This window comes from Stegostoma tigrinum, chromosome 12 (genome assembly GCF_030684315.1).
Source record: "Stegostoma tigrinum isolate sSteTig4 chromosome 12, sSteTig4.hap1, whole genome shotgun sequence".
NCBI lineage: Eukaryota > Metazoa > Chordata > Chondrichthyes > Orectolobiformes > Stegostomatidae > Stegostoma > Stegostoma tigrinum.
The window spans coordinates 79,115,206-79,259,384 of NC_081365.1; the positions used below are offsets into that span (position 1 = coordinate 79,115,206).

Genomic DNA, 144,179 nt, shown 5'->3' on the forward strand with positions numbered 1-144,179 from the left:
AACCACAACTATCTTCCAACGTACCAGGTATGACTCCAACCAGCGGAGAATTTGCCCCCTGATACCTATAGATTCCAGTTTTGCCAAGGCTCCTTGATGCCATGCTCAGTAAAATGCATACATAATAGCGAATTTTGAGAAGATTTGTAGCCCAGGTTGAGGTTCTGGATGTGAGTTTGCTTGCTGAGCTGGAAGGTTAGTTTTCAGACGTTTCGTCACCATTCTAGGTAACATCATCAGTGAGCCTCCGACGAAGCGCTGGTGTTATGTCCCGCTTTCTAACCCAAGGAAACCTAACCAGATAAATAGAAAGCGGGACATAACACCAGCGCTTCGTCGGAGGCTCACTGATGATGTTACCTAGAATGGTGATGAAACGTCTGAAAACTAACCTTCCAGCTCAGCGAGCAAACTCACATCCACAATGCATACATGACATCGAGGGCTGTCACTCTCACCTCACCTCTGGAATTCAGCTGTTTTGTCCATGTTTGAATCAAGGCTGTAATGAGATCAGGAGCTGAGTGGCCCTGGCGGAACCCAAACTAGTCGTCACTGAGCAGGTTATTGCTGAGAAGGTGCTGCTTGATGGCACTGTTGATGAGACCTTCCATCACTTTACTGATGCTTGGAAATGGGATGATGGGGCTGTAATTGGCCGGGTTGGATTTGTCCTGCTTTTTGCATGCCAAACATATTTGGGAAATTCTCCACATTGTCGGGTAGATGCCAGTGTTGTAACTGTACTGGAGCAGCTTGGCACGGGGAGCGGCAAGTTCTGGAGCACAAGTCTTCAGTGCTATTGCCAGAATGTTGTCAGAGCCCACAGCCTTTGCAGTATCCAGTGCCTCCAACCATTTCTTGATATCACGTGGAGTGAATCGTTTTGGCTGAAGACTGGTATCTGTGATGCTGAGGACCACTGGGAGAGGTTGAGATGGATCATCCACTTGGCACTTCTGGCTGAAGATTGCTGCAAATGCTTCAGCCTCATCTTTTGCACTGATGTGCTGGGCTCTTGCATCATTGAGGATGCGATATTCGTGGACCTTCTCCTCCAATGAGTTGTTTAATTGTCCACCACCATTCACTACTGGATGTGGCAGGACTGCAGAGCTTGGATCTGATCTGTTGGTTGTGGGATCACTTAGCTCTGTCTATCACTTGCTGCTTATACTGTTTGACAAGTAGTCCTGTTTGGTAGCTTCACCAAGTCAACATCTCATCTTTAAGTCTGCCGATTACTACTTCTGGCACATCCTCCTCCATTCTCCATTGAAGTCAGAGTGAAATGTAACCAATCACACGGCTGACCACCAGTTTCAGGGATTTCTGTATTTGGATCCCTAACTCTCACCCTCTGCTCCCAGCTTCTCGCTACTAAAACAGACATTGCACCTTTCTTGCAAAGAGATAACCGAGCTCCATTTACCTTGGTGTTCCTCACTCAGTTGGCCCACCAACGCCCCTTCAGTGGCTTTCTCCTCCTTATCCCCCATTATTTACTGGCATGCACACACGACGTCTCTGTTCTGTCCCCAAACTTATTCATAAATACAGCAAAAAGCTGAAGAGCTGTCTGGACACCAGCAATCACATGCTGTTAACTGAAGCACATATGGCGATAAATTTCACTGTCGATTACAATAAGCGTTCAGAATATGGAGTTTTGGTCTCAATTTTGTTATGCTTGTGTGTGATTACAAAAGATGCTTGAAGTTTGGACCCAGCTGATAAGCTTTTAGAAGAAAGAGACGCAGATACAGATCAGGAATACCTTACTGAAACACCTAGGGACTGATAGCTTTTCAGATGAAAGGACATTTTCAGGTAGCAGATAAAGGTTTGTTTGGACGCATTCAAATCCTTTGTCTGGGCTGAACCGGAACAGTCCTGTAGTTCAGGCCATTTGAGGGGGGAGAAAGGAATTTCACTTTTGGATCCACCTGGGTCTGTCTTGGTCAAATGAATTTCCTTTTTCCCCCAGAAGGTCAGCATTTGGGTTCATTTTCAAAAAGACCTTCGGTTTTGGTTTTCAGGTATGCCTTCAAAAAGAAAAAACGATGAGTTTTGGTTTTCAAAACTTAGAAGTAAGGAGAAAGTTTACCTAGAGAGCTGCTGCCTTCCAGCCTCCTGCGATGAACTAATTAACTCAAGTCTGTCTACTTATAGAGAGGGCGAGAGCGCGAGAGAGAGAGAGAGAGAGAGCGAGCGAGCGCGAGAGAGAGAGAGAGACCGAGCGCGCGCAAGAGAGAGAGAGACAGCGCGAGAGACAGCGCTAGAGAGAGAACTAGGGAAGGCCAGGAATCTACATTGGGAGAAGAGGTGCCTAGCTCCAGAACAGATGGCAAGGAAGTATCTATGTATGACCAGCATGTGCGTAGCATGTGAAATTCTCAGTGATACCAGTACTTGGACCAGGAGGTCATAATGTTGGGGGCATACAATACACTCCTTCCACCACGGTTACAATCTCTTCCAATCTTTTCCATCAGGACAAAGATACAAAAGCTTAAAACACACTGGCCAACAGCTTCTTCCCTGCTGTTATTAGACTTCTGAATGGACCTCTCAAATTTCAAACATAATGTTGATATTGTTCTGTGCGTGCCTTCTCTGCAGCCGTAACTTTGCGTTTCTCACTCTGTTCTATTACCCAAATGCACTTTGTATGGTACGATCTGCCTACACTGTATGCAAAACAAGACTTTTCACTGTACCTAGGTACACATGGCAATAATAAATCAAATCAACATTGGGATGAGCATGACAAAAAGCCTACTGGGAGTGAAGGACACAGCAAAAAAAAAACCCAAAAAATACCATCGACTGGGCGAAGTCTATTGGATTTCAATTTAATCCTGAAGTCTAGCTGCTTATGTCCCTAGCCCTGGTTCTTAAACAGATTTTGTTCTCTAAATAATTCTGGTCCATCAAATAAGTAATAACAATAAGTAATCGGGCTCGTCCAATATTCTCATCACTGGGATCAAATAATGTCCATGTCAGCGCCTATGTTCTTACTAATTCCCCATCCCAAGGCAACTCTCTGACTGCAATTTGATGTGGTTTTCATTAACTGCCTTATATATGCAACCTTGTTAAATGTCCACAGAGACGACATCCGTAGAAAGTCCCTCATCTACACCACCTATTATATGCTGACTAAGCTGCAGATAGACTCCTCAAGTAGTCAGTATTAGGTAAACATAGAAAACAGGTGCAGGGGAACGCCATTCATCCCTTCAAACCTGCCCCACCATTCCAATCATTGCGTGGTTGATCGTGCAATCTCAGTACCCCACTCCCACTTTGTCTCCATACCCCTCAATCCCTTTAGCTGCAAAGGCTACGTCCAGCTCCCTCTTGAATATTTCTAAAGAACTCGCCCCAGCAGCTTCCTGTGGGAGAGAATTCCACAGATTCACAACTCTCTAGGTGACGAAATTCCTCCTCATCTCAGTCCTGAATGGCTTACCCCTTATTCTTAGACTGGTACGCTTTGTTCTGAACTTCCCCCAACATCGGGAACATTCTTCCCGCATCTAGCCTGTCCAGTCCCATCAGGATTTTATATGTTTCTAAGAGAACGCCCATATCATTCTTCTGTAGTAAAGTTGTCTCATTGCACTGGACAGCACACATAGTTTATTTTTTAAAAAGCCTACCTGTAATTTTGTAATTATTTCATTCTTTGTGATATTTACAAGATCAATATCATCCACAGCAAAAGCTGGGTAGGAAATAATGGAGAGAAGTCCTGCATCAATCTCTTTAGATGTTGACGCTCTAGGTAACATAGAAAGAAGAATGGACTGAAACAGAAAGAGAACAATGCCAAACAATTAAATAAGAACCACTCGCTTGGAGTCTGGGTCGATCAATAAAACAGCAGTGCTGCGATCAAATCATTCAGTCTCAATAATCTCTCTCACATTCTTTCAGTCTCTCTCACTCTCTCTCACCTGGCAAAGCTGGACTTCATCAGGAAGAACATGAATCACCGACTTGGGACCTCCACGGGCACCAAACAAATCCAGTTCATCAATTGCCTCTAGAGCTGCCTGCAGCAGTTGGGAATAATCTGTTTACAACTAAAGTACAAACAGCCTGCACCCAAAGCATTGCTCATTAAACAACAGTTAGCGAAACAGGAAACCCCGGCCTCACAGTGCATAGGCTCTTTTCAGCACTGCACAGATAGAGCACTACTGTGGCATTTCTTAGCTCTCTGCCCAGCTGTGAGTTAATGGCAGGGTTCATTACCATTAATACAAACAGGAAAACATTGGAAAAGGTACAGTGTACCAGAAACAATAGCGACTGCTTCTTACAGTTTAAAGCATAACAGAACACAGACACAGAAAAAGAAATCTCTCAGCTTTGGATATGAACAAACGATGACAAGGAGGAGTTTGTTTACGGGAATCAGAAGTTTTCAGATCTAGAAGGCAGATAAAGAGACGAACTGTTCCTGAAGGAAAGAGGCACGGCAGCCATAGTCTGAAGTATAGAAGGTGGCCATTCAACCCATCACACTCAAGGGCAGCACGGTGACTCAGTGGTTAGCACTGCTGCCTCACGGCACCAGGGACCTGGGTTCGATTCCTGCCCCGGGCAACTGTCTGCATGCTGTTTGCACATTCTCCCCGTGTCGGTGTGGGTTTCTCCTGGATGTTGCACTTTCCTCTCAGAGTCCAAAGACATGCAGGATAGGATAGATAGGACACAATAAATTGCTCAGTGTCCAGGGACGTGCAGGCTGGGTGGGTTGGCCATGGATTCTGATTCGGTCTATACTGGCTCTCCAAATATCTCACTGTGTTGCTTCCCCCAACTTTCTCTCTGTAATCCTGCTGCACATCCAGATCCTGAACCTGCCGTGGCCACACTCACAGGTAGTATGCTCACTCCATCACAATGAGTTTTCTCCTCATGTCACCATCATTTCTTCACCCTGTTCCATCTTATTCTCAATTCATCCGCCCAGTGGGTACAATGCAGCAATGCGCGTGCTTTGCAAATGAACAGCAGCTTAAACCAGTCAGACTTTTGTACTGCACCATCTGTGTGTCCTGGCAACTACTCAAGATAGTAGTGCACCCTGAACTAGGAAGTCCCAGAAACACTATTAGCCCAGCCAAGGGTAATGAGGAGGAGTTTTCCCAGGTCCAACAGCAGTCTGGCTGAAGCCTGTACATCAGCTTGAAAGGGCTATCATTACAGCCTCAGGAAGACAGTGGTTTGGTGGTAATGTCACTGGAATGAAGGCTCAATTCATTCTCCCAGGATGTCAGTTCAAATCCACCAAAACTTCTGGTAGAATTCAGATCTCAGTGATTAAAACTGGAATTGAAAGCTAGTCTCAGGGATGGTGATCGTGGCAATGATCATCAATTGTTGTAAAAATCCACCTGGTTCACTAATGTAAATCTGGCCCACACTCTGCTTTGTACAAATGGTTTAGCTCCAATGAATGACCACTTCCACTTGGTAAATCCCCAGTGTATAAAGCGTGACATCATTGGTAGGTCCGAGAGTTTCCCAGTGCAGCGTTCTACACAGACTGAGGTGACCTTACAATGGGGGCCTACTGTTTAGGGATTAACTAACCAGGCCCCCTGCCGCTGGCAGCCCGAGGAAGAGTCAGGCAGGTGGGGGCGGTTCAAGATAGCGGCAGCAGCAGAGGAGGCAGCGTCTGGGCTCCTCGGACCAGGTCTCATCCACCCACCTGCTTTTTCTTTATTCTTTATCTTCCTCTCTCTCATCTTTTTCCCCCCAAGTTTTTAAAGTTATTAGACTGAGGACTGGTGTGGGTGGTCAGCTGCTTGCAAAGCCAGTCAAACCACATGTGGAAACCCACGCCCCCGCCCCCGCACTGACCTATTGCAATGTAATGTTTATCCGACTGTAATGTTTATCCTTTTAACTACAGGCCTTATTTTCTCATACTAGAAATCATTGTAAAGTAACCTAACTTTTTAAAATTTATTTATTTACTTTGTGTCTAAGATTTGCACCTAGATACTTTGCAATGGTGTCATGAGGGGCAACATTGTAAATTTTTCACTGTACGCCTGCACTTCAGTACACACATCTGTTTGTAATTCTATTCATACCATCCTGAGCACTGAGCTGGATCAGGAGCTAAAGTCCTGGTTTTACTGGCCTGTTCCTTTCCTATTAACAGAAACATGAAGAGGAATACAGTGCGCGTACACGACCCTTCAAGACTGTTCTTGCACGTGATATGGCTGTGGCCTCAGTCCTGCATTCCCCCTCCTCTGTCTCAGAAAAATTATCGACAAAGGTTAGCCATGGCTCACCCCAGCCTTGTAGCAGCAAATGCCCACCACAACAACACATGGCACTTTCTTCAAAGAGAGAGGCTTTGTGAGGAGCTCGACCGAACAGCTGGTGTTCCACAAATGAGAAGCAACACGAGGTTTGGGGATGTGAGACCACTATAAATAGGAGGCTTCACGATGGTGTCACATCCTTCCTCAGCTACATCAGAAATCAGATCGTGTCTACGTTCTCAGCAGCTGGCAAGGTTCAGGAAATCTTCCGGCCAGACAAAGCTGGTGCTGCATTACATGCAATGACACGTGCTGACATGTGACAACAGGCACGCTAACATGGCCTGCATGTTTGGCAAAGGGACGGGAGGATCTATAAATACATCGAAATGGGGCGCACGCATCGTCAAGTGATCATTCATTTCGCAACAGAAACAAATATAGCTGCCAAAGGACAGCGAGCTGAACAGGTTGTTGTGAATGTCCGAATATGAAGCCAGTTACTCTCATTCTGAGATAATTGCAAATGCTCATGCCAGTTCAACACAAAGCCATTTTAAGTTGCTTTAGATTTCCCGGTTGATGTGAATAATGCAAGATCACTTCCTCTCCCACAGGCAGTCACATCATGTCTTATATCATGGCAATGAGACGTAGCACACCATTTCAAGTTAAATATGTTCTTTTTTTGAAAAGGAATCATTATTAATTGTTAATATTGTTGCACTTGTTAATTACCTTTGCCATGCCCACAGAACTTGCATTCAGCTCTGCTATTCCCTGGTTCGTTTTGTCACCACGTTCCCACATGCCATAGTCCTGAAGTCAAAAAGGAGAGACCACAAACAGTAACTCACAGCCTGATTCGCACTGACACCCCCCCGACCCCATGCCCATGCGCCCCCCCGACCCCAGCCCACACTCCAGCTGAACCCGCGCCCATGCCCATGCTCCGCCCAAAGCCACACACTCCCCCCAACCCAACGCATATACTCCCCCCCCAACTGATCTCACCCCACATTCTCCCACCAACCCCACACGCCCACCTGACCCTGCATCCATGCTCCGCCAACCCCGCACTTGCACTCCCCCACAACTCCATGCTCACCCCGACCCTACGTCCACACACCCAACTGACATTGTGCCCATTTCCTAACCTTGAAGAGGTGGCACTCTGTCTCTCTAATGTTGGTGTGCTCTCTTGAGGAGTGTAAAACTAGGGGGTCACCCTTACTCAGGGTCACATTTAAAAAAGAAGTGTCACCCATTTAGAATTAAAGGGGTTACGGGAGCAGAGGGACCTGGGTGTCTATATGCACAGATCATTGAAGGTGACAGGCCTGGTGGAAACAGCAGTAAATAAAGCTTACAGTGTCCTTGGCTTTACCAGTCGGGGAATAGAGGGGTATGAGCAGGAAGATGATGTTGAACTTGTTAGACCCCAGCTGGAAAACTGTTTACAGCTCTGGATGCCCCATTATCAGAAAGATGTGAATGCATTGGAGAGAGTGATTTATAAGAATGATTCCGGGGATGAGAAACATTAGTAATGAGGATCAATTGAAGCAGCTGGGGCTGCTCTCCTGGGAGAGAAGCAGGCTGAGAAGAGATCTGATAGAGGTTTTCAAAATCATGAGCAGGGCCAGAAGCTGTTCCCACTTGTAAAAAGAACAAAACTGAGACAGCATAGATTTAAAGTGACGTGCAAAAGAAACAAGGATTCATTGACATCAACAGTGTGCAGAGATATGGGGAAAAAGCAGGAAATTGGCTCAGGGGAATAGTACAGCTGTATGGGGCAAATGGGTTCCTTCCACATTGTAATAATTCTGTGATTTATGATAGAGATGAGAAGTTTATTTTGTCATGAATCTTTGGAACGTTCTTGATCATAGGATCCCTACAGTGTGGAAACTGGCCATTTGACCCATCGAGGCCAAAAGAACAAAAGAGAAGTGTAACACAAGAACAAGTCCTTCGGCCCTCCAAGTTTGTGCTGATCATCATGCACTGACTAAACTAAAACACATTTTTTCTGCCCTTACTTGGTCCATATCCCTCTATTCCCTCCCAATTCATGTAACCATCCAGATGCCTCTTAAATGTCACCAATGTGCCGGCTTCCACCACCTCCTCTGGCAGTGCTTTCCAGGCTCCTACCACACTCTGGGTGAAAAACTTCCCTCACACATCTCCTTTAAACATTTTGTCCTCTCACCTTGACTCTGTGCCCCACCCCCCACCCACGTAATTGAAACTTCCACCCTGGGAAAAAGCCTCTGACTATACCCTATCTATCCCTCTCATAATTCTGTAGACCTCTATCTGGTCTCCTCGCAGCCGCTGTCGTTCCAGTGAAAAAAATCCTGTCTTTTTACCCTTTCCTCACAGCCAATGTCCTTGAGATCGGGAAACATCTTGGTGAACCTTCCCTGCACTTTCTCCAAGGCTTCCACGTCCTTCCGGTAATGTGGCAATCAAAACTGCACAAAGTACTCAAAATGCGGCCTAACAAAGGTTTTATGAAGCTGCAACATGTTTTGCCAACTCTTGTACTCCATGTTCCAGCTGATGAAGGCAGCATGCCATATGTCTTCATAAATCCTTTGGTCACCTGTGTTGCCACTTTTAGGGAACTGTGGACCTGCACGCTCAGATCTGTCTGTATGTTAATGTTCCTAAGGGTGCTGCCACTTACAGTACAATTCGCACCGAAATTTGATCCTCCCAAATGCATCATCTTGCATTTGTCTAGATTAAATTCCATCTGCCATTTCTGTGCCCAAGTCACCAATCTATCTATATCCTGTTGTATCCTTTCACAATCGTCTGCACTATCAGCAACTCCACCAACCTTTGTGTCATCTGCAAAGTTACTAATCAGACCACCCACATTTTCCTCCAGATCATTTACATATCTACGAACATTACAGGACCCAAGATTGATCCCTGTGGAACACCACCAGTTACTGGTCTCCACTCTGAAAAACACTCCGCCACTGCTACCCTCTTGTGTTTTGTATCCATCTAGCCAGCCCACCCCAAATCCCATGTGATTATAGATTTTGTACCATTCTGCCACGTGGGACTTTAACAAATGCCATACTAAAGTCCATATAAACTACATCCACAGCTCTTCCCTTATCAATCATCTGTGTTACCTCTTCAAAAAATTTGATTCGGTTGGTGTGACATGACTTTCACTGTACAAAACCATGCTGTCGTTAATTAGTTCATTTTATTTCAAATGTGTACATATTCTGTCCCTCAGTATCTTCTCCAAGAGCTTCCCCATTACAGATGTCAGACACACCAGCCTGTAATTTCCTCCTTTATCCCTGCTTCCTTCCTTAAACCAGGGAACAACATTGACTAATCCCCAGTCCGCTGGAAACTCACCTGTGGTCAAGGAGGATGTGAAGATATCTGGTAATGCACCTGTTGTTTCTTCCCTTGCCGCTTGTAGCAACCTGGGATAGATTCCATCTGGCCCTGGGGACTTGTCTACCTTAATGCAATTTAGGATACCCAAAACATCTGCCTTTAATATACTGACATTCTCTTGAGTATTCACACATGCATTCCTTTGAACAGCATTCCACCTGTACCTACTCCACTACCCTATCCCTGTGACACTGCATAACCCATGGCTAATCTACCTCACCTACACAACCCTGGACACTACAGCCAATTTAGCAATGGCCAATCCACTCTAACCTGCACATCTTCGTTTTGTGGAAGGAAACTGGAGCACCAAGAATCAACCCACGCAGACACAGGGAGAACGTGCAAACTCTACACAGTCACCCACCCAAGGATGGAATCTAACCTGGCTCCCTGGTGCTGTGAGGCAACAGTGCTAGGATGTTGCCAGGCTTGGAGGGTTTAAACTGTAGAGAGAGGCTGAATAGACTTGGACTATTTTTCCTGGAGCATCAGACGCTGAAGGGTGACCTTACGGAGGTTTATAAAATCATGAGGGGCATGGATAGGGTAAAAGAAACAACGCTTTTTCCCCCAGGAATAATGTAGGATATCTGTTCAGCATGGCCATGCTGTACAGCTCTATGACTGAGTGGGATGTGGAGATTATTGTTGAGCATTCATTTTGGTTGTGAACTGAATGGCCTGTTTCACCATTTTTAAGTTGAGTGAAGCTGGCTGGACCAGCATTTTTTGCCGTCCCTAGTTGCCCTTAAGAAGTTGGTGGTGAGCTCCCTTGAATTGTAGCAGTCCCACAATGCCCTTGGGGTGGAAATTCCAGGACTTTAACCCAGCGACCGTGAAGGAACGGCATATATTTCCAATTCAGGATGGGGAGTGACTTGGAGGGGAACTTGCAGGCGGATGGTGTTCCCATATATCTGCTGCCCTTGTTGTTCTAAATGGAAGTGGTTAAGGGTTTGTAAGGTGCTGTTTGAGGATCTTTGGTGAGTTTCTGCAGTACATCTTGCAGACAGTACAAACCGCTGCGACTGAGCGTCGGTGGTGGAGGGAGTGGATGCTTGTGGATGTGGTTCCAATCAAGCGGCCTGCTTTGTCCTGGATCGTGTCAAGCTTCTTGAGAGCTGTTGGAGCTGCTCTCATCCAGGAAAGTGGGGAGTATAGCTGGGTCTGAAATCATATATAGGCCAGACTAGGCGAGGACCACTGATTTTCTTCCCTGGGGAGTGGTACCATTTGAACAGCTCTCTCATGGGCTCATGTGGCTTTTCGATGGCCTATGCCTCTTGTGAGCAAGTATACAGATTTAAGACTGCCATTCAGATCATTTTAGTTGATCTCTTCCAAGATGTTATTACAGAGCTATACAGTAGCTGGCTCTTGAACCAGGGCCTCCTATTTTAGTGGTAAGGACACTACCACATGATTGGCTTAACTGTACAGCTATTTTAAATGTACTTATTGTATTTAAAATATTCTCCCTATGGTGTATATTCTCCCCCAAGATTTCTTGTCTCAGAAATGATGTCCACCAGAATGTGTGTTCATGCTAAGTGATGAGTATTGAACTGCTTTCCTTACGAGCTGGGTTTGCCAAGTTATGCGTTGAATGTTGGAACTGGTCAGAGGGACTGAAGGGCCATTCATTCCTGTGTAAAGACAATGGCGTTTTTGAGATGGCTCATACACCACTCTCTGCCAACATGGGCCAGACACTATGTTGGCAAGTCTTAGTAACCACAACGTGAGTGCTAGTCAGGGGAAAGCTTTGTTACAGTATAGTAGGCATCTCGCTGGCTCTCCTTCCCACAGAATGAAGCTCCTGCCCAGCCCCAGCAGCTGCAAACCCTTCGCCTCGCAATGTCCTGCCCCTGTTATCACTATGTACGGATCTGAATGTGTTAATCTCCCTGCTCATCTCCCCGAATGTCTCCGGGTGAAAGAAAGGGTGTAGACTGAACTGCTTACTGCTTGCCAGTGATCATATAAACTTGTGTAGGAGTAGGCTGCTCAGCCCCTTGAGACTGCCCTAGCATTCTGGAAGATCATGGCTGATCCGCCTGCTCCGAGTTCCGTCGGAATGGCCAATATAATTCCCAATAACCTTCTGCACCCTGAATTTTCAAGGATCTTACGAGGCTCCTCCTCACAAAGGTTCAAAGTCTCTCTTCCACAAGCCTCTGGTAGCAAAAGACTCAGTGATCAGCATAGAGTCATAGAGACATGCAGCATGGAAACCCTTTGGTTCAACTCATCCAGGCCGAACAGATCTCCATGATAAATCTGTGATGCTGGATGAACACAGTAGGCCAAGCAGCATCTTAGGAGCACAAAAGCTGATGTTTCGGGCCTAGACCCCTCATTCTTCACTATCCTGTCTACTTGGGACTCCACTTTCAAGGAACAATGAACCTGCACTCTAAGGTCTCTTTGTTCATGTGATGAAGGGTCCAGGCCCGAAACGTCAGCTTTTATGCTCCTAAGATGCTGTTTGTCCTCCTGTGTTTATCCAGCTTCACACTTTGTTATCTTGGATTCTCCAGCATCTGCAGTTTCCATCATCTCCTTGATAAATGTAGTCCTTTTGGTGACCATTTGGCTCAAGTCCCTCTAAACCCTTCTTATTCATGTACACATCCAGATGCCTTTTAAATGCTGTAATTGTACCAGCTTCCGGAACTTCCTCTGGCAGCTCATTCCATACATGCAACACCCTCTGTGTGAAAAAAGTTGCCCCTTAGGTCCCTTTTCAATCTTTCTCCTCCCACCTGAAATCTATACCCTCTAGGTGTGGACTCCCCCACCCCAGGGAAAAGACCTTGTCTCTTTACCCTATCCATGCCCCTCATGATCTTATAAACCTCTATATGGTCATCCCTCAACCTTCGACACTCCAGGGAAAATAGCCCCAGCCTATTCAGCCTCTCCCTCTAGCTCAAACCCACCAACTCTAGCAGCATCCTCGTAAATCTTTTCTGAACTTCCCAGTTTCATAACATCCTTCCTACAGCAGGGAGACCAGAATTGAATGCAATATTCCAAAAGTGGCCCGACCAATGTCCTGTACAGCTACAACATGACCTTCCAACTCCTGTACTCAATACACTGACCAATAAAGGCAAGCATATCAAACGCCTTCTTCACTATCCTGTCTATTTGGGCCTCCACTTTCAAGGAACAATAAACCTGCACTCCAAGGTCTCTTTGTTCAACAACACTCCCCAGGTCCTTACCATTAAGTCCTGCCCTGATTTGCCTTTCCAAAACGCAGTACTCCACATTTATCTAAGTTAACCTCCATCCACCACTCCTCAGCCCATTGGCCCATCTTATCAAGGTCCCATTGTACTCCGAGGTCACCTTCCTCACTGTCCACTACGTCTGCAAAGCAACACTAAAACTTCAGAGGGAAGCGGGGAGGCAGTGATGAGGTGTACTGATGAAATCCAAGTTGACACATGAAATACAATACTGTCCTTGGATGACATTGCTGAAGGGAAACGTGGGTGCGAGAAGAGTTGGGCAAGATTCAGGGTAGGATCCTTAGTGTAATACTAGTCACAAATTCCAGACAATCTGTACTGACTACAAAACACAGCCACAACAATGTTTTTCTTTTTAAAACTTTACATATTGGTCTTCATGGTAGAGGATGGTAGAAACATCACAGAACCAATGGTAAATCAGGAAATGAAAGTACGGAAGGAAACTGCGGAAGGAAATTGGAACTTAGCAAATTTAATTCCTTTATTCGATAGCCAGAGACTTTTCCCCAGGGCAGGATTGACTGCCATGAGGGGTCATAGTTTTAAGGTGTTAGGAGGAAGGTATAGAGGAGACGTCAGAGGGAGGTTCTTCACCCAGAGAGTTGTGAGCGCATGGAATAGTTTACCAGTGGTAGTCGTGGAAGCAGAGTCATTAGTGACATTTAAGCAACTGCTGGATATGCACATGGACAGCAGTGAATTGAGGGGAATGTAGGTTAGGTTATTTTATTCTTGGATTAGGATTATTCCACGGCACAACATCGTGGGCTGAAGGGCCTGTACTGTGCTGCACTTTTCTATGTTCTATGTTCTATATCACTTTGTACTCCTGCTTCTCAAAGGTGGAAGCTTTTCTATTTAGATGGCCAATTAAGTGAGAAGTGGATGATCACTTGATGGAGGCGTATACATATGGGAAACAAAACAAGTAGGGATTTGTAGTTTGTGCAGGATGAACTGAAATCAAACACTGCCAGAAAAATTATATGACTGGGCTCTGTCGAAGCACCATTTTTACCGGGGGTATTTAACACCGAAGTAACAATGATCATGATCCGGAAATCTGGGCTCTGGAGTAGAATGAATCTTCTTACTTCAAGTCTGATTTGTATTTTTAAATCGTATGTGTGAAGAAGGTATGGATATAGTTTGGATTTCATTTTTCAGTTCTGAGAATCATAGAATCCCTACAGTGTGGAACCAGGCCATTCAGCCCATCGAGTCCACACTGATTGAGTCTCCCCAAGAACATTCCATCCAGACCCACCTTGTCCTTGCAACCCTACATACCCCATGGCTAACCCACCCAGCCTGCATGTTCCTACACACTACGGGCAATTTAGTGTGGCCAATCCACCTCACCTGCACACTGCTGGGCTGCAGGAGGAAACTGAAGCACCCGGAGGAATCCCAGGTGGGATGGTGGGGGAGGGGTGGGGCAATGGTGGAAGATGCACAAACCCCACACAGACAGTCGTCCGAGGGTGGAATCAAACTTTGGTCCCTGGCGCTGTGAGGCAGCAGTGCTAACCTCTGAGCCACGGTGCCGCCTCATGGTGGCCAGGTTGTCTGAGGTCTTGTTTACATGCACCTCAATGAGGCGAACACACCAAAACTCTTGAGGTGAATAGTGCAGAGCAATAGGAGCAAGAGTAGATGGAAGGGGTGGGATGGGTGGAATTGTCTGTTGCCTAGCAGCAGGAGTGTAGTATCACAGACAGATAGAACCATGCAAAGGGTCAGACAGTATGTGCATGTTCAGTCAGAACAAAAAGCTGCTGTTAGTCTTAGCAATCCCCAAGCAATCAGGGCTGGGAAGAAGTTCTGAGTGGCTTAAGAGGAAAGCAGCCAGAAACAGAAACTGCTGGAAGCTGAGCGTATGGAAAACCATGTATTTGCTCTGAAATTGTTTAGACATCAGTAAGAGAAAGCCCGAGAAAGTAAGTTCCGTCAGGCCAAGTGAACATGGAACTTTAAAACTGGAGACAGAATGACTCTTCCCTGAAGTTTGACTATCTGTATAGGTAACAAAATGTGAAGCTGGATGAACACAGCAGGCCAAGCAGCATCTCAGGAGCACAAAAGCTGACGTTTTAGGCCTAGACCCTTCATCAGAGCTCATCTATCTCTATAGGTGGCATTTTGTTTAAAAGGGTTTAACCCTTATGGCTAATATTTGAAGCAAGACTGTTTCAAGTCATCTGGGTGTAGTGTATATAAATATTTCTTTTTCTGTGTATAACCGTTGGCTTTTTTTGATGTTAAGAATACATTGACAGCCTCTTGGGAATAATGTTCAGTGATTGGCCATCATGGTGAACAAAGCAAAAACAAAACTCACCCTCTATCAAGCAGCGTTTCACGCTGGGGTCTAACTCATCCCCATTTACCATCAGCCAGGATCATAACAGGGCATAAGAGGGGGAAACTGGCAAAGAGGTAACTTTGAATACAATTACAGTCCCATAAGCCTACCGACATTCCCACCAACAGACCGAACAGCAATCACAGCCAGCAGCCATTGTTGGGTTGCATTGTCCCCAAGCCCAGAGGTGTTTCAGACAATTCTCTGCCCTATCAATGCCATTGCTCATTTAATGAGCTAGGTCAGACACACTGGGTCAAACTGCCAGCTCCTGCACCATAACACATCTCAGATTCCCAGGTCGGCTCAGCAGCATGCCTGTGTCGAATAGTGTCACGCTGCACAAGTATCCGACAACGGAGCCGTTGTCAGAGATGTTGCATCCCAAAACACAGCCCACATAAAGGGACAACAGGTCAAATTCTCTTGCGTTTCTGATCTCACTGTCTACAAGTACTCACAGCTACTTTGTAGGCAGCCTCAATATAAAATACAAGGTTCTGTATGAATGACACTTCATCGAGGGTGAAAATGATGCGTAACCCTACGGAAAAGTGAACAAAAGCTGAATTAGTGCCAAATTCACATCACACGGTTCACAGACTTCCAGAGCAACACACAGTTGCACATGTAACCCACTGATACAGAGAACACTACTTTCTTTTGGCAAAGAAGGGCCCTTGAATGTGACTCCTGTCCAAAACAGTTAGGTTAGAGTTTCAGGAACTAATCCTCATCAACAATTTGGTAGAAGAGATTATAGTCACATAACAATAAGCAGAGTCCTTAAACACAGAGGACACCAATTTAAAGTGATAGCTAAGGCAGCCAGAGATGATATAAGCAGCACCCTCCTCAGACCAGAAGCTGTTAGTTTATAAATACAAAGGGTGTACATTCATTTGTGGGATGTCAATGATACAGGGGAGGTTATCCGTAAGAACGAGCACCAGGAGTAAGCCACTCAGCCCCGCGATCCTGCTCCACCATTTGATACAATCATGACTACTCTCATCTCAGCCTCAACTCCACTTTCCTGGCCGCTCTCTACAACCTCTCACTGATTGAAAACCTGTCTCCTCTTCAGGTTTACCCAATGTTGCAGCATCTGCTGTACTCTGGGGCCAGGAATTCCACACACTCGCTACCCCTTGAGAGAAGTAATTTCTCCTCATCTCCGTTTTCAATCTGCCGGCCCTATCCTAAAACAATGGACTTTCTGTTCTAAAGATAACATCCTCTCCACATCGACTTGGTCTCTAGTGTCTTATGGATCTCGGTGGGAACTCCTTTCATTCTTGTAAAGTCCAGCCGATCCCAGATCTCTGTGATCAACCCTGGCCCCCTCCCCGCAAAGCCAGTTCCCTCAGCCGCTCACCGCAATAACCCCACAAGGGAGTTGTGTGTGTCCAATGAGCAGGTACACTTCACTGAACGTCATGCATACAAATTCCTGACACATCCCATTGACAGTAACACCATTCAGCTACAAAGCACCAGAACAAACAAAGCAAGAGAAGAGCATTAGGCCTTGCAACTTCTCTCCCCGTCAAAATTAATCTTTCGCAACATGGAAAGGTCCTTACCTGAGGCTGTCATTTGGGCCAAAAATAAGAGATAGAGGGACGTAGCATCCACCTGGAGATGGCCCCATTCATCATCAGCGACTACTGTACCACAAGTGGAGGTGTTGTACTTGGCATGGAGGGAGTCCTTTGTGCTCTGCGTTCGCTTAAACTTTTCCACTTTTTCCACCTGGATTGAAACAAATAACAAAGGAATCAATGCCTGAAATGTCAAATGCAGAAACTGCTCTCTGACAGGTCACACTATTTTTGAATTCCTATCCCAAACTCAGGGTTGGAGATGCAACAACAGGCTGCATTGACATAGCACCCGCTAACATGGTAAAACATTCAAACGTGCTTTGCAGGATAAATTTAGACGGTTCCTGGCCCATGATTTTATTTAAACCCCCTCAAGCACAGTCTACACTCCCTTCTGTCTTGTGGAGTTATGGTACAAAATACCGGTGTGCTTTGTGTGAATTGAGACATTTGCTAGAATACCGTTAAGATATTACCCAGCTGGATGACGAAGAATTCAAGTACGGGGGTTTAGTTCCTCATGATAGGCAAGTGCTTTCGCTGTTTCCCTCTGCACTTGAAATGTGTTCCATGATAAATCAAGCTGCCTCCTTTTATTTTCCCTTTCCTAGTTCCCATCAGCACCAAGACATGCCAACAGTCCATTGGAAGAATCCCAATAAACCCCATGAGGATCCCAGTGATTCATTTATTTTTTTAAACTACACTTAGCCATGATAACAATGAATATCAGAGCAGACTCAACCAGCTGAATGGCCTCCTGTTTTGTGACTGTACCAGATTCCCCGACCAGAAGATAAAGGAGAAAGAGGTGGGCTGAATAACCTACATTTGCACATACATCTTATGGTATTAGGATCACTGTAGAGTTATTGCACAAGAGGCCATTCAGCCATCAAGTCTGTTCTTTCTCACTGCATGACCTGCACAGTTAGCTCCACGCTCCATCCTATTCTCACAGACCTTCACATCTTATTTGTTTCAGATATTCTTGGAATTCATTTTTGAAAGGTTCAACTGAACCTGCCTCCTCACACTCAGACAGTACATTTCAGATTAACCAGTGATAACAGTTTTTCCCCTGCTATTCTGTTGACAGGTTTAACACGGCGATCAAACCTCCCCAAGCCTTTCTTCCTGATGGAAAGTAGTCCCACATTTTGAATCTTAACATGTCTCTCCTCATTGCAACCAGCTCAAATGAATCATCTCTAAAGGTTTTGCCTCATCCCTAAATTGTAAAGTCCAGAATCCCATGTGCCTTTTAAACCACTTTCTCATCAAACAAATGGAAGTGATACCAAGCAGCAAATTCATGACACAATTACCAAGAGGTTAAAAAAAGCTACTGTGGTAATGGACAACATCACTACCCAAATTTGCACAAATTGGCCTTCTTTGCTATCGGACATTGGTTTAATTCCTGTTTACTGTCACTGTATTTATGAATTAATCCTTTACCTTAAATACAGTACTTATGGAACACTGTGTTTAACTAACTAGAGGTTGTAGGGATTGTGGGGTGCCTTACAGCAATAAGAAGCAGGCAAGAGTTTCTGAAGTGCATCAGGAAAATTCTCTAAAAATGTTTCCGGTCCAATGGGGCAGGGGACATGGCTGGATCTGTTTTCTGAAGATGAAGTGGGCCAAGTGGATCAAGGTTCAACAGGGGGCCATTTAGGGAACAGCCATCATGACGTCATGGACTTCAGCAAGGCATTTGATAAGGTTCCCCACGGCAGGCTCATTCATAAAGTCAGGAAGTATAGGAGACAGGGTGATTTGGCTGTCTGGATTCAGAATTGGTTGGCTGACAGGAGGCAGAGAGTGGCTGTAAATGGTAAATATTCTGCCTGGAGATCAGTGCTGAGTGGTGTCCCGCAGGGCTCTGTTCTTGGGCCTCTGCTCTTTGTAGTTTTTATAAATGACTTGGATGAGGAGGTTGAGGGGTGGGTTAGCATGTTTGCTGATGACACAAAGGTTGGCAGTGCCGTTGATAGTATCGAGGGCTATTGCAGGCTTCAGCGAGACAGTGACAGAATGCAGAGCTGGGCTGAGAATAGTTTTGGTGGTGCAGGTGAGGGGGAAGGGCAGGACAAACAGATCCAGAGCTCTCAAAGTGATGAAATATAGAGACAGGTGGAGCAGGTAAAGAAAGGAACACGGTTACAAAGACAGCTGAGCAACAGGAAACCCAGAGTGATGTGATGAGTGGTTGCTTTTGGACTGTGGAAAATTTTATGGTAGGGTTTTACAAGGCCCACTGCTTTTCTTGAGATATGTTATTACTGAGCCAGACTTCAGCAGGTAGGATGCAAGTCTCAAAATTTCAGAAACTTTGACAAAGTGTGCACAACATTCAGAAAAATTGTGAACTCTGAGGAGTGACAGGTCAGAAACACTTTACGGAAACAGGTAGACAAGTAACTGATGCAATTTAATGCCAAGAAGTATGAAGTGATATATTTTGAAAGGAAGAAAAAGGGACATGCAATATAAAATGAAACAGTACCATTCTAAGCAGTGTTCAGGAGCAGAGGGGTCTGTGGGCATTAAATATTGAAGATGGCAAGACAGGTTTCAAAGTGTTCAGTAAAGCATATGGGCTCTATACATCCTCATATCCACATTGCCATTTATCCTATAGGCTCCCACTTTGAAAGCACTTGTGACACAATTGATCAAATGTGCTTAGGAAGTCCACGTAACACCATACCAACCACTTTATCCTCATCAACACTCTGTTACAACCTCTAGTTAGTTAAACACAATGTTCCATAAGTACTGTATTTAAGGTAAAGGATTAATTCATAAATACAGTGACAGTAAACAGGAATTAAACCAATGTCCAATAGCAAAGAAGGCCAATAACATACACAATGTTACTCCTCAATTAATCAAAATAATGTCTCATTGTCACATCAGACTCGAAATGTTAACTTTGTTTCAGTCTCCATGGATGTCTGCCAGAATCTGCCAAATTTCTTCAGCATTTTCTTTTTACTTATTTAATCAATTGTTGGCAGAGGCTAGAACCAGCCAAGATTTGCAAGCAAGTTGAAAATCATCACCAGAATGTTGGTGTTTTATTTGGAATTTCCAAAACATATAAAGGTAATGTACCTGACGCATCATGCACTGAAGGAGCCCTCTCATTAGCTTCACAACGCTCTGTGGAAATAAATAAAACACAGTACTGAACTCTGCTGATCTGGTTCACCAGTTCACATGAAGCAAGCACTCATATTCTCGTCAATAACTGACCAGGAGGGAATCCAGTATCAGTGCATGGGGCCAAAGTGGGATGAGGAATCACCAGAAAGGCACCAGCACTGAATGGGTTAATTGGAGCAGGCATTCAGAACTGAGAATTAGAGCTGGACATTTGGAAGCAAAATCGGAAAGTAATTTCTCGCAAAGGTCCGACTCCCACTCTCTGGAGCAAATGTGAGCAGATGGTTACTTCGTCAGCAATAAAACTGTTCATCAAAACTGCTGCGATTAACTCAATTCAAATCATTTTGGAGAGAAAAGCATATTTTTAAATTGAGATTATTCAGATTTCCTTTTAGTGCAAAGTATTTAAAGTATGTATATTAATTATTATTTAAATAGGGGGTTAGCTGATTAAATATTGACAAAATTATTTGTTGAGTTGTCTCAAACATCGGACAGACAGCTAAATGGGGTTAAAGTATGGATTAGCCACGATCTAACTAGCTAAATGTTTTCTCCTGAACCTCTGACCATGCTTCATCACAAAAGATGATTAAAGCAATAAGTGAGCACAATGACTGATAAGTAAAGCTTTGTGTAAATATTAAAATTGTAAATGTTATTGCTACAGGTTATGGTTGGAAATCAGAGAACCTGCAAAATGGTTATATTACGGCCTCTTGAATTTGCCAATTAAATATCTATCACAGTTCTAGCTGACAGTTTGAAAATGGCATGAATTGACAGCCACTGTGACCGGCTGTCTCCAAATCGCTCAGTAGCCACGGACGCGACACTGCTACGTGGTCTGCTTTTAAACAGAAAGGAAGGGGAACAAAACGGCACTCTGTTAGTATTTTGGAAATAAGCCTCTGACAGACCTGTTCAAGTTCGTAGGCTTTAGCCTTGTCTTCATCTTGGTCAGCATTCTTACGGTATGCCAATCCCAGGCCCCACGTCGCAAGGATACTGTATACGTTATCTCGCACCCAAGCATCTCTCTGATCTATACTGGCTGGCAGCAGTCCTGTAACAGGGTTCTGACAACAAACACTGATGGTGAGGACAACTCAAATGACAACCCCACTATCCGTCTTCCTCCGATAACGCTCCAGTTCGTCTGATCCATCCAAATATTGGCTTAAAATAGTCACTGCATTAAATGCCAATTGATAATCAGTTGGTACTGACATGCATTAAGTTCTAAAGAGCTGAACAGTTTCCACCAGATTAATAGCATAACTTGGCAGCGCACAGCTGGAGTATTGCTGAAACTGAGATGTCTTTCCAAAGATTTTTGTCCTGCAAATGTCAGGGCTAATGCAAGAATGCCAAATTTTGGGCTGGTCCCAACCACAGTCATTTATGCAGCAGGAGAAAAGAGTGGTTGGCTGCATTCTCCAGAACAACATCTCAGTCAATGAGCTCGAGCAAGCAAGAAGCATTCTCAAGCAGCATCGTGCTCTCCACAAACAACAGAAGTATTCTCAAGCCTTGTGCCTTTCTGGAACTTGGGAAACCGGTTTCATCCATCGAGTACGGCTGCTCCCTAAGCAATAGCTCAGGTAGAGCTCAGCATACTCCTCCCATTCGACTATGAGAGACTACAGCTCCCAACCCCACCTCAGAGACATTAATTTACAAGACAAAAACTTCTCTTTCTGAAGTCTGGGACAAAGAATAGAGGATTGTTCCATTTGCTCAGGGCCCAGAGAGTACCCTCTGCCCCTTTGTACCCGGTTCAGTGCCTCGTTTCAGTCAGGGTGGGACAAAGGAGTGCAGAGGGTATTCGTGTCCAGGATAATTAACAACATCTAACAAGGTCACAACCCCCTGGCCAGAATCAGGTTTTAGAGCTCCCACTAGTTTTACACAAAGCATCACCATAGCAACGCACCCATAACAATGTGATGGAGTTACATTTTCTACTCTTTCATGGGAATGTGGGCATTGTCAGTAACCATCACCAACAATTCTTTAACCAAGTGCCTTGCTAGGGTCATTTCAGAGGACAGTTAAGAATCAACCATATCACTGTTGGTCTGGAGTTACATGTAGGCCAGACCTGGTAAGGACAGCAGATCTTTCCTAATGGACATTAATGAAGCTGATGGGTTCTTACGACATTACATCTCTTTCCCCCTTTCTCATAGCACTGCACATGTTTTCTTGTCAGATAATGATCCAGTTCCTTCTATACAGCTTTGGTTGAACTTACCTCCTTCACACTCTCAGACTGTACATTCCAGACCCTGACCACTAGCTGCATGAGTAGATTTCTCCTTGCCATTGTTTTTTTGCCAACTACCTTAAACCCATGCCCCTGATTCACAATCCCTTTAAGGATGGGAACAGTTTCTCCCTTTGTACTCATCCAGTCCCCTCAGGATTTTGAGCATCAGTTGTGTTCTAACACAGTCTCAACTTCTCCAATCTATCCACATGACTGATAGGACCATTCCCATGAACGTCATGAACCAGAGAGCCTTGACAGAGTGTACAAACAACATCTGAAACCCAACAAGAGAAGCCAGCTCCCGATCTGGAACGTCAGCTTTCCTGCTCCTCTGAAGCTGCCTGGCCTGCTGTGTTCATCCAGCTCCACACTGTTACCTCTGAAACCCAACAAGCTTGGCTCGGTGACGGCAGACACAGGGTCGTGGTAGGAGACCTGTGTGACTGAAGCTAATGGTGTACCCCAGGGATCAGTGCTGCATCCCTTATTGTTCGATACGTCCTCAATCAACTTGATGAGAACGTGGAGGGGGTGCTAAGTAAGTCTGCAGATGATGAACAAAGACTGGCCGAGTAAGGAGGTAGGTGTGAAGTTCAGGAAGATTGGTCAGATCGGTGGCAGACGGATTTAACCCTGCTAAGTGTGAAGTGGTGTACTTTGGAAGAATGGACAAGGCGAGAGGAGAGAATTAGAAGCTCAGAGGAACAGAGGGATGTCGGGATGTAAGATCTTAGAGTAGATTTGTAGCTCATGTTGCGGCTGGTCAACTCACTGAGCTGGTTCATTGTTGTGTAGACGTTTCGTCACCCTGCTGGGTAACACCCTCAGTGCAGCATCATTGTGTTTTCCAACACCAAGATCCTGGGACAAGCAAAGCAGAGACAGGCAAGGGAATTCCTAGAGGCCTGGTTCTCTGCGAAGAAAGCCATCATCAAACACATATCGACCCCATGTACAATCAACTGAGAAGGAAAACCAGCAGTGAGGTAATCCAGCTCAATGGACTCCAGAGTTTAAATGCCAAGTGGGAAACACAGCAACGCTTCATCGGAGGCTGCACTGATGATGTTACCCAGCAAGGTATTGAAACGTCTGCGAAAAAACAACGAACCAGCTTGGCGAGCCAACCAATTACAGCATCTTGGGACGTTTGTCCACAGATCCCTGAAGGTGGTGGGACAGATTAATAGGGAATTTTGCCTTCATCAGTTGAAGTGTAGTTTATAAGAACGGGGAGGTTATGCTAGAGCTGTACAGAACTTTAGTTAGGCCACAGCTGAAGTACTGTGTGCGGTCCTGGTCACCACACCATAGGAAGGATGTGCCAGCACTGGAGGAAATTCCCCAGGACGTTGCCTGGGATGGAGCATTGACGATGAGGGGCTGGATAAGCTCGGGCTGTTTTCCTTGGAGCAGGGAAGGCTGAAGGAGGACTTGACAGAGCTGTATGCGATTATGAGGGACATAGACAGAGTGGGTAGAAAACAGCTGTTCTCCTTAGTCAAAGGGTCAGGAAAAAGGGGGGGCATAACTTTACAATGAAAGGCAAGAGGTTTAGAGACTATTTGAGGAAGAACGTTTTCACCCAGAGAGTGGTGAGGGTCTGGAATGCACTGCCTGGGAGTGACATCTCACAACATTTAAAAAGTATTTTATTAGAAAGAGTACTCTAAAAATTGTCAGAGCAGTTCAAGACTATGGGCCTAGTGCAGGAAAGTGTGGCTTGTATTTTGGACAATCCAGACTCAAAGAGCCGAATGGCCTCTTCTGTTCTCTCTGATTCTACAATAAACACTGTTTAAACAGGGCAATTCTTCACATCTGATACCAGACAACTGTTAAAGCAAAGCCCTGCTAGGAAGGGTCCTTGATCAGACAAACAGCAGAAAGACTGCAGCCCTAACCCTTAACACACTTAGGACCCCAGAGTCTCGCCTCTTCCATCCTGCAGTTAAATCATTTTTAGAAGTCAACTGTGTACCTGTTCTTAGAGGTCACATGAGCATCATGAAACAGGAAATGTTTCAGCGTGCCTTCAGTGTCACAGGGTCAGAAATCCTGGGACTCGCTGCCAAAGGGCACTGAGTGTGTCCCTACAGTCCACAGCATTCAGTGGTTCATGAGCAATCGCATTCTCAAACAGCAGGTCCAAAAGGGTAATAAATGGCTGAACCCAACCAGTGACATTCACATCCAGCAAATAAATAAAAGCCAACCAACTAGAGAAGAAATACAAAGTCTGTGGATAGCTATGGCACTGGAAGAGATTATAGAGCTAATGACTGGTCAGTTTTGAATTAGAAATAAAGGATGGGTTTTCTAAAATGTGGATTTGGGGAACTAGAGAGAGCCAGCGCAGGTCACTGCAGGTCGGAGAGAGCTAGCGTGGGTCAATGAGCACCAGAACAGGTCAGTGAGGGCCTGTGACGGCAGGGTTGTTAGGTGAAAAGGATGGCAACTTTTCGGTGACCTTCAGTTTATGGAGGTAGAATGAGAGAGACCTATTTGTAAAAGTCAAATCTCTACGTAACAGTGGCTTGGATGGGGATTTCAGCAGTTGATGAGCTGGAGCAGGGATGGAAACTTGCAGCGTCCGCAGTGGCACAGGAATGTAATCAGAAACTCATCTCACAGTCTCGTCATGTTGTTGGGGAGAGGGATAGAGTGTATAACGGACAACCAGAGACTGTGCCTGGGACCAAATACAATTGTTTCAAACTCGACAATGTTCAGTGTTCTGCTCAGTGAGTACTGTCTGTCAGACTGCAGTCTGGTAATTTCAGGCACAGTGATGGGCTCTAGTAAAATGACCGCAAGGTAAAATTGACTGAACATTCCAATATTTATACCCTTTTCAATATCTATTTTCAAATCATTCTTGTCCTAAATTTACATACATAAATATATATTTTTGCCTTCTGTGATGTTATAGTTAAACTTTGTAGATATTTTCACTGCTCATCTCCACATATTGACATCCAGCCGATCCTGCATTATGTTAAATCATGATCAATACCTGCAAACAGCAGTGAATCAGACGGAAACTGCTCAAAACCAGACTGGACAGCAAATAGGCCACAGACACCCATTTGAACCATCGTAAAACAATGAGCTACAAATTACACTGCAATGTATTAAAATAAGCAAATATTATGCGACATTTCTCAGTTATTGAGGTGGAAGTATGTAGCAAGGCACCATTAAAGGTCAGTGCCTGCCCTAGCTGATTGAAAGGATTCTCCAAGTCATCTATTACTCTCGATGACAGTCCTGCAATTTCATTATTTCATTTTCATGCTCTCTGAAAGTAAATGTGCAAAAGGCAGAGCATTCAGTCTCTTCCAGCAGATAAAACTATGTAAGTCTACTCCTAACTTGACAAAAAACTGCTTAAAAAAATGTCAGCAGCCTGTATGCATTCAATCTGTTGAGGTTTTGAATCAAAGTGAGCATTCAAGCAAACTTATTTTTTGAATCAGCTTTTTCGGATAGATCACAAAATATATTGTGGGCAGGTGGAGCTTGAGCTTTTGGCCCAGAGGTGGGGATACCACAAATGTGCTGTGAGAGCCGTTCTCACAACCTAATACACTTTGGCTTTCAGACCTGTTGTGTATACTAAATTACTCTTTAAAAGACACTGTTTCTAGGTCGAAGATCTCTGAACACATCTTAATTCCTTAAGTTAAAATCAATAGTCACCAGTGAACCAGATAGTTATGGCACATTCAGTGCAAAGAATTACTTAAACAAAAACAGCAAAGCTTTGAATCTTCTTCATTATGATTAACAGATGACTCTAGTTTGTAGTTATAGATGTTGTTGTGACTGATTTATCATAATATTGAATCCTGCACCCTGTTTGTTCCCTAGTGCATTTATATAGTACAAACTGCCTACAAGGCATTTAAGACAACACTTTACACTGTACCTCACTCCACATGAGAATAATAAATCAAATCAAAATTATTACACACAGGCACAAAATTAACATGGAACAATCTATTCAAACATTCTCATCAGTCTCGTGAAGTGGACCTCTCTAAAGCGATAAACCAAGCTGCTGTTTGTGATATAAACACAGGATTGAGGAAATAGCTGCGTGCTCATCATTTCACCCCCAACATTTCTCTCTCTCAGCCCTTCTATTCTCTGACAGAGCTTAGGCTTTAGAAACCCAAAGTTGGTTTTTGCCAATTTCAAGTTAGTTGCACAACATTTGTGATGTTCTGTGCCCTGCACCTTGACCCTACTTCCTTATTAAGCCACTTTGTTTTTGGATTAGGAATATTCCACGGCACAACATCGTTGGCCGAAGGGCCTGTACTGTGCTGTGCTTTTCTATGTAAAAAAAATCTGAGTAGATAACAAGACTCACGGATAACAGGAAAGGTTAGGCCAGCAGAAGGTGTGTTCCCTTCTCTCTACTCAAATTAGCTCAGTATTATTTCACAGCTAGATCACACAGTCCCTTCAAATCTGTGGAATTGAAAAGGAAACTTGCTCACCTGGTGACACAGAATGGTTTGCTGCACCAATCTTGCATACCCATCCAATCGAACACCTGAGTTGCTCCGGCTCCTCATTCTGCTCAGTAACGTTGGCTGCTATCCAACAGCGGTGACCAGCTGTTACCAGTGTTGTCCAGTCCAACCAGCAGTTACCAATGTTAACCAGCAAGTACCAGTATTGCTCAATTGTTGACCAGCAGTTACCAGCACAGATCTGTAGTAACCATTGTTAAATAGAAGTAACAGCATTCACTAATAATGAGTTGACCAGCAGTTAACTGCATTGACCAGCAGTAACCAGTGTAGGTTACCAGCACCCACGAGCAGCTTGACCAGTAGTAACCATTGTTAATCAGCAGTAACAGCGTTGACCAGCAGTAACCAGTGTTGACCATTGGCCAGCAGGTTTTGGGAGAGCGTGGTGCCTCTGTTCAAAATCTTCCTCCTGTGCTGTCAGGGGAACCTGGTCAAGCAACGTTTACGGTCTCACACACACACACACAGATAGATAGACAGGGACAAATTATTACTTGTTTCCAAGCATTCTCACTGTTCACTGACTAGATAGCTGGAGCCAAGCTGACCAGGCAAAGAAATACTGTGCTGCTAAGTGACCCACAAACCTACCTCCCGACAACTCCCTATCTCAGTGATTCCTTCCACATTGTGTTACTCTGTATAGTACAGGCCGGTCGGGCACTCACTGCCCAGAGGGACACCCAGTTACTGCCCAGCACCCACCCAGGCTGGTCAGTTCCCCCATGGAGGGCAGGGACAATCCCCGCCGGTGCCACACTGCGACATTTTCCGGGCTGCCTGAGTTTATTCTGAGGGATCACATTCCCGGAGTCGCTGCTTTGAAGCTATCCCCGTGCAGTAACATTGTATCCGGGCCCTGAGTGCGTCTCTCTCAGTTCCGCATCAATGTAACAGCGGCGAAGGGGGTTGGAACAGCGGGTCCTGAGCACTATGTAACAACGAGAAGGCAGCCCTCCCCTCGCCCTCAGGCTGCCTCACACTGCCTCTGTTGGCAGCCTGCTAGGCTCCGAGCCTCCCACTGTATGAACGCTACACCCCGGCCACTTTCCTACAGCCTGTGCTGCAAGCCGAGTCGTTGCATTCCACTTCACTTCCAGGACCTTCAGGGGGCTTGTGTTAAACACTGAGCCCAAGCATAGAGGAACGCAGCGCCTGACCGTCCCTGGCCTATTGCAAATGTAATCTCGAATAGCAGCGATTTCTCAGGGCTGCTGGAGGGTCCTCATTATCTCCTTTTTATTTCACTTCAAAAATAGACTACTTCATTTACATTTTAATAAATCTTTATATGCGTACATAGTCATGAGGGCCCCACGGATTGGTCTTTTCTCTGGGGTAGGGGAGTCCAAAACATAGGTTCAAGGTGGGAGGGGAAAGATTTAGAAAGGGGATCTAAGGGGTAAGGTTTTCCACACGGCGGGTGGTGCGTGTATGGAATGAGCTGCCAGAGGAAGTGGTGGAGGCTGGTACAGTTACAGCATTTAAAAGGTACTCAGATGGGTATATTAACAGGAAGAGTTTAGACAGATAAAAAAGTGTGGGGCTGGATGAACACAGCAGGTCAAGCAGCATCTTAAGAGCACAAAATCCAACGTTTCGGGCCTATACCCTTCATCAGAAAAGGGGGAGGGGGAGAAGGTTTTGAAACAAATAGGGAGAGAGGGGTAGGTGGATTGAAGGTGGATCAAGGAGAAGATAGGTGGAGAGGAGACAGACAAGTTAACCAGGCGGGGATGGAGCCCTAAAACGTCAGCTTTTGTGCTCCTAAGATGCTGCTTGGCCTGCTATGTTCATCCAGCTCTACACTTTGGTATCTCGGATTCTCCAACATCTACAGTTTCCATTATCTCTGATAGGGTTTAGAGGGATATGAACTAAATGCGGAAATATGGGACTAAATTAATTTAGGATATCTGGTCGGCATGGATAAGTTGGATCAAAGGATTTGTTCCCAGGCTGTACAGCTCTATGACTGCAGCTACTGGAGCAGTTCAATTCTATACAGTCTTTACATCTTAAAACAAACAAACCAAAGGCATTTCTTAATTATTAAAGATTATATTTACATATGATTGTGGTACCGTGAGAGTCTGATAACCGAATGGACCCCATTTAAGTTTGGGACAAAGACCTCAGACAGTGGTCTTTCCTCACTGTCCCCCAGCTTTAGTGGTCCCTCAGCATGTTGTCATGGACCTTGGGATCTGCCAGCCTGCAACACTCAGTCAGGGTCAACTCCTTCTTCTGGAAGACCAACAGGTTTCAATCAGACCAAAGAGCACCTTTCACTGAGTTGATAGCTCCCCATGTTCAGTCGATGTTTGTCTCACTGTGCATCCCGGGGAACAGACCGTAGGGCACAGGGTCCCACATCATGGAGCTGCTGGGGATGAACCTCGTTACAAACCACTGCACCTTTCTCCAGACTTCCTTTGCCAAAGCACGTTCCAGCAGGAGATATGTGACAGTCTCAACACCCACTCCCCATTCCCCACCCACAGCTACATCAGGGACAGCCTGTGGTGATGCAGAGAGTGTGGGGACATGTGGAAGATCTCACAGGTAGGACGGTTCTCCCCATCAGCCCAGTGATGCCTTGGTGCTTGTTGGAAAGGTCCCTCTCACCGCGCAAAGTGTGGCATTCTCACGACCTTCCTGGGTAGCACCCGGGAGCACCGTGCTTTCAAGGCATGATACACACACCGAGTTTACTGTTACACTTGCACCTATAACCCACTGAGAAAGAGCAAAGATCCAATCTACAGCGGGAAACATTGCGTATAAGGCCCAATCTCCTTTTTGTTTCCCTGAGGCTTGTACATTGTCTTTTATCCAAATAACCCTGCTGATCCCTTCTGATTGACTCCAATCTCATCCACCACATTTCCTGACAGTACATTCTTGATCCTAACTGCTTGTTGTGTGAAAACCATTTTCCTCACATCTCCAATACTTCTTTTGCACATCAATTTAAGTCCATCTCCACTGTATTTTTCTTTCTTTAACAGGCAGAAACAACTTTTCAATATTTACTTTATCCAGTCCGATCATGATTTGAAAAAACTCCATCAAAGCTGCTCTCAGCTTCCTCTCTCCGAGGAGAACACTCCCAACTTGTTCAACCTGTCCTCATCACTGAAGGTTCGCAATCCTGGAGTCGTTCTTAAACCACTGCTGCACTCTCCATCTCCAATGTGTTCACATGTTTCCGATAATGGGGCTGTCACCAAGTTACACAATACTCCAGCTGGGCTCTAACTGGTGTCTGATACTGGGACAGCAGGCAATGTCCTATCATGGGCTACCATTGGCTCACAGACCTTCATAAACTACAAAATCAAGAGGAGAAAAATAAAAAGTAGCTGTTTTATCTGCTGCCGCACTTAGATCGACATCCACCGAGCCCATTGCCTCCATGTCTTTTACTGGAGGCCATTCTCGCAAGAGCAGCTCATTAGCACAAAACCAACTCTCCAGACTTTTATGAGATAGAAATTGCACCACACCATCTGCAAGGGGGGCATTGAAACACAGAGCCAGAAATACCCTCCTGTGATACAAGCACAGCATCATTGTGAAGCTGACTTCCCAGTCCAAATCACAATGCAAAACTCACAGCACCCCAGGTGGGACTCGAACCCACAATCCCTGGCTTAGGAGGCCAATGCCTTATCCTTTAGGCCACTGGAGCCACACATTGGGCTGCTCCATACAGAGTATATGGCCCTCCTTAACAACAGTGATCGAAGACAAAGCAACATCATGTTGAAAAGGGATATTTTCTGACACAACGACATATGATAGTTCTCTGTAACAGTAACGTTAAATAGTGCAGCATTGTTACAACTATTGTGAGCCTGGTCTGTCTCATTCATCTCCATCCCGACCCCATCAAACACTCTCCAAAGACATGGTCCAGCTGAGGGAAGCTCATGCAACATTAACACTTTCAGAACTGTTACCTTAACAGCACTCAGCAACAGAATACCCTGAAAATCTCTCTTTCCTTCTTTTAGGAATGAATTAAAATCCAGCCCTTTGATATTTACCTATCTATCAGCCTTTTATTTATTTCCAAAATACACTTTATTCATTAAAATATCTTCATAGACATACAGAGTTACTGAAGCTGTTGGGTTCTGTACAGTAGGATATGAAGAAACAAACAAACTCTGGAGCTTGTCTCTATCCAACAAACAAAGCAAAGGAATTTCTTACTTTAACACAACAATATTTACATATATTTGAGTCACGGTGTGGCCCTGATAAGTGACTGGACCCCCATTTAACATTGGCACAGAGACCTCAGATGGTGATCTTTCCTCACTGCGTTATAGCAGAAGCTGTCCGTAAGCTTGAGGGTGCCCCTCGGCGTATTGTCCCAGACCTTGAAACGTGCCAGTCTGCAACACTCGGACAGGGCCAACTCCTTGCTCTGGGAGACCAACAGGTTTCAATCAGACCAAAGAACACCTTTCACTGAGTTGATGGCTCCCCAGGCTCAGTCGATGTTTATCTCACTGTGCATCCCGGGGAACAGACTGTAGGGCACAGGGTCCCACATCATGGCGCTGCTGGGGATGAACCTCGTTACAAACCACTGCACCTTTCTCCAGACTTCCTTTGCCAAAGCACATTCCAGCAGGAGATATGTGACAGTCTCAACTCCCCTCCCCCACCTCGCCCCCACCAACAGCCACTTTGAGGGCAGCGTGTGGTGGCGCAGAGAGTCAGGGTATACATCAAGGATCTCACAGAGCTGAGAAAATTAGAATAAACCTGCCTTGTGTTTAGACAGAACTGGACAAACTAGGCAACCTCTTGTGCACTTCTATTGACTGACCTGCTCCCTCAGCCTCCCTGCTGTTGAAAAACTGTCTTTAATAAGTCAATTCCCAAATACACAACTTTATTGGAATTTGCACCTTTATTTTGCAAGAGTTTAAAACCATTATGTTCACTCTGCTGCCCAACACTGGGACATATGGCCTATATAAAAATGGCAGCCATGGAAATGTAGGATCGAAAAGCAGAAGTAGGCCATTTGGCCCATCAAGCATGCTGAAACATTCAACAAGATCATGGCTGATCCTTTATATCAATGCCATAGCTCAACTTTCTCCTCGACATTTTTAGATTCTTGAAATCTGTTTCTATCTCAAATATATTCAGTGATTCACATCCACAGCCCTCTGGGCTTGTGAATCAATTAATTGATTTAATTGTCCCGTGTACCGAAATACAGTGAAAGGCTTTGTTTACAAGCAGTACGGTTAGATCATAGTAAGCGAAAGGATGTACAGATCAAAAAGCCTCAGAGACAGACAGGTTACATTGCAGGTTACATTATTTGAGGCTAGAGTCTGAATACAGCTGGAAAGAAGCTGTTCCTGAACCTGCTGGTGAGTGCGTTCAGGCTTCTGTATCTTCTGCCTGATGGTTGTAGGAGGTTATTACAAGGGTGTGACTGGTCTTTGATGACATTGGCCCCCTTTCTGCAGCAGCAAGCCATGTAAACACAGCCCGTGGATGGAAGGTTGGCTTCCATGATGGTCTGGGCTGTGCACACCACCTTCTGTAGTTTGTCACGGTCCTGGGCAGAGCAGTTGCCGCACCAGGCCATTATTCACCCTCTGAGGACTGGTCTGAGCAATGAAAGCAAACATGCTAAATGCCTTCTTGTGTTCTGAGGAAGCATCACCGGACCCAAAATGTTAACTCTGATTTTTTCTTCACAGATGCTGCCAGACCTGCTGAGCTTTTCCAGCAACTTCTGTTTTTGTGCTTTCTTAACTACCCTCTCTAAGCTGGGAGGCAGTGTGTTCTGTGAGGAGGATGCGAAGAGGCCATAGGGTGACTTGGAATAGGCTGACTGAGTGGGAAAATATTTGGCAAATGCAACTTTTTCTCATAGAATCCCTACAATGTGGAAACAGGCCACTCAGTCTAGCATGTCCACACCGATCCTTCGAAGAGCATCCCACCCAGAATATGCCTCTACCTTATCCCTGTAACCCTGCATTTTCCATGGCTAATCTACCTAACCTACACATTCCTGGACACTGTGGGCATTTTAGCACAGCCACTCCACCCTAACCTGTAGATCTTGGGACTGTAGGAGGAAACTGGAGCACCCAGAGGAAACCCATGCAGACCCAGGGAGATAGTGCAAACTCTACACAGACAGTCACCTGTAAATAAAGGTGAGATTATCCAGTTCGGTGCCAAAAATAGGAAGGCAGATTATTATCCAAATGGTGGCAGTCTAGGAAAAGGTGAGACGGAATAGGACCTGGTGTCATACTGGAACAGTCGCTGAAGGTTGGCATGCAGGTGCAGCAGGCAGTGAGGAAAGCTAATGGCACGCTGGCCTTCATGTTGAGAGGATTTGAGTATAGGTGTAAGGATGTCTTGCTGCAGTTATACATGGCCTTGGTGAGGCCATAACTTGAATAATGTGTACAGTTTTGTTCTCTTAGTCTGAGGAAGGACATTCTTGCTATTGAGGGAGTCCAGCAAAGGCTCACTAGACTGATTCGAAGTACTGGTAAACAAAGAAACATTGGGTCAGCTGAGCTTGTACTCGCTGGAATTTAGAATGAGAGGGGAGAATCTCACAGTAACATATAAAATCCTGATGGGACTTGACAGGCTAGATGTGGGAAGAATGTTCCCAATGTTGGGGAAGTCCATAACAAAGCGTACTGTTAGATGCCTTCAAGGCGGAGATCGACAAATTCTTGATCTCACAAGGAATCAAGGGCTACGGGGAGAGTGCAGGGGAGTGGAGTTGAAATGCCCATCACCCGTGATTTAAATGGCGGAGTGGACTTGATGGGCCGAATGGCCTTACTTCCACTCCTATGTCTTCTGGTCTTATGGTACCAGTCTAAGAATATGGTCTAAGCCATTCAAGACTGAGATGAGGAGGAATTTCATCACCTAGAGAGTTGTGAACCTGTGGAATTCTCTCCTACAGGAAGCTGTTGGGGCGAGTTCATTAGAAATATTCGAGACGGAGCTGGGCATGGCCTTTGCAGCTAAAGGGATCAAGGGATATGGAGAGAAAGTGGGGAGAGATAATAGGAACTGTAGATGCTGGAGAATCCGAGATAGCAAAGTGTAGAGCTGGATGAACACAGCAGGCCAAGCATTATCTAAGGAGAACAAAAGCTGACATTTTGGGCCCAAAACATCAGCTTTTCTGCTCCTAAGATGCTGCTTATCCTGCTGTGTTCATCCAGCTCTACACCTTGTTGTCTCGGAGACAAAGTGGGAGTGGGGGTACTGAGATTGCATAATCAATCATGCAATGATTGGAATGGTGGGCAGGTTTGAAGAGCCGAAAATCCTCCTCCTGCACCTGTTTTCTTGGTTTTTTTATCTTTCTATATGTGACGCAAACTTTAAAGACATGTGTACCTGAACCCCTCGGTCTCTCTGTTCTACAACACCACCCGAGGCCCCACTTTTAATAGAATAAATCCTGCCCTTGTTTGTTTTACCAAAATGCAAAACCTCGCTTTTATCCAAACAAACCTCCATCTGACTCTCCTCAGCCCATTGACCCAACTGATCAAGATCTCTTTGTAATTTTAGATAACCTTCTTCACTCTCCATTATCCCACCAATTTTGGTGCCGTCTGCAAACTTATTAACCACATTTTGATAAAGGAAATCAGGGCAGGACTTATACATCTAATGGCAAGGTCCTGGGGAGGGTTGCCTGTTTGTTCAGCGGAGTGATTCAGGAGAGAGCACGAGGGGCCTGTTGGGAAGGTAAGCAGCGAATATAACAACTTAACGTCAGTGCTTCGGGGCCTTCGTGTTTGGCAGCAGAGGAGGAGAAGACCGGGAGCAAGAGCACAAGAGTGGTGTTTCCCACCCTTCCATCTTCTCTAACCTAAGAATAAAAGGGTAAATAAGTTGTTCTCTACTTTTTACAAATCTTTTGGGGAAATTAAAATTGAGAGGGGATGGCAGCCAGGGCAGTGCAATGCTCCTTGTGCAGGATGTGGGAGGCCAGACTCTGCTAACTTCACCCAGGGGAAGTGCATACAGCTGCAGCCCCTCAAAGACCACGTTAGCGAACTAGAGCTGGATGAACACAGGATCATTCGGGAGGCTGAGGTGGTGATAGAAATGAGCTAGAGGGACTTAGTTACCCCGAAGAACCCCGAAGGCAGTTGGGTGACAGTAATGAAAGGGAAGGGAAGAAAACAGTCAGTGCAGGCGTCCCCTATGGTCGTTCCCCTTAACAGGAAGTATGCTGTTTTGGATACTGTTGCAGGGGACGACCCAGCAGGGGTAAGCCACAGGGACCAGGTCTCTGGCACAGGGTCTGGATCTGTGGCTCAGAAGGGAAGGAGGGAAAATAGGAGAGAAATTGTAGTGGGGGATTCAATAGTAAGACGGACAGACAGGTGATTCTGTGGACGCGAACAAGATGAACACATAGAATTTTGCCTCCCGGGTGCCAGGGTCCATGATGTCTCGGATCGTGTCTTCAAGATCCTTAAGGGGGAGGGCGAGCAACCAGCAGGCATGGTACACATCGGTCCCAACGGCATAGGTAGAAAAAGGACTGAGAATGTGAAAAACAAGTTCAGGGAAGAAGGTTGGAAGCTGAAGTCTAGGACAAACAGGGTAGTTATCTCTAGATTACTACCAGTGCCACACGATAGCGAGGTAAGAAATAGGGAGAGAGTGCAGCTAAACACAGGGGCTACAGGGCTCGTGTAGGAGGGAGGGCTTCCATTATGTGGATAATTGAAGCACATTCTGGAGAAGATGGGACCTGTACAGGAAGGGTGGGTTGCACATGAACCAGAAGGGCACAAATATCCTGGGAGGGAGGTTTGGTAGAGCTGTACGGGATGGTTTAAACTGGATTGGCAGCGGTTGGGGAACCAGATTTATAATTCAGTGGATGAGGTATTTGGCCTTCCAACAGACACAACAGGGAGTGAGGTGGTTTATGAAGAAATGTGGTCGATGGAGTGTAATTGTGGACACAGAGATGGCTTCAGGTGTGTATACTTCAATGTTAGACGTATCAGAAATAAAGCGGATGAACTTAGAGCCTGGGTCAGCACTTGGAACAATGATGTTGTGGCCAATACAGAAACTTGGGTATCTCGGGGACAGGAATGGTTGTTGGAGGTTCCGGGATTTAGAAGCTTTAAAAGAAATAGGGAGGGTGGAAAAAGAGGCGAGGGAATGGCATTGCTATTCAAGGTGACAATAGCAGAAAGGCAGTTCGAGAATGATATCTCTATAGAGTCAGTTTCGGTTGAAGTCAGGAACAAGGAAGGAGCAGTCACTTTGTTTTTTTTTAGAGGAGCGGATTGGGAGGCAGATACTGGAAAGGTGCAGAAGTCTCAGGGTTGTGGTCACGGGTGACTTCAACTTTCCAAATATTGATTGGAAACATTTTAGTTGTAATAGTTTAGATGGAGCAGATTTTGTCCAGTGTGTTCAGGAAGGATTCCTGATACAGAATGTAGATACACCAACACAAGGAGAGGCCACTTTGGATTTGGTGCTTGGCAATGAATCTGGCCAAGTTTTAGACCTGTTGGTAGGAAAGCATTTTGGCAGTAGCGATCATAACTCTGTTACTTTTACAATAGTCATGGAAAAGGATACGTACATACGACAGGGCAAAATTTACAATTGGGGGAAGGGTAATTATAATTCTGTTCGGCAAGAACTGGGTAACCTAAAATGGGAACGGATGCTGTCAGGGAAGAGCACTGGAGAAATTTGGAGATTGTTTAAGGAATGCATACTGCATGTGATTAATATGTCTGTCCCTAGCAGGCAGGGAAGATACGGTCGAGTGAGGGAGCCTTGGTTCTCGATAGAGGTCGAACGACTGGTTAAGAGGAAGAAGGAGGCTTATGTAAGGTTTAGGAAACAAGGATCGGAAAAGGCTCTAGCGGGATACAAGTTATCCAGGAAGGAGCTGAAGAAACAGCTTAGGAGAGCTATAAAGGGGCATGAGAAAACCTTGGCAGATAGGATCAAGGAAAACTCCAAGGCTTTTACACGTATGTGAGGAATAAGAAAATGACCAGAGAAAGGGTAAGGCCGATTAAGGATTGTAAAGGGAATTTGTGCACAGAACCAAAAGAGATAGGAGAGGTCCTTAATGAACACTTTTCTTCGGTATTCACAACTGAGAGGGACCTCGTTGTAGGGGAGGACAGTGTGAAACAGGCTGGTAGGCTACAGGAGGTCAATGTTAGCAAGGAAGATGTACTAGGAATTTTGAGGAACCTGAAGATAGATAAGTCCCCCGGGCCTGATGGGATTTATCCAAGGATTCTATGGGAAGTGAGGGAAGGGATCACAGGGCCTTTGGTGATGATGTTTTCGTCCTCACTGTCCACGTGTATAGTACCAGAAGATTGGGGAGAGGCAAACGTCATTCCCTTGTTCAAAGAAGGGAATAGGGATAACCTCAGAAATTACAGGCCAGTTAGTCTTTCTTCAGAAATTATTGGAAATGGCTCTGAGAGATAGGATTTATGATCATTTGGAAAGGCACAGTTTGATTCGTGATAGCATGGATTTGTGAGGGGTAGATCATACTTCATAAACCTTATTGAATTCTTTGAAGAGATGGCCAAACATGTGGATGAAGGTAGAGCAGTGGATGTGGTATACATGGATTTAAGGAAGACATTTTTACAAGGTTCCCCATGGTAGGCTCATGCAGAATGTAAGGAGGCATGGGATAGGGGGAAATGTGGTAGATTGGATTCAGAATTGGCTGACCCTTAGAAGACAAAGGGTGGTAGTGGATGGAAAATATTCAGCATGGGGCCTAGTTACGAATGGTTTACCACAAGAATTTGTTCTGGGTCATCTTCTATTTGTGATTTTTACAAATGATTTGGATGAAGGAGTGGGAGGGTGGATTAGCAAGTTCACAGACAATACAAAGGTGGGTCACGTTGTGGACAGTACGGAGGGCTGTTCTAAGTTACAAAGGGACATTGATAGGATGCATTGCTGGGCTCAGAAGTGGCAGATGAAATTTAACCCTGAAAAGTGTGAGATGATTTATTCTGGAAGGACAAATTTGAAAGCAGAATACAGGGTTAACAGAAAGATTCTTGGCAGTGTGGAAGAGCAGCGGGATCTTGGCATTCATGTTCACAGTTCCCAGGAAGCTGCCACCCAGGTGGATAGAGTTGTTAAGAAGGTGTATGGTGTGTTAGCTTTCATTAATAGAGGGATTGAGTTCAAGAGCCTTGGAGTTATGCTCCAGCTGTACAAAACCCTGGTTTGGCCACATCCAGAGTATTGTGTCCAGTTCTGGTCGCCTCATTACAGGAAAGATGTAGAAGCCTTGGAAAAGGTGCGGAGGAGGCTTACTAGGATGTTGCCTGGAATGGAGGGAAGGTCTTACGAGGAAAGGTTGAGAGAGCTGGGGTTTTTCTCTTTAGAACAACAAAGGATGAGAGATGACTTAATAGAGCTGTTCAAAATGATCAGAGGTGTAGATAGAGTGGACAGCCAGAGACTTACTCCTAGGGTGGAGATAGCTATCATGAGGGGGCGTAGTTTTAAAGTGAGTGGAGCTAAATATAGGGGAGACGCCGGGGTAGGTTTTTTACTCAGAGAGCGGCAGGGGCGTAGAATGCATTGCCGGAGAGGGTAGTGGAGTCAGCCTCATTGGAGGCATTTAAGTGACTATTAGACAGACATATAGATGATAGTATAGGGCAGGGTTGGAGGTTAGATAGACCTTAGATTTAGGATGAAAGATCAGCAGAACATCATGTGCCGAAGGGCCTGAACTATGCTGTACTGTTCTATGTTCTAAAGAGATCTTGGAGTGCAGGTTCCTTGAAAGTGGAGATGTAGGTAGACAGGGTGCTGAGGAAGGCGTTTGGTATGCTTGCCTTTATTGGTCAGTGCATTGAGTGTAGATCAGGTCTACCCTTTTTCATAACTGCTTAAAAACTAATAGAATTGTGATCATGGCTCCAAAGTGCTCCCCCATTGACACCTTAGTCATTTTCCCAGCCATATTTCCCAAGAATAGGCTAAGTTTCGCTCCCTCTGTTGTAGGTACATTCACATACTGAATCAGAAAATTTTCTCATGCACACTTCACGAATTCCTCTCCATACAAGCCCTTAACACACTTTTCCAGTCTATGACTGGAAAATTAAAATCCCCTACAATTACAGTACTATCATTCTTACAGATAACTGGGATCTCTACAAAATTGTTTCTCAATTTGCCGCTGACTATTGGGTGAGTTGTACAATCCCAATAAGGTCTTCATCCCTTTCTTATTTCTCAGTTCCACCTAAATAACTCCCCTGGATGTATTCCCAGGAATATCCTCTCTAAGTACAGCCCTAATGTCATCCCTAACCGAAAATACCAGTTCCCCTCCTTTCTTGAACTCCCTCCCCACCCCCTTTCTATCCTTGTAATAGCATTTGACCCAGGAACAGTAAGCTGCCAGTCCTGTCCATGTCTGAGCAACATTTCTGTAATAGCTACAATTTCCCAGTCCCACATTCCCAACCATGCCAAGAGATCATCTGCCTTACCTGTCAGGCCTTTAGCGTTGAAGTAAATGCAGTTTAATTTGTCGGCCTTACTTCGTTCTCTGTCTTGTTATTGCTTCTCAACTGTACCAGCCTCAGACTATCCCTTTGGGACCCACCATACTTACGCCACCCCGTACCAACAATGCATCCACACCATCCTTTCCTTTCTGCTTGTCCTGTTAAAAAGTCACTAACTCCTAATATTTAGTTCCTATCTTTGACTGCCTTGTAACCAAGTCTGTAAAATCACATCCAATAGCCACTAATTCATTTACTTTGTTCTGAACACCATGTGCATTCAAACAAAGAGCCATTAATTTTACTTTCTGTACTTGTTTTTTCTCTCTTTAGCCCTACATACTGTTTTTTTTGATATTTGTATACTATCTCCCTTTCCTGTACCACTCTGGATATTGTTACCCAGACAGCTGCCCCCTAATTCTACAAGCAATTCCTGTTGCTTTGTAAATCTGCCTTTCCCCTCTCCAACTCCAACCCCCATCTTTATTTATTTTAAAACCTTCTCTACAGCCCTCGATATTGGATAGTGTGTAGCTGAGGAATAAGAGTAGGGGCAAGGATCGATCCCCTGGGTCTGCAGAGCAGGAGCAGGGAGAGAAGCCATGCTCTCTGATTCCGTGGCTATGATTAGATAAGGAGAATAGGAGAGTGTAGTCCCAGCCAGATGACAATGGAGGGGGATCAGAAGAGGACGATGTGGTCACTGTGTCAAAGACTGCAGATGGTCAAGAAGGATGAGGAGGAAAAGTTTACCACAGTCACATAGAAGAGGACTTGTGATTTTGATAAGAGTTCTTTTGGTACTGTGACAGGGGAGAAACCTGATTGGAGGGGTTCAAACACAGAGTCTTGGGAAAGATGGGGATGGATTTGGAATGCAGTAGAATGTCGAAAGACCTTGAAGATGAAAGAAGAGGCTGGAGATGGCAGAGTGGTTTGCAAAGGCGGAGAATGTCCAGGGTAACAAGTGTGAAGCTGGATGAATACAGCAGGCCAAGCAGCATCTTAGGAGCACAATGTCCAGGGTATTTCTGTTTTTCCAAAAGGGGTAATTAATTGTAGATTTAAGGCCTAGAGGAGCAGCACCTGTAAATGGGCTGTCTAAGATGGTGCCTAGCTAGCAGGAATGTGTGCGGGTTCATCCGTTCCCATCTGCTTTCTTTCTCTCTCTTTTATCTTTTCTTTTTACTTCCGTTCTGTTTCTTTTGTCTGCTTTCCGTTTTGTTTTCCTTTTCCTTCGCGACATCGATGTGACAGCAAGAGCGGTGGCCGTTGGAGGCAGTGGCAGCAGCGAGCGTTTGAAGATGGCAGCACCAGCGAGGCAGCGGCCCGGAGGAAAAGCAGCTGGAACGGGACTCCTGGTGCTTGGCAGCAGAGCAGTGGGGGTAGGGGTGGTTCCTGTTCGCGCAAGCCCAGTGCGGACTCCTAGGATTGACCAGATGGCAGTGGTGGGGTGGGGTGTTCATGGTTGCAAGGGGATTTTGGGGGGGTACAGCAAGTCAGAGGCTGCATTGGGAAAGTGGGCTCAGTGTTGAAGAGATGGCTCCTAAAGAATGGCAGCTCCTGTGTTGGTGGGTCCGGTGCAGGCAGTGGCGAGGTGGTGCAGGAGCAGTTGGTAACGCAGCCATCGCCAGTGAGCCAGCTCAGGACTCATGGCAGAGATGTTGGAATGAAGATAGACTCTCTTTCAGTTATATCCTTTCACAACGTTTTATCCTTAAACTCTTCAAAATGGCATCATACTGAGGCAACAGTTGATGCTTTGCACTGTTTTATTGTATTATTCATTGCAAAATAGAAGCGACTATAAATCATCTAAATTCAAACAGAGGAGACCTTTAACAAGCAGTTGGGGAATCAAGGTCAAAAATCACACAATACCGGGTTATAGGCCCAAATGTCACCTCCTCTTTAGCATGGCCAATCCACCTAACCTGCACATCTTCAGACTGTGGGAGGAAACCCGAGCACCCGGAGGAAACCCACGCAGACACAGGGACAATGTGCAAACTCCGCACAGACAGTCACCCGAGGGTGGAATCAAACCTGGCCCCTGATGCTGTGAGGCAGCACTGCTAACCACTGAGCCACTGTGCCGCCCTAGGTTGAGGAGACATTTCTTTGAAGAGAGTGGTGAGCCTATGGAATTCTCTGCCACAGAGTGGTTGAAGCCAAAATATTGAATGATTACAAGCAGGAGTTAGATATACTTCTTAGGGCTGAAAGGATCTAAGGGCGTGGGGAGAAGGAGGGAACAGGGAACTGAGTTGGATGATCAGTATTGATCATATTGAAAGACAGAGCAGGGACAAAGGGCTGAATGGCCTACTCTTGCTCCTAATTACTATGTGGGATTTACCCAATGACTTCAATCGATAAAAGTCTGGCAAAACCAACTGGTAATACCCTGAAGCTGCAAACAATGTTCTGGGTATGGTCTTACCAAGGCCCTGTACAAATGCAGCAAGACATTCTTGCTCCTGTACTCAAATCCTCTTGCTGTGAAGGCCCACATACCGTTTGCTTTCTCGTCACATTATTCAATTGAATTACATCTTGCAGCATTCACTCCTCTCGAATGTACGGCTTTTGAACAATATGACCTTTCATTTTCTTGTTGTTAACATTTCAATCTGCGGGGAATTCAATCTGGTTAAATATGAGGTGATGCACAAGGCAGGACAAGCAAGGTTAGGGAACACCTGATGAACAGGAGGACTCTGGGATGCAACTGACCATCCAAGGGACTTTGGCATTGGTGCAGAGCGGTCCCTTAAGGTATCAAGATGGGTGGGTAATGTGGTTAAATGGGACACTTGCCTTTATTAGTCAAGGACTGGAATTTAAGAGCAAGACAGTTATGCTGGAATGGTATAAAATGTTGGTTAGGCCACAGGTGGAGAATTGTGTGCAGTTCTGAAATCCACGTTATGGGATATGATAACACTGGAAAGGGTGCAGAGGAGATTTAGAACATAGAACAGTACAGGCCCTTCGGACCACGATGTGCCAAACTTTTACCCAAAACCTAAGGTCTTTCTAACTTCCACTGCTACCTTATACTATCATCCATATGCCTATCTAATAGCCGCTTAAATGCCCCTGATGAGGCCGACTCCACTACCCTCTCCAGCAATGCATTCCACACCCCGACCACTCTCTGAGTAAAGAAAGATTTAACAGGATGTTGCCTGGGCTGGAGGATTTCGGTGATAAAGAGAGATTGGGCAGACTGGGGTTTTCGTTGGTGCAGAGGATACATGATTAACATGTATAAAATGTTGAGAGGCATAGGTAGGGCAGACAGGGAGGAACTTTTCCCCTTGCTGGAGGAACCAATAAACACGGAGCACAGATGTAGGTGTAAGGGGTAGAGGGAATAGAGGCAATGTGAGGAAAATCGTTTTCACTATGAGGTTGGTGGAAACCTGGAGCTCACTGACTGTGAGGGTGGTACAGGCAGAAACGCTCATAAGATTTAAGAAGTATTTACATGTGTATCTTGGATTGCCGAGAAGTCTATGGAGAATGGGATTAGAATAGTTTCTGAGTGAGAAGGCAAAATGGACCAAAGGATGTTCTTTTCTGCTGTGGATCTGCATGACTCAGTGAGGTTTACATGGAATTTAAATGGTTCAGGATTAGATAAAAAGGGAAAGGGCGTCAAGTTAGTACTTAATTCTATGGGAACAATAGCTAAAACATATTAGCAAGACAGTGCATGAAGGAGAGTAGAGTATTGTATGGAGTTTGAAGTGTTTGAAGAAAATGAATTATTGAGACAAAAGCAGAGGCCAGGTGAAAGCATGGATTTATCATTTCATACACCTCAATCCTGCCCCCGTACAGGGTCAAGACACCAGGACAATCCTAACCTCGGGTCACCCTGAAAGATGGTTGGATCAGTAACAGGAAGCAGTGGGTAACTGATTTCAAAGAACAAAGAAAATTACAGCACAGAAACAGGCCCTTTGGCCCGCCAAGCCTGCGCCGATCGAGATCCTTTAGGTGAATACCAGTTACTTAGGGCCACTTTGTCACACCAATGGGGGTTTCTGGTTGAGAATCACTTTCTCCTGTGTCAGGTTCACGTAGCTCTTTTGCTTGTTAAATCGAGTGATGAATGCAATTCCCTCATGCCCACTCCCTCATCCTCCAATAATGGCAAGCTCACCATCTCCAGGGGGCTGGATATTATCAAGAGTATTTCAATTCTCCCGCTCTGTTTCTGCCCTCCCATCAGTTACTCCCATCTCCGCCCCAGTAGGACTGGAGGTGGATCGATGAAAACTGGATGGAATTACCACTGGCACAGAAGCATCAGGGAAGTGAGACAGTGCCATGTGTCTGTAGTATGTCATTGTGAGAGTGTGGTGTGGAACTGTCCCCGTTCAGCCTGCTTCCCAATTCCCTGACACTGACATTTCATTCATTCAATTGTCCAACCATTGTACCATTACCCTGTGTTGTGTCTGCAAACAAGATCCAGTCACACTGCACACAATGTAACTCACACCCAGTCACACTGCACACAATGTAACTCACACCCAGCCACACTGCACACAATGTAACTCACACCCAGTCACAGGATGCACCGAGTAACTCACACCCAGTCACACTGCACACAATGTAACTCACACCCAGTCACACTGCACACAATGTAACTCACACCCAGTCACAGGATGCACACAATGTAACTCACACCCAGTCACACTGCACACAATGTAACTCACACCCAGTCACACTGCACACAATGTAACTCACACCCAGCCACACTGCACACAATGTAACTCACACCCAGTCACAGGATGCACCGAGTAACTCACACCCAGTCACACTGCACACAATGTAACTCACACCCAGTCACACTGCACACAATGTAACTCACACCCAGTCACAGGATGCACACAATGTAACTCACACCCAGTCACACTGCACACAATGTAACTCACACCCAGTCACACTGCACACAATGTAACTCACACCCAGCCACAGGATGCACCGAGTAACTCACACCCAGTCACACTGCACACAATGTAACTCACACCCAGTCACACTGCACACAATGTAACTCACACCCAGTCACACTGCACAAAAAGTAACTCACACCCAGCCACAGGATGCATTGAGTAACTCACACCCAGTCACACTGCACACAATGTAACTCACACCCAGTCACACTGCACACAATGTAACTCACACCCAGTCACACTGCACTCCCTGTAACTCAGACCCAGTCACACGGCACACCCTGTAACTCACACCCAGTCACACTGCACTCCCTGTAACTCAGACTCAGTCACACAGCACACCCTGTAACTCAGTGATAATGGGAACTGCAGACGCTGGAGAATCCAAGATAACAAAGTGTGGAGCTGGATGAACACAGCAGGCCAAGCAGCATCTCAGGAGCACAAAAGCTGACGTTTCGGGCCTAGACCCTTCATCAGAGAGGCTCTAGGCCCGAAACGTCAGCTTTTGTGCTCCTGAGATGCTGCTTTGCCTGGTGTGTTCATCCAGCTCCACACTTTGTTATCTTGGACTCCATGTAACTCACACCCAGTCACACTGCACACCTTGTATCTCACACCCAGTCACACTGCGCACCCTGTAACTCACACCCAGTCACACTGCACAAACTGTAATTCCACACCCAGTCACACTGCGCACCCTGTAACTCACACCCAGTCACACTGCACACTCTGTAATGCACACCCAGTCACACTGCACTCCCTGTAACTTACACCCAGTCACACTGCACACCCTGTAACTCACACCCAGTCACACTGCACTGTCTGTAAGTTGCATCCAGTCACACTGCACACCCTGTAACTCACATCCAGTCACGCCGCACATTCTGTAACTCACACCTCATCACACTGTGCACCCAGTAACTCACACACAGTCACGCACCTCACACCGAGTCACATTGCACTCCCTGTAATGCACACCTAGTCACATTGCACTCCCTGTAAGTTGCACCCAGTCACACTGTGCACCTTGTCACTCACATCCTGTCACACCGCACACATTCTAACTCACACCCAGTCACACTGTGCACCTTGTCACTCACATCCTGTCACACCGCACACATTCTAACTCACACCCAGTCACACTGCACATGTTGTTACAAAATATGGTGTAATTGTTGGATAGTGCCACCACTCTTTGGCGCCAACTTAAAACGTGGAAAAATGAGCCCATGTCCTCTGCAACATTAGATCAGAAGTGAGGGTGTACGCTGATGTCTTACTGTGGTCAATAGCATTTGAAGTCCTCAATTCTGATGCAGTCTGTGCCCGCATGCAGAAAAACTTGGACAACATTCAAGCTTGAGTTGAATAGTGCCAATGTGATATTTCCACTCCCCAAGTACCAAGCAATGACCATCTCTAATAAAGCAAAAACCTAACCATTTCCCTTTGATATTCAAGTACATAAGCGCTGTTCAGTAAAGATCCTAATTCATTACTACTGACCAAATGTTTAAATGGACCTCCCACACATATGCTGTAGCTACAAGGAGATCAGAAGATGTGAATACTCTTGCCTTACCAATATTTGATTCACATTGGAAACCCAAGAACTGTAGAACATTACCAAGCATTTCCTGATGAGTGAAACTCATGAAGAAAGAAGCTAAAAGCTCTGGCAGCACACTGGAGACAAACTAAAGTTTTATGAAGTTTCCGAGGACTGGATGAGAATCAAGGGGTACCATTTGCAGAAGCTGCACTGTGTCTTCAAACTGAGAAATGGAAACCATTTGGTTAGATTTCAAACAGTCAAGTTCAGCTGGCAGGTAGCGTGAATGAGCGCTCACAGCTATCAATTACATCAGCACCTAGCACCGACTGAATGAAGTTAAAGCAGGAATAGTTTGTCAAAGTTGGAGGATGACACTGAAATGAGTGGTTGAGCAAAGTGTGCAGAGTACACCTAAAGTCTGCAGAGGGCTATCAAAAGGTTAGGTGAGTGGGCAAGGGTATGGCAGATGGAGTGTGATGTTGGCAAACATGAGGCCATCCATTTTGGAAGGAATAACAGCAAAAAGGACTATTATTTGAATGGTGAAAAATTGCAGCATGCTGCTGGGCAGAAGGACGTGGGTGACCTTGTGCATGAATCACAAAAGGTTGGTTTGCAGGTACAGTAGGTAATTAAGAAGGTAAATGGAATTTTGTCCTTCATTATAACAGGGATGGAGATTAGAAACAGGGGAGGTTATGCTGCAGCTGTATAGGGTGATGGTGAGACCCCCCACAGATGGTGTACTGCGTACAGTTTTGGTCTCTTTACTTGAGAAAGGATATACTGGCACTGGGGATTGTGCAGAGGAGGCTCACTAGGTTAATTCTAGAGTTGAGATGGTTGTTTTATGAGAAGAGACTGAGTAGACTGGGATTGTATTCATTGGCATTTAGAAGGATGAGGGGGGACCTTATAGAAAGATGTAAAATTATGAAGGCAATAGACAAGATGTTTCCACTGGCGGGTGAAATTAGAACCAGGGGGAAATAATCTCAAAATAAGGGGGAGCAGATTGAGGACTGAGCTGAGGAGGAACTTATTCACCCAAAGGGTTGTGAATCTGTGGAATTCCCTGCCCAACAAAGCAGCTGAGGCTTTCTTATTGAATATTTTTAAGGCAAAGACAGATTTATGAACAGTAAAGGAATTAAGGTTTATGGTGAATTGGCAGGTAAATGGAGCTGAGTCCATGAAAAGATTAGCCATGAACTTATTGAATGGCTCCTGTTCCTTATGCTCTTAAACAGCTGGGGAAACTCAGCAGGTCTTGGCAGCATCTGTGAAGAGAAAGCAGAATTAACATTATGAGTCTTGTGACCAACATTCAGGACCGATTGAGTGAATGCTGTAACCCCTGCAATGATCTACAAACAGAGATTTGTGCAATTGTTGTGCACCTTGTCAGTGTAGTCTCCTCACTCACAATCCCATTCTGTGGCCCCCTCCATGTGTGTGACCTGCTTCTCATGACCAAACCCATCCTGCCTGCCTATCCTCCCCAACTCTCCCAAAGGAAACTTGAAGCATGAAACTATTACTCAGGTAGCGTTGTGGCTTCGCAGACACATTACTGAATGTTAGTCATAGATGTTTACAACATAGAAATAGGACCTTCGGCCTGAACAGCCCCATGCTGCCCTTTTTTCATGATTAAACTGGTCCCCATTTGGCTGCGTTTGGTCCCTATCCCTCCACACCTATCCCATCCACATACCTGTCCAAATGTTTCTTCAATGATGAAATTGTACTCACCTCCACCACTACCTCTGGCATCCCATTCCAGACACTCACTGCCCTCTGTGCGGAAAGACTGCCCCTCTGGACCCTTTTGTATCTCTCCCTCCCCACCTTTAACCTATGCCCTCTAGTTTTAGACTTCCCTACCTATCTACCTTATTTATGTCTCTCATGATTTTATAAACCTCTATAAGTTCACCGCATTGCAGAAGGGAAAAAATGAAGTCCCAACCCATCCAGCCTCTCCTTATAACTCAAACTTTCCTGCCCAGGCAGCATCCTAGTAAATCTTTTCTGCAACCTTTCTAGTTTAACAATATCCTTTCTGTAGTAGGGTTCCAAAAGTGGTCTTACCAACACCTTATCTGGCTGTGATAAGATGTCCCAAATCCTCCTCTCAGTGCTCTGACCAATGAATGAAAGCGTGCGGAGAGCCACCCTGTTCTCCTGTGACTCCACCTTCAAGGAGCTATGAATCTGTACCTCTAGATCTCTTTGTTCAGGAACACTCCCCAAGGCTGTACTATTGACAATGTAAGTCCTGCCCTGGTTTGACTCACCGAAATGAAACACCTAGGGTGCAAGCAAGTAGCTTCATGTGGTTCGCCAGACCCATTTTCAGTCTTTCGTCATTGAATCTCCATTGTGTTTGTTTGGGCAGCATAGGGCTTAGTTCACAGGATCATCACACTGCTCAAGGTGGCCATTTGGCCCATTGTGTCTGCACTGACTCTCTGAGGTTTGTGACAGGGCCATTCTCCTTGCACATTGTTTCCATTTAAAGATCCATCCAATGTCCCTGTTGAATGTCTCCATCAAACCTACCTCCTCTACATTTCCAGGAAGTGCATTCAAAACCTGGGCCACTTGGTTTCTGAAGAATGTTTTGTCTCAACTCACTTTCACTTCCTCCACAAAACACTTTAACCCTCTGCCTTCTGGTTCTTGATCCTTTTACAAATGGAGCAGATTTTTTTGCTATTTTCTCTATCTAGCCTACTCATGATTTTCAGAAAACCTCCATCAGACCTCCTCTTACCCTTCTTCTCTCCAAGGAAAACAGTCCCAATTTCTCTGATCCTAAAGTTTCTCAGCCCTGCAGCTATTCTCATAAACCTTTTCTGCACTGAGTCCAATTATTCTCATCATTCCTGTGGTATGGTGTCCAGGACTATACACACTTCTGCAGCCTGAGGCTTAACCAGTTTCTTTAGTGGGTCCATTTTAACCAGCCCACTCTTGAGCAATGTCCCAAGGTGTCCTGACCAATATTTCTCCCATCAACCACCATCACAGAGGCTGAATGCTTGCACATGGCCACATTAATGATGTGGGATCTTACTGTGAACAATTGTCTGCTTTTTCTGCAAGACTGCATTCAATTTCCTGCTGTAGGTAAGATATCGTGAAACTTGAAAGGGTTCAGAAAAGATTTATAAAGGTATGGCTGGGATCGGAGGGTTTGAGCTATAGGGAGAGACGGAACGGTCTGTGATGTCTGGCGTGTTGGACATTCAGCTGTGATCTTACTGTGTCGGAGGATGATGCGTTGTATCCGGAGGTTGGTGGGGTGGTGTGTGAGAACGAAGGGGATCCTCTTGGGGCAGTTGTGGCGGGGGCGGGGTGTGAGGGATGTGTTGCGGGAAATGTGGGAGATGCGGTCAAGGGCATTCTCGACCACTGCGGGGGGAAAGTTGCGGCCCTTGAAGAACTTGGACATCTGGGATGTGCGGGAGTGGAATGCCTCATCCTGGGAGCAGATGCGGCGGAGGCGGATGAATTGGGAATAGGGGATGGAATTTTTGCAGGAGGGTGGGTGGGAGGAGGTGTATTCTAGGTAGCTGTGGGAGTCAGTGGGCTTGAAATGGTCATCAGTTTCTCGCTGGTTACCTGAGATGGAGACTGAGAGGTCCAGGAATGTGAGGGATGTGTTGGAGATGGACCAGGTGAACTTGAGGTTGGGGGTGGAAGGTGTTGGTGAAGTGGATGGACTGTTCGAGCTCCTCTCGGGAGCAAGAGGCAGCGCCGATACAGTCATCAATGCTCGTTCTCACACACCACCCCACCAACCTCCGGATACAACGCATCATCCTCCGACACTTCTGCCATCTACAATCCGACCCCACCACCCAAGACATTTTTCCATCCCCACCCTTGTCTGCCTTCCGGAGAGACCGCTCTCTCCGTGACTCCCTTGTTCGCTCCGCACTCCCCTCCAACCCGACCACACCCGGCACTTTCCCCTGCAACCGCAGGAAGTGCTACACTTGCCCCCACACCTCCTCCCTCACCCCCATCCCATGCCCCAAGATGACTTTCCATATTAAGCAGAGGTTCACCTGCACATCTGCCAATGTGGCATACTGTATCCATTGTACCCGGTGTGGCTTCCTCTACATTGGGGAAACCAAGCGGAGGCTTGGGGACCACTTTGCAGAACACCTCCGCTCGGTTCGTAATAAACAACTGCACCTCCCAGTCGCTAACCATTTTAACTCCCCCCTCCCATTCTTTAGATGACATGTCCATCATGGGCCTCCTGCAGTGCCACAATGATGCCACCCGAAGGTTGCAGGAACAGCAACTCATATTCCGCTTGGGAACCCAGCAGCCTAATGGTATCAATGTGGACTTCACCAGCTTCAAAATCTCCCTTTCCCCTACTGTATCCCAAAACCAGCCCAGTTTGTCCCCTCCCCCCACTGCATCACACAACCAGCCCAACTCATCCCCTCCCCCCACTGCATCCCAAAACCAGCCCAGCCTGTCTCCGTTTCCCTAACCTGTTCTTCCTCTCACCCATCCCTTCCTCCCACCTCAAGCTGCACCTCCATTTCCTGCCTATTAACCTTATCCCGCCTCCTTGACCTGTCCGTCTTCCTGGACTGATCTATCCCCTCCCTACCTCCTCACCTATACTCTCCCCTCCACCTATCTTCTTTTCTCTCCATCTTCGGTCCGCCTCCCCCTCTCTCCCTATTTATTCCAGAACCTTCTCCCCATCTCCCTCTCTGATGAAGGGTCTAGGCCCGAAACGTCAGCTTTTGTGCTCCTGAGATGCTGCTTGGCCTGCTGTGTTTGTCCGCCTTCACACTTTGTTATCTTGTATACTGTATCCTGCTCTCTTTATGTTTTCGATGTAGTGATTGTTTCATGTATCATGCCATGGTGAGATGTAAAATTGCTTCATTTGATAAGGTATAAAAAGTGGGGACTGTCCGCTGCTCAGGGAGAGTTGCTTACGAGACGCTGCACTCTGTGCCAGGTTGAGGACAGTGATCCTCCCCAGCTTGTGCTTGCTTGGTAATAAAGGGCTTGTGTTTTTCTAAACAGGTCAGTGTCTTGTTATAGCATCAAGTCTCCAAAAACGAACCTAACAAGGGGAAAGATTTAAAAGGGACAACTTTTTCACGCAGAGGGTGATGTGTGTATGGAACGAGCTGCCAGAGGAAGGGGAGGAGGCTGGTGCAGTTACAGCATTTAAAAGGCATCTGGACAGGGACATGAATGGAAAAGTTTGACAGGGATATGGGCCAAATGCTGGCAAATGGGACTAGATTAATTTGGGATATCTGGTTGGCGCGGATGATTTGAACCAAAGGGTCTGTTTCCGTGCTGTACATCTTTGACTCAATGACAACAATTCCTTAAATTCTCAATACTTATTCATTTAAAGTACTTTGGGAATGTGCTGGTAGCTGTGAAAGGCGTTCTAGAAGTACAAGACTTCCCCTTGATTTTGATTTGGAGCTGGCTTGAGTCTGGAGTGTGATAAAAACACTGTTGCAATTGCGTTGTATGATACAAACAATTAATGTGCTCCTTGATCTGACTCAACTTTTATTTTGCCATAAGCAGAAGTCCTTCAGAGCAGATGAGTTACTTTCCTGGCCTAAAGTAGCGATTAGCATATCTGAAGAGCGTTCAAACTTTACTGTCCCAAAGACAAATCTCAAGCTTTGTCACAACAGGCATCGGCACAATGGTAAAGGAAACATCAATGTCCTCAAAACCTTACTGTAATATTCATCACCGAATGATACGAACCTTCAGAAGCACCCAATAAGGGAACAAGCAATAGCATGGAGATAGTGTTTTGCTCAGAGAGACCCGTGTTAGGAGTGGGTATTTACAGAGTGACCCGTGTTTGGGGAGGGTATTTTCAGGGTGACCCGTGTTAGGAGAGGGTATTTACAGAGTGACCCATGTTTGGAGAGGGTATTTACAGGGTGACCCGTGTTAGGAGAAGGTATTTACAGAGTGACCCATGTTTGGAGAGGGTATTTACAGGGTGACCCATGTTTGGAGAGGGTATTTACAGAGTGACCTGTGTTAGGAGAGGGTATTTACAGGTGGACCCGTGTCAGGAGAGGGTATTTACAGAGTGACCCGTGTTTGGGGAGGGTATTTTCAGGGTGACCCGTGTTAGGAGAGGGTATTTACAGAGTGACCCATGTTTGGAGAGGGTATTTACAGGGTGACCCGTGTTAGGAGAAGGTATTTACAGAGTGACCCATGTTTGGAGAGGGTATTTACAGGGTGACCCGTGTTAGGAGAGGGTATTTACAGAGTGACCCGTGTTAGGAGTGGGTATTTACAGAGTGACCTGTGTTAGGAGAGGGTATTTACAGAGTGATCTGTGTTAGGAGAGGGTATTAACAGGGTGACCCGTGTTAGGAGAGGGTATTTACAGAGTGACCCGTGTTAGGAGTGGGTATTTTCAGAGTGACCCGTGTTTGGGGAGGGTATTTACAGAGAGACCCGTGTTAGGAGAGGGTATTTACAGAGTGACCCGTGTTACGAGTGGGTATTTACAGAGTGACCCGTGTTAGGAGTGGGTATTTACAGAGTGCCCTGTGTTGGGAGTGGGTATTTACAGAGTGCCCTGTGTTAGGAGAGGGTATTTACAGAGTGACCCGTGTTTGGAGAGGGTATTTACAGAGTGACCCGTGTTTGCAGAGGGTATTTACAGAGTGACCCGTGTTTGGAGAGGGTATTTACAGATTGACCTCTGTTAGGAGAGGGTATTTACAGAGTGAGCCCTGTTTGCAGAGGGTATTTACAGAGTGACCCGTGTTTGGAGAGTGCATTTACAGAGTGACCTGTGTTAGAAGAGGGTATTTACAGAGTAACCCGTGTTAGGAGAGGGTATGTACAGGATGACCTGTGTTCGGAGTGGGTATTTACAGAGTCTGACTCCTCCTCTGATATGTCACTCTCTCCTCCTCAGGCATCTGCACCCTACACCGCCAAAACATGGAATAGAATAGCATCCCTACCGTGTGCAAACAGGACACATGGTCCAGCAAGTCCACACCGACTATGCGAATAACATCCCACCCTGATTCATCCTGTTCCCTCTCCCTATAATCTTTACATTTCCCAATGCTAATTCACCTAAACTACACACCTCCGGACACTACGAGCAACTTAGCATGGCCTATCCACTAACCTGCACATCTTTGGACTGTGGGTGGAAACCGGAGCACCCAGAGGAAACCGATGCAGACGCGGGGAGAATGTGCAAACTCCAGACAGTCACCGAGGGTGCAATATCTGCCATGTTCAAGCATCTCTCCCTCCTCTGTAGCCTCTCACCCCAGCTGATGTCTCTGGCCACCAGACGTCTCAGACGTCTCCCCCATCTCAGACGTCTCTCTCATTCCTTCTTGGACATCTCTCTCCCTTTCCTCAAACATAGTCTCCCCCACCTCTCCCTTGTGTGTTGGGACTGTGTTGGACAGAGATTAATGAGTGAATGAAAGCAAAGTGTCGAAAACTGAGAGAGCAACTTGTTGTTTCCAAATATTTAGGTAAGCAGAGTGTTTCGGCCTGTGCCATGACTGGCTGCACAGTGACCTTCCTGTGTCGAAACTGGTTGTGCGACCTTGCACTTTGCTTAGGCCAGCAGCTTATCCAACGCCAGCCCCAACACCCACCACCTCCCGAAGCTGCCACACTTCCAACAAACCCAGTGGCTAAAGCTAAGCTTTTTGACAAAGATTGCAGCGTGTTGTAACTGTTTGACTGCAGTGGCATTTGCTTTAAAACACCTTTCCCTGGGACAGTCATGACTCGGGTCAGAAACAAGGCTGCACTGACTGGCGTGTTTGCATTGTGTTGCTTCGTCATATTCCTGGTCTTGTTTTCGCAAGATGTGTTTCGGAAAATCGTAGAAAACCGCATCAAAGAGGTAAGAAAGTTCAGGTCTGTCTAAGCTCCCTCGCCACGCAGTGATATATTTTGAGGATATTTTGCATGTTTATGCAAAGATATTTCAAGGTGTTTTATGTGAAATTGACAAACCATTCACAATGTGTGTCCTCCCAGTGTTCACTTCTTGGTTTAACCATTGCCTTTGTTCAATCATTAGTAAATGATAGCTCAAACGAGTGGCTGTTGAAAGACTTGGTTTAGGTCATCCAAACTATGTAGAGAGAGAGAGAGAGAGAGAAAGAGAGACAGAGGAGGAGAAAGTCCTGTGTGATGTCTCCTTCCATGTTGCTGTTGGATGGCTATTCCATCAACTTGGCATGAATGCCAGTCAGTAGGTGTCACTGCCCTCTCCAGACATTGTTAACCGAAAACAAAGGCTCCCATCCCCCGACCATAAATACCCACTCACTCTGCTCAGTGGTGAGAGTGTGTCCCATCTACAAGATGTACTGAAATAGCTCACCAACACTCCTTCAATATCACTTCCCAATACTGCAGCCTCTTTCACTTACAAGGACAAGGGCAGCAGATACATAGGAAGACCTGGGCCAAAATCCTGGAATTCCCACGACAACAGCACTGTGGCTCATATGGCCTGCTGCGGTTCAAAAGGCAGCTCGCCACTAACTTCTGAAGGGCAACTAGGGACAGGCATTAAATGCTGGCCCAGGCAGTAAGAAGAGAGTGAAGGTTCTTGTGGTGGATTAGTGCAGCCATTCTTTCATAGTTAGTAATAGTAAAGCTAAGGTGAAGCTGTTTCTGCTTGCCCTCCCAATTTTGTTTGAGGACATGGATTTAAAGTGATGCTCAAATGACAGAAGGGTGACATGAGGAAAACTTGTTTTTGGTAGTTTGGTTACAGAATGCACTGCCCAGAAATGTGGTGGAGGCAGGTTCAATTGAGGCATTCAAGAGGGACACTAGATGGTTATTTGGATTGAAATGATGTGCAGAGATATGGCAGGAGATTATCTCTAGGTAATGGTGTCTGTTTAACGAGCCAGTACAGGCACAATGGGCTGAATGGCTTCCTTCAGCACTGGCACTTCCATGATTCCATGATTATGTTGGAGATATGTGAGACAATGAGCATTTCTGTAGAATCTGCAGAGTTAAGAGCTCATGGGGCGAAATGCAGGTGTTTGCTACAGTGACTGTAAAGGAGGAACAGGGAATGGGGTTTGGAGTATTGCGAGCAGAGTGGCTATACATGAGCTGGCTTTCAGCAGAGAGTCATTGAGATGAGGCCTACAATTCTTCCCTTAGCAACTCTGGTGGGGTCACCTAACTATTCAGCGTTGCAACTGTGCTGTCTCTCACTGTACATTGGGTAGGGGGCATGTCAGCTGCTAACCTCCCTTAGGCCTATTGAGGCCTTGAACTAGACCATCAATGGGTTGTGCAGGGGCAGGCTGAATCTAGGGTGGATAAATAGCTTGTACAGCCAGTACTGATGTTGGACAGGAACCTCAATTAATGCCCCTGCTTCAAAGGAGCTCTGTGAGCTGCAAACAGGCAATACAAATGTTATGTGGAAACAGCCTTACCACCATGGAATGGTAGCTCAGTGGTGAGCACTGCTGCCTCACAGTGCCAAGGACCTGGGTTTGATTCTAGCCTTGGCTGACTGTCCCTGCGTAGGGTTTCCATGTTCTTCATGTTCCTGTGTGGATTTCCTTCTACAGCCACAAAGATGTGCAGGTTAGGTGAGCTGGTCGTGCTAGATTGCCCTGTACAAGCTAGTCACGGGAAGTGTAAGGATAGGATGGGATGTTCTTCAGCTGGTTAGAGCACTTGACGGGTTGAATAGCCTTTTTCAGCCCTGTAGGGATTCTATGACTGTTTTGAGCTCCTTCAGAATTCTATAAGTTTCCATTCTGTGACCAGCTCATGGTGAACGAGGAAGGAAAGAATGATGTGAAGGTGGAGGAGGAAACATATGAAGAAGTGAGAAAAGGAAGATGTGATCTATTTAGCCTCTATTGTTTGGGCAAGGCCAGCTCACTACACTGTTGAAAATGCTGCTCATGATGAAGGTAACTGCAACTGTGCAGGAAACTCCAGATCCTGCTCGATCTAGAGTGGGAGGGGAGAAACCACTCCCCAGTCCAATGAGAAGTTGTTCTTGCAGTTAACAAGATATTGATGTTGCACTTTGGCAATTAGTTCCAGGTTCTATTAATATAACAGACTTTGTCATAGAGACAATGAGGAAGATCCAAAACCAAGTCTCACCCATTCAAGTTCCAAAACAAGTTCGTACAGGATCATCACATTGGCTGGTGCTTATGGCACCCCTCAGTATTAACCCTCCCAGATCCATAGGCAACACATTCTGCCTAGGCTTTACATAGTCCAACAGTAAAGTCCACCAGTAACCCCTTTTCCTTATTCTCCCCTTATCTCATTCCTGACCCCTCCACTGTTCCCCACAACCCAAACCAGAAAGCTATCACCAAAATACACAGGCCAATTGTGAAATTCCGCTCAGGAAAGAATGCATTCAAATGTTAAACAAGCCCCCCCTTAGCCATGGCCTTAATGGTTTGTTGTCCATTGTGCCGTTCACGCCCCTCGTGCTCATACACTGGGGAGGTGATGGCCTAGTGGTATTGTAGCTGAGCTATTGATCCAGAGACCCGGGTAATGTTCCGGGGACCTGGGCTTGAATCCCACCACAGCAGATGGTGGAATTTGAATTCAATAAATTAGAAGGAAATCTGGACTTAGGAGTCTAACGAATCCATTGCCAATTGCTGGGGAGAAACCCATCTGGTTCACTAATCTCTTTTAGGAACGGAACCTGCCATCCTTACCAGGTCTGGCCTACATGTGACTCCAGACCCAATGTGGTGGACTCTTGCATACCCCCAAAAACCTTAAATTTATGACCTATTCAGCGAACCCCTCATCCCTTGAATGAATTTGGAAAAAAACGCACTGTGTTACCCAGCAATGGTGACCCCAGAAGGCTGCAGGGTGCCCCAGTACAGACCTGGGCCCGTGGTGTGGGTGGGGAGGAAGAGGGCAGAGTGGGTGTTGTGCTGTGGATGGCCACACGCTCCTGTTCCTTTGTCACTCTCTGCTGGGCACTCCCTGAGAGCCTGTAGGGAGAATCCAAGTTGCCCCTTTAATGGGCCGGGCCCATTAAACTCCATTTCTCTCCTCAGATACATCTTTTCCCAGCATTTTTTTTAAATTTTAGGAGGCGTATTATTAAGCTGGAGAGGGTTCAGAAGAGATTTAGTGGGATGTTGCTGGGAATGGAGGGTTTGAGTCCATAAACAAAGGCTGGCAAGACTGGGACCTTTTTCACTAGAGTGTAGGAGGTTGAGGGGTGACCTGAAAAAAGCGTCTAAAATAATGAGAGGTTTAGATAGAGTAGCTTCCTTTTCCTGAGGATAGGCGGATTTCAAGACTGGGGGACACATTACTGAGGTGAGAAGAGACAGACTTAAAAAAGACATAACGGGCAAATTTTTATCACAGAGGTCGGTTTGCGTGTGGAATGAACTTCCTGAGGAAGTGACAGACGCGGGCACAACGACAATGTTTCAAAGGCACTCAGATAAGTCCATGGATAGGAAAGGTTTGGAGAGATATGGGCTAGGAGCAGGCAGGTGGGAATAGTTAAGTTTGGGATTATGGCCGGCATGGACTGGATGGGCCGAAGGGTCTGTTTCCGTGCTGTGTGACTCTGTGCAATGCCTCCTCCCTCCCCCAATCCATCGCTGGATCCTAGTCCTCACGGAGGTACCATAGGTGCCAAACCCTGGTAACTGATGCCAGCTGCTGGGTCACACTGCCACCCACAGGCCAGCTGGTATAATTGCAGGGAGACGGGCGAATGTGGAGTAAGAAATTGCAGGGAGATGGAAGGATGTGTAGTAACATATTGAAGGAAGAAAGGGGGAATGTGCAGTAAGATATTGCAGTGAGACGGGGGAATGTACATTAAGATATTGCAGGGAGAAAGGGGGACAGTGCAGTAAGATATTACGGGGAGACGGGGGAATGTGCAGTAAAATATTGGAGGGAGACAGGAAGAATAAGCAGAAAGATATTGCAGGGAGACAGAGGGAGTGTGCAGTGAGATATTGCAGGGAGAGATGGGAACAGTGCAGTAAGATATTGCGGGGAGACGGGGGAATGTGCAGTAAAATATTGGAGGGAGACGGGGGAAGGTGCAGGAAAGTATTGCAAGGAGACAGGGGAATGTGCGGGAAGATATTTGCTGGGAGAGATGGGGAATATGCAATAATATATTGGAGGGAGAGATGTAGTAAGATATTACAGGCAGATGGGTGTAATGTGCAGTAAGATAATTCAGGGCTCGGGGGAATGTGTCCTAGAATATTACAGGGATACGTTAGATTTTCAGTAACATATTGCAGGAAGACGGGGCATGCGCAGAAAAATATTGCATTCAGATGGGGGAATATGCAGGAAAATGGTGAAGGGAGAAAGGAATATGTGCAGTAAGATATTGCAGGGAGACAAGGGAATTGTGCAGTAAGATATTGCAGGGGGACAAAGGGAATTTACAATCATATTTTGCAGGGAGACAGGGCAAAATGTTGTTAGATATTGTAGGGAGAGACGGTGAATGTGCAATAAGATATTGCAGTGAGACGGGAAAGTGCTGAAAGATTTTGCAGGGAGACAGGGGAATGTGCAGTAAGATATTGCAGTGAGACAGGCAATTGTGCACTAAGATATTGCAGGGGGACAGAGGGAATTTACAGTCATATTTTGCAGGGAGACAGGGGAAAATGCTGTTAGATATTGTAGGGAGAGATGGTGAATGTGCAGTAAGATATTGCAGGGAGACGGGGAATGTGCAGTAAGATATTGCAGGGAGAGTGGTGGAATTTATAGTAAGATATTGCAGGCAGACGGGAAAGTGCTGTAGGATTTTGCAGGAAGACAGGGGAATGTGCAGGAAGATATTGCAGGGAGACAAGGGAATTGTGCAGTAAGATATTGCAGGGGGACAAAGGGAATTTACAATCATATTTTGCAGGGAGACAGGGCAAAGTGCTGTTAGATATTGTAGGGAGAGACGGTGAATGTGCAATAAGATATTGCAGTGAGACAGTTGGTATGTGCAGTCGGATATTGCAGGGAGATAGGGGGAGTGTGCAGTAAGGTATTGCAGGGAGACAGGCGGTTGTGCAGTAAGATATTGCTGTGAGAAAGGTCAATATGCAGTAAATGTCAGAGGGAGATATGGGAAATGTGCAGTAAATTATTGCAGTGAGACAGGAGGAATGTGCAGTGAGATCTTGCCAAGAGACGGGGGAACGTTCAGTGAGATATTGCTTGGAGATAGGGGAGCATGCAGTAAGAATTTGAAGGGTGACGGGAGAATGTACAGTAAGATATTGCAGTGAGACAGGATGAATTTGCAGTAAGATATTGCAGAGAGAGATGGGGAATGTGCAGTGAGATATTGCAGGCCGGCAGGGGAAAGTGCTGTAGGATATTGCAGGGAGACAGGGGAATGTGCAGAAAGATATTGCAGGGAGACAGTGGTAATGTACAGTAAGATAATGCAGGGAGACAGGGAAATTTGCTGTAAGATATTGCAGGGAGGCAGGGGAATGTGGAGTACGATATTGCAGGGTGTCAGTGTGAATGTGCAGTCAGATATTGCAGGGAGATGGGGGAATGTGCAGTAAGATATTGCAGGGAGACAGGTTGAATTTGCAGTAAGATATTGCAGAAAGAGATGGGGAATGTGCAGTAAGATATTTCCGTGAGGCATGGGGAATGTCCGGTAAGATATTGCAGAGAGACAATGGAATTGTGCCGGAAGATATTGCAGGGAGACTGGGGAAACTGCTGTCAGATATTGCAGGGAGAGATGGTGAATGTGCAGTAAGATATTGCAGGGAGAGCGGTGGAATTTATAGTAAGATATTGCAGGCAGACAGGGGAAAGTGCTGTAGGATATTTCAGGGAGACAGGGGAATGTGCAGAAAGATATTGCAGGGAAACAGTGGTAATGTACATAAGATATTGCAGGGAGACAGGGGAAGTGTGCAGTAAGATATGGCTGGGAGACAGTGTGATTGTGCTGTCAGATATTGCAGGGAGTGATGGGGAATGTGCAGTAAGGTATTGCAGGGAGACAGGCGGTTGTGCAGTAAGACATCACATGGGGACAGGGGTATTTACAGTCAGATATTGCAAGAGACAGGGGAAAGTGCTGAAAGATCTTGCAAGGAGACAGGGGTAATGTGCAGTAAGATATTGCTGGGTGACAGGCAATTGTGCACCAAAATATTGCAGGGGGACAGGGGGAATTTACAGTCAGATATTGCAGGGAGACAAGGGGAATGTGCAGTCAGATAATTCAGGGGTCAGGGGGAATTTCCAGTCAGATATTGCAGTTAGACAGGCATAAATCCTGTAAGATATTGCAGAGGGACAGGGATAAGTCCTGTAAGATATTGCAGGGAGAGATGGTGAATGTGCTGTCAGTAATTGCAATGAGACAGGGGGAATGTGCAGTAAGATATTGCAGGGAGACAGGGGAATGTGCAGAAAGATATTGCAGGGAGACAGGGGAAAGTGCTGTAGGATATTGCAGGGAGACAGGGGAATGTGCAGAAAGATATTGCAGGGAGACAGGGGAAAGTGCTGTAGGATATTGCAGTGAGACAGGGGAATGTGCAGAAAGATATTGCAGGGAGACAGGGAAATGTACAGTTAGATATTGCAGGGAGTGATGGGGAATTTGCTGTAAGATATTGGAGGGAGACAGGGGTATGTGCAGTAGGATATTGAAGGGTGAGAGGAGGAATTTACATTAAGATATTGCAGGGAGATGGAGAAAGTCCTGTCGGATTTTGCAGGGAGACGGGAGAATGTGGAGTAAGATATAGCAGGGAGATAGTGGGAATGTGCAGTCAGATATTGCAGGGAGTGATGGGGAATTTACAGTAAGATATTGCAGGGAGACAGGTGGTTCTGCAGTAAGATATTGCTGTGAGAAAGGTGAATTTGCAGTAAATGTTAGAGGAGATATGGGGAATGTGCCATAAAATATTGCAGTAAGACAGGGGGAATGTGCAGTGAGATATTGCCAAGAGACAGGGGAAAGTTCAGTGAGATATTGCTGGGAGACAGGCAAGCATGCAGTAAGATCTTGAAGGGTGACAGGTGAATGTACAGTAAGATATTGCAGTGAGACAGGGTGAATTTGCAGTAAGATATTGCAGAGAGAGATGGGGAATGTGCAGTGAGATTTTGCAGGGTGACGGGGAACGTGCAGTACGATTTTGCAGGGAGAGAGGTGGAATTTACACTCAGTTAGGGCAGGCAGACAGGGGCAAGTGCTGTAGGATATTGCAGGGAGACAGGGGAATGTGCAGTCAGATATTGCAGGGAGACAGGGGAGTGTGCAGTTAGATACTGCAGGGAGAAAAGGGGGATGTGCAGTAAATATTACAGGGAGACAGGGAGAGCGTGCATAACGATATTGCAGGGAGACAGGGGCAAATGCAGAAAGATATTTAAGTGAGAGAAGCAACTTGTAATAAGATATTGCAGGGAGACAGGAAATAAGTGCAGTATGAAATTGCAGGGAGACAGAGGAATGTGCAGTATGATATTGCAGAGAAAGTGGAGGAATGGGAAGTGAGATATTGCAGGGAAACAGGCAGAATGTGCAGTAAGATTTTGCAGGCAGACGGTGAGATGTGCAGTAAAATATTGGAGGGAGACAGGGGAATGTGCAGCAAGGTATTGCGGGGAGACCAGGGGAATATGCAGTAAGATATTGCAGAGAGACTTGGGGAATGCACTGTAAGATGTAGCAGAGAGACAGAGGGAATGTGCAGTAAGAAATTGAAAGGTGACAAGGGAATGTACAGTAAGCTATTGCTGGGAGACAGGCGATTGTGCAGTTAGACATTGCAGGGGGACAGGGGGAATTTGCAAATATTGCAATGAGCAGGGAAAAGTGCTGAAAGATCTTGCAGGGAGACAGGGGAACTGTGCAGTAAGATATTGCTGGGTGACAGGCAATTGTGCAGCAAAATATTGCAGGGGGACTGGCGGAATTTACAGTCAGATATTGCAGGGAGACAAGGCGACTGTGCAGTCAGATATTGCAGGGGTCACGGGTAATTTCCAGTCAGATATTGCAGTTAGACAGTGATAAGTCCTGTAAGATATTGCAGGCGGACAGGGATAAGTCCTGTAAGATATTGCAGGGAGAGATGGTGAATGTGCTGTCAGTAATTGCAATGAGACAAGGGGAATGTGCAGTAAGATATTGCAGGGTGACGGGGAATGTGCAGTAAGATATTGCAGGCAGACAGGGGAAAGTGCTGTAGGATATTGCAGGGAGACAGGGGAATGTGCAGAAGGATATTGCAGGGAGACAGTGGTAATGTACAGTAAGATATTGCAGGGAGGCAGGGGTATGTGCAGTAGGGTATTGAAGGGTGAGAGGGGGAACTTACAGTAAGACATTGCAGGCAGACAAGGGGAATGTGCAGTAAGAAACTGAGGGGTGATGGAGGAAGGTACAGTAAGATATTGCAGGGAGTTGGGGGAATGTGCATTAAGATATTGCTGTGAGATAGGAGGAATATGCTGTGATGTATTTCCGAGAGACTGGGGAATGTGCAGTGAGATATTGCAGAGAGACGGGGGAATGTACAGTGAGATTTGCCAAAAGACAGGGGAACGTTCAATGAGATATTGCTGGGAGACAGGGGAGCATGAAATAAGAAATTGAAGGGTGACAGCGGATTGCACAGTAAGACATTGCAGGGAGATAGGGGAATGTACAGTAAGATATTGCAGTGAGACAGGGTGAATTCGCAGTAAGATTTTGCAGCGAGAGATGGGGAATATGCAGTGAGATATTGCAGGGTGACAGGGAACATGCAGTAAGATCTTGCAGGGAGAGAGGTAGAATTTACACTCAGATAGTGCAGGCAGACAGGGGAAAGTGCTGTCCAATATTGCAGGGAGACAGGGGTCTGTGCACTGAAATATTGCAGGGAGACAGGGGTCTGTGCACGGGATATTGCTGGTGGAGAGGGGGAATTTACAGTAAGATATTTCAGGGAGATGGTGGGAATGCACAGTAAGATATTGCAGACATGGGGAATGCGCAGTAAGAAACTGAAGAGTGAGGGGTGAATCTACAGTCAGATATTGCAGGGAGACAGCATGAATTTGCAGTAAGATATTGCAGAGAGAGATGGAGAATGTGCAGTAAGATATTTCAGTCAGATACGGGGAATGTCCAGTAAGATATTGCAGGCAGACAGGGAAATTTGCAATAATATATTGCATTGGGGCAGGGGTATGTGCAGTAGGATATTGAATGGTGAGGGGGGAATTTACAGTAAGATATTATAGTGAGACAGGGAAAGTGCTGTTGGATTTTGCAGGGAGACAGGGGAATGTAGAGTAAGATATCGCAGGGAGACAGTGGGAATGTGCATTCAGATGTTGCAGGAAGTGATGGGGAATTTGCAGTAAGATATTGCTGTGGGAAAACCGAATTTGCAGTAAATGTTAGCGATATGGGGAATGTGCAGTAAAATATTGCGGACAGACAGGGGGAATATGCAGTGAGATATTGCCAAGAGACAGGGGAGTGTGCTGTTAGAAATTGATGAGGCATGGGGTATGTACACTAAGATATTGCAGGGAGATGGGGGAATATCCAGTAAGATATTGGGGGGAGACAAGGGGAATGTGCACTAAGATATTGCAGGGAGACAGGCGATTGTGCATTAAGATATTGTAGGGGGCAGGGGAATTTCCAGTCAGATATTGCAGGGAGACAGGGGGAATGTGCAGTAAGATATTGCAGGGAGAGTTGGTGAATGTGCTGTAAGATATTGCAGTGAGATAGTGGAATGTTCAGTAAGATTTGCATATTACACAACATATTACAGGGAGAACGGTGCAATTTACAATAAGATATTGCAGGCAGACAGGGGAAAGTGCTGTAGGATATTTCAGGGAGAGAGGGGAATGTGCAGTCAGATATTGCAGGGAGACAGGGAAATGTGCTGTAAGATATTGTAGGGAAACAGGGGTATGTGCAGTAGGATATTGTAGGGTGAGAGGGGCAATTTACAGTAAGATATTGCAGGGAGATGGAGAAAGTGCTGTCGGATTTTGCAGGGAGACAGGGGAATGTGGAGTAAGATAATACAGGGAGACAGTGGGAATGTGCGGTCAGATATTGCAGGGAGACAGGGGAGTGTGCAGTAAGATAAGGCTGGATGACAGTGTGAATGTGCAGTAAGATATTGCAGGGAGACAGGTGGTTCTGCAGTAAGATGTTGCTGTGAGAAAGGTGAATTTGCAGGAAAAGAGGGAGATACGGGAAATGTGCTTTAAATTATTGCAGTGAGACGGGGGAATGTGCAGTGAGATACTGCCAAGAGACAGGGGAACGTCCAGTGAGATATTTCTGGGAGACAGGGGAGCATGCAGTAAAAAAATTGAAAGGTGACAGGGGAATGTACAGTAAGATATTGCAGGGAGATGGGGGGAACATACAGTAAGATATTGCAATGAGACAGGGTGAACTCGCAGTTAAGATATTGCAGAGAGAGATGGGGAATGTGCAGTGAGATATTGCAGGTTATGGGGAACCTGCAGTAAGATCTTGCAGGGAGAGAGGTGGAATTTTAACTCAGATATGTGGGAAACAGTCCCTGCTCACAAATTCAGCCTGAGACAAAGCCTTGGAAACACAACAATTTTATTCTGTACGATCTTGCAAGAAAGGGTGTCTGCTAGACAGGCACACACTACAAAGAATGTTAAACATTCTTATACAATTTACGAGTTGCAGAATCACGCCTCCCTGCTCCCATTGGTTTTATCCTATCATTCCCAGTCCTGTCGGACAGCCCTTGTTTATTGTTCCCTTTTCTGCCGGCCGAAGGCCCCATTCCATTTTTTTACTGCAATCCTTATTTGGCTATCCTAAAGAGCACTAGACACGCTGAACGTGCGAATCGTCAGGTTTGCAGAAATAAGCCTCTGCTACAACGCCCTTATCTCTACCATGTCCTTGTCTGCAGAAAGAATGTTTCTGGTCGTGCTAACTGCCATCTTTGCAGAACCTAATCACTGGTTAATGATAAACTTCTGCTACAAAATCTGGTGAATTTCTGCTTTTGCAAGATCCCACCATTCATCCTTGCCTGCAGAAACAACACGTTTAATCTCTCACAGATATTGCAGGTAGGCAGGAGAAAGTGCTGTAGGATATTGCAGGGAGATAGGGGAACGTGCAGTAAGATCTTACAGGGAGTCAGTGGTAATGTACAGTAAGATGTTGAAGGCAGACAGGGAAATTTGCTGTAAGATATTGCAGGGAGGCAGGGGTATGTGCAGTAGGATATTGAAGGGTGAGAGGGGGAATTTACAGCAAGATATTGCAGGCAGGCAAGGGGAAGTGATATAGGATATTGCAGGGCGACAGTGGGAATGTGCAGTAAGATATTGCTGTGAGAAAGGTGAATTTGCAGGAAATGTTCTTCAGAGATATGGGGAATGTGCAGTAAAATATTGCAGTGAGACGGGGGCATATGCTGTGACGTATTGCTGAGAGACAGGGGAATGTGCATAACGATATTGCTGAGAGACAGGGGAGTGCGCAGTTAGATACTGCAGGGAGATAGGGGGATGTTCAGTAAATAGTACAGCGGGACAGGGAGAATGTGCATAACAATATTGCACGGAGACAGGGGAAAGTGCAGGAAGACATTGAAGGGAGACAAGGGAATTGTAATAAGATATTGCAGAAAGACAGGAAATAAGTGCAGTACAAAATTGCAGAGACAGAGGAATGTGCAGTAAGATATTGCAGAGAAAGTGGAGGAATGGGAAGGGAGATATTGCAGGGAGACAGCCAGAATCTGCAGTAAGATTTTGCAGGCAGACGGTGAGATGTGCAGTAAAATATTGGAGGGAGATAGGGGAATGTGCAGCAAGATATCGCAGGGAGACCAGGGGAATACGCAGTCAGATATTGTAGGGGGACAGGGAAGTGTGCAATAAGATACTGCAGGGACACAGGGGGAATGCGCAGTAAATATTACAGGGAGACAGGGAGAATGTGCTTTAAGATATAGCAGGGAGACAGGGGATAGTGCAGTATGACATTGCAGGGATACAAGGCAATTGTAATAAGATATGGCAGGGAGATTTTGCAGAGTGACATGGGGCATGTGCAGTGTGAGATTTTTCAAAACACCCGTGCTCACAATCACAGAACTACTGGAGACAAAGTCGTGGAAACAAGTTCTTTTATTGCGAGTCTGCAGAGTCGGGTGCCCCCGGAGAACCGGAGAGACCCTGATACAGAGTTTACAGTCTTCTTTTATACATCCTATTCATTATGTATTCAGGCGCCAATGTTTGTATTCCCTCAGGCCTCCCTAAGTGGGCGTCCCCATCTGTAGTTCAGCTCTGGCTTTTACTATTCTCTACGACGCATGTGCCATAGCTGCCTGTGGCCACATACTCCTCACCTTTCACCTAGTTAGCCCCAAGTGTTTCCTGGATCCGGTTTTAGCTGGTTCTTAATCGCTCCTTACTGTTATCTTCTGCTCACTCAAGCTGATCCCCCATACTGTGCACAGCCGCCTCACCACTTCTCCTTATTGCTATCACATCTGTGACTAAGTTCCTGTCCAAGTGTTAACTGTTGTGCCTAAGTTCATGTACTAGTGTTAACTGTAGTTTAACCACTGTCCTGTAGCACTCCATTTCTCTCATGCAGTAAGGCATTTCAGGGAGACGGGGGAATGTACAGTAAGATATTGTAAGGAGACAGTGGAATGTGCAGTAAGGTATTGCAGGGAGAGATGGGGAATGTCCAATAAAATAGTGCAGTGAGACAGGGGGAATGTGCAGTAAGAAATTGAAGGGTGACAGGGAATGTACAGTAAGGTATAGCAGGGAGACGGGGAATGTACTGTAAGATATTACAGGGAGACAGGGTGAATTTGCAGTAAAATATTGCAGAGAGAGATGGCGAATGTGCAGTAAGATATTGCAGGGAGACAAGGGAGTGTGCAGTAAGAAATTGAAGGGTGATGGGGGAATGTGCAGTAAGATATTGCAGGGAGACAGGTGATTGTGCAGCCCAATATTGCAGGGAGACAGGGTGAATTTGTAGTAAGATATTGCTGTGAGAAAGGCGAATTTAAAGTAAATTTTGCAGGGAGATATGGGGAACGTGCACTAAAATATTGCAGGGAGACAGGGGGAATATGCAGTGAGATATTGTCGAGAGAATGGGGAATGTTCAGTGAGACATTGCAGGGAGACAGGGGAGTGTGCAGTGAGAAATTGAAGGGTGACAAGGGAATGTGCAGTAAGAAATTGAAGGGTGACGGGGGAATGTGCAGTAAGATATTGCAGGGAGATGGGTGAATGTCCAGTAGGATATTGCAGGGAGACAAGGGGAATGTACAGTCAGATATTGCAGGGTGATGGGGAATGTGCAGTAAGATATTGCAGGGGGACAGGGAAATTTACAGTAAGATATTGCAGGGAGACAGGGGAATGTGCAGCAAGATATTGCAGGGAGACAGGGAAATTTACAGTAAGATATTGCAGGGAGACAGGGGAATGTACAGTAAGATATTGCAGGGAGAAAGTGGTAATGTACAGTAAGATATTGCAGGGAGACGGAAATTTACAGTAAGATATTGCAGGGAGACAGGGGTATGTGCACTGGATATTGCAGGGAGGGAGGGGGAATTTACAGTAAGGTATTGCAGGGAGACAGTGGGAGTATGCAATGGGACATTGCTGAGAGAGAGGGCAATGTGCAGTGAGATATTGCAGGGAGAAAGGGGGAGTGTGCAGTAAGAAATTGAAGGGTGACAGGGTGAATTTGCCGTAGGATATTGCAGAGAGACAGGCCATTGTGCAGTAAGATATTGCAGGGGGACAGGGGAAATTTCCAGTCAGATATTGTAGGGAGACAGGGGAAAGTCCTGTAATATATTGCAGGGAGAGATGGTGAATGTGTAACAAGATATTGCAGTGAGACAGGGGGAATGTGCAATAAGATATTGCAGGGTGATGGGAAATGTACTGTAAGATATTGCCGGGAGACAGGGAAGTTTGCAATAAGATATTGAAGGGATACAGGGGAATGTGCAGTAGGATATTGCAGGGAGACACAGGGAATTTAGAGTAAGATATTGCAGACAGACAGGTGAAAGTGCTGTAGGATATTGCAGGGAGACAGTGGAATGTGCAGTAAGCTATTGCAGAGAAACAGAGGAAATGGGAAGTAAGATATTGCAGGGAAACAGGCAGAATGTGCAGTAAGATATTGGAGGCAGATGGGGAGATGTGCAGTAATATATTGGAGGGAGACAGGGGAATGTGCAGTAAGATATTGCAGGGAGAGATGGGGAATGTGCAGTGAGATATTGCAGGGAGAGATGGGGAATGTGCAGTAAGATATTTCAGTGTGACAGGGGGAATGTCCAGTAAGATATTGAAGGGAGATAGGTGGAATGTGCAGTGAGATATTGCTAAACACAACGGCATTGTGCAGTAAACTAATACAGAATGAGAAGGGGAATGAGCAGTGAGATATTGCAGGAACAGGAGTAATATCCAGTCAGATATTACAAGGAGAAAGGGGAGCTGTGCAGCAAGATATTGCAGGGAGAGTTGGTGAATGTGCAGTAAAGTATTTTTTGGATACAGGGGAATGTGCAGTCAGTATTGCTGGGAGGCAGGGGAAGGCATACTTGTGAGGAATGGAGCTGACAAAGCCCTTGAATTATATAAAGCTAGTAGGAAAGAACGTAAAACACGGAATTAGTAGTCCAGAAAGGAATCAAGAAAAGTCGTTCGCCAACGGTCATGTGGAAATTCCCAAGGCTTTTTACACATATATTACCGGCAAGAGGTTAGCCAGGGAATGGCTTTTCCACTTAAGGACAAAGGAGGGAATCTATGCGTGGAGCCAAAAGAGGTCGGTGAGGCCCTAAACGTATACTTTGTGTCAGTATTCAACAAAGAGAAGGAATCGGTGGAGGATGATCTCTGATAAGGGAGTGTCAATTTTTTAAGCCAAGTTGCTATTAAAATGGAAGAAGTTTTGTGCATCTTAATAAGTATTCCGCTAGATAAGTCCCTGGGTCCTGATGGAATCCATCCCAGGATATTGAGGGAGGCAAAAGAACAAATTGTTGTAGCATTGACAGACATCTTTGTGTCCTCTTTGGCCACAGGTGAGTTCCCAGAGGACTGGAGAATAGCCAATGTTATCCCATTGCTTAAGAAGGATAACAGGGATAAACCAGGAACTTGAAGACCTGTAAGCCTCAATTCTGTGGTGGGAAAATTGTTGGAAAAGATTCCCAAAGACAAGATCAATACGCATTTAGAAGCAAATGGGCTTATTAGTGATAGACAGCACACCTCACTAACTTTACCGAGTTTTTTGAGTAGGTGACAAAGATGATTGATTTGGAAAAAGTGATTGATGTTGTCCACATGGACTTCGGTAAAGTCTTTGACAAGGTCCCTCATGGCAGATTGTGCAAAAGATGAAGGTGCATGGTATCAGGGGTGAGCTGACGAGATCGATACAGAACTGGCTTTGTCATCGGAAACAGAGTGTAGCAGTAGAAGGGTGCTTTTCAGAATTGAGGTTAGTGAATGGAGTAGTGGTTCCACAGGGATCAGTGCTGGGACCTCTGCTGTTCGTTGTCGAGATAAATGATTTGGAGGAAAATGTGGAGGAAATTTTGGAAGATCACATACGGCAGAAATTACACAGTGGTTGGCAAAACTGAATGTCCAAGTCTACAGATCACTGCAAGTGGCACTTCAGGAAGATAAGGAGTGAAAAAGGCCTATGGCATTGTGTATAAGGATAGGCAAGTTATGCTGCAGCTTTATAGAACTTTAATTAGGCTACTCTTAGAGTATTGCTTACAATTCTGGTCACTACATTACTACAAGGATGTGGATGCTTTGGAGAGGGTACAGAAAAGGTTCACCAGGATTTTGCCTGAGATGGGGGATTTTAGCTAGGAAGATAGGTTGGATAAACTGGGCTTGTTTTCGCTGGAAAGCAGGATGTTGAGGGGCGTCTTTATAGAAATAAGTAAGATTATGAATGGCATGGATAATGTGGAAAGTATGAGGCTTTTTCCCAGGGTGGAGGGGCCAATTACTAGGGGATGCAGTTTCAAGGTGCAAGGTTGAGTGGGGAGGAAGTTTAAAAGAGATGTGTGAGGCAATTTTTTTCATACAAAGGGTGGTGAGTGCCTGGAAACGCTGCCAGAGGAGATGGCAGAAGCAGGCAAAGATTCAAGAGGCACCTGATTGAATACACGAATAGGAAGGGAACATAGGAACACAGATCCTGTAAGTGAAAACAGTTTTAGTGCGGAACGGTAAAATGTGTTGGTGCAGGCATGAAGGGCCGAAGGGGATACTCCTGTGCTGTATTGTTCTTTGTTCTTTGGAAAGTGCAGTGAAATATAGCAGGAAGACAGGGGGAAGTACAGTTGACACAAAAACAGAAGTTCTGGAAAGGCTCGGCAGGTCTGGCAGCATCCGTGAAGGAAAGAATAGAGTTAACATTTCAGATCCGGTGACCCTGCCACAGTTGGACTGCTGTTTGAAAGACCTAGCACAGACTTGAGGGGCAGAATGTACTGTACTATGATTGTATAAAGTAATGTGTATGAACTGGAGGGTTGAGTAGTGATTGGTATGATTGAGGGAGAGCTGAGGTCGATGCAGCAGTTTAGTCACTGAGTGAGGTGAGATCTGCAGAAAATAGTGTGTACAATTTGGACATAATCTTAACTCTCCTTGACCACTCACATCAGATCATTCCATTTCTTCCTGCTCTGCACCAACAAACTGAAGGAACACTGCAGACATTAATCTCCACTGCAGTATGTTCTAACAGGAGGAATCTCCTCATTTCCACATGTTTTAGCATGACCAGTAGTGCATTGTGTAAGTTTTGGATGCTTTCGTTCGCATGTGTAGCCAATGTTCAACCTGGTGAAACTCAGACTGATGTTATAAAAAAAGCAACAGTGCAGTTTACTTTTGAAGCAAGGGAGTATGAGAGGACAGAGAGAAAATGCAAGGACAGGAGCTCCTGAACCAGCAATTTATTGGAAGCTCAGTTTCCTATCCTAATCATACACCTTCCAAGCACTGACTGACTTTAGCAGTCACCAACCAGAAGCTTCCCAAGCCCCCAGACGATGATCATGGCCACATTCTCCTTAATGGACAAACCATTGGGCGCTTACTTAAAGAGGATCTGAGCCAAAACTCCAGGCAATGATCAGCTTGACGCTGAAAGAAGGACGTTATGATAATGGGCCAGAACCCAGAAATACTGGATACATTTTTAACATAAGATTCCAAAATATGTTGTATTTTAAAAGAAAGATGATACTATAAAATATGGTTTCCAATGTAATTTGATTACCTGCCTAGACAGAGAGAGAGAGCGAGAGAGCCCAATGGGATGTAACACTGAAAGTTTCAAAGGAACTTCAAAGGGCTGTAAAGATAATGAAGAGCTGATAACCTCCCGCTCAACATCAGATCAACTCCTTGTGGATTATGTCCCAACCTGCAGGCACATTTTATGATGCTTTCCCCTTTGAAGAATACGTAAAGAGAGGGATTAAGAAGCCAGATTCATTTCTACTGGAGTATACTAGTGGGACTGAACACTGTCACATGTACCCGCCTGGATTCAAGTGTTAGGGTGCTATGAAGGTCACAATTGGAGAATTATCCCTTAGTTACCAGTACGTTGCAGGTAAAAACCTTCGCTCAATCTTACTACATAGCAGAGAAAAAGAACAGCTGTCTTATGCTGGATGCTGTCATGGTTGAAAGGGATCAGGACTATTGATTCTCAAACAATTCACAAAATGAAGGACTATACGAGCAAGTGTTCAAGTATCAACATCAACACGACTGGCAGTCTCAACTGCAACAGCAATGCATCTCAACTGTATACTTTTCACAAACAATTTAGAGACTGATCTGTATATCTTTTCTTTCACCTTTTATCTTTTTGGACTAATCTCTTACTTCCAATCTGAGTTGCATTGGTAGTTCTTCTTGTATTTCATAAATAAAGAACTGACTATGTTTTTTAATTCAGAGGAGGCATGATTAAATTGACTTATTTTAAAGTAAGTTTGTCTGGCTCTGGTGAGAAAAGTACCCACAAGGAACGTGACCCTTTCTAAATGGAGCTTGTTGTGAAAAAACTAGGGTGAAAGGAGGATGCTGAATAAAGAAGGGAAGCCAGTTCATCCCTCTTCAAATGGAAGCCAAACATAGGAGACATCCTGTAATGAATTGAGCAACTTCACCTGGGGTCTGGTTGAAACAAGGATCATTGAATCCCCTGCAGTGTGACAGCAGACCATTCGGCCTATCAAGTCCACACCAACCCTTCAAAGAGATTCCAACACCCTGCCCTACCCTATCCCAGTAACCCTGCATTTCCCATTGCTAACCCACCTAGCCTGCACACTATGGGGTGATTTAGCATGGCCAATCTACCTAACTTGGTCTTCTTTGGACTGTGGGAGGAAACTGGAGTACCCAGGGTAAACCCATGCAGACACAGGGAGAATGTGCAAACTCCACACAGACCGAGGGTGGAATCAACCCTGGGTCACTGGCGCTGTGAGGTGGCAGGGCTAACCACTGAGCCACCATGCCACCCCTAACAAGGGGATCAATAAGGCTGACCGTAAGTAGGGCTGTTAGAAGGAGTGTTCTGAGGAGGGGCTTCTCTTGTTAGAGAGAGATAGGCTGAAATGATGGCTACATCGAATCGGGTAACATTAACTTGAGCTTGCGATATTTAACGGGGCTGCCTGTTAGAGACTTATTTCAACTGGCCGCCCACATTGGCGTGAATGGGAGGGGATGATGATTGCGTGATTAAAGACCAGATAACCTACTATTACCCCCATTTAACACGTGCAATAATGGGACTATAACTGTGGCTGCCTCCGTCAGTAATTGGTCATCAATGTGTTCATTTCATTTAAAAGGCAGAAGTAAAGATGGCTCAAAGGAAGAAAGAGGATTGTGCCTTCACAGAAACTGCTCTTACAACTATTTGAATCAGATTGTTGGGTATAAATTTAGACTGGGTATCTGCTGATGCTTGTCCTGATGTTGATTGGTGATGGCTAAGTAAATACAGTAATGTTTCTGTGCTGAACTCCACAGCACACAGAGCTCAAGGTGAACAGCGAGGTGTACAAAAATTGGAAAGATCCTCCAGTCCCTGCTTATCTACAGTTCTACTTCTTCAATGTGGAAAACAAACAGGAAATCTTACAGGGAGGGAGAGCCACCGTGAGACAACAAGGGCCGTACACATACAAGTAAGACTCATTGTTACTTCTGTCATTCAAATGTGATGGGAAGAGGAGTAGAAGTTCAACAATTTATTCTACTGCACTACAACTGTTAAACTTGCAATGCGATATCTATTAAAAAATTCTTGACAGTTTGAAGATTTCTGTTTTTAATGGATGACTGTACATAGAATCCCTAAAGTGTGGCAGCAGGCCATTCAGCACATTGAGTCCACACTGACTCTCTGAAGAGCATCCCACCCCCATCCCTGTCACCCTGCATTTGCTGTGGCTAACCCACCTAGCCTATACCTCCAACACCCCCCACCCCAGACACTACAGGAAATTTAACACGCTCAATCCACCCTAACCTGCGCGCCTTCGGATTGTGGGAGGAAACCGGAGCACCCGGAGGAATCCCACATACGGAGAGAATGTGCAATCTCCACACACGCAGTTGCCCGAGGGTGGAATCAAACCCAGGTCATTGACACCCTAAAGCAGCATCGCTAACTAGTGATCCCCTGTGCTACCTGAATATGCTGTGATCTGTAACAATTCAGCTACATCTCAAAGTATTTCAAGGCTTATTGGTGATTAATGGTATTGGGATGGTGCAAGGGAGATTTCCCTGGATGATTCCAGGGATGTGGGGGGGGATTTTACAACGTAATGCTGAAGCAGCTGGAGTTAGTCTCTTGAGGCAAAGGATTTAATAATTTTGGAGAAGATTTAGTAGAGGCGTTCAAAATTGTGACAGGTTTAAATAAATTGTACAATGCTGCTTCCATTAGAGGAAGAGACAAGGACAAAGGGGGACAGATTTCGGATTTTGGGTGAGGGATATTGTGGGCATGGGGTTTGTAGGGAGGAAGAATTGTTTCACACAGCAAGAGGTAGAGTCTGAGAACCTGCTCCTTAAGAGGGCAGTAGAAACAGGAAATGATATGTTGTTACAAAAGGAAATTGAGGGGGTTCGGTGTTTAAGAGACCCAAACAAGTACGACCACTGGAATGGGACTGACTTGATTGCTGTACAGTGATTTGGCATGAACCTGATGAGCTGAATGGCCTCTTACTGTGCAGTAATGACTCTATGGCTCACTAATTGTTTTTCCCTATGTACTGGAGAGCGATGATAGCAGAACCACAAGATTCTCACTTTCGGGGAAAGCAAAACAGCTTGTAATTTCAGAAAGTTGACCACAGAAGGAATATTTCCACTTGTGGAGAACAATAGGTCGAGACGCAATTTTGTTCGTAGAGCCACCAAGAAATCGTATGAGGAATTCGGAAGAAACTCCTTTACCAAGAGGGACAAGTGAAGGGGGTGGTGCTCTACCATGGACAGGAACTTTATATCTAGGTCATTCATGAGAAGTTAAAGCCTACGTTTGGCTGCAGGGGTGTTTGTGGTGATGATAACAAAAGAGGGTCTGGTTTGTTCCAGATTATCTCCCTGGCTGTGTCAAACCCAACACTGAGAGCCAGCAAGGATGTGTTGTTCCCACCAGGCAGTGAGAGGAAGACCAACTAACTTGAGGAGTCAAGGCCTGATTAAGGATAGCAGAAGCTGTAGCAACATCATTGCTGATGATCTGGTTCCTAGTGGATTTGACTTGGTCAGAGAGATGCTCACTATGCCAAAGCCAGTGAAAGAGGAAATGGAACCAATGACACGGTTCACTCTTTCTGAAGCTGTGCTCTCTGTGACTCAAGACCCCTCTCCCTCCACCACTCTTTGAGTCACATGTTTGATTCTCTGCTTGATTTCATTGATCCTGTGGTAACTGTTGTAGGCTAAATTTTTTTTTGGGCAGCACAGTGGCTCAGTGGTTAGCACTGCTGCCTCACAGGACCAGGGGCCTGAGTTTGACTCCAGCCTCAGGCGACTGTCTGTGTGGAGTTTGCACATTCTCCCTGTGTATGCGTGGGTTTCCTCTGGGTGCTCCGGTTTCCTCCCACAGTCCAAAGACATGCAAGTTAGGTGGATCGGCCATGCTAAATTGCCCATAGTGTTCAGGGGTATGAAGGCTGGGTGGGTCAGCCATAGGACGTAAGGGGTTATGGGGATAGGGTAGGGGTGTGGATATGGGCAGGATGCTCTTTGGAGGATTGGTATAGACATGATGGGCCATAGGAATTCCATGAATTGGAGGGGATATAAAAGTAGGCTGGGACTTTTCTCACTGGAGTATAGGAGTTTGAGAGATGGCCTTATAGAGGTTTATAAGATAATGAGGGATATAGATAAGGTGAAAGGCAAGTTTCTTTTCCCTATGGTGGGTTTTTAAGGTGAGATGAAAAAGATTTTAAAAAGAAAGTGGGGGCACTTTTTTTCAACACAGAGTGACTTGTGTGTGGAATGAACCTTCAGAGGAAGTAGTGGATGTGGGTACAGTTACAATATTTAAAAGCCATTTGGATAAATACAACAATAGGAAAGATTTGGAGGGATATGAGCCAAGCGCAGGCAGGTAGGACTAGTTTAATTTGGGAATATGGTCAGCATGGACTGGATGGACCGAAGGGTCTATTTCCATGCTGTATGACCCTATGACAATGACTTTATTTTCCCAATAGCAGACACTGAGCTAACTAGCCTATAGTCAGCTGCTTTTGTCTTCTTCCCTTTTAAAATCAGAGCATGACTCTGGCAATTTTCCAACCTCTGGGTATTTTATAGAACCTAAGGAGTTCAGGAATACTATGGCCAGTGCATTTACAGTCTGTCACTACTTCCTTCCATACCTTTGGATGCATCTCATCAGGTCCAGGAGACTTATCAGCCTTTACTTCCATTAGTTATTCTGGCACTTTTTCTCTGCTGATAGGTACGCTCTGTCCAACTTTTGTCCTTTGATTATTTAGTAATTTTTAAATGCTACCAATATTCTCCACCACAAAGGCCGATGCAAAGTATTCACTGTCTTTCTCTGTCATTTCCTGGATCCTGATTCCTTCTTCCACAGTCTTGTTCTCTCTGTTCACATTGACCTCTTGCTTCTGCGGTTGTTGACAGCTGTTACTGTCAGTTTTTATGTTTCTTATAGAATATTTTCTCCCTTTTTTTGGACCATCTGTTGTCGATTTTTAAAACTTTTCAATTGTCTGATTTACCACCATCTTCACTAAATTGTATGTTTTCTCTAAGTTTGAAACTACCCTTAACTTGGTTGGTTTATGCCCTTCCAACAGCCCTTCTTCCTCAGTGGAACATATCTTTGCTGTGAGCAATGAACTATTTCCTTAAACATCTGCCATTTGTCATCAATCATTTTTTTAAAAATCTAAACTCATTTCCCAATCCATTCCAGCCAACTCTGCCCTCATTCCTTTGTATTTATCCTTATTTTAAGTGTAGACTTGTTACTTCTGACCCAAATTAAATGCTAAACTCAACAATGTTATGGTCATTGCTTCCAAGTGGACCTCTCAATCTGTGATCATTTTATTGCCATGCTTTATTACACAATTGCAGATGCAAAATGGCCTGATCCACATCTTACTGATTGAGAAATACAGATTTTTTCTCATGGTCACGTCTGCCAGTTTAATTTTCCCAATCTGTGACGAGTCATACGTGATTAACGTGCAATCATACAATGTACCTAATAGACTATTCCCTTCTTTCCCTTGTTATTTCTTACCTTTGCACATATGGATTCCCATCTGACCCAAGACTATTCCGTGCTATCGTACATATACTAACAAAGCTACAGCACCATCCTGTCCTTCCAAAAACTCACACCCTGAATATTTCATTCCTAGCTTTTAATATCTTCACAAAGTTAGACAGATTTTCCAGGAAGTGACTACCTCTTACAGCTTTGTGTGTTCGCTGCATCCAGTGGGATAGCCAGCTCGGACGCACAGTCTGAACCAAAACTGTAATGAGGCCAGGAGCTGGGTGGCTGTGGTTGAACCCAAACTGGATGTCACTGAGCAGGTTATTGCTGAGCACGTGCTGCTTGATAGCGCTGTTACTGACAGCTTCCATCACTTTACTGATGATTGAGAGTAGACTGATGAGGCAGTAAGTGGCAGGTTGGATTTGTCCCACTTTTTGTGTACAGGACATACCAGGGTAATTTTCCACAGTGTGGTAGATACCAGTGTTGTAGCTGTACTGGATCAGCTTGGGTGGGGGAGTGGCAAGTTCTGGAGCAAAAACCTTCAGTCAGGCTGCCAGGGACTTCCCTGGGCATATTGAAATCAGCTGATAGGAATCACATCTTGTGGCCTGGGGTCGCTCTCCTTCATTGCCATGAAGAATCTTGTCTCTATGAACGTAATGACAAATAACAAAGTTATGATTGGCATTTCTCCATAAGGTCCCTCGTGTGACAAAAATCATGACTCATGGAGTTAAATTCCATTCCAACCTTGAAACTGGCCAGTTTAGGCAAACAGGTTTGTTCTGTATTTGAGCCTCACACTGTCCCTGCTGAGCGCATTCTTTGAAACTTACCTCATGATCTTGCTGCAAGCAAAAGATGCTTTGATCCACTTATGGAACTGTGGGCATGAGCCATGTTCGCTTTGCTATCATTATGGGTGGTGTTGTCCGAGAGGAGTACTTAAACCATTTACTCAGGTACTCTTCCCTTATGACAGACAAAAGCCTCAGAATTTAATAAACAACCCTTCTTTATTTTAAATCTTTAAGTATTATACTCAATATGGAACATACATCTGTTGCAACATTTGCTTCTGACTTCATCTAATGTAACTTCAACTTTAACTCACATTATTTAACTTCACTTTATCTTAATTAATTCACATTTAACCCAACTCTACAGGTATGGGTTGGAACAAAGACTACCCTGTTTTGAGTGAAGTGGCCAACCTTGTTCTTCATTCACGTCTTACCCCATGGTTCTTTGCCTTCTCTGAAGGTAACTTCTCGTATGATGGTACTGAAAGCTGTTCCTCAGTTCTGTTAACTTATCTCAAAATGTGCTTGGTTTCCAGAAACTTCTCTGGCACTCAGCCAGTGAATTGATCAAATCCCAATCCCATCGTTCAATCCCAGCCAATGGAATTTTACTAGTTAAAACAAAATGCCCAAATATTAAACTGCCACATTCCAAGCCCCATAAAATGTAACATGGTGGCAGTCTGCTGAGCTGATCACATGAAACCTGCCTTACTTGGTCACCACAGCAAAGTACAATATGTCCCGGCTGCAGTTTTAACTGCGTTTAAACAGAGTTTAAACTAGCTTGGCTGAAATTCCCAGCATACTTGATTTTAGCTCATAAACAGGCTTGCAGCCATTTCTGCTACTGGCCATGTGACCACAGTGGAGATTTCCCACTTTTGTTTTACAGTGTAGGGCAAAGACTTGGCAACCATTGGGAAAGCACACCCAGTTGCCCACAATTTGGGTTGGTAAGAGCTGACAGGCCAGCATGGGAAATCGCGCACCTCAGCAACACCATCCCAGGTCACCAATAGCTTCTGGCCTTTAAAAGTCAGCCCAATACACCTCTGAGGATTCAAGGGGTGGGGGGTGGAATCAGGATGTCATAGGTGAGGCAAGTTGAGAAGGGGGTAGTGGGGGCACTGAGTGCACCCAGATTTGGGGGCAACTGGAGCCCTAAGCTCCATAACCCAACAACCCTGGTTCCCCAGATAATAAACCAGCCATAGAGTGAGAATCTATTCCAGGCACCCAACCCTATTAGTAACCCCCTTCTGCTCTGCTCCAAGCGAGGGGGGGGGTGCTGTGGGGGGGTAGAATTTACACCCAACAATTTCAACACCGATGTCTGTTTTAAAGGACTTGTCACATGAGGAGCGGGTTGAGGACTCTGGGTCTGTACCCAACGGAGTTTAGAAGGATGAGGGGGAGAAACTTACAGAATACTGAGAGGCCTGGATAGAGTGAACTTGGAGGAGATATTTCCACCCGTGCAACAGACCAGGACCTAAGGGCACAGCCTCAGAGCGAAGGGACAACCCTTCAGAACTGAGATGGGGAGGAATTTCTTCAGCCAGGGGGTGATGAGTCTGTGGAACTCAAAGCTGCAGGGGGCTATGAAGGCCAAGCCACTGCATGTTTTCAAGACAGAGATAGATAGGTTCTTGATTAGTAAGGGATCAAGGGTTACGGGGAAAAGGCAGGAGAATGGAGTTGAGAAACATATCAGCCATGATGGAATGATGGAGGAACCTGATGGGCCAGATGGCCTAATTATGCTTCTATAACTTATGCCCCTGATGGACAGAGTAATGTTGTGTGGCCTGTGTGCTGTTTGGAGTAAGTGAATACTTCTTGCCTACTATCTATTTCTCCAACACATTGAACTTACCTCACCCGGGCAATACCTAACACGTCCCAATCGATCTCATTCCAAACAGGGAGTTCCGACATCGAGCTAATGTGTCATTGTTCAACAATTCCACAATATCAGCCTCAACTCAGAGAAGCTTTATCTTCGAGCCAACAATGTCGGTGGGTGATCCGAGGAAGGACGTGGTCACAACAATTAACATCCCGTTTGCTGTAAGTAGGGGGAAGCACTTCCATAATATATGTGCCTTGAGTGACCACGCTGTCTGCTGTAATAGGAGCTGAAGGAGGCCTTGTGTTTTCCTGGCCTTTTAACAAACTCTACTTTATCCACTGATCCCCATGTTTCCCCTGGCTGGTGAGTCCAGGCACGCAATTTCAAAATAAGGGGGATACCATTTAGGGGTGAGATGAGCAGGGTCTTTATTTTTAACTTAGAGGGCGGTAAGTCTTTGGAATTCTGTACTCCAGAGAGCTGTAGATGTTCACCTATTGAGTTTAAAATAGAGGACAACAGATTTCTAAATGGCATAGAGTTATGTGGATAATGGAGTTAAAAAACATTGACATGGATGACCAGAGCAAGTAAGAACTGCCGACACTGGAGTTGGAGGTAACACAGTATGGAGCTGGAGGAACGCAGCGGGCCAGAGATGCAGGAAAATTGATGTTTGTGTCCTGACCCAAAACGTTAACTTTCCTAGTCCTTTGATGCTGCCTGGCCTGCTGTGTCCCATGACATGGATGACGAGTTCTGTTTGCGTGGAATGGTGGAGCAGGCTGAATGGCCTACTCCCATCTCAATGCTCCTTTTATTTTAAACCGTCAGCTCTCTCCACGTCTAAAAATATATTGATCCCCATCTTGTTATACCCAATGGCTGAGCATCCGCAGCCCTTCAGGGAAAAGATTCCAAAGATTCATCACACTCTCAGTTAAAAAATTCCAGGTGTTTAAGAAGGCACTTAGCACACTTGCCTTCATTGCTCAGACCTTTGAGTCTAGGAGTTGGGAAGTCATGCTGAGGATGACTCAGGATGTTGATGAGCCCTCTTCTGGAATATTGTGTCAAGTTCTGGTCGCCCTGTTGTAGGAAGTATATTATTAAGCTAGAGAGGGTTCAGAAGAGATTTATCAGGATGTTGCCAGGAATGGAAGGTTTGAGTTATAAAGAAACGCTGGATAGCCTGGGATGTTTCTCTCGGGAGTGTGAGCGGTTGAGAGGCAACACTATAGCAGTTTATAAAATCATGATGGGTATAGACAGGGTTAATCGTAGGTGTCTTTTGCTTGGATGGGCATTTCAAGGTTAGGAAGCACATTTTTAAGGTGTGGAGAGAGAATTAGAAAAGATATGAGTGGCAAATGTTTTACACAGAGGATGGTTCGCGTGTGGAATGAAGACGGAGATGGACGCAGTTACAGTGTTTAACAGACACTTACATCAGTATGTGAACGGGAAAGGTTTGGAGGTATATGGGCCAGGTGCAGGCAAGTGGGACTAGTTTAGTTTGGGATTATATATGCTGTGGGCTGGTTGGACCAAAGCTGTTTCCATGCTGTATGTCTCTGACTCTTTCTTCAGTCCAGGTTGACCATCCTGTTTTCATAAAACCAAGACCCTGTGTTCTAGACGCTCCTCCTAGAGGGGAACTACCTCCCGGCATGTACTATCTCAAGCTCTGTATTAATCGTGTGTCTTCCAACACGACCACCACTCATTCTCCGAAATAGCAGGAAGGGTAAACCCATGTTACTCTGTCTCTCGTCAACTCCTTAACAAAGGAAATTAATCCCCTTTCAGATTAGTGCATCCTTCCTCAGGCAAAGAGACTGGGACAAAATAAGTCAAAAGAACTGCAGATGCTGGAGATCTGAAACAAAAGCAGAAATAGCTGAAGAAACGCAGCATCTGAGGAGAGAAAACAGAGTTAACATTTTGAGTCCAGTAACCCCTCTTCAGAACTGCTCGGAAAAGGTTGTACATATGCTGAAGACAGGGTTTGGCTTGTGGCTGAGTCTTAAGAGAGAGAATTAACGTTAGGCAGACAAAATGATGGATGACAATGAGGGCGAATGATAAGCAGTTAATGAGGACCATAAGTACATGGAAATGTCAGCTGTGCTGAAAGCAAGTTTCGTGATGATGTGGGAGTGGGCACAGGACATTGAAGAATGTGTTCAGGCCCTAAAATTATTGGACACGATATTCAAACCTTTATATCTTCTGCCCGATAGAAAATGCTGTAAGGGGTGACTGGGGTGGGAAGGGTCTTTGATTATGCTGGTTGCTCTCCTGAGGCAGCGGGAAGTATAGATGGAGTCAATGGATGGAAGGCTGGTTTGTGTGATGGACTGGGCCATGTTCACAACTCTTTGTATTTTCTTGCAGTCTTGGGAACAGCAGTTGCCAAACCACACTGCGTTGTATCCAAATAGGATACTTTCTATAAAAATTGGTAATTGACACCTGGCGAGTGCCCAGAGTTCTTGTGTCCCCCGTGAGTCTAACATTTCTCTCTCCTGACTTCCTTTGCCAGACTCTGTTGCAAATGTTGAAGCGCAGTGGGATCACCCAGAAACTCCTTGCGGCTGCGTTATTTACTTTGAAGAGGAATGCGCTCTTCCAGAGCCGGACTGTGGAGGAGTGGCTTTGGGGTTATGAGCATCCTCTGCTGAAGTTCGGTCATAGAGTGTTACCAAGCGTTTTCCCAGGCAGCCAGTTTGGACTTTTCTATGGAGTGAGTAGTCAATGCTGTTTGAACAACTTTGGACGTGGTGTGGCAAATTTAAATAGAACATTTCTGCCAAGCATTTCCAGAATTCATGAATATTAAATCCTGTGGGTTGTGGATTGTGGATTATGGAGAGGGGAAGCAATGTTGCCTGATGTATAGCCATGCAGTGATCCTGCTGACCAGGGCTCATCAGTCATCATTCCACTCCCCATCTCATAAGTTGCATTGGTTCAGAATGGTCAAAATCCTGAACCTCTGAGGCAGAGTGATGTTTCTGAAATGTTATCTGTTTTGTTGGTAAGTGGATTTTAACAAAGTTGCTGGAAAAGCTCAGCAGGCCTGGCAGCATCTGCAGAGAGAAATCAGAGTCAACGTTTCAGGTCAACTGACTTTTCCTGATAATTGATGGTAGCGAGGACAATATCAGTTTTTTAAATGCAGAAATAGGGTAGGGGTGGGGGTGGGGTGAAGAGTAAATGAGAGGCGGGTATTGAGCCCAAAGAGAGAGCAGACAGTTGGATAGACAAAAGATTGGATAATGATCTGACTGTGAATAACTACAAATGAGGACTGTTAGTGGCTAACAATATCCAGTTAATAAAAACCGAAACAGCTGTGGATGCTGTAAATCAAAGTCTGGCAGCATCTGTGGAGGAAAAAACAAAGTTAACATTTCTGGTCCAGTGACCAGAAGATAGTGGGGTTGGGGGAGGGGTAAGGAGTAAACGATAAGTGGGGATAGAGCCTTTGGGTCACCAGACCCAAAATGTTAACTTTGCTTTTTCCTTCACAGATGACGCCAGACCTGCTGGACCTTTCCAGCAACTTTGTTTTTGCTCCTGATTTACAGCATCTGCAGTTGTTTCGGTTTTTATTAACTGGATATTGTTAGCCACTCACAGCCCTCATTTGTAGTTATTCACCCTCCTGGCCAGATCATTACCCTTTGGACTCTATCCCCGAGTTTCACTTACACTTCACGCCACCTACTCCCCACTTACTAAAATCCACTTACCAACAAAACAGATGACATTTCACAAACATTTCAGTTGTCACTGGCTGGGCCATCATTTGTTGCCTGTCCCTATTCCCCTTGAGAAGATGATAGTGACCTACCTTCTTGAACCATTGTGCTATAGCTAGACCAAGCAGAGTAACAGCAGGCCATTCGGCCCCTTGAGCCTGCTCCATGTGCCTTTTCTTTAACTCTACGCTTCGGCTCCAGAGAAACACATTTTCCTTCAAAGTGAATAATGATCCGGGCTGATATTTTCACTTCAACTCTGCATTCCGCCTAATCCCAATATCCCTTGTTCCCCCAGAGATCAAAAATCTTTCAGTCTCAGTCTTAAAAATGTTTAACGATGGAGCATTCCCAACCCCATGAGGTGGAGACTTTCAAAAGTCAGAAGCTTTCATGTGGAGCCATTCCTCCTCATCTCCTTATCCTGGGAGGGTACTGCAATGTCTCAGATACTCTGACCAGCAGAAGATCTGACAATATGAGGCCAATCAGAGACATGCACATTTCAGTCAGAACGCCTCTCATTCTTCTGCACTCCAGTGAATATCAACCCAATTTACTGAGCCTTCACTGGAGGAAACAGCAGTCTATTTAAAATGGGCTGATTAAGGGTTCTTGACAACACAGTGACAATAAGAGAATTGAGAGTGCGGTATGACCTTTGTGTTTGGTTGCAGGATGTGGATGTCATTGGCCAGACGTTTATTACTTATTTCTAATTACTCTGAAGGGCATTGTTGAACCATTGAGGTCTTTGGGATGTAGCTACACCCGCATTGCTGTAAGGAAGGGAATTCTAGGATTATGACCCAGCAACAGTGAAGGAACAATGATGTATTTCCAAGTCAGGATGTAGAGGGGCTTGGAGGGGAACTTGCAGGGGCTGGTGTTCCCATGTATCTGCTGGCCTTGACCTTCCTCGATAGAAATGGTCATGGGTTTAGAAGGTGCTGTCTGAGGATCTTTGGTGAATTTCTGCAGTGCATCTTGTAAATAGTACACACTGCTGCTTCTGAGCGAAGGTATTGAAGGGAGTGGATGTTTGTGGATGTAGTGCCAATCAAACGGTCTACTTTGTCCTGCATGGTGCCAAGCTTCTTAAGTGCTGTTGGAGATGCACTCATCCAGACAAGTGGGAAGTATTCCATATATTTGGACTAACACACAGGCTTTGATAAATTTATTGATATCCTCACTCATTATCAGTTCTCCATTCAACTTAAAGCCCCCTCCAAGCCACTCACAATCCTGACTTGGAAATATGTGACCGTTCCTTCAGTGTTGCTGGGTCAAAATCCTGGAATTCCCTCTCTAACAATATTGTGGGTGAACCTGCAGCACATGGATTGCAGCAGTTCAAGAAGGCAACTCACCATCTTCTCAAGGGCACTTGGTAACAGGCAATAAATGCTGGCCCACCCACTGATGCTCACATCTTACAGGTGAATAAAAAAATGTCCTACCTTACCACTGTTCATCATCCCTTCCTGCACAGCTGCACTCCTCCAAGAAGTAGATTAGATTCCCTACCGTGTGGAAACAGGCCCTTTTGGCCCAACGAGTCCACACCACCCCTTGGAGCATCCCACCCAGACCTATCCCCCTATAACCCACACACCCCTGAACACTACGGGCAATTTAACATGGCCAATCCCCCTAGCCTGCGCATCTTTGGACTGTGGGAGGAAACCGGAGCACCCGGAGGAAACCCTCTCACTCCCTGGGTGACATGTCCATCCTGGGTCTCCTTCAGTGTCACAATGATGCCACCTGGAAGCTGGAGGAGCAGCACCTCGTATTCCGCCTTTGGACCCTAAAGCCCGATGGCCTAAACATGGAATTCACCAGCTTTAAAATGCAACCCCCACCACCAGCCTCCTGTATCCAACCCTCTCTCTCATCCCTGCCTCCTGGACCTGACACAATCTTCATAGAACTTCATAGAATCCCTACAGTGTCTCTTCTCTCTCACCTATTACGCTCCAGGCACCCCACTGACTGATTCCCACCATTCCCCACCTGCACTTACCTATCACCATCTCTCCTGCCTTCCACAGCCCCACCCTCCTCCCCTATTTATTTCCCAGCTCCTTTCCCCCTCCCTATTTCTGAAGACGGGTCCCAACCCAAAACGTCAACCTTCCTGTTCTATGATGCAGCCTGGCCTAATGTGTTCATCCAGCTCCACACTGTGTGGTCTCTGGCACAAGCGTCGGCAATTCTTGCTATCTCTCTTTGGCAAACAGTCAGCACTGTTTTCTCCTACAGTTGAAATTGGTTGTATTTTGGCATTTTTGCGTTTGTCCTGATGAGGCTTCTTTCTCAGCAATACTCAATTGATTGATACAACAACTAGGCTACTATTTAATCCAATTCCATTTGTTTCCTAATGTATGAAATTCAGTGTTTGGTATAACACCATAACATCAGTTTATTTCAGACCACGTCAATTAATGAAATAGGCAAAAAAAGTTTGAATTCATTGTTATGCGGTCTTTAGATGTTAGTGTAAGTGTAGTGTAATTTTACTTATATGCACACTCAGTGTCCAGACAGAAATGCCATGAACACTTCAGAAGCATTAACCTGTCCAAAATGCCAGTTTCTGGCCAGCTACCTGTGAAATTATTGTGTTATAGTTGTTGAAGATAATTGGCTTTGATTGGTCAAGCTCAGAAACAAATGTCCTGCACATCAACTATATTAAGATGCACATAGGTTTTGTACATCAAACCAATCAGATAAGCTTTGAGCATTTTACAAAGCTGCTGTTGCAGATTGCAGGGCAAATTTCCACAAACCAAATGCCAATGTTAACATAGAACATAGAACAATTAAAGAACCTGCCTCTAACATCTGTCTTAAATCTATCACCCCTCAATTTGTAGCTGTGCCCCCTTGTATAAGCTGAAGTCATCATCCTCGGAAAGACTCTCACTGTCCACCCTATCTAATCCTCTGATCATCTTGTATGTCTCTATTAAATCCCCTCTTCGCCTCTTTGTCTCCAATGAGAACAGACCCAAGTCCCTCAGCCTTTCTTCCTAGGGCCGTGAAGATGAAGGGCCCAAGACCTCTGTACCAAACCATGCTTCTCTCTAACTCCTGAGCAAGAGGTTTATCTTGCATTAACAAGTAGCCCATTCCATCACCGAAAAGGAGAGGAAGGAGGTGTGGTAAGGCATAAATACTCTTGTGGAGGAAGGTAACACCCCTATTTACTTAGGGATCAGTCACCATGTCAAATGTGGAACCTCCCAAGCTGGTCTAGGAGCAGGAGATAAGAAGAGTGGACTCTGCACTGCAGCAGAGGGAGAGGGGCTCAGTGCAACAAAATCAAGGAAAAAATTGAGAATGAGAGTAAGCTAGATAAATCCAGTCTTTGGGAGTCACCCACACCCTCTCCACCTCTGCCCTCCGCACCACATGACAACCTCGTCCCAGTTCCTCCAGGTCCCATTCTTTTCTTGCCCATTTAAGAAACAGTGGCATCCCAAGAGCAGTGTTTGGTTTTGAGATGGGATTGTACAGGAATTCGGTGGCTGTTGTGATTTTTCTACGTCCTTCCGCTTACCTTCTACACCATGGGTTTTGCAATGAGGGCTCTCTGGCCATGAATATCTTAAAGACAGCAAGTTTCTAAAAATAATTGGCTTTTTTTTTCATTTGTATAGAAAGCCATAATATGTCAGGCTGTTACAACATCTTCTGTGACACGGTGTTGATGAGAACTAAAATGGATAGAATCATAGCGTCCACACGGTGCCTAAAAGCAAGGCCATTTGGCCCATAATGACCCTCTGAAGAATATCCCACCTAGACTGACCACCTCCCCCCCCATCTTATCTCTGTAACCCTGCATTTCCCATGGCTAATCCAGTTAGCCTGACCAATCCACCTAGCTTGCACAAGTGGGAGGAAGCCAGAAGAAACTCACACAGACACAGGGATAACATGCAATCACCACACAGAGTATTACCTGAAGGTGGAATTGAACTCAGGTCCCTGGTACTCTACAGCAACAGTGTTAACCGCTGAGCCACAGTACCACCTTACTTTCTTCTCCCTTAAGTGAATTTTGACTGAATGTAGCGCCTCTTTACACAAGGCACACAATCTCGTATCAGATAACACTGATAGACTATCAGTTTATGGTTGTGCCTGAGGCCTTGCAACATTACCCATTATTGAAAGGCCAGTCAGTCCAAAGATGTGCAAGTTAGGTGGATTGGCCATGCTAAATTACCCATAATGTTCAGGGGTTTGCAGGCGAGGTGGGTTAGCCATGGTAAAAGCAGGGTTACAGGGATAGGGTGGGGGATGGGTCTGGGTGTGATGCTCTTTGGAGGGTTGGTGTGGATGCATTGGGCAGAATGGCCTGCTTCCAACTGGGCATTCTAATGATTCTATGATTAGTCAGTGTGGCAGCAGATCAAATCAGTTGCCAAGTTAAGTACTGGCATATGTAGCCAAAACTGACCTGTAGACGTTACTGTTGATGCCTGTCCAGTTTACTAATATTCTTTAGAGACAGTTACCCACACAAATCTACATGAGCCTTCATACTACCCCAGCCCAACACTAAATGGATGACTTTAATAGCCTCAGGATAACTAAAGTTGAAAAGTAATCACAATTTTAGTGGCGCCAGCCTTTGCCAAGAGCATTTAAAAATAGGTACATTTATTGCTCTGTACAGAGTTTCCACTTGTTAAATTTTGAATCATACATAAATGCACATGTGTGTAGACAGTTCACGGAGGGGTTATAAATGATTATCTTCAGCTAAAGAAGCACTTTCTATAAGAATATTTAATCCATTTCCAGATTAATGGGACCGACGATGGAGAATATTTATTCAATACTGGCAAAGATGACTATATGAAATTCACTGAAGTAATGATGTGGAATGGACAGGAGTAAGTAACTTCACCTTACTACAATTGTTAGAACTATAATCATATCCTAACCGTGTACGAATAAAGCACGTGTGAATTTGTCTTGGTGAATTAAGTTTCTGAAGGGCTAACTATGGAATCATGCTGCTTTTTTGCCTTTAGGTACCGTCCTGCTATTGGCTCAATGCAAATGAGGACATTTTCTTGTAACCTTGTGGTTATTCTGTTTGATTTCAGGATCTGGGTGCCTTGCCATTGATTGCGCATCCCTAATTGTCCCAGAAAGGGCGGCAGTGAGCTGTCTTCAGGCTTCAGCGAGACATTGACAGAATGCAGAGCTGGGCTGAGAAATGGCAGATGGAGTTCAACCTGGATAAATGCGAAGTGATGCATTTTGGAAGGGCGAACTTAAATGCTGAATATAGGATTAAAGGCAGGATTCTCAGCAGTGTGGAGGAACAGCGGGATCTTGGTGTTCAAGTGCATAGCTCCCTCACAGTTGCCACCCAGGTGGATAAGGTTGTTAAGAAAGCATATGGTGTTTTGGCTTTCATTAACGGGGGATCGAGTTTAAGAGCCACGAGGTTATGCTGCAGCCCTGCAAAACCCTGGTGAGACCACACTTGGAATATTGTGTCCAGTTCTGGTTGCCCTATTATAGGAAAGATGTGGAGGCTTTGGAGAGGTGCAAAGGAGGTTTACCAGGATGCTGCCTGGACTGGAGGGCTTGTCTTATGAGGAGAGGTTGACTGAGCTCGGACTTTTCTCTCTGGAGAGAAGGAGGAAGAGAGGTGACCTGATCGAAGTGTACAAGGTAATGAGAGGCATGGATAGAGTCAATAGCCAGAGACTTTTCCCCAGGGCTGGATTGACTGCCATGAGGGGTCATAGTTTTAAGGTGTTAGGGGGAAGGTATAGAGGAGATGTCAGAGGGAGGTTCTTCACCCAGAGAGTTGTGAGCGCATGGAATAGTTTACCAGTGGTAGTCGTGGAAGCGGAGCCGTTAGTGACATTTAAGCAACTGCTGGACATACACATGGACAGCAGTGAATTGAGAGGAATGTAGGTTAGGTTATTTTATTTTTGGATTAGGTTTATTCCACGGCACAACATCGTGGGCCGAAGGGCCTGTACTGTGCTGTACTTTTCTACGTTCAATGTCTTTGTGAACTACTTTGGAACATCCCACAATGTTTGTGAAGTACTTTCTGTGAGGTCTCTCTGTTGTCACTATAGTGACAATGGCAGCTAGCTTGAGCACAGCAAGATCCCATGAAGAATATTGAAGCAAATTGGCAGGTGATCCTATATAAAACTGGAATAAGCCAGTATGTGGAAATTTAAAATAACAACAAATCTGAAAGAGAGAGAGGGAGGCAGGAATTGAATGGTCTCTACTGAGGTCAGCTCATAGAATCCCTACAGTTGGAAGCAAGCCATTCGGCCCATCAAGTCCACACCGACCCTTCAAAGAGTATCCCAGTCAGACCAACCACTGCAAACCTGCATTGCCCATGGCTCACCCAACCAACCTGCACATCATTGGACTGTGAGAGGAAACTGGAGTATCTGGAGGAAACCCACTCTGACACAAAGTCATCTGAGGCTAGAATCAAACCCAGGTCCCTGATGCTGTTAGGCAGCAGTGCTAACCACTGAGCCACCGTGCTGCTCCTTTTGAAGGGAAAGGGTCCAGTATTTAGTTGGGCCGGAGGATGAGAGGTGGACTCCCCACTATTTTGTCACCAATATTTAGATTAAAACCTAATTACCCTGACTGAACTGGCATTTCACCGGGGTGAACAATGCCGTTGCCACATGGGGAATCTGGAGAGCAAACTCTGTTGCATTTTCCTGGGGGATTCACATTTAGTTAGGCAACCGCTTGGTCGAAGCATCCAGGAAATGGGTAGGAGGGGAGACACTCGGAGGTGGTCTGGAAGCTAAGCCACAATCTGTTGGGATTTTTCCTGTCCGGTCAGTCCAGGGGCAGAGTCATGGTCCGTGGTCAGGGTTTGGTCAAAAATGTTCAGGGGGCTTCACAGTGCAAAGTCGTGGAGTGCTGGGGAAAACCGAGAACTCCAAGTCTGGGAATAGGCCTCATTATCCTGGGCTGCTGCAGGCACAGTGACAGGGATAGGGTACAATTGGAAATGTTAGGGTGGGACCTCATAGTGAAGAAGACAGGACTGGGAACTCTGGAAAGGGAGGCTTCAAACAGGTAACTCTGACCTCAACATGGGGAGAATGCAAGACCAACAAGGAATTTCCAAAGCAATGTGCTCTGGGAGTAAAGCGAGGGTCACTGACAGTAAAATAAGAGGGTACAATGGAAATGGAGTGAAGCTGAAAGGTCACTGGGGGCACTTGGACACAAAAGGGAAGGTGAGGGTGGGGGAGTGTTCATGAGTTACAGATGGAGCCTGCAAGCCACTCACATTGAAGCACATAGCATCAAAAGTTAGCTGTGCAGCAACTGTGTAAAATGGCTGATATCATATACAAAAGTGCATTTCATAAGAGGCACCGTTTGGAATTGGAGGCCCTACTAGGGGCATTTGCTGTAATAGTGCCTCTACTGATGCAGTAATCCTGGCTTCAATTTCCATTTCAATCACTATGATGGTTTATTATCCAAGGATGTACATTAAGAATTAAGACATTAAGCAATCTTAAGCATTACAATTTGGGCACTAACTGCCTCCATTCTCTCTCAGGTAGCAAATGTAATCAGGCAACGTCTCAGAGCACAGGTAGGTTGCCCTGAAATGTTTGAGAATCCAGCGCTGACTGCGCAAGAGGCAGCATTTCTCTGCACACAGTGATGTGTGAGCTGGTGTGCTGCTTTGAAAAGCTGATACATAGAATGAGCATTCACTGCAGCGATGACTGCATCGCTCACAAGGTGGGTGTAAGAGTAGGATAATGTTGGGTAGGGCAGACCCTAGCTGCTCATAGCCTCAGTTTTGTCCACATTGTACAAGCAACACCTTGGCTATAGCCCTGAACGTGCAGCTTCAGTGACCCCTGATGTCTGAGGTCAAGGAATTGGCTGTTTGTGAGCGATGAGCTTGACCGCGTTGGCCTTTTTCTTCATTGAGGCATCTGAAGAAGGAACTCATCCCTTACACGATTGAAAGTTGATGTGGAGGTGTCACGGCTGGACTGGTGTAGGCAAGGTCAGAAATCACAACACCAGGCTATAGTCCAGCAGGTTAATTTGCTTGTGGTTTCAAATAAACCTGCTGGACTATAGCCTGGTGTCATGTGATTTCTGACAATTGAGAGTCCAACACTGCAGCACACATGTCAACAATGAGCATGCATTTACAAAAGTGGAGTGTTATTTACAATGATTTCTCACCCATATGGACCCTCAATAAGATGTTTTCTTCCTTTGCCCTCCCGCTGTGCCAAAGTTCAGCTGGGCTGGAGGAAGCCCCCTCTCCGAGTGGTCTTGATGGTCTGGAACTTGGGTGGTCACCCCCTGGTGCCCACTGCCAGCCTCCTGCCACGAACAGGCCCACCCTCCTCTGCTTGAGTTTCCACAGGCTGTGGGATTATGGCAGGCTGGAGGGAGGGAGAGTATGGAGTGTCCTGAGAGGAACTTGCTGGGCCTCCTGTCTGCAGTCTCTCTTTCTCTCTCTCTCTCAGCCCCCCTAGGTACGTAGGTCCCTGGCTCCCATCTCGCTTTCGCCTCGATTCTGATCAGCAACCGCCACAGCAATGGAGTGCAGCGAGTTTCTTCAGGAGCATATCTATTTTTCTCTTGTCGCCACTGAAACAGCTCCACAGAGGCTTGTACATTAAGCGGGTGGGCTGCTGCCAGCTTCCATCTACGTCCTGACTCTCTCTGACAAGCTGTGTTTTGATGATGTTACTAAATGGCCGAACCTACAGGGTCCTGTTCTGCTGGAGGAGACACTGAGCAGGCTCCTGCTTCTCTGACTGCCCTCCAAGTGCCAGCAACCCTGGTGGGGGTGGAGCAGGGGGATTGTCAGGGGGTTTTGCAGGTGGGTGGGTGGGGGTGTGCAGGTGCGTTGGCTATTTCTTCCTCATCCAGCTATGGATATGTGACAGTGGTTGTTTGTAAGAGGCTCGCAAAAGGGTTAAGAATGTGTTTGCCTTGGTATTAATGTGAGAACCGCACAGCACAATGAGGCTGGCTGGCTTAGTTGGTCACTGTGAAGACTCACCATTCCCTTCATGAGCGGTCTCACTCTCTTCTAGCCGGTTTGAGATCCCTTTGCTTGAAAGGAGGGAAATACTGTCTCGGCCTGATTATGTGTCAAGCTTTCCTGCAGGGAGAAGACCATACAATGGCAACAGTGAAGTACGGATGGCCCTGTGAACGTGTAGTAGCACAGGGAAGATAGTGGTGCTTATCCTTGGGCTGTGCAGAGGATCATTGACTTTCTCCTGTATCATGATCGGAATGAGTTCCATGAGTTGGACCTCATAGAATATGAGTTCCCTGATTGGGGCTGTTAATCTGATCCAATCAGGGAGGCCTGTCTGACAGATAAGAGACAGAGTGTCAGACATCCAGTTCACTCTGAGAGCTAGCTCTGAGGGAGCTGGATCAATGCCAAGTACTATACACATGCACATAGAGGGTGCCTTGATGACAGGAAACCAGCCTCTGTAGAGTTATTTTATCCTGCACTGCCGGGCTTGTATCTACTGGAATTTGGAAGAGTAAGAGGCAATTTGTTCAAAACATATGAGACATTGAGAGGTGGACATGTTTCATCCTGTGGGAGGATCCAGAACCATGTATCACTGTTTAAAAATAAGGGAGCAACTGTTTGACATTGAGTTAAGGAAAAGGTTCGTCTTAGGATATTTGGAACTCTCTTCTTGAAAAGGTGGCGAACATAGGGTCTTTTAATTTTTCTGTGGCAGATGTGAGATAGATTCATGGTAAACAAGGAGTTGAAATGTTATCAGGGTTATGTCATAGTGTTGAATAGCAAAACATACTTAAGGGACCAAAGGGGACTACTGTTCCTAATTCATACGTTTATATAAAGGAGTCCAAAATCAGTCCAGACAGAGCCTGTGTAGTTAAGGAGAAACTGTTCCCATGGCAGAAGTATTGGGAACCAGTCAACACTTACAAAAGATGATCAGCAAAAAGACCAAAGGTGAGATGAGAAAACATTTTGTTTCCTTTTTTCTAAGAGTGTGTAGTTAGGATCTAGAATGTGTTGCCTGACAGTGCAGTGGTGGCAGGGTCACCCGTGGATTCCACAGGGAAGATGTTCTTATAGAGAGCAAGTAAGGGCACAATGGGCCAAATGGCCTCCTTCTGTGCTGTAACATTCTTTGTATCCAAAATGATGAAGAAACGGCGCGCAACGTTTTGTCGACTGCTCACCAAAGACGCAAAGCAATTAATGTGCTCCTGAGATGTTGCTTGACCTGCTGTGTTCATCCAGCTTCACACTTTGTTATCACGCAAAGCAATTTGCGGTGTGTCACAGATTCTTTGAAGTCTTACCATGCAGATCCATCTTATCTGTACGATGTGTCAAAATTCTTCCACAGAAGTCAAGTATTTTTTGAAGGATGGTCAGCGTTGGAATGGTCTTCACCTTAGCATGTTAACACTGTTCTGTTTGAGATGAAAGTGCATTGCTGGAATTATGGGAGAGCACAATGCCTGGTGCGACCTAAACTCTACCTGGATGAGCATCATGTTAGCATTTGCTGTATTTGAACACTGTTGTAGCAATTGATGCAGAGAGAATTAATCAAGGTAAAGGACTGAATGATTAACAGAAAGTTGACTATTATCTTTGGAACAGGTCTCTGAATTGGTGGGCATCAAATTCTTGTAACATGATAAACGGAACAGATGGAGCCAGCTTCCACCCTTTGATCAAAAAGGACGAGAAGCTTTACATTTTTGCATCTGATGTTTGCAGGTAATTGCATGGGTGTAAGATGAATTATGTGTACCAGTGGGATTTTGCGTGGAAAGATATACTGGCATTGGAGGCAGTCCAGTGAAGATTCATTGGGCTGATCCTGGGTATGGAAGGACTGGCTTATTAGCAGAGGTTGAGTAGATTGTGTATGAGTTCATGGGAGTTTAGAAGAATGAGAGGTGACCTTATTGAAGCATACAAGATTCTTTGGGGGCTTGACAGGGGAGATGTGGAAAGATTGTTTGTCCTTAATGGAAAGTCTAGGACCAGAGGGCACAATCTCAGAATAAGAGGTCACCCATTTAAGACAGATGAGGAGGAATTTTTTCTCTCAGTGGGTAGTGAATCTGTGGAATTCTGCATCACAGAGGGATATTGAGGCTGGGTTGTTAATTATATTCAAGGCTGGGATAGCGCTATTTTTAATCAGTAATGGAATGAAGAGTTGTGGAGTTCATAGAATTATTTTTTCATAGAATTTCTTCAGTGTGGAAACAGGCCATTCTGCCCAACAAGTCCACACCAACAGTCTAAAGTGCCCCCTACCCTATCCCTGCACTTCCCATGGCTAACCTACATGTCCCTGAACACAATGGACAATTTAGCATGGCCAACCCACCTACCCTGCACATCTTTGGACTGTGGAGGAAACCAGAGCATCCAGAGGAAACCTGCACAGGCACGGGGAGAATGTGTAAACCCACACAGTCACCCGAGGGAGGAATCGAACCCGAGTCCCTAGCACCGTGATGCAGCAGTGCGATCCACTGAGCCACCGTGCCACCCCATTGGGATGATCTACTTCACAAAAAGTAAAGACAGAAGGATGTCAGAAAGTATGGCACGAACATGGAATGAGCTGCCAGAGGAAGTGATAGACCCCGGTAAAGTTACAACATTTGAAAGATGTTTGGATAAGTGCATGAATAGGAAACGTTTAGAGGGACGTGGGCCAAATGCAGGCATGTTGGACTAGCCCAGTGTGGGAAACTTGGTCAGCACGGACTGATTGGAGCAAAGGGCCTGTTTCTGTGCTGTTTGACTGTAAGAGTGACTAAAATTTCAGCCTCAACCTCATTGAATGATGGAGCAGATTGAATGGCCTACTTCTGATCCTGCATCTTATGGTAGCAATACGAAAGTCAGATCTCTGAGGAACAAAAAGGATATTGGCAGTGTGTGAAACAAATTCCAGGAGGGAGAGAGAGAGAGAGAGAGGCTGAATGTGTCAGGAGAGAACAAACAGACTGGGACCATTTCCCTGGAAGACAGAGGGCTGGGAGGTGACCCTTTTTCTTCCTTGGGGTAGTTGTAAATGCTGGGCTTAACAGGGAAGTCTAGGAGCAGATGTTGCCCAGCCTGGAGGTGTCTAAAACCAGTGGTCATAAACAGCAGGTAATCACTAATAAATCTAGCGAGTTTTGAGAAGATTTGTAGCTCAGGTTGAGGTTCTGGATGTGAGTTTGTTCGCTGAGCTGGAAGGTTAGTTTTTGGACGCTTCGTCACCTTTTTTTATTTGAAAAAATATACTTTATTCATATGATGTACAAAAACTAAAACATTTATACACCTACCCAGTCATGCAAGTCTCTCCGGGTTACCCAGGGGGTACGTACACCAACTAAAGGAAAGAACAAAACAAAGAAAAAAAAACAAAACAAAGAAAATACCCCGGCAGTCGTCACCCCGACCAGTCCCCGTTGGCCCCCTGACCAGTTGGGGAAGGTGCCAGCTGGGCCCAGTTATCAGATAGGGCCCTTTTTTCTATTCTGGACGAGGGGTTTCATACGGTGGTCTTTCCCCACCGCGCCTTGGCGTCGGCTGCCCCAAGCTTTAGCGCGTCCCTCAGCACGTAGTCCTGGACCTTGGAGTGCGCCAGTCTGCGACACTCGGTCGGGGTCAGTTCTTCCAGCTGGCAGACCAGCAAGTTGCGGGCAGACCAAAGAGCGTCTTTCATCGCATTGATGGTCCGCCAGGCGCAGTTGATGTTGGTGTCGGTGTGCGTCCCGGGAAACAGCCCATAGAGCACGGAGTCCCGCAACACAGAGCTGCTCGGGATGAACCTTGACAAATACCACTGCATCCCCTTCCAAACCTCCTGCACGTAGACAGTCTCGTCCCCCCCGCAGCCACCTTGAGGGCAGCGTGCAGTGGCGCAGAGATTCCGGGCATGCATAAAAGATCTCACTGGCAGACCCCCTCTCACCACCGGCCAAGCATTGTCCTTGTGCTTGTTTGAAAGTTCTGGCGATGAGGCATTCTGCCAAACGACTTTGGCAGTCTGTGTGGGGAACCACACGACGGGATCCCCCCTCTCCTTTTCCTGAAGCGTCTCGAGGATACAACGTGCTGACCACTGCCTGACGGCCTTGTGGTCAAAGGTGTTTCCCTTCAAAAATTTCTCCACGAAGGACAGGTGATACGGGACGGTCCAACTACTTGGAGCGTTCCGTGGCAACGAGGCCAAGCCCATCCTTCACAACACCGGGGACAGGTAGAACCTTAGTAAGTAGTGACACTTGGTGTCTGCATACTGAGCATCTACGCACAGCTTGATGCAGCCACACACAAAGGTAGCCGTCAGGGCGAGGGTGGCGTTCGGTACGCCCTTTCCCCCGTTTTCCAGGTCTTTGTACATGGTGTCCCTGCGGACCCGGTCCATCCTCGACCCCCAAATGAAGATGGAGGATGGTAGATTGATTTGGAGCCAATGTGTTTGTAGATGGAGTTCCAGTTGGAATGCCATGCTTCTAGGAATTTTCGTGCGTGTCTCTGTTTGGATTTCCATTGGACAAACAGGCAGAAAGCTAGCCACCAGGATACATGAACATCAACTAGCCACAAAACAACATGACCCACTATCACTAGTATCCTTACATACAGATGAGGAAGGACACCACTTTGATTGGGACAACACATCCATCCTAGGACAAGCCAAACAGAGACATGCACGATAATTCCTAGAAGCATGGCATTCCAACGGGAACTCCATCAACAAACACATTGATTTGGAGCCAATCTACCATCCTCTGAGAAAAAGAACAGGAAATGACATCACCAATGCAAGAAATGACATCACCAACCCAAGGAAACCCAAACAGATAAATAGAAAGCGGGACATAACACCAGCGCTTCACCAGAGGCTCACTGTTGATGTTACCTAGAATGGTGACTGATTATCTGGAACAAACCTTCCAGCTCAGTGAACCAGCTTACATCCGGAACAAAATAAAGACCCACTCTTCTGTGGACCGAGAGAAGGAGAGCTGTGTTGGAGGTGGAACGAAGACATCGGGTTGGCTGTGCACCCTTGCGACCGGTGGATCTTAATGCTGGCGTCGGCCTAATGCTGGTTCAGGGGAGCAGCCAACCTGCAACGATGGCTGCGGCGAGTGCTCGTGCCCCAGGTCAGGGGGTCCGGAACACCATCTGTGTTTCTGTGAAGAAGGTGGATGAAGGTGCACCTGTGGACCGCACCTTATTTGTGAAGAGTGTCCTGTTGGACTGTTGTGGGTTTGCTGCTGAGGACATTTACTGCCTGCAGGATTTCCCCGGAGGAGGTTTTTACGATGTGACCTTCAGGAGTGCCAAGCTTTGCATGCGCTTCTTGGAGGTTTTCAAGGAGAAAGGAGGTGAGGGCCCCCTCTCTGTATTGACCGCTGTCCTGCAGTTCGTGATGCCAGCGCAGAGGAGCCGTATGGTGACTGTACACATGTACAACCCGCATGTGCCAGCAGTTGATGTCCTGACCTTCCTTGGAAGGTACGTGAAGGTGGAAGGGGACCTAACCAACATCATGGACCCCTTTGGGATCTGGACCAGTAAGAGGCAGGTCAGGGTGACGCTGAGGATGGGAACATTGTACACCCACCGTCCAGCTTCGCGATCGGCGGGAGCAGGGGCTACCTGACCTACGCAGGGCAACCTAAAGTCTGCCATGCCTGTGGTAGGTCAGGTCACGTGGCGGCCGACTGCAAAGCCACCATCTGCAGGAACTGCAGGGCGGAGGGACGCCTTGTAAAGGATTGCCCACGAGAGAAAAGCTGCAACCTTTGCGGGGAAGCGGGCCACCTCTATAGGGCATGCCTGCAGCGGGGGACCACCTACGCCCAGGTCACTGGCAGGGGCAATGTGGGGCAAGCCCCCCTGGAGGAGAGGAAGGCACCAGGGCCCTGCAAGGGCTCCCCTAATGTGCAGGAGGGCCCAACCCTGCAGGATGGACCCGAGGCCAGCAAAGCGCCCCTGCAGGCTCCGTTCCCCCCACCCGACAACTCGGAGTCAATGGAGGAGGTGACAGGTGACCCAGGGGAGTGGACGATGGTCTGGAAAGCGAGGAGGAAGGTGTGCCATCGGGCCCAGGTACCGCAACCATCAGGCGGGAAGAGGCAGCTACAGGGGGGCTATAAGAGCTCCTCTGACGAGGGAGATTTGGAGGAGGCCTGCTCAAAACAGAAGCTAAAGATCTCAAGGGAGAAGTAAAGCAGCACCCCGGGAGGCGTCCTGAGGCTCCCTCTGACACCCAGCCACGCGCCTCTGGGGCCCTAGAGGGCCCCCCGGAACTTTCAGGCGGGAAGGAGGAAACGGCCAGACTCTCCTGCCTCCGTGCCCCCGACGCGGGGATGCCAACCGGAAGGCAGCATGGATGGTTTCCTGAGCCCGGAGAGCATCCAGCAGTTAGCCTGGGCAATGGGCATGAAGGGACAGATGGAGGGGCTGGACCTTGGACTTGGGGAGGGTACTGCGGTCACTACCCACAATGGAGGTACGAGTTGCGAGCATTAATGTGCGCAGCGTCAAGTCCACCGCAGGATGTGTGTCCACGTTGGCCTACCTTACCACCGTCAAGGCGGACCTCCTGTTTCTGCAGGAGTGCGGCATACCGCACCTCGGCAGGTACGGGAAATGGTCTGGCGCCTGGACCTGTAGGCCTTCGATCTGGTTGGGGGGTAACGACTGTCGCTTCTCGGGCCTGGCTATTCTGCTGCGGGTGCGCGACTTCACCATCTCTCAAGTTCAGGAGGTGGTGGGGGGGGCGCCTCCTAGTGGCTGACGTCACCTACAGGAACGCTCCCCTGAGGCTGATCAACGTGTACGTCCCAGCGGTACGGAGTGAGCGGTTGGCCATCCTGCAGCGGCTTCCACCCCTGCTAGCTACGTCCAGGCCGGTCATCCTAGGCGGAGACTTCAACTGCATCATCGATGCAGATGGAAGATATGGCATGGGGACAGAAGGTGGGGTGAGTCAACTGGACGTCACATCCAGATTCCCGATGGGCACGGTGAAGGACGCCAAGCAGCTCGACATCTTCAGCACCCCTGCAGACGGAGCGCAGCAGAGGTACACCTGGTCGCGGCCAGACGGGTCTATCCGCTCAAGGATAGACTTCCTGTTTGTGTCACGGGCGTTCTCGGTCAGGTCCACTGGCATTGAGCCGGTGTTCTTCTCTGACCACTGCCTCCTGCTGGCCGACTGTCAGTTACAGGATGACCAGCAGGCCAGCAAGGGGATGTGGAACTCAACGCGACTCTGTTGACCCCAGAGAACGTCGAGGAGCTTAAGAGGGAGTACGCTGGTTGGAAAACCGTGAAACCCCTCTTTGAGTCTCCGGGCGACTGGTGGGAGACGGTGAAGGAGAACATCAAGAGGTTCTTTGTCCTCAAGGGTGTTCAGACGGCGAGAGAGAGGCAGGGAAAGCTGTCACGACTCCAGAAAAGGGGGCAGAACCTGCTCCTTCTGCAGTCGATGGGGGTCAATGTCATGGAGGACCTCCGCGAGGTGAGGGTCCAGCAAGCCTCGCTCTTCGCCGCGGAGTCCTCCCGGATAATCTTCCGGTTACGGTCCGCTCCGTGGAGCAGGACGAGACGTGCTCGCGTTTCTTCTTTCAGAAGGTGCACAAAGACAGCTCTGTGCTTAGCTGGCTGAAGGAGGACAACGGCTCGGTGTCGTCGTCTCGCCCTGACATTTTGAGGATCAGCAGATCCTTCTACGCCGGACTGTATGACACGAAGCCCACGGACAGCACGGCCTCTGAGTCGTTCCTGTCATCTATCACGGAGGTCTTAGACGACGGCACGAGGGAGTGGCTGGACCAGCCGATATCCCTGGACGAGCTGACCAGAGCCCTCAAGTCCTTGGAGAGGAATAAGACTCCCGGGAGCGACGGCTTACCGGTCGAACTGTATTCCGCTCTGTGGGACCTGGTCGGCCAGGACCTGCTGGAGGCATACGATAGTGCGCTTCGGGCAGGGGAAATGTGCAAGTCCATGAGGAAGGGCATCATCACCCTCATTTACAAGAGGAAGGGGAAGAGGGAAGAAATTAAGAATTGGCGTCCCATTTCACTATTGAACGTGGACTACAAAATCCTGGCCAAGGTCATAGCCAACCGGGTCAGGTCTGTCCAGGAGTCGGTGATTCACCTTGACCAAACCTGTGCTGTGCTGGGCAGGAAGATCGCTGAGAGCCTCGCGCTCATCAGGGATACAATCGCCTGCGTGCAGGACAGGTGGGTGGACTCGCCAGCCTGGACCAGGAGAAGGCCTTCGACAGGGTCTCTCATGCTTACATGAGGGACGTCCTCTCCAAATTGGGGTTTGGGGAGGGCATCCGCAATTGGATCCGGCTGCTCTACACCAAAATCATTAGCGCAGTCTCGATCAACGGGTGGGAATCGGACAGTTTTCCCGTCAGATCTGGAGTCAGGCAGGGCTGCCCGCTCTCTCCTGCCTTGTTCATGTGCTGTGTGGAGCCCTTCGCCGCATCCATCAGGAAGGACGTGAGCCTGAAGGGCGTGACTATCCCAGGCAGCGGAGGCCTTCAGGTCAAGACCTCCCTGTACATGGACGATGTCGTCATCTTCTGCACCGATCGTCGGTCGGTGAGTAGGCTGTTGGACATCTGCGGTCAGTTTGAACTGGCCTCGGGTGCCAAAGTCAATAGGTGTAAGAGCGAGGCCATGTTCTTCGGAAACTGGGACGACCGCTCCTTCATCCCCTTCACCGTCAGAACAGACTACCTGAAGGTGCTGGATGTTTGGTTCGGTGGAGCTGGGGTGTGCACTAAGACTTGGGAGGAGCATATCACCAAACTGAAGCAGAAGCTGGGCAGGTGGACTCTCCGGTCCCCCTCCATCGCGGGTACGAACCTGGTTGTCAGGTGCGAGGGGCCTTCAGTACTGTCGTATGTGGCACAGGCCTGGCTATTCCCTGGACCTGCGCCGCTGCGGTCACCCGGACCATCTTCCACTTCATTTGGGGTCCGAGGATGGACCGGGTCCGCAGGGACACCATGTACAAAGACCTGGAAAATGGGGGAAAGGACGTACCGAACGCCACCCTCACCCTGACGGCTACCTTTGTGTGCGGCTGCATCAAGCTGTGCGTAGATCCTCAGTACGCAGACACCAAGTGTCACTACTTACCGAGGTTCTACCTGTCCCCCGTGTTGCAAAGGATGGGCCTGGCCTCGTTGCCGCGGAACGCTCCAAGTAGTTGGACCGTCCTGTACCACCTGTCCTTCGTGGAGACATTTTTGAAGGGAAACACCTTTGACCACAAGGCCGTCAGGCAGTGGTCAGCACGTAGTATCCTCAAGACCCTTCGGGAAAAGGAGAGGGTGGGTCCCGTCGTGTGGTTCCCCACACAGACTGCCAAAGTCGTTTGGCAGAATGCCTCATCGCCAGAACTTTCAAACAAGCACAAGGACATTGCTTGGCTTGTGGTGAGAGGGGGTCTGCCAGTGAGATCCTTTATGCACGTCCGGAATCTCTGCGCCACCGCACGCTGCCCTCGAGGTGGCTGCAGGGGGGACGAGACCGTCTATCACCTCCTTCTGGAGTGTGCCTATGCGCAGGAGGTCTGGAGGGGGATGCAGTGGTATTTGTCAAGGTTCATCCCGAGCAGCTCCATGACGCGGGGCTCCATGCACTACGGGCTGTTTCCTGGGACGCACACCGAGACCAACATCAACTGCGCCTGGAGGACCATCAATGCACTGTAAGACACTCTTTGGTCTGCCCGCAACTTGCTGGTCTGCCAGCTGAAAGAACTGACCCCAACCGAATGTTGCAGACTGGCACACTCCAAGGTCTAGGACTACGTGCTGAGGGACGCACTAAAGCTTGGGGCAGCCGCCGCCAAGGCGTGGTGGGGAAAGACCACCGTATGAAACCCCTCATCCAGAATAGAAAAAAGGGCCCTATCTGGTAACTGGGCCCAGCCGGCGCCTTCCCCAACTGGTCAGGGGGCCCACGGCGACTGTGCGGTGAGACAACTGCCGGGGTATTTTCTTTGCTTTTTTTTTTCTTCTTTGTTTTGTGTTTTTCCTTTTGTTGGTGTGTGCACCCCCTGGGTAACCCAGAGCGGCTTGCATGACTGGGTAGGTGTATAAATATGTTTTAGTTTTTGTACATTCTATGAATCAAGTATATTTTTTTAAAATTTAAAAAAAAGTGACGAAACATCTGAAAACTAACCTTCCAGCTCACCGAGCAAACTCACATCCACTAATAAATCTAGTCAGAAATTCAGAAGAGACACCCTTTCCCCAAGGAATGTGGAGCTCACTCCCACAGGGGTGACTGTAGTGAAGGGTGTACCTCTGTTAAAGGAGAGGATGAGAGATCAAATGCTACAAGGAGGTGTTGATAGATGAGGTGAAGGGAACAGTGGGAACATTAATACGAGTGCTGGCAACGACCTTTGGTGTGAATGGACTGTGCCTCTGTACTTTAGATATTTTTTAAAGCAATGCATTATCAGGGCAACAGGATATTGAAGAATGCATTTTATTTTCTTTACCCTCAGTTGTTTTGACAACCAGATTGTGCTGGTCTTAGACAACCTGTTCATCTAGTCACTGTTCCTCGCAGTTGTGGAATCCAGTGTCGATCCTCCATCGCAGTCACAGATCCCTGTTCCTCTATTCCAGAGATGTAAAGGACACAACTGGAGCCAATCTTCACACACTTGTGCATTAATTTACAGAATTGCACACATAGACCTCAGAACTCTATAGCCAGGGTTTCAGTGTGCTTCGATTCATAATTTATTAGCCTGTTTTTACACGTGATAAAACACTTCTGTGCATATCACATCCTCAAGTGGAACTTGAACCAAACTGTATGGCTGCAGTTAGGTTCACTATCACTGTGCCACAACATCCCTTTGCTATCTGCTTATTGTAGCTGAAGTGATCCCCATAAATGCCCATCACCCAAATATTTAAAGGCAGTTGGTATTTGGTTAATACATTGCGTTGCCTCTATTTAAATAAAAATTAGGGTTAATATACATTATCAAAATTTTGTAACAGTTTAAGTCCAATACCTCCATATTTTGAGCAAAGTAACAGACATTAGTATATGATCCAAACCCCTTCTCCAGGGATGCCTCAGGGATGGCAGAGTGCATCTTGTAGATAGTACACAGGCTGCTACTGAGCACTGGGGGAGGGACTGGATGCTTTTGGATGCGGTGCCAGTCAAAAGGGCTGCTTTGTCTTGGATGGTGCTAAGCTTAATGAGTGTCATTGGAGCTTCACCCACCCAGGCAAGTGGGGAGTATTCCATCAGACTCCTTACTTGTGCCTTGTAGATGGTGGACAGGTTTTTGGGAATCGGGAGGTGAGTTACTCTCTGCATGATTCCTAGCTTCTGACCTGCCCTTGAAACATGGTGAATCTAGTTCAGTTTCTGGTCAATGGTAATTGTTGATTGTGGGAGATTTAGTAATGGTAACATCATTGATTGCCAAAGGGTGATGGGTAGATTCTCCCTTGTTGAAGATGATCATCGACTGGCACTTGTGTGGCATGAATCTGGTGCACTCTTTTGGTGTTATGTACCAGAGGTTGGGCTGAGGGATAATACTGGAGGTGGAAGAGAGCAGAGAATGGGAAATGGAGGCAGTATGAGGAGCCAAATCAGATAGAGTGGGACCAAAGTAGAGGGGGCTGGCATGCACAGAAGGGATCAGTGGGTGGAGAGGACCGGAGTTGTTGAAGGACAGGGAACTTTTTAGGTGAAAATAACAACTTCAAAAAAGAAATGACTTCCAATTGTTGCTGCTTCACACAGGTCTTTCTATCTGATGTTTGAAAAGGAGGTGGAAGTAGAGGGCATCAGCGCCTATCGATTTGTTCTGCCAAAAGAGGCTTTCGATAGTGACCATCCCAGTAACAAGGAGTGTTGTCCAGGAGGGAACTGTCCCTTGTCAGGGGTTCTGAATATCAGCACCTGCAAACAAGGTGGGCATTGAAAACCTCTTATTCTGCCAGGGTCTTACAGCATTGTAAAGCTGGCACTCTCAGTCTACATGTTCTGGATACTGAATCACTTGGCAATCCCACAAGTGGGTCATTGTTCCCTTAGTATTAAAAGAGAAGTCTACAGAAACAGGCCATTCAGCCCGAAACAGGTAAGTCGGATGTGCTGTCTTTCAGGTTAGACATTCAATCAAGGCATCATCTCACTCTCTCAGGTGAATGTAAAAGACCCCGAAACCTTATATCAAAGATGAGTGGGGAGGTATCCCTGAGCTCTTGGTCAATACAAATTTCTCAACTGATGTGACTGCAATGGATTGTGTAGTCATTATCATGTGGTTATTTATTGGATCTTTCAGTTTCCAATTGGCTCTTTTTTTCCTATATATGACAGTGTTTACACTAAGTGTCCTAATTGACTGTAAAGTCTGGGGGGTTGTGAAAGGCACTGCATAAATACAAGCCTTTTTGAGTCATGGCTCACATTCTAACCCATCTCTCTATTTACAGATCAACATTATACAATTTTCACTGTGCTCTGGTAATTTTGTTCTTTGGTATACGTGGCTTTAAAACTAAGATCAATCAAAATCAGTCATAGCTAAGAACTGAGCAGTGGCACAATAGCTGTCACAGACAAACCCAGTCGGTGGTTGGGTGAGGTTGCTCGAGGATTTGTCCCAATATTAAAAAATGGAGGAAGGGATAGACCAATAATGTGACCTCAGCATTGGGGAAGTTCTTGGAAAGTACTCTGGGAGACATTCATCTCCATTTCCTATCAACATTTAACACTCACCCCCCCCCCCACACACTCTTTCAACAGTCATCCTTGAAAACCCCGTCAAGAATTATTCTCATCCACCCCTTCAACATTTACCCATCACCATCACCATTTACCTCCATCCTCCATTCAATATCCACTCCTTCCTCCTCTGGTGCTCAGTAGCAGCAGTGTGTACCATCTACAAGATGCACTACAGAAATTCACCAAAGATCCATAGGCAGCACCTTCTAAACCCATGACCACTTCTATCTAGAAGGAAGGACCAAAGATAGATGGAAATGCGGAGGAATGGAATTGTGGGAGATATAGCAGTTTGAATCGGAAATTGGCTTGCTGAAAGAAGACAGAGGGTGGTAGTTGATGGGAAATGTTCATTCTGGAGACCAGTTACTAGTGGTGTGCCGCAAGGGTCGGTGTTGGGTGCACTGCTGTTTGTCATTTTTATAAATGACCTGGATGAGGGCGTGGAAGGATGGGTTAGTAAATTTGCAGACGACACTAAGGTCAGTGGAGTTGTGGATAGTGACAAAGGATGCTGTAGGTTACAGAGAGACATAGATAAGCTGCAGAGCTGGGCTGAGAGGTGGCAAATAGAGTTTAATACAGAAAAGTGTGAGGTTATGCACTTTGGTAAGAGTAACCAGAAGGCAAAGTACTGGGCTAATGGTAAGATTCTTAGTAGTGTAGATGAGCAGAGGTGTCCATGTACACAGATCATTGAAAGTTGCCACCCAGGTTGACAGGGCTGTTAAGAAGGCATACAGTGTTTTAGCTTTTTTTAATAGAGGGATCAAGTTCTGGAACCAAGAGGTTATGCTGCAGCTGTACAAAACTCTGGCGTGGCCGCACTTGGAGTCTTGCATACAGTTCTGGTCACCGCATGATAAGAAGGATGTGGAAGCTTTGGAAAGGGTGCAGAGGAGATTTACTAGGATGTTGCCTGGTATGTAGGGAAGGTCTTACGAGGAAAGGCTGAGGGACTTGAGGCTGTTTTCATTAGAGAGAAGAAGGTTGAGAGGTGACTTAATTGAAACATATAAAATAATCAGAGGGTTAGATAGGGTGGATAGGGAAAGCCTTTTTCCTAGGATGGTGACGGCGATCATGAGGGGGCATAGCTTTAAATTGAGGGGTGAAAGATATAGGACAGATGTCAGAGGTAGTTTCTTTACTCAGAGAGTAGTAAGGGAATGGAACGCTTTGCCTGCAACGGTAGTAGATTCGCCAACTTTAGGCACATTTAAGTCGTCATTGGATAAGCATATGGACATACATGGAATAGTGTAGGTTAGATGGGCTTGAAATTGGTATGACAGCTCGGCACAACATCGAGGGCCGAAGGGCCTGTACTGTGCTGTAATGTTCTATGTGCTATGTTCTATGAAACATCGCCAGTTGCAAATTCCCTCCAAGCCCTTCACCATCCTGACTTGGAAATTTCTCGTCCATTAATTCACTGTCGCTGGGTCAAAGTCCTGGAACTGCGTCCCTAAGAGCATGTGGGTCCACCTTCAGCACGTGGCTCTAGTTGTTGAAAAAGGCAGCTCACCACCATCATCTCAAAGGCAACTTGGGATGGGCCGTAAAGGCCTGTTATTTATTAGATTCCCTACAGTGTGGAAACAGGCCCTTCGGCCCAACAAGTCCACACCGCCCCTTGGAACATCCCGCCCAGACCCCATCCCCCTATAATCCACACACCCCTGACACTATGGGCAATTTAGCATGGCCGATCCACCTAACCTGCACATCGTTGGACTGTGGGAGGAAACCAGAGCACCCGGAGGAAACCCATGCAGACACGGGGAGAATGTGCAAACTCCACACAGACAGTTGCCCGAGGCTGGAATCAAAGCCTGGGTCCCTGGCGCTGTGAGGCTGCAGTGCTAACCACTGAGCCACCGTGCTGCCCAACAATTTAGTCACCTCTTCCCATGTAAACAGAACAGAACTTCAGCCTGTTTGGTCTTTCCTGATGCTTATAACTTCTCAGTTCTTGTTTGTCATTTTAGTCAACTTATTTTGCACTGTCTCCAGTTTGGAAACAAGTTTGATTATGCTGTCAATTTGCACAGGGCTCTTCACGGAATTGAGATATTTTTCAAAGTCATTGTGATCACTTATGTAAATGGTACTAATCTTTCAGTCAGCAGTGCCTAACTTAAGCTTGGTCAGTGGCCCAGCTGTTATTGTATCTTGTGTGGAGTATATCGACTGTATACCAACATTGTTGGCATGTCACATCGATCCCAGAGGTGGATTGATGTGTTTTGAGGATTTGTAGTATAAGCACACACTGCTACTCTGGAATCCTTGAACTGATCAGTGACAAAGTTCAACACTGACTGTTAAGGTCCCAAGGCATTTTTCAGCAGTTTTGTCTCTGGATTTCCCTCACAATAAAATCTGAAAAAAAGAACACTTGACTAACCTGGAACCAGAACAAAAAATGGTGTTTCTAACATTATGCTTCCAAACAAAATACCGTGAAAATATGGAACAAAAAGTGACTAATGTATCTTGGTTAGTTACTAGTTAATAACTATTTTGCCTGTTTTAGTGTTGTGTTTTCATTGGTTACTTGTAAATGTTTTGTTTTGGTGGTTAAGGGTTAGCAACTGCAGTATTTTAATGGGTTACGCATTTGTGACTGCTTTGCATAATTACTAGTTAGTGTTTTTTATTTTGGATGGTTACTAGGTAGTGAATTTTTTTGCCTGTTTACTGGTTGCTGCTGCTGTATTTCAGTTGGTTTCCAGTTAGTGGCTGTTTTATTGTTTGGGACAGTTTACTTTTGCTAGTTACTGGTTGATACTAATAATAACCTCTATTGTAATGTCATTTATTTACAATGCACATTCGCAGCCTGAAGGCTTTATTGTGCTGTAACTTGCATTGAAAAATTAATATGTAATGAAATAATTCGGTTAAAATCAAGACCAAAGACATCTCTCATGAAGTAACAAAAAAGGGGAATGGGACATTAAAGGAAGGATTTATGTCAAGGTATTCAACTGGCTAGAGCAATTGTAAATTGAATTGAAACAAGAAAAATTGCTCAAAATTGAAAGGCCCCCTTCCAAGATGTGGGGTCCGAAAAGAGAAACATCCCATAATTCAGACACACATTGAAATATGTGACTTTAAAAAATGCAAACATTTAACTTTTAACTTTGTTCTTTCTTTCTACCCTGTTCTTAAAATTCTGTACCTAGGTCTTTGTACCGAGGATAGCACCTTGTGTGACAACATTATACAACTTTCACTGTACTCTTGTAATTTTGTTCTTTGGTATACATGACTTTAAAACTAAAATCAATCAAAATCAGTCAAAACTAAGAACTGAGCAGTGATGCAATAGCTGTTTCAGACATACCCAGGCGGAGGTTGGATGAGGATTTGTCCCAATATTAAAAAATGGAGAAGGGGATAGACCAGGAAATGCTACCTCAGCATTGGGAAGTTCTTGGAAAGTACTCTGGGAGACTGAATGTATCTGCATTTGGAGACAGATTAATCAGTATAATTTTAAGAGACATTTTTGACAGGTTTCATGGATGTTTTGAGGAGATAAGCAGGAAAGTCAATGGGTGTAATATATTTAAGGTCACCCCTCAGCCTCTGACACTCCAGGGAAAATAGCCCGAGCCTATTCAGCCTCTCCCCATAGTATAGCTGCAAACTGCAGAAGGCTATTAAAGATCTCATCAGGTGGGTAGAGAACTGGTGAATGGAATTCAACCCGGAAAAATGTGATGTCATGCACTTGAGGACTAACAAACCAAGGGATTACACTATGAATAGCAGGACTGTGCGAAAGTATTGAAGATTAAAGAGACCTTGGTATGCATATCTACAGATCCCTAGAGATCGGAGGCAGGTAGATAAGATGGTAAGAGAGCATATAGAATACTAGACTTTATTAATTGAGGCATTGATAGTTATGCTGGAATGGTATAAAATGGCTGCTTATGCAACAAATAGAGAATTAAGTTCTCGTCACATTATATGAAAGATGTGACTGCACTAGAAGTAGTGCAGAGATTTACCCGGATGTTGCCTGGGCTGGAGGGCCTGAGCTATGAGGAACAATTGGGCAGGTTGGCATTGTTTTCCTTGAAGCAGTGCAGATTGAGAAGCGACCTGGTGTAGGCAAATAAATGATAGGGGCTATAGGAAGCATCTTTTTATTTTAGTACTGGAATCAATAACCAAGAAGTACAGACATAAATTAAGAGGTAGAAGACAAAGAGGAAAGTTGAGGAGAAATATTTTTCACTAGGTGTTGTGGGAGTCAAGATTTAACTGCCTGAAAAGGATATTAGAGTTAGAAACTCTTGTACAATTTAAACATTTTTAGATATTCATCCGCTTTGCTGTAGCCTCCTGTGCTATGGGCCAAAAGCTGGAAATAGAATTCGTGTAGTCAGATCTTTTGTTGGACAGTTGAAGGCAGGCTGCTGTCTCTAGTCTCTGTCTGAAGAATTTGGTACTGCGCTCCAACAGTGTCAGCTGGAGAGAAAAATCATCAAGGAATTGAGAAATTTCAATAACTGCAATTTTTACTATGACTGAATCCAAGAGGATAGCTAATCAACATCAGCCTCAGGATAAAATCTTCAGCCTTAAAGACGACCAAACCAAACAAACAGGATTGTGCCCCTTTGCAGTTGGCATCATTCCATTTTAACTTTGTGTTTGTGTGTGTGGTGTATGTGTTTGCATGTGCGAGAGTGTGTATGTGCTTGTGTGTGTGTGTGCAAGTATGTGTGTGTATGCGCGTGTATCTGTGTGTGTGTATGCGCGTGCACCTGTGTCTGTGCGGGTAAGTGTGTGTGTGTTTCAGCTATAGGAAGAGGCTGAATCGACTTGGGCTATTTTCATTGGAACATCAGAGGCTGAGGAGTGATCTTATAGAGGTTTATACAATCAGGAGGGTCTTGGATAGGGTGAATAGCCAAGGTCTTTTCCCCAGGGTAGGGAAGGCCAAAAATAGAAAGCGTAGGTTTCAGGTGAGAGAGGAAAGATAAGATTCGAAAGGGACCTAAGGGGCAACATTTTCATGCAGACGGTGGTGTGTGTATGGAGTGAACTCCCAGAAGAAGTAGTGGAGGCTGGCACAATTAACATTTAAAGGTACCAGGATGGGTAAATGAATAGAAAGGGGTTTGAGGGATATGGGCCGAATACTGGCCAATGGGAATAGATTTACGTAGAATATCTGATCGGCATGGATGAGTTGGACCAAAAGGTCTGTTTCCATGTTGTACAGCTGTATGGCTCTATGACTCTATAAAAGTAAATTCCTTTTTTAGCTGGAGATGGGTGCATCCTTGGGAGAAAAAATATGTTGCCATTCTTTAATAAAACAAAAACAGTGGGTCCTAGAAATCTGAAACAAAAACAGAAATTGCTGGAGAAACTCAGTGATCCTGCTTCTGAAGGCGAGTCGTGCATGAAACATTAACTCTGTTTCTGTCTCTCCACAGATGCTGCCAGACCATCTGAGCTTCCCCTGCACTTTCTGTTTTGTTGTGACCAGATAAGGAGGTAAACAGAGAGGGTCAGCTCACCTAAACTCACCTGGGAGTAACACAGTACACAGTCATTTCCTAGTGGTCTGGTGTTTGCATTGGATTTCGATGGCTGTTACATCACCAATGGGTGTACAAATGAACAGGCTTATGATCCATGACACTTTCCCCAGCTGCAGACCCTATTCTCAGCCCATGCTTCATGTGTGTGCAATCAGCATTGGCAGGGAATAGAACAAACTGATCTCTCTTTGAAATATAAACTCTCTTTTTTTAAATTCTAATATCCCAGGAGCACCTATTTTCATATCGTCACCTCATTTTTACAACGGAGATCAGCAATTAGTGAGTGACATAGGCGGAATGGAACCTAATACAGAAGTACATCAAACATACCTCGATATTGAACCTGTAAGTGGAAAGTACTGTTTGCTCTATATGCAATACCTAAGCCTTTTTTAAAAAATGTGACATTTTATTTATTGTTTGATGGGACATGGGTGTTGCTGGCAAAACAAACATTTATTACCCATCCCTAATTGCCCATGAACTGGGTGGCATGCCCAGACCATTTCAGAGAGCAGTTACTGTTTTGGATCATTGGCAATTTCAACTAGGGCATTAAGGAGGGCATTGAGTTTTGCTTAAATAGAAACAAGGTTCTAGTGAAAAGGCAGGAGAATGGTGGCACTAATTTAACATGTTCTAGATGTATTAACTGAATTTAAAACTTGTGTGTATATGTGTGCTAATGTACTTGTGTACATGTGCAGTGCACACTTGTATTTGCGTGCTTATGTACATGTGTGTATGCATGTTCACAAACATGTGTATGTGTGCATATGCATGCTCACCTATGTGTGCTAATGTATATGCACATGTGCATTCTTATGTTTGTGTGTATGTGTGTGTATATGCTTGTGAATACATCTGTATACATGTGCATGCTCATGTTTGTGTATATGTGCTCATGTATGAGTGTATGCACGCATGTCTATATAATGTGCTTAGGTACGCATGTATGCGGGTATGTGTATATATAAACGCTTGTATGTGTGTATATGCTTGCTCATGTATGTGTGTGTACATATTCTAATGGTACCACATCCCACCCTCAATCACCTCACGTGCTACCTTGCCCACATTGAGTCTCAATAGGCTTCAATGTTAAATTCTCATCCTTATTTTCAAGTCCCACCATGGCCTTGCCTTTCTGTATGTCTGTAATCTCCTGCCTCACTACCATCTGAGATTGTCTACTTCTGGCTTCATGAACATCCCTAATTGTAATCCTTTGCCCCATCCTCACCCACCCACCAACCCTTCAGCTTCCCGGGCCCTAAGCTCTGAAAGTTCCTCTCAAAATCTCTAATTGTGTGCATCACTTTCCTCCTTCATTAGCAACCCTTAAACCTCTTTGTTTGCTGCCCTAATGTCTCCCAAGTGTCACATTTGGTTTGATAACACAGCAAGTTGTCTTGTGACACTTGACTTCATACAGGCTCTGTAGAAGTACAAGTTGTTGTAATGCATACAGATAAAGGTCAAATGTATGACTTCAAACAGTGATATAATATAGTTCTGCACCTAAGTCCTATTATCCTGTGCCCTTAAACCTAGTATCGTGTAGAGGTGACTTTTAGTGTTGATCTTCCACAAGAGATCGCCACATGTGCATCCTCTCTGAAAGCTTTATTGCTGTTGCCATAATTTGTAGCCATCTTAGATTATGATTTGAGATTGAGAATAATTACATAAACGAGGTTAATTCAACAACTCTTGCAGATGCTGACCCTTGGGTTTCCTGCGGCAGCAGCTATGTCCCTAGGTGTCCACAAAACCTTGAACCACGGCGAGAGAATTGAAATAGACACCCATCTACCTGAGATAATTGTGTGCTTCCATTCCTTCCAGATGACTGGTATCCCTGTCAGAGCAGCAAAGAGAATGCAGATCAATATTCATGTGGAGTCCGTGAAGAGCGTTGTGTAAGTGACTCCTTTTATTCTCGCGGATCCGTTATCTTAGGGTGAATGTAAGTCCTTCCCAAATAGGCTGAGAGATTTGCTGACAATATCCATATTCCTTGAATATTTCCTTGAATCAGGGACTGAACTAAAAGAGCTTAAATTCAATAAACCCTTCAGATACACTTATCACACTCTCCCAAATGTTTAACCAAATGAAGAAACCATTGAGGCACAAGAAGACAGATTCTATTGAAGTAGGGCATCTCATAATTTTGCCTATTAGGGTTATTTTTATTCAGTCACAAAATGACGCTGGCCTGCCAGAATTTATGCCTGTCCTAAGCTGTCTTTAAGAAAGTGGTGGTGAGCTGCCTTCTCGAACTGCTGCAGTCTGCTGTAGGTGGACCCCCAATGCCATAAGAGAAGGACCTCCAGGATTTTGTCCCAGTGACAGTGAATGAGCGGTGATATATTTCCAAGTCAGGATGGTGAGTGACTTGGAGGGGAACTTGCAAGGGGTGGTGTGCCCATGTATCTGCTGCCCATATCCTTCCCACTGGGAGCGGTCATGGGTTTGGAAGGTGCTGTCTGAGGACCCTTGAGTGAATTTCTGCAGTGTGTCTTGTAGATGGTACACACTGCTGAAACTGTGCAGGGATTGAATGTCAACGGTGTGGAAAGGGTTCCTATCAAGAGGGCTGCTTTATTCTAACAGCCTGCAGCTAGAGTCCTTCTTCCTTGGGCTTTGAAGATTAGCTTTTTGAATAGCATAGAAACATAGAATATAGGAGCAGAAGAAGGCCATTCGGACCTTTGAGCCGGCTCCAACATTCTTCACGATTATGGCTGATCATACAACTCAAAAGCCTAGTCCTGCTTTCTCACCATAACCTTTGATCCCATTCACCCCAAGATCTATATCTAGTCACCTCTTGAATGCATTCAAAGTTTTAGCATCAACTACTTCCTGTGGTAATCAATTCCACAGGCTCATCACTGTTTGGGTGAAGAAATGCCTCCTCATCTCTGTGCTAAATGATCTACTCCGAATCCTCATACTGTGGCCCCTGGTTAGAATCATAGTCACAGTCTGCCCTGGGCACACCAATTATCAGGAACATCCTCCCTGCATCTACCCTCTCCAGTCCTGTTAGAATTTTATAAGTCTCTGTGAGACACCCTTTCATTCATCTGAATTCCAGCGAAAACAATCGCAACCCAGTAAATCTCTCCTCATACATCAGACCGTCTATCCCCGCAATCAGGCTGGTAAACCTTTGCTGCGCTCCCCCGAGAGCAAGAGCATCCCTCCTCAGTAAAGGAGACCCAAATTATACAAAATATTTTAGATGTGGCCTCACTAAGGCTCTGTACAACTGCAACAACACGTCCCTGCCAGGACCTTGGTCCTTTTTGAATTAATATCTGTTTTTTGCTTTTCTTGCTATTTTTCACGTTACTGTCCTCCTGAGTTCAGAATTCCTGTTAATTCAAGGTGTAGATAGGGATTGGCGAAAAGGAGCAAGACAAAAGCCGAAAACAAGCCTTTATCAATACTCTAGTAAATCATGGCCAACAGACAGTTAATAAATGTATGTTGTTTATTTAGAATCATACTGTACAGAACATGTCCTTGTGCTCACTGAGTCTTCATTAACAAAACCACATTAACTCTACACTGATCCACTTTCCAGCTATGGACCCATATCCTGATTGTTATGATATTCCAAGTGGTCATCCAAATACTTTTTAAAGGTGGTGAGGTTTTCTGCCTCAATGACACTTACAGACAGTGCATTCTAGAGCTACCAGCCTCTGGGTGAAAAAGCCTTTCCCCGAATTCCCTCTAAATCCCCTGCCTTTTACCTTAAAATTTTGCCCCTTATTATAAACCTTTTAACTGAGGAAAACAGCTGCTTACTGACCACCCTGTCTATGCCCCTCATAATCATATCCACCTCTGTCAGGAATTTGAGATTTGGGGATAACCACAAACACCCAGAGATCTCTCTGTTCTTCTGAGATTGCCAGTGCCCTGCTATTCTTTCACTATTCTCTTGAATCTCTGGATCATTAGAGGCATTCTAGTTTCTTCCTCCTCATTAGATAACAAGCCTAGTAGCTTCTGGTCTGTCTATATAGTGACCTTTCAAGTGATGATATAGAAAATAGACAATAGGTGCTGGAGTAGGCCATTCGGCCCTTCAAGCCAGCACCACCATTCATTATGATCATGGCTGATCATCCACAATCAGTATCCTGTTCCTGCCTTATCCCCATAACCCTTGATTCCATTATCTTTAAGAGCTCTATCCATCTCTTTCTTGAAAGTATTCAGAGAGTTGGCCTCCACTGCCTTCTGGGGCAGAGCATTCCATATATCCACCACTCTCTGGGTGAAGATGTTTTCCCTCAACTCTGTTCCAAATGGCCTACCCATTATTTTTAAACTGTGTCCTCTGGTTCTGGACTCACCCATCAGCGGAAACATGCTTCCTGCCTCGAGAGTGTCCAGTTCCTTAATAATCTTATACGTCTCAATCAGATCCTTCTAAACCCAAGTATATAATCCACCGATTTCTCATGTAACATCGAGAGCTTCTTTCCCTATGACCATGCATTTCCTCTCAGTGTCTGACAATGCTCAAGATGCACTGAAAACCAGCCTATGACACCCATCTGGTTGTTTCTGAGACAGCAATGCCTCAGCTACACAGATGAAACATTGGCTGCAATTGTGTTCGGTAGTGAAGGGTCAAAATGAACTAAGGCGCCCAATGAAAGCGGAAAATCTCCTTGTTCCTTTTCAAGTGCTAGTTCCTGATTTGAATTCCAACACTATGCTTGAGCTTGCTTTAATTGCTGTTTGAAGGGGTCCGTATCACATCCTACGCTAAGCAGAAATTTCTCAGCCGAGGAAACGTTGAAGACGTGAGATGAAAGCAGAGATTGGGAATTTGCTAATGGCTCTTGTCTTTTTGCGTGTCTACCATTAACACACTCAATATCACAAATGTGCCTTGGGTAATGAATAAACATTTTTCAAAAATTCACACTTTTCCTTTTTTTGACTGCTTAAACCCACTCAAACCCTCAGCTCATATTCTTTAATGGATTCAGCACAGGCTAGAATGTCTAAAAGCATTTATTTCCAATATCTGCTTTACTGCATGGTTGAGTGTTGTCTTCAAATTTCTCTTGACTTTTAGCTCAGTCCCTCCTGGACCACAGACCTCAATCATTCTTGGCCATAGTCACTGCAGCTGCAATTATGGTTTGTTGTCTGATAAAACTAATAGACTCACTCCAGTATCTAGTTTAAAGTTAATTGTATGGCCATTAACGTACGTATCTTCAAAGCTGACATGGACAGATTTTTAAGAGCAGTCAGTGAACCAAGAGTTTTCAGGAAATGACAGGGAATTAAAGTTGAGGAGTATCATATCTAAAGAAGATTCATACCAGACTTGAAACGTTAACTCTGTTCCTGTCTCCACAGAAGCTTCTTCAGCCTTCTTTGTGTTAGTGCCAGATCAGCCATGTGTAGAGCATGGAAACAGATCCATCGGTTTAACTCTTCCATGCCGACCAGATATCCTGAATTAAACTAGTCCCATTTGCCACCATTTGGCCCATATCCCTTTAAACTCTTCCTATTCGTACATCCATCCAAATGCTTTTTAAGTGTCGTAATTGTACCAGCCTCCTTACATACAAGCACCATCCTCTACGTGAAACATTGCCCCTTAGGCCCTTTTTAAATATTTCCTCTCTCACCTTAAACATATCCCCCCTCGTTTTGGACTCCTGCGCCCTGGGGAAAAAGACCTTGGCTATTCACCCTATCCATGCACCTCATGATTTTATAAAATTCTATAAGGTCAACCTCAGTCTCTGATGCTCCAGTGAAACTTAGTCCCAGTCTATTCAGCCTCTCCCTATAGCTCAAAGCCTCCAATCCTGGCAATATCCTTGTAAATCCTTTCTGAACCTTTCAAGTTTAACAACGTCCTTGCTATAGCAGAGAGACCAAAATTGAACACAGTATTCCAAAACTGGCCTTAAAAAATCCTGTACAGCCACAACATGACCTCCCAACTGCTATCCTCATTGAATAGCAGAGCAGACTTGATGGGCCAAATGGTCTTATTGTCTTACGTATGTGTACTTCAGAAAGCATGAATAGGGTCTTTGATCTCATCAAGAAAATAATGTTGTTCCTCTTCTGGTGAAGATTTTTCAACTTCATTAAATAGCTAAATATGTGACGATGTTTCCTTTTGAACCTTTGAAAGTAGACGTTTTGCTTTAGCACATCATCCCAAACTTGTCAATTATTTAGCAGAGAAAGGATCCTGCAATGTTTATGGTGCACTCTTTGTGGCTATAGATCCATATGGTACCACAGCACTGGCAGGGTTTTATGGCATTCTGCACTTTCCTTCCCATTTCTCATGCTTCTTTCACAGTCCTGTGCTTAAGGAACTTTGCAGTTTCTAGAGGTTCCCTGAGCCAATGCTTCTTCAAATCTCGGGAATGCCCTGTTCTGTTTTTGGACCTCTGTTTGTCTCACCCGCTGTATTGCCTTTTCTAAGGTCAGGACTTTTTCTGCTTTACCTGAAATTTCACACTTTTCTTCCAGTATTTGCAACTTTCTTACACTGAAATGCATTTGTTAATTATATGCCCATTCTTCAAGTTTATTTATATCTGTGTAACTTGTCGCTATCATCCTCAATATTAAACACCTCTCCCAATTTTGATGCTAAAGGAAAAAATGCAGAAACTACGCAGTTCATTTGAAATTCTATATTAGTGATGTATTCACAAATATTTCACAACACCGATTCTAATGCATTGTTTTCAATTCATTTATTTGCAGCCAAACTAGTCAAATGCGGACAATGATTTTACCAGTCATCTTTATGAATGAGGTGGGTTGCATGTTTTGCTTTGGGGTTGGATGATAAAGAGGCATCAGGGCACAAAGTTTGAGTTGGACGTAGGGTTTTGGTGAGGGGTCAGGCAACAGGAATGTGTCTGAATGCACAAAGAGAGAAGTCAAAGCCGAGAATTATATGGGCTTTGGTAGCAGCAGGAATAAGTATAAGGAACGGCCACTGAAGTGGGAAAAAACATTCTTAGTGTGAACCAAAGTCAAGATCAATGTCAAACAGTGCAGCAGAGTTACACTGTTCCTGATGGATTAAATGAGTACAGTAGAAAATTTACAAGTCACCACTTATTGCGCCATCTTAGGTATAGGGTACCCGGGCACAGCTTCTTCAGCACAAGTTCTTAGGGGGAAAAAAATAGCAAAATAAAGAAATAAAACACCCAGTATTGCAGATCATAGGAATTAATTTGAAAAGAGATTAAAGTTTAGAAAAACACTCCTTCCAATGCAGCCCACGCTGGTACCCAGCCTCTAGTCCACACTTTGACTTCAGACGACGCTGGGCTTCACTTTGGCTTCACTTGGAGGCTCACAAGGCTGGAAGTCACCTTTGACTGCCGAAAGATCACTGCGCCAGGCTGCGAGACTGCCACATGGAGTCAAGAGGACACCACACTAGGCTGGACACAGAGATACCACCTCAAGCAAGCAGGAACCAAAATGCAAAACAGAAGAAAACAAGAAAAGCAAATGAGCAGAGTGGATGAGTTCCAGCTGAGGCTTCCCTCTCTACTGCCATCTTGAAACACATGGACCCTCCACCTCCTGTTCATTGTTTAACTCTGAAAAGTGCAATGTGTTGAACATTGGCAAGGGATCGTTTACGCCCATCTTAAGGGGTGACTAACACGCGCTTGCAGCAATGCTGTGCTCCCTCAGTACTGCATTTAATGCTCAACCTATTTCTTCTTTCAATATCATCATCATCATCATCATCATCACACTGTTACTCATGGAAATCACCCTTTCGCTCTCGAATTGTCTTCAAACACATTCCCACTTCCAATAATCCTTCTAGAACCAATTGTGGTGTCATCTGTAAACTACTAACAATTTCTCCTATAACCACATCAAAATAATTTATATAAATGATGAAAAGCAGTGGGCCCAGCCCCAAACCCTGCAGCACACCGTTGGTCACAGGCCTCCAGTCCAAAAAACAACCCTCCACCACCATCATTTTCTGTCTCCAACCTTCAAGTCAATTTTGCATCCAATTGGCCAGTTCCTGCCTTCTGCAAACTTCTTTGTCACTTCTTCAAAGAAAAACTCAATACAGTTAGTGAGGCATGTTTTTCCATGCACAAAGCCGTGTTGACCATCCCTTGCCTTTCCAAATGCATGTAAATCCTGTCTCTTATAATCTGCCCTAACAACTTGTCCACTAGTGACATCAAGCTCACCAATCTATGGTTCCCTGGCTTTTCCTTATCGCCTTTCTTAGGTACGGCACCACATTAGCCATCCTCCAGTCTTCCAGGGCCTCACTTGTGGCTATTGATGATAAAAAAATGTAAGTAGTCCAGCAATCACTTCCCTAGCCTCCCACAAAGTTCTGTGATACACCTGATCAGGTCCCAGGGATTTATCCACCTTTATGTGTTTTAAGATACAAGATTTGGTATGAGGATGATATGAAAAAGAGCCTTAGTAATCTTGTGGTTCTGCTTTCTCTCCCATTTGTCCAACAGCATGCTTTAATTGATGGCAAATCAGCAGCAAAACTGAAAGCAGCACTTTATAAAATAAATTTGGTGACTTACATTCCTCATATCTTCTTGTACATTGGAATCGTACTTTGCCTGGCTGCTCTTATCCTCGCCCTTGTTGCGTGGAGACATAATGACAATAAGGTAATTTATTGCCGAAATTATTTATGTGTCATATCATTGAAGAAGCTTTGTTATTAATTAGCCTGTGATGAAGGTAATTTACTACATCAGTTTGTTGACAGTTTGCCTGTTAAAAGCAAAGAGCACTTGACTTGAGATTTCAAAATCACATTCTAAGTGAGTATTTGAAATTCAATAATATTTTAAATATTGAAAACTTAATATCCTTACTGAATTCAAAGACTGAAGACCTAATTTGTTCCTTTGTTGTTGTTTTAGGATTTTACACAAGTAATTTTAAATCTTCCGAATGTTGAGGCACATTGAAGTGACGGAGGAGAACCCAGGCACATTCAACCAGATACTAAATTCAAGAATTTAGTGATGTTTCCAACATATGGGACATATTACAATGTAACAGATAAAAGTGGAATTTTTGACTGATCAACTGCGCAATGATAGCACCCATTCATCAATAAATTTTAACTATGGCCCTTTAAGTTGTGCAGACATTGTTACTCAGTACTAACAGAGGACACATTGGAATGAGTCACAAACTGACACACAAACATGTGAGATAACAAAGTGTGGAGCTGGATGAACACAGCAGTCCAAGCAGCATCTTAGGAGCACAAAAGCTGACGTTTTGGGCCTAGACCCTTCATCCATCTATCTCTGAACACAAACATGTGAATTAGGAACAGGAGGTGGCCATTGACTATTCAGTAAGATCATGGCTGATCTGATTGTAACGTCAAATCACATTCCCACCTACCCACTGATACCCCTTGACTTTGTTGTTGGTCAAGAATCCCTCTACCTCTGCTGTAAAAATATCCAATGACCCTTTGCATCCACCACTCCTCCTAAGAGATGGAGGCGTGTGGTTCACAAACTCACAAACCTTTCAGAGAGAGAATTCGCCCTCATTGCTGTCTGAAATGGGAGACCCTTTATGTGGTTCTGAGTGATGTGAGCTATGGCAAAATGAGTGGCAAAATCAGACAAGTCCAGCGAGGCCATCTCGACATTATGATCATCTCGCTTCATCTTCCAAGCGTTTAAAAAGCAGCTTAGTGAGATTCTCATTGGGCAGCAGCTTGATGACAACTGATGCTCCCATTATTGATTGTCAAACACCTTGTTAATGTCACAACTCACAGTTATAGATTCATACAGCGCAGAAAAGGCCCATCAGCCCATCGAGTCTGCACTGACAATAACTACCATTGAAGGCGCACTAATCCCAATTTCCTGCACTTGACCCATATCCTTAAATGTTTTGATATTTCAGGTGATCAACCAAATATTTTTAAAAAGTAGTGCATTCCAGATTCCCACCACCCTCTGAGTGAAAAGGTTTTTTTTTCTCAACTCCCCTCTGAATTTCCTGTCCTTTACCTTAAAACAATGTCCCCATATGATTGACCCCCTCAACCATCTGAAAAATGTTTACATTACCCCCACATTTTCATTTGCATCATTTGTGCATATAACAAACTATAAGGGCCCCAGTAGCGACCCTTGTGGCACACCACTGGACACAGGCTTCCAGACACTGAAATAGCCTTCTACCACCACCCTTTTGTGTCCTATTATTAAGCCAGTTTCTGATCTTTCTTGTCAAGTTTCTCCGAATTCCACGTGCTTTGACCTTCTCAATCAGCTTCCCATATGGGACCTTGTCAAAAGCTCATCTCATTAATATGCAGACTCCTAACCTCCAAACTCATCAGGCAAGCTTGATGTCAGAAAACCTTGACAAGGAAACCCATGCACGTACCTGGTGCATTCAGCTTGCCACTGGCTGTGGACAAACTTCATGTTGGACACTGGGCACTGACTTCCTAGGGCATGGTCCATTGGCATCCGACATGCGCCAGACTGTATAAACCTTCATGTTGGACACTGGGCACTGACTTCCTAGGGCATGCTCCATTGGCATCCAACATGCGCCAGACTGTATAAACCTTCATGCTGGGCACTGGGCACTGACTTCCTAGGGCATGGTCCATTGGCATCCAACATGCGCCAGACTGTATAAACCTTCATGGCAATCCATATACAGGACACTTCAGCACTTCAGTGCTGCACCTGCAACTTTCATTGTAATGCTGCAGCAAGGACACTGGGCCCTCAGGGACACTCAGCCAGCTCACAGACCGGACCAGGCAGCATCTCCAGGCTGTTCGCTCACTCTTGTAGTGCTTGTTCACTCTGAGACTACCCGGATGATCACAGCATCCATGCCTCGCATTGCCATTTTGAGCTTTGCCCTTCAGACAAGAGATACCAGGTTCATATTACTGTTGTCTTGACATGCCATTTAATTTAGACACAAAGCCTGAAAGCATGTTATCTCTGTCAGTAGGCCGCAGGTATGTAAAGGGAGATAGCCGTCACTCAGGAATTTGTGGTGTAGTAAGTCAGGCGCAGCCTCTTATACCAGTCCAGGCCCTGCTTGGGGCAGTCAGGGTCCATGATGGAGTTTGACTCAGTTGTTTCACTCTTGCAATAGGAAGATGAATGCATTTTAGCAGCTTTTTTCATGACTGAGCACTGCTCTTAGGGTCCATTCTGACCATCCTGCACAGGGAAGGAGTTAGAAAAGGTGGCCTAAAAATAATCTGTTCCATTACCAACTTGGCAGGAAAATCACACCCAGTGGGTTAAGATACCTGCGGTCTGTAAACCAAAGTCAAACTCAATCTGAGAACATGGAATGATTAAACCCTCATGGGCAATGAGAAAACAATTGCCCGGAGCAAAGAACTGCCCTCCTTGCTTGTGAATTCAGGCACATAAGCATTGATGTTGTAGACGGGCAGTAGACCCAAAGGGCAGGCCTTCTTTGAGCAAGGAGAATGCAAGAGTCATCCTATGACGCATGGAATTGGATTTGTCATCGAGACGAGCTTGTCGACTGACTCTCAGAGCTCACTGCTGGCTTCAAAGATCACCTGATGATTCTTTGTCTACAACTTGCCAAGAGCCAGCAGACAACACTAATGAGTGCCTGTGCTCCACACTTGGTGCCATAGCTAAGTGAGAAGAAGGCTCCTACTGCACCCTGCATACCGTACTCATGACATGCCCCAGGAGGATAAATTACCCTTCAGGGACAATGTGAAGGTTGGAAAAGCTGCTCAACTCTGGAAAGGAACAACTGGAAAGCAAGAAGTTGGGAATTGCAATTCCAATGGGATCCTTCTTCTCACCAAATCTGTGGAACATCAGCTGGTCATCACCAATGCAACTCTTCCACCATAAAGACAAATTCAAGATTTCTTGGAAGCATCCACAATCAAAGCTCCGGCACATAATCAAATGTGCAGTTGTTTGATCCCAATCCCTAAAGGATGTCCTCATTGTCAAAGTGATGACCAGTGCATATGACTGCTGGCTAGACCATTAGCTCTTCCGCTCCTCAGTGTCCATCAATTGCCACCAGAGATAGCTTAAGTTGAATAAATAATTCCAAGAAAAGCTTAATGTTAATTAGCTTCAAGAGCCAAGCAGACGAGCAAGTGTCCAACAACGACTTCACCAAAATCTCCAAACAGTTTATTTTAGTGGAATGGAGGAAATCTAGAAAGAGTTGAAGACAGCTATCATCTCATGCCATGAAGGAAACATCAGCTACAACACCAGGAAACACCAAGAGTGGTTCAATGAGAATGATTATATCATCCAACACCTTATGACAAGAAGAAGAAAGCTCCCCCTGCCAATACAAAGAGGAGAACTTATCAAACAGCAAAGGTGGAGTTACAAAGAAGGTCTAGGGAAGTTAAGAACCAATAATGGACTGTGAAGCCTAAACAGCTACAACTTCCTGACAAGCATGGCACCTGAGGCTCTTCACTACCACCAATATGTCGCAATATATCGACCAAACGCCTTTGGCCTCAAATCGGTGTGATATAAGGATAGAACCCTTTTGAGAGACAGGCAAAACATCAGCCTCCAATGGAGGGAACATTTTAAAGAACTCCCAAACCAGATACAATCATTGATGAGGACATGTATGCAGAAATCCCCCAACTCACCACTAAAGATGATCCTAGATTCCCACGCAGTGTGATAGAATTTAAAGCTGACAATACTCACATGAAGAATGGAAAGCTGCAGGAGTAGACTGGATTCTAGCAGAGATTTTCAAACTTGGAGGAGTTAAGTTTATCTGATATCTCTATTGACATGGACGTGATTTTCACTGCTAGACAATTCTAAGAGAAACTCCAGGAACAAGACCAGCCACTCTACATGGCCCACATCAATCTGACCAAGGCTTTTGACTGAGTCACTTAAGAATTGCTATGGAAGTTGCTGTCAAAAGCTGGCTATCCAAAGAAATTCATCAACATCTTCCATCTCCTCCACCCAAAATGTCAGCAATGGTCCTCACCGATGGTAATATGGCAGAATCATTTGAGGTCAAGACAGGGGTCAAGTGCGTATTTATCAATGCCCTACCATTTTCTCCATTTTCATTGCACCATTCTTCATCTTGTCAAGAACAAGCTTCTCAGTGGGGTAGACATATAGGATGGAACGAAAACATTTCAACATCAACCGGTTGGAATCCAAGAAAAAAAACAACACTGACCTCGCTTGTGGACGTTCAGTATGCAGGTGACAATGTCACCTATGTTGTCTCTGAAGAGAATCTTCAAGCCTCGTTAATGTCTTCCTGAAACAATATGGAAGTATTGGTCTCAGACTCAACCTCAAGAAGACACAAATCCTTTATCAACCCATCCCTCCATTAAGGTCAAAGGAGAAATTGTCCGAAACATGAGACAGTTCCCCTACCTGGGAAGCTACTTCTCATCTAAGGTTAACATCAATGGGGTGATTCAACATAGAACATAGAACAATGCAGCACAGAACAGGCCCTTCGGCCCTTGATGTTGCGCCGACCTGTGAGCTAATCTAAGCCCATCCCCCTACACTATCCCATCATCATCCATATGCTTATCCAAGGACTGTTTAAATGCCCCTAATGTGGCTGAGTTAACTACACTGGCAGGCAGGGCGTTCCACGCCCTTACCACTCTCTGACTAAAGAACCTGCCTCTGACATCTGTCTTATATCCATCACCCCTCAATTTGTTTCTATGCCCCTTTGTACAAGCTGACGTCATCATCCTTGGAGAAAGACTCTCACTGTCCACCCTATCTAATCCTCTGATCATCTTGTATTAAATCCCCTCTTAGTCTTCTTCTCTCCAATGAGAACAGACCCAAGTCCCTCAGCCTTTCTTCATAAGACCTTTGCTCCAGACCAGGCAACATCCTGGTAAATCTCCTCTGCACCTTTTCCAGTGCTTCCATATCCTTCCTGTAATGGGGCGACCAGAACCGCACGCAATATTCCAGGTGAGGCCACACTAGCGTTTTGTACAGTTGCAGCATGACATCACGGCTCTGGAACGCAATCCCTCTACCAATAAAACCTAACACACCGTAAGCCTTCTTAACAGCACTATCACCCTCGTGGCAACTTTCAGGGATCTATGTACATGGACACCAATGTCCCTCTGCACATCCACACTGCCAAGAATCTTTCCAGTGACCCTGTATTCTGCCTTCCTATTATTCTCCCCAAAGTGAATCACCTCACATTTATCCGCATTGAACTTCATTTGCCACCTTTCAGCCCAATTGTGAAGTTTATCCAAGTCTCCCTGCAACCTGCAACATTGTTCCACATTGTCCACCACTCCACCGACTTTAGTGTCATCTGCAAACTTACTCACCCATCCACCTGTGCCCACGTCCAAGTCATTTATAAAAATGACAAACAGCAGTGGTCCAAAAACAGATCCTTGAGGCACACCACTAGTAACCGGACTCCAGGCTGAATATTTTCCATCAACCACCACTCATTGCCTTCTTACAGAAAGCCAGTTTCTAATCCAAACTGCTAAATCTCCCTCAATCCCATGCGTCCGTATTTTTTCCAATAGCCTGCCATGTGGAACCTCATCAAAGGCTTTACTGAAGTTCATGTACATCGCGTCAACTGCCCTACCTTCATCCACATGCTTGGCCACCTCAAAAAACTCAATGATGTTTGTGAGACACGATCTGCCCTTGACGAATCCATGTTGACTATCTCCAATCAAATTGTTGCTTGCTAGATGATTATATATCTTATCTCTTATAATCCTTTCCAAAGCTTTTCCTACAACAGACGTAAGGCTCACAGGTCTATAATTACCTGGGTCATCTCTACTGTCCTTCTTGAACAAGGACACAAGATTTGCAATCCTCCAGTCCTCTGGTACTAAACCTGTAGATAATGAGGACCCAAAGATCAAGGCCAAAGGCTCTGCCACCTCCTCCCTAGCTTCCCAGAGTATCCTCGGAAAAATCCCATCCGGCCCAGGGGATTTCTCTACCTTCACACCTTCTAGAATTGATAACACCTCCTCCTTACTAACCTCAATCCTTTCAATTCTGTAGCCCTTAACTCAGTTTTCTCCTCTACAATATTCTCCTTTTCAGATGAGAAATATTCGTTTAGCACCTCTCCGATCTTCACAGGGACCACACACAACTTCCCACTTCTGAATTTGACTGGCCCTATTCCTACCCTAGTCATCCTCTTATTCCTCACATACCTATAGAAAGCTTTAGGGTTCTCCTTTATTCTACCTGCCAATGCCTGCCCATGTCCCCTCCTTGCTCTTCTTAACTCTTTCTGTAACCCTCCATCGCCTCATCTGAATCATCTCGTCTCAACGTCACATAAGCCTCCCTCTTCTGCTTAACAAGAGATACCATTTCTTTAGTAAACCACGGTTCCCTTACCTTATCACTTCCTCCCTGCCTGACAGGGACGTACCTATCAAGGACACGCAATATCTGTTCCTTAAACCAGCTCCACATTTCGATTGTCCCCATCCCCTGCATTTTGCTACCCCATTCCATGCCTCCTAAGTTTTGCCTAATTGCATTATAATTGCTGTTCCCCCATCTATAAGTGTTGCCCTGTGGCATGTTCCTATCCCTTTCCATCGCTAAACTAAACATAACCGAATTATGGTCACTCTCTCCAAAGTGCTCACCTACCACTAAATCAAACACCTGGCCTGGTTCATTACCAAGTAGCAGATCCAGTGTGGCCTCCTCTCTTGTCGGCCCTTTGACATACTGAGTCAGGAAACCCTCCTGCACACATTGGACAAAAACTGATCCATCCGATGTACTCGAGTTATAGTATTTCCAGTCAATGTTAGGGAAGTTAAAGTCTCCCATAATGACCACCCTGTTCCTCTCACTCCTGCCCAGACTCGTTTTGCCAATCCTCTCCTCCACATCCCTGGAACTTTGCAGAGGCCTATAAAAAGCTCCCAGCAGTGTGTCCTCTCCTCTCCTGTTTCTGACCTCAGCCCATACCACCTCAGTAGACAAGTCCTCGTCAAAAGTTCTTTTAGCCACTTGACTTACAAAGCCACACCTCCCCCTCGTTTACCACCTTCCCTGATCTTAATGAAAGATCTAAACCCTGGAACCTGTAACATTCATTCCTGGCCCTGCTCTATCCATGTCTCCGAAATGGCCACAACAGCGAAGTCCCAGGTACCTATCCATGATGCAAGCTCACCTACCTTATTCCGGATACTCCTGGCGTTAAAGTAGACACACTTCAATCCAGCTTGCTGTTGGCCAGCACACTTCTGTGACAGTGAAATCCTGTCCATGTCCTCCCTACTCTCATCCTCCTGTGTACTGGAACTACACCACAGTTTCCCATCCCCTTGCTAAGCTAGTTTAACTCCACCCGAATAGCACGAGCAAATTTCCCGCCCAGGATATTAGTGCCCCTCTGGTTCAGGTGGAGACTGTCCTGTTTGTAGAGGTCCCACCTTCCCCAGAATGAGTCCCAATTGTCCATGTACCTGAAGGCCTTCCTCCTTCCTCCACCATCCCTGCAACCACGTGTTCAGCTGAAATCTGTCCCTGTTCTTTGCCTTGCTGTAATGTGGCATGGGTAACAAACCGGAGATAACTACTCTGTTTCCTAGCTGTCAGCTTCCTCCCGATCTCCCTGAAATCCTGCCTGACATCCCTATACCTCTTTCTACCTATGTCATTGATGCCTATGTGGACAACGACTTGGAGTTAGTCACCCTCTCCCTTCAGGGCCCCAAAGACACGATCCGAGACATCATGGACCCTGGCACCTGGGAGTCAACACACCAACCGTGAGTCTCGTTCGTTCCCGACAAACCTTCTGTCAGACCCTCTCACTATTGAGTCCCCAATGACTAACACTCTCTTCCTATCCCCCCTTCCCTTCTGTGCATGAGGGAGAGACTCTGCCAGAGACCTGCACCCCAGTGCATGCCCCGGTCAGTACCCCGCCCCCCCAACAGTATCCAAAACAGTAAACTTGTTTTTCAGAGGAATGACCACAGGGGATCCCTGCACCGATTGCTTTTTCCCTCTTCTAACAGTTACCCAGCTTTCTTCACCCTTAGGAGTAACTACTTCCCTGTAACTCCTGTCTATCACGGACTCTGCCTTCCAAATGATCCGAAGTTCATCCAGCTCCTGCTCCAGTTCGCTAATGCGGTCTTGGGGGAGCAAGAGTTGAGTGCACTTCCTACTTGGATGGGACACTAATGGCGTCCCTCACCTCAAACATCATGCAGGAGGAACATTCCTGTAGCTGCACTGCCATCCCTGCTAGTCCCCTTATCAGAAAATTTAAAAAAAGAAAAAAAAGCTTACCTGATTTGTCCCTGGTGTATAAGGTTAGAGGAGGTGGATGGATGGGAGGCCCTACAAGGATAGGGTCTTGGGTATAGAAAACGACCACTTATATAGCGGAGGGGATAAATAAAGTCTGTCCTTTCCCAGAAACCTCTGCTCTCCGAGGTGCTGCTGCTCACAACAGAAATGGAGGGCTCCAACACTCAAGATAAGCTTTTAAAGATTTAAAATCACTGACTCATCCACTTCCCGACAGGCCCCTGGTCCAAGCTCCCGCTCTTGCTGCTGCTCACAACAGAAATGAACATCACATCTAATTTATGAATGCTGCCTTCAGACACCTAGGAATGAGAATCATTGATGACTGTTACGAGATGACAAGATCCTAGTCTATAAAACAGTCATTCCTTCTGATTGTTTTATATCGTTCCAAAATTTGGATTATTTATAGACACCACCTCAAAGCCCTTGATGATTGAAATGGATTCTCTGCATTAGATGGGAAGGTAGGTATACTAACATCAGTCTCCTTGAAGGAACCAATAGCATAGGCCATTGGTCTAGGTCATGATCATCCAAAATTAACTCTGCAGGACTGTCCATGTGGTTAGGATGAGATTTCACTGTCAAAGTAAATCATCGGCCAGTTCAAAGAAGACACTTGAATGAAAGAGTGATAAATCAAGCATTTCAGACTCCCTGAAGGCTTCCGTCAAAAAATATAACATAGACGTCAATATGTAGGAAGAGATAACAAGGTGCAGAGCTGGATGAACACAGCAGGCCAAGCAGCATCAGAGGAGCAGGAAGGCTGATGTTTCGTGCCTAGGCCCTTCTTCAGAAATGGGGGAGGGGAAGGGGATTCTGAAATAAATAGAGAGAGAAGGGGAGGCAAATAGAAGATGGACAGAGGAGAAGATAGATCAAGAGGAGACAGACTAGCCAAAGAGGCAGGGATGGAGCCAGTAAAGATGAGTGTAGGTGGGGAGTGGGGAGGAGATAAAACAAGCTTCAAAATCTCCCTTCCCCCTTCTGCATCCCAAAACCAGCCCAGCTTGTCCCTGCCTCCCTAACCTGTCCTCCCTCCCACCTATCCCCTCCTCCTACCTCAAACCCCACCCCCATCTCCTGCCCACTAAACTCATCCTGCCCCCTTGACCTGTCCATCCTCGCTGGACTGACCTACCTCCTCGCAACTTCCCACCTACTCTCACCTTTACTGGCTCCATCCCCACCTCTTTGACCTGTCTGTCTCCTCTCCACCTAACTTCTCCTCTGTCCATCTTCTATCCACCTTCCCCTCTCTCCCTATTTATTTCAGAATCCCCTTCCCTTCCCCCATTTCTGAAGAAGGATTTAGGCCCAAAACGTCAGCCTTCCTGCTCCTCTGATGCTGCTTGGCCTGCTGTGTTCACCCAGTTTTTCACCTTGTTATCTCAGATTCTCCAGCATCTGTAGTTCCTACTATCTCTGAAACAATCTGTAGGAAGCCCTTGTTCAGAAGAAACTGACTTGGAGGCACCCTCTGTATGAAGGGTCACAACTCTTTACCATTAAGGGCTATGCTCCTGGATCATGTAGTTGCATTTGTGTCAGCTGCCAACAATGGTTTCTCAAGCAAGGCTCGCTATCTGATCATATTGTGGCAGCTGCCGTGCTGTCTAACTTGGCATTTTTGAGATGCCAATTGATGTAAAGGTCAGTTTGACAACATGCTAAGTCTGACTCACTTATTGTCCCTAGCAAAATTTTGGGCTTGTCCACTGCTGGAGATTTTCTTTTATCCCACTTGCCTCTTTGTATGGATCTGTTGTTTTTCTGAGGCTGTGTTCTACTTTGGCATACTTTCTGAACGTGACTCAAGATTTTACATCCAAACAATTTAGTTTAATTGCTGGGCAATTTCACTCCTGTGAGGTTTCTTTGCTTCACAGCATTGGCAAGGACTGTTAGTATCTGATGATTATGCACTGCATTGGCTTAGTATGTGTGCCTTACATGGTTTTTCACCTTGAGAATTGAATTGATCCTGCTCATCTCCTGGGCAAAGTTTGATACTCACTTGTTAAGAATGATCTGCCTTGACTTCTGCTTCACTCACCATCTGAATGGCATCAGGTCTTCTTTGCCCTGTAAGAAGTATGACAAAGACTCTGACAAGGATACCTTGATGTGCACCAGCAGCTTATGCACGTGAGAGTCTTAGGGGGTAATTTTCAATGTAAATTTAGTTTTTTCTTAAATTTAGCTTTCAACTGCACATTATTTTTCAAGAGAAGTTAACTTTTCCTGCATCCATCAATCAACGATAAAGTAGCTCTGAGCGAAATTATAGCAAATTAATTAATGGCTGGATTAAAACAATTTTGAAGCTTGAATCGGTCATTTTCAGCAAGTGTATATTGAGGTCTATATCAGTGCTGCCTTGTCTGCTGTGTGGAGTGTACATCCTGCAGTATGTGGGAAGTCAATGAGCTATCCCAGATGAATACGTCTGCAGGAAGTGTGGCAGGTATCATAGATTTAGACCAAAAAATTCACCTTCGGTGATATGAACTATGCAGTGCATTCTCTAGACAAGAGAAATAAAAGCGAGTATACCATGGTAATATATTAAAGAAAAACTATGACGGGGAGGAGAGACAAGAGAGGAGCATATTTACAGGGGTGAAAGAATCAGGGATGGAACAAAATGTCAGAACGATTAGAGAATAATTTAGAAACAGAAAATCATAAAGTTGATCCTCCAGTTATCAAATTGGATACTATGGAGTCGCTTAAAAGTTAGATAGAATGTTATCCTATGTCACTGAAATCTATCAAAGTGACTTCTGAAAGCAATTACAGATTCATAAACTGAGTTGTGACTGGCAGGATACTGTATGTTGCCTGACTGGGTAGTAATTACCTAGTTTTGATTTACCCTGCTTGCTGTGCATAGAACATACTGGGCAATTTTCCATATTGTCAGATGGATGCCAGTCTTGTAGTTGTACGGGTACAGCTTAGCTCAGGAAGCAACTAGTTCTGGAGAATAAGCCTTCAGTGTTATTGCTGAAGTGTGGCAGACCCTTCAATTATTACATGAATAGATTGCAAGATCCACACCTTGCATGCATGCAGCCCCTGTGGCCTAATGGATAAGGCACTGGCCTCTGAAGCCAGAGATTGTGGGTTCAAGTCCCATCTGGGGTGTTGTGGATACCTGTAATGAATTGCATGTCACAAAGCATCTATGGGTTGTTGTTACACTTTGTGCCAATGAAGTTTTTCTTGTAACTGAGTGACCAATCACAATAATTCCTATGCAGTGATAATGGGAACTGCAGATGCTGGAGAATCCAAGATAATGAAATGTGAGGCTGGATGAACACTGCAGGTCTAGGCTGGAAACGTCAGCTTTTGTGCTCCTGAGATGCTGCTGGGCCTGCTGTGTTCATCCAGCCTCACATTTCTTATCTTGAATTCCTATGCAGTGCCTCTCTCTGCTGTTTGTTTACATTAACACAGTGCAATGCTTCCCCTAAGTCGGATGTTATCCCAGTCACACAGGGAACAATGTCACTGCTGCACATTCTAGGACAGCAGAATCAAAGAAACACATGTACAGAAAGAGATCATTTGGCCTGCTGTGGTTATGCTGACAGAAAATGAACTGTCCAGCCTGATCTTATTTTCCAATTCCACTCTAACCCTCTATGGACATGACAATTCTATAGCAATCACTACACTAGCATCTACCCAGAAATAGGGAAAACTGCCCAGATAAGTCCTGTACATAAAAATCAGGAGAAATCCGACCAAGCTGATTATCACCTCATTGGTCTGCTCTCCATCATCAATAACGTGATGGAAGGTTCTTCGACTATCAAGCAGTTCCTGCTCAGCAATAACCCATTCAGTGATGCCCAGTTTATGTTCTGCCAGAGCCAATCAGCTGCTGACCTCATTGCAACATTGGTTCAAACATGAACAAAAGAGCTGAATTCCAGAGATGGGGAAAGAGTGATGGCCCTTGACATCAAGGCTACATTCAACCAAGTGTGGCATCAATGAAGCCTAGCAAAACTGGTATCAATGAGTATCGGGGCAAACTCTCCACTTGTTGGAGTTAAATGTGGCACATAGGAAGATAGTTGTGGCTGTTGGAGGTCAGTTGACTCAGCTCCAGGACATCTCTGCAGGAGTTCCTCGGTGTAGTGTCCTACACCCAATTATCTTCAACTGTTTCGTTAATGACCTTCCCTCTATCGTAAGGTCAGAAGTGGGAATGTTCACTGATGATTGCATGATGTTCAGTGCCACTCACCACTCTTCAGATACTGAAGCAGTTCATGTTCAAACGCAACAAGAGCTGGACAATATTGAGGCTTGGGCTGACTTGTGGCAAGTGGCATTCATTCCAGGCTGTGACCATCAGTAATAAGACACAATCTAACCAATGCCCCTTGACATTCAATGGTGTTGCCATCACTGAACCCCACTATCAACATCCTGAGGAATACCATTGACCAGAAACTCAATGAGACTTGTCACATAAACACAGTAGCTATAATAGCACAAGGCACAAGTCAGGAGTTTGACGGAAGACTTCCCACTTGCCTGGATGACTTCAGCCCTAACAACACTCAAGAAGCTTGACATCATCCAGGGCAAAGCAGCCCCCACTTGATTGGAGCCACATCCACAAGCATCCGCTCCCACTATCACCAAAGCTCACTAGCAGCCATGTGTACTATCTACAAGATGCACTACAGAAATTCACCAACGATTCTTAGACAGCACCTTCCAAACCCACGAACAGTTCCAAAAGGACAAGAGCAGCAGATATATGTGAATACTGCCAGATTTAAGTTCTCCTCCGAGGTACTGATCATTCTGAATTGGAAACATATCACCATTCTTTCAGTGTCACTGTGTCAAAACCCTGGCATTCCCTCCCAAATGGTATCGTGGGTCAACTGACTGCATCACACTACCATTTTCTCAAGGGCAACTAAGGCTAGGCAATAAAATACTTGCTAGCCAGTGACATCCACATCCCACAAACGAATTTTAAAAATTGTCCTAGTAGCTGAAATATGCAATGAGACTTTCTATCATCCTGTAAGACCTCTTGCTCCCTCTGCTGGAAAGGAAATGCTGTTTAGGTCCTCTTTAGACCTTTTATACAACTGTTTCAACCTACAGCAGCTGGCAACTGACGCTTCTTCTACAGGAAAAAATTCTTCCTATTTACTTCCTTAAATCCTGATGGTTTTAGGGGGACTTTTGTAGCACAGTGGTAGTGTGTTCAAGCACCATCTACTCCACATGTGGTTATAGCACCCCCAACCAGGCTGGTAAAGAAAATACCACCTTGTGATCTCGACACATCAATGAAATACCCGCATGAACTTGTTGAATTGAATGGCTTCTTTCTGTGTCACATATCCAAAGTACAATTCCACAGACTCTTGAGCTCCAAATTAAATGCCCAGATCATCTAATCATGGCCAGAATTCTCCATTTCACGCAACAACCTTCTAAATGTTTACTTTGGACTTCCATTACTTCAGGCTTTTGGCCATTTCAAAAATGTCCATATCTGATGCAAAATGGGTGGCTGAATATTTACCATGGCAAAACCCATTTGCCACAGTTTCCCCACTGTTTTAATTTGTCACAGTGACTTTGTTGTTCTTTGCTCCTGACTACCCTGTTTACTGTGCCCCCCAGTCTCTGCACTATTGCATTTTGGCTATTTGACTGTGCGATCTGCATGATTAATATCTGTAGTGAATGGTTGGAGGGCCCCAGCACAGATGCTGCCACAACTTCACTTGTCACCTTCTTCCTACTTGACTTCATGTTCATTGGCTCAGATCTGCCAGTCAGTGGAGCTGGCATAACACATTCTGAGGAGGTCCTTCTCTTCTTTCTGACGTCTTCCAGCTGAAACTTGTGCTGCTAGCTGCAGCAGCAATTGAGCAGGGCAGCCTTTTGAGGAGAAGGTGAGAAGGAGCAGTCCAGGATAATGTGTTATTATCCTGGAGGAGATCTCCAAATCATGTCATGGCTCTGTTCAGGGCTAATGTTTGACAAAAGGTGACATCCAAGGAACTGGCTAAGTGTACATAGAGCTACAAGATTCTATTGTTCTCAACAGACAGCAGTAACTTTACCATGCAATGTTAAAACAGTAACACAGTCTACAGTATGTGTTCAACTTACATTTAATGCCCAGAATTAATATGTGGTAACCACTTATTTGACTGTGATTGAACTTTCCAAAGGATGCAGGAGTTAGCAAATGTGACTTGATTTCTCAGCATTTCTTTCTTAAATTTTAATGACATGATGCATCATCAAACCTCATTAGCTTTCACTAACAATAGTAATTCTTCCATTTTGCTGATTTGTCCTAAAGGGTGATACAGTTAGAAAGTCTCATTGTATATTTCAATTACAGTACCATTATAACTAAATTCATAAATACTTGAAATGTCATGTCCATCAAATGGTGGAACTGATTTCCTTGAATTCTAGGAGCAGTAATTGCTGTTTTATCAGCTGTTGCATTGTTTTGGAACTTTGGGGAAAAAAAAGATTAAAACAAGTGCATTTTAAAAAGGAAGAGAGAAAAAGCAGATATGGGGAAGTGAAAACAACGGAGCAGTAAACCTGCACAGCTGTGTGACCAGACATACATTAAATTGATTCTATTGTCCTGCAACATGCGGTCTAGGCCCGAAACGTCAGCTTTTGTGCTCCTGAGATGCTGCTTGGCCTGCTGTGTTCATCCAGCTCCACACTTTGTTATCATTGTTCCCAAGTGTTGGAATAACACACACCTTGGGGGAAGCACTGCAGTGTGCCAATGAAAACAAGCAGCAGAGAAAGGTGTTGCACAAGAATTGTTAAGACTGTTAACACAGTTACAAGAAAAGCTTGTTGTCACAAGGTGTGAAAACAATCAATAGACATGTTGTAACCTTTAAACCTTAGCAGGAATCTACAGTACCCCAGGCAGAACTCGAATGCCTGACCCCTGTCTATTAGGCTTCTGGAGCCATGCACATTGTAGGTATAGAGCTTGCAATTTCTTCATTTCTCTCCATAACATTGTTAGTAGATTGGTACCGAAGACTTGTAAACTCATAGAATCCCTACAGTGTGGAAACAGGCTTTCGGCCAATCGAGTCCACACCGACCTGTAAGGCCATATTCGACCAAATGTGCCATTAAAGAGTCCTAGCAAAGCCAGAAGCAATTGGAATCAGAAGGCAAGCTCCACACTGGCTGGAGTCTTCCCTTTGACAAAGTCAGTTCTGCCTCTCTCAAGCCAAATACAAGTTACAAGTCAGGAGCGTGATGACTTGGCTGCGTGGGTGTAATTCCAGCCTCTTGCGATTTGTCTCTCAGTCACATAGCGAGAAAAAAATGAAACAACACAACCAGCAGATTCACTTGACAAGTGTCTCTCAGCTGGAACTTGCAATACCCCAGGTGGGGCTTGAACCCACAATTCCTGACTCTGGAGGGCAGTACCTTATCCATTAGGCCACTGAGGCTATTCACCTTTTAGCTGTAGAACTTGCCATTTGTTCTTCTCCATAAGATCATTCGTCAATTTGATGTTAAAAATATTCCAGCAATAGCATTGAAGGCTTGTGCTCTAGAACTAGCCACATCCACATAAGTTGCAGCTGTGATGGAATACTCCACATTTGCTTGGATGTGTGCAAGACATTCAGTACCTGGGCAATTTTCCACATTGTTGGGCAGATGCCACTGTTGTAGCTGTACTGGAGTAGCCTGATTAGGTGCATGGCCACTTGTGGGGCACAAGCCTTCATTGTCACAGTGTGGATGTTATTAGGATCCATAGACTTTGTTGTGTGCATGGTACCACGTGGAGTGAATCAAACTGGTTGAAGACTGCCCTCTGTAATGCTGAAGACCTCAGGAGGAGGCCAAGATGTATCATCTACTCAGCACCTGTGGCTGTAAATGCTTCAGCTTTGACTTACTGGGGTGGGGTGAGGGGTGGGTTGAAAAACAGCACCCATGAAGACAAGGGGAGAATGCACTAACTCCACAAAATGAGTCACCCAAGGTGGGATTGAACCCAGGTCCTTACCACTATGAAGCAGCAATGCTAGCCACAACCCACCCTACCACAGCAAAGCACAGATCACCCCAAACAGGACTTGAACTCACAATCCCAGCCTTAGGTTGCAGGGATTAAACCAATAATTTAGCCATTAGGACACTGGGGCCAAGAATCAGCACTGACTCTCCTAAACTCCAGAGAACACAGGCTCAGCCTGTATAAACTTTCCTCATAGACAATTTACACGCTCCAAGTATCAGTCTAATATACCTTCTCTGAACTGTTTCCAATGCATTAACATCCTTCTGTAGATGTGGTGACCAGTAGTGCTAACTGTGCTCCAAATGAAGTTTCACCAATGCCCTGTATAACTGAAGCAAAACCTCCCCACTCTTGAATTCAATTCTCCTCAGAACAAGCCATAACATTCTATCAGTTTTCCTGATTTCTTGCTATAGCTGCACACTGGCCTTCAGAGATTAACCACTAAAAAACCCTCCCAGCACTCTGCATCTCTGAGCTCCACAACCTCTCACTATTTAGATAATATGTTTCTTTTTTAATCTTCCTGCCGTGCTTGACAATTTCACACTTATCCATATTGTACTCCTTTGGCTGGATCTTTGCATACTTACCAAGCCGTCTTTTCTTAAATTACTCTTTTTTTTGTGGGATATGGACATTGCAGGGTGGCCAGCATATATTACCTATTCCTAGCTGCCCATGAGAAGGTGGTGAGCTACCTTCTTGAGCCACTGCAGAACATCTGCAGTACACTGACCCATAATGTCATTAGGGAGGGAATGCCAAGATTTTGACCCAGCGACAGCGAAGGAATGGTAATATGTTTCCAAGTCAGAATGGTGTATGGCTTGGAGGGGAGCTTGAAGGTGGTAGTGTTCTTATATGTCTGCTGCCCTTATCCTTCCAGATGTAAGTGCCCATGGGTTTGGAAGGTGCTGTCTGAGGATCTCTGGTGAATTTTTGCAGCACATCTTGTAGATAGTACGTTTGGCTGCGAATGAGCGTTGGTTTTGGAGGGCGTGGATGCTTGTGGATGTAGTGCCAGTTAAGTCGGCTGCTTTGCCCTAGATGGTGTCAATCTTCTTGAGTGTTGCTGGAGCCGCACCCATCCAGGCAATTGAGGAGTATTCCATCACACTCCTGATTTGTGCCTTGTAAATGGTGGACAGGTTTTGCAGGGTCAGGAGGTGAGTTCCTCGTTGCAGTATTCCTAGCCTCTCATCTGCTCTTATAGTCACTGTGTTACTGTGCTGAATCTAGTTGAGTTTCTGGTCAATGATACCCCAGGATGTTGATAATGAGGAATTCAGCGATGATAACAGCATTGAATTTCAAGGGGTAGTGGTTAGATTGTCTCTTACTGATGATGGCCATAGCCTGGCATTTATTTGGCACGCATGTTATTGCCATTTGTTAGCTCAAGCCTGGACATTATCCAGATCTTATTGCATTTGAACGTGAACTGAGGGGTCAGTATCAATATCTGAGGAATGATGAATGGTGCTGAACATTGTGCTATCATCAGGGAACATCCGCACTTCTGTCCTTATAATGGAGGGTAGGTCATTGATGGAGCAGCTGAATTTGGTTGGGCCAGGACACTACCCTGCAGGGATATCATGGAACTGAGATGAATGACCTCCGGCAACCACAACCATCTTCCTTTGGTGTCAAGTATGACTTCAGTGGAGATTTTGTCCCTTGACACTCATTGATTTTATTTTGCAAGGGCACTTTGATGCCATACTCAATTGAATGCAACCTTGATATACCAAGGTCTGTCACTTTCACCTCACCTCTGGAATTCAGCTCATTTGTCCATATTTGAATCAAGGCTATATTAAGATCAGGAGCTGAGCGGCATTGGCAGTACCGAAGCTGGGCGTCACGAAGCCAGTTATTGCTGAACAGGTGCTGCTTGATAGCGCTGTAGATGATACCTTCCATCTACTTACTGATGATTATGAGTAGACTAATAGGGTAGTAACTGGCTGGGTTAGGTTTATTTTGCTTTTCGTGTACAGGGCATACGTGGGCAATTATTCACATTGTCGGGTAGATGCCATTGTTGTACCTGTATTGGAACAGCTTGACTAGGGGAGCAGCAAGTTCTGGAGCACAAAACTTCAGCACTATTGCCAGAAAGTTATCACAGCCTTTACAGTATCCAGTGTCTCCACCTTTTCTTGATATCATGTGGAGTGAATCTAATTAGCTGAAGACTGGTATCTGTAATGCTGGGGACCACTGGAGGAAGACAAGCTGGATCATCCACTTAGCACTTCTGACTGAAGATTGCTGTGACTACTTCAGCCTTATCTTTTGCACTGACATGTTGGGCTCTTCCATTATTGAAGATGGGGATTTTTGTGGAGCCTCCTCCACTAGTGAGTTGTTTAATTGTCCACCGCCATTCACTACTGGATGTGATAGGACTGAAGGGCTAAGATCTGATCTGTTGGCTGTGGAATCGCTTAGCTCTGTCTATCACTTGTTACTTATGCAAGTAGTTCTGTCTGGTAACTTCACCAGGTTGATACCTTATCTTCCGGAATGCCTGGTGCTGCTCCTGGCATGCCCTCCTGCACTTTCCACTTAACCAGGGTTGATCCCCTAGCTTGATGGTAATGTTTGAGCGGTTCCAGATTGGACTGAATTCTATTGCTGTTAGTAGGCCATGTCTCATGGATGTCTGGTCTTGCATTGCTAGAACTGTTTGAAGTCTCTCCCATTTAGCAACTAATATTGCCACATACCACAATGGAGGTTTCCTCAATGTGAGTTTGTTCTTAATGGGACTTTGTCTCTCACAAGGGCTGTGTGGTGATCGCTCTTACCTATACTGTCATGGACAGGTGCAATTGTAGCTGGCAAATTGGTATAGATGAGGTCAAATATGTTTTTCCCTTTTGTTAGTTCCCTCACCATCTGCTGCAGACCCAGTCTAGCAGCTATATCCTTTAGGACTCAATCAGTAGTGGTATTGCTGAACCACTCTTGGTGGTGGATAAAGAAATCCGCCACCAAGAGTACATTTTGTGCCTTTGCCACCTTCAGTGTTTCCTCCAAGTGGAGGAGTACTGATTCATCAGGCAAAGGACAGTATGTGGTATTCAGCAGGAAATTTCCTTGCCTATGTTTAACTTGTAGCTATTAGACTTCATGCGGGCTGTTGAGGGCTCCCAGAGCAATTACCTCCCAACTATATACCACTGTGCTGCCACCTCTGCTGGGTCTATCCTGCCAGTGGGGCAAGGCGTATTCAGGAAAAGCTCAGCAGGTCTGGCAGTATCTGTGAAGAGAAATCAGAGTTAACGTTTAGGGTCCGGTGACCATTCCTCAACACTGATGGTAGGTAGGCAAATGGCATTACACACTGTTGTCGCTAACAGTCCCCATTAACAGCTTTCACCCTCCTATCCAGACTGTTATCAACTCCTGTGTCTATCCAACTGCTCTTCTTTCTCCATTGGCTCTATCCCCACCAATCATTTATTCTTTACCCCCTCCCCTCACTATCTTCTGCATATAGAGCAACATTTTCCTAGCTACTATCAGTTCTGAGGAAGGGTCACTGGATCCCAACATTAGCTCTAATTTCTCTTCACAGTTGCTGCCAGACCTGCTGAGCTTTTCTGGCAACTTCTGTTTTTGTTCCTGATTTACAGCATCCACAGTTCTTTGAGTTTTTATTAAGTCAACCCAGGGATGGTGATGGTGACAGTGATTTCTGAGGCATTGCCTGTAAGATATGATTCTGTGAATATGTCTGTATCAGGCTGTTGCTTGACTAGTCTGTGAGACAGCGCTCCCCATTTTGGCATGAGCCCCCAGATGTTAGTGAGGAGGACTTTGCAGTGTCAACCTTTTTCTGCCATTGTCTTTTCCAGTGCCTAGGTTAATGCCAGGTGGTCCATCCAGTTTTGTTTCTTTCTTTACGATGGAAAAGTTATAGCATGGAAGATAAATTGATTCTTCCCCAATTAGTAAAGAAGGGTGGTGATACAGTAGCTCAAAGTTTAGCCCTGCCAACTCTAAATACCAGGGACCTAGGTTAAATTCCACCCTCAGGCAACTGTCTGTGTGGAGTTTGCACAGTCTCCCTGTTTCTATGTGGGTTTCCTCTGGGGTGCTCTGGCTTCCTCCCACAGTTCAAAGCTGTGCAGCTTGGGTGGATTTTCCAGAGGGTTAGTATGGACTGAATGGTCTGTTTCCAAACTGTAAGGATTCTATGATTAATTTTGCATCATCTTACTAATTTCTCATTAAGATCCTACCGATTACGATGTTATTCCTGATCAGAACCACAAACACAGTTTCACCAGTTTCCCTCCAGATTGTTATGCCTTCGTGCTCTGATAGCCAATTGCTCACTTCCTATATCTCTTCATGCTGTAACTGCTTTCTGAGGCTTTAAAATTGTTCAAACTCTTCACTGAGATGCGGGTGTGGTGTGCATGGAAGGAAAGTTGCAAGAGTTGGGGAGGCGGAGGACGCCATGTTGTATTAGAGCAGGATCCTGCCAGCATTGTTGCTTTGGTGATCATGACCCCTAATCTTCATCTTGTGACCCCTTCCTTGTGGAGCTGGGGACCTCCTGGTCTCGAGAAAAGCAAGTGAAGGAACAGGAGTAAAATACTGCAGAGTGCAGTATCCAGTTACATGTACATTTATGTGTAAATTAAGAGTGTTACAGGATTGAAGAGTGAGTACCTTACTCCAGGACAAAGAAAAACTAAGGATGCTCAGGACTGTAACAGCCTAAAACAAGGTAGTCTTAATGTATCTGTATGTTGTCACCAAATACCATAAAGATCCCAAACAGGGTAGAATCCACGAGGGGACAAATACCTTAAGGCATGGCAACTGCAGCAATGTCCATTTTCTCCCCCTTGGTCCAGAAACTCCCTCCCTACGTCCGTGACGCCACCCACGCCTTCCACCTCCTCCAGAACTTCCAATTCCCTGGACCCCAACACCTCATCTTTACCATGGACGTCCAATTCCTATTGCACCTGCATTCCACATACAGATGGCCTAAAGGCTTCCTGTCCCGCAGACCCGATCAGACCTCCTCTACTGACACCCTCATCAATTAGCTGAACTCGTCCTCACCCTCAACAACTTCTCTTTCAATTCCTCCCACTTCCTACAGACAAAGTGGGTGGCCATGGGTACCCACACGGGCACAAGCTATGCCTGCCTCTCTGTCTCCACCTCTGGCAACCACCTAGAAACCAATATCCATTTCAAGCACACCAACTCCCACAGCTACCTAGAATACACCTCCTCCCATCCAACCTCCTGCAAAACTTCCATCTCTTATTCCCAATTCCTTTGTCTGCACCGCATCTGCTCCCAGGATGAGGCATTCCACTCCCCTATGTCTCAGATGTCTTCGTTTTTCAAGGACCACAACTTCCCCTGCTCAGTGGTCGAGACCGTCCTAGACCACATCTCCCACATTTCCCACAACTCATCCCTCACAACGTCTCCCCGCAATGACAACCAAAACAGAATCCCCCTTGTCCTCACATACCACCCCACCAACCTCCAGATCCAATGCATCATCCTCCGACACTTCCGCCATCTGCAATCTGACCCCACCACCAAAGATATTTTTCCCTCCCCTTCCTTATCTGCTTTCCGGAGGGACCGATCTCTCTGTGATTCCCTTGTCCGCTCCACACTCCCCTCCAGCCACTCCACACCCAGCACTTTTCCCTGCAACCGCAGGAAGTGCTACACCTGCCCCTACACCACCCTCCTCACCCCCATCCCAGGCCCCAAGAAGACTTTCCACATCAAGCAGATGTTCACCTGCACATCTGCTATTGTGGTACACTGCATCCGCTTTACCCGTTGTGGCCTCCTCTACATTGCGGAAACCAAGTGGAGGCTTCGGGACCGCTTTGCAGAACACCTACGCTTGGTTCTCACTAAATAACTGCACCTCCCAGTTGCGAACCATTTCAACTCCCCCTCCCATTCCTTAGACAACATGTCCATCCTGGGCCTCCTGCATTGCCACAATGATGCTACCGGAAGGTTGCAGGAACAGCAACTCATATTCCACTTGGGAACCCTGCAGCCCAATGGTATCAATGTGGACTCCACAAGCTGCAAAATCTCCCATTCCCCTGCTGCATCCCAAAACCAGCTTAGCTCATCCCCACCTCCCTAACCTGCCCTTCCTCCCACCTATCCCCTTCTCCCACCTGAAGCCCCACCCCCATCTCCTACCTACTAACCCCATCCCACCCCCTTGACCTGTCCATTCTCCCTGGGCTGACCTATCTCCTCCCTACCTCCCCACCTACACTCACCTTTACTGGCTCCATCCCCACCTCTTGACCTGTCTGTCTCCTCTCCACCTATCTTCTCCTCAATCCATCTTCTATCCGCCTCCCCCTCTCTCCCTATTTATTTCAGATCCCCCTTCTCCTCCCCAATTTCTGAAGGAGGGTCTGGGGCCGAAACATCAGCCTTCCTGCTCCTCTGATGCTGCTTGGCCTGCTGTTTTCATCCAGCTATACACCTTGTTATCTCATGCTCATAAAGCACACTAGCAACAATATTCTCTTAATTTAGTGTCACTGAACGAGCAGCTTGAGGAAACCGTACATGCTTACAACTTCTAAAATTATATCTTACAGTGTGTGAAACTGGTAGCTGTATTGCTGGAGAGTAGCCACAGGGAGAGAAGAAATTGACCAAGTGTATTATGGTTGGTAGCAGAGTCATATAGTTTGCACCACATAATGGATGAGTCCTCTTGAGGGTTCAAATTGTCAGCAAGATTTTATATTAACTATTATTAATTAACTGCTCCAATATAGGAACATCACATAAACACAACCCTGGCAAAAGCAAATTCGATCAAATAGATTGTCTTGCAGACAATTCTATTAGCCGGAAGAGAAGTCCAGTTTTTAACTATAACAGAGAGAGGCATAAGAGCTTCTCCATCCTGTTTCAAGACCTCAATAACTGCAGAAAGCGAAAACTAAAAATCCTGGTTCTGTAGGAGCTTGATCCCACCCATTCAGGCTGCTTCTACTGTTCCAACTTCCAACAAAAACCCTAAGGCCTCAAAAGCTGTTTACGTTATTGGCTTTCAGCACACCATTCATAACCTTTCTTCACCAACAGAAGACAAAATACACCTCTTAAAGCCATATAGTATCGTCACAATGAAATCAATGGTGCTAATTGTTAATGATTAGAAACCAATCAAACCCAATCACACATCAATCTTTGGGATGAATACAATATGAAAAGAAAGGTCTGACTCACAACAAACATTAAATCATCCATTGATCACAGGAAGATTAAGAAATTAATCATAACCTCTGAGGCATAACCATAACCAGCCCCAGTGGCCTAATGGATAAGGCACTGGCCTCCGGAGCCAGGGACTGTGGGTTCAAGTCCCACCTGGGGTGAAGTAAATTTTGGGTCAGAATTGAATGTCCATATTCCTTACAACAATATTGCCATGTGCTACTTGCCCAAACAAGTTCAGAAATAGAAAAATGGACAGATCAATGCATGTGCAAGAAGCAGGTTTTTAGATTCCTTGATCTCTGGCACTGTCTTTCAGCTAGTCTGGCAGGTGGAGGCGACACA

The 144,179-nt window shown here is 45.5% G+C and overlaps 2 protein-coding genes and 3 non-coding genes across 9 annotated transcripts in view; 3 read left to right on the forward strand and 2 right to left on the reverse strand.

Moving 5' to 3' along the window:
• Positions 1-28,183, reverse strand: part of LOC125457171 (phosphorylase b kinase regulatory subunit alpha, liver isoform-like) — a 109,674-nt gene extending 81,491 nt beyond the window's left edge. The window contains exons 1-8 of one of the 2 annotated variants that reach the window (XM_059650494.1): positions 26,942-28,183; positions 21,079-21,237; positions 20,105-20,152; positions 16,961-17,129; positions 15,836-15,918; positions 7,038-7,118; positions 3,966-4,064; positions 3,669-3,815 (exon numbers count right to left, since the gene is read on the reverse strand). In XM_059650494.1, the coding sequence (XP_059506477.1) occupies positions 3,669-3,815; positions 3,966-4,064; positions 7,038-7,118; positions 15,836-15,918; positions 16,961-17,129; positions 20,105-20,152; positions 21,079-21,237; positions 26,942-27,019 (864 nt within the window). In that variant the 5' untranslated portion in view covers positions 27,020-28,183. The remainder of the gene's footprint in view (positions 1-3,668; positions 3,816-3,965; positions 4,065-7,037; positions 7,119-15,835; positions 15,919-16,960; positions 17,130-20,104; positions 20,153-21,078; positions 21,238-26,941) is intronic. The other variant, XM_048541025.2, reaches the window with a different exon arrangement.
• Positions 28,184-30,601: 2,418 nt separating this feature from the next.
• trnar-ccu (transfer RNA arginine (anticodon CCU)) lies at positions 30,602-30,674 on the reverse strand. Its single transcript has one exon. It is a non-coding gene; the product is annotated as a tRNA-Arg (tRNA).
• A 23,066-nt stretch (positions 30,675-53,740) lies between these two features.
• Positions 53,741-120,202, forward strand: LOC125457158 (lysosome membrane protein 2-like). 4 transcript variants are annotated; one of them, XM_048540996.2, is made up of 13 exons: positions 53,741-54,043; positions 73,339-73,496; positions 79,836-79,980; positions 82,308-82,508; positions 88,357-88,448; positions 94,238-94,357; positions 104,437-104,606; positions 111,238-111,356; positions 112,860-112,933; positions 117,798-117,849; positions 119,564-119,725; positions 119,827-119,881; positions 119,984-120,202. In XM_048540996.2, exons 1-12 carry the CDS (start codon positions 53,921-53,923, stop codon positions 119,836-119,838), a joined length of 1,428 nt encoding a protein of 475 aa, XP_048396953.2. In that variant the 5' UTR covers positions 53,741-53,920; the 3' UTR covers positions 119,839-119,881; positions 119,984-120,202. The 4 variants fall into 4 exon arrangements, with proteins under 4 accessions (XP_048396953.2, XP_048396951.2, XP_048396954.2 ...); XM_048540995.2 differs by lacking the exon at positions 119,827-119,881 and having other exon boundaries at positions 53,742-54,043; XM_048540994.2 differs by lacking the exons at positions 119,827-119,881; positions 119,984-120,202 and having other exon boundaries at positions 119,564-119,819.
• An 11,351-nt stretch (positions 120,203-131,553) lies between these two features.
• On the forward strand, positions 131,554-131,626 carry trnar-ccg (transfer RNA arginine (anticodon CCG)). The gene has a single exon. It is a non-coding gene; the product is annotated as a tRNA-Gln (tRNA).
• Positions 131,627-143,922: 12,296 nt separating this feature from the next.
• On the forward strand, positions 143,923-143,995 carry trnar-ccg (transfer RNA arginine (anticodon CCG)). The gene has a single exon. It is a non-coding gene; the product is annotated as a tRNA-Arg (tRNA).
• Positions 143,996-144,179: the final 184 nt, after the last annotated feature.

What these genes read in the sequence shown, in the direction of transcription:
- LOC125457158 (XM_048540994.2), top strand. Translation starts at nt 53,921, where the DNA reads ATGACTCGGGTCAGAAACAAGGCTGCACTGACTGGCGTGTTTGCATTG. An exon ending in TTTGCATCTGATGTTTGCAG is followed by an intron (nt 94,358 to 104,436) that starts GTAATTGCATGG and finishes TGCTTCACACAG; the next exon opens with GTCTTTCTATCTGATGTTTG. An exon ending in GAGTCCGTGAAGAGCGTTGT is followed by an intron (nt 112,934 to 117,797) that starts GTAAGTGACTCC and finishes ATTTATTTGCAG; the next exon opens with CCAAACTAGTCAAATGCGGA.